The 144,179-nt window shown below is 40.6% G+C and overlaps 2 protein-coding genes and 1 long non-coding RNA gene across 4 annotated transcripts; all 3 read left to right on the forward strand.

Annotated features, from left to right (window-relative positions):
- The first annotated feature begins 281 nt into the window (after positions 1-281).
- LOC120516938 lies at positions 282-6,760 on the forward strand. Its single transcript, XR_005630949.1, has 3 exons — positions 282-732; positions 1,272-1,428; positions 6,476-6,760. It is a non-coding gene; the product is annotated as an uncharacterized LOC120516938 (long non-coding RNA).
- A 17,376-nt stretch (positions 6,761-24,136) lies between these two features.
- Positions 24,137-67,980, forward strand: slc17a5 (solute carrier family 17 member 5). Its single transcript, XM_039738661.1, is given in 12 exon segments — positions 24,137-25,100; positions 41,756-41,946; positions 45,115-45,348; positions 47,659-47,746; positions 48,343-48,429; positions 53,180-53,298; positions 56,083-56,244; positions 61,657-61,789; positions 63,053-63,068; positions 63,070-63,198; positions 64,807-64,897; positions 65,485-67,980. Coding segments are annotated over 12 exon segments (1,470 nt in total). The 5' UTR covers positions 24,137-25,018; the 3' UTR covers positions 65,623-67,980.
- A 4,368-nt stretch (positions 67,981-72,348) lies between these two features.
- eef1a1a (eukaryotic translation elongation factor 1 alpha 1a) lies at positions 72,349-88,770 on the forward strand. 2 transcript variants are annotated; one of them, XM_039738662.1, is made up of 8 exons: positions 72,349-72,484; positions 74,098-74,268; positions 75,065-75,244; positions 76,751-77,047; positions 77,153-77,303; positions 77,393-77,649; positions 82,699-82,933; positions 88,049-88,770. In XM_039738662.1, exons 2-8 carry the CDS (start codon positions 74,125-74,127, stop codon positions 88,171-88,173), a joined length of 1,389 nt encoding a protein of 462 aa, XP_039594596.1. In that variant the 5' UTR covers positions 72,349-72,484; positions 74,098-74,124; the 3' UTR covers positions 88,174-88,770. The 2 variants fall into 2 exon arrangements, with proteins under 2 accessions (XP_039594596.1, XP_039594597.1); XM_039738663.1 differs by having other exon boundaries at positions 72,362-72,385.
- The last annotated feature ends 55,409 nt before the right edge of the window (positions 88,771-144,179 follow it).

Below are 144,179 nucleotides of genomic sequence, written 5' to 3' on the forward strand. Positions count from 1 at the left end.
AGAGAAGGCGTTAGCCGCGGTGGCCGGGCGCCAGCATTGTGAACTCCTGTTATTCTGGGCTCGACCCCAACTCCTTCTCCAGCTTCCAGCCCTGCTCGTCGTTCTCTCGGGGGATTAGAATTGAGTTCAGCCAGATTGCTTTCCCCATTTTGTGTTCATTGGCACGTGCAGCTTAGGAGGTTTTTTTTTTTTATATGATTATCCATCCCCCTTCCCGGGGGCCATCTGCAATATTTAATTACATCAGTAGATTTTTAAAGTTTGCAGATGTACATACTTGTGTGTGTGTGTTGGATGTTTAATGATTTTATTTTCTTATTTTAAATGGAACAGAAGGTTGAATTCATCCCCAGATGGGAAATAAAAGAGCTTGCAGGAAAGGGGAAGCATGAGCTCCTCTTCAGAGTATCCGAGGATGGGCATTTGATGGGCCTGTAATAGCTGGGCTCTGTCTGCCACTGGCTGACTCCTCATCTTCTTAGCTAATAGCTACGTTCTTGCCATATCTCATTTGGATTCTTCTTAAAGGTCGTCCAGGTTTCTTCTCAACTCCGTGTCTAGTTTGTTTCTTTCAGATTCCCACAACTGAAGAGGTGCTTCCTGAACGCCCTTCAGTCTGGTGGTGTCCTCGAGTACCTTATTCACCATCAAGTTGACTTCATGAAAGCCATTGAGAATTTGGAAGACGTGGATTAGGACCCTACACAGTCTCCTCTGCCTTAGACTAAACAGGTTTGTTGTCCGAGTACGACTTGTATTTAAGTCCCAGGATGCTCCTGGCTGCTCTCCTCTGTTATGTCTCTTTTGTAGTGTGGTGACCAGAACTGCAGACAGTACTCTAGATGTGCTCTCACAAGTGCATTATGGAGTCTGAGCATAACGTCACTGTATTGATGTTAAATGGTCATTACTAGGGATGTCCCAAGGACCGATTTCTTTCAGTACCAACTCGATACCAAAGTTCTGAAACCATAACGGCCCTAGCTGTTTCACAGTATTGGCGGTACAGAGGAAGTCATTGCTGTGCTCATGCATGATTGTGTGACGGCATGGAGATGAATTACTGCAGATGGCACAATGACACGTGAGAAAACGTGAGCAAAATATCAAATGGAATACATAAGAAGTTTGAAAGAGAAGAGGAGGTCATTCGGCCCATGTGTCACCCGTTTGCTTAGCTAATAGCTACATTCTCGCCATATCTCATTTGGATTCTTCTTAAAGGTCGTCCAGGTTTCTTCTCAACTCCATGTCTTGTTTGTTTCTTTCAGATTCCCACAACTGAAGAGGTGCTTCCTGAACGCCCTTCAGTCTGGTGGTGTCCTCGAGTACCTTATTCACCATCAAGTTGACTTCATGAAAGCCATTGAGAATTTGGAAGACGTGGATTAGGACCCTACACAGTCTCCTCTGCCTTAGACTAAACAGGTTTGCTGTCCGAGTACGACTTGTATTTAAGTCCCAGGATGCTCCTGGCTGCTCTCCTCTGTTATGTCTCTTTTGTAGTGTGGTGACCAGAACTGCAGACAGTACTCCAGATGTGCTCTCACAAGTGTATTATGGAGTCTGAGCATAACGTCACTGTATTGATGTTAAATGGTCGTTACTAGGGATGCCCCAAGGACCGATTTTTTCGGTATCAACTCAATCAGTGGTACAGAGGAAGTCATTACTGTACTCATGCATGATTGTGTGAATGCATGGAGACGAATTACAGTGGAACCTCAGTTCACGAACATCTCTGAACAAGTACAAATCGGGTTACGACTAAAAAGTTTGCCAAACTTTTGCTTCTGTTCACGACCACACACTTGGTATACAAACAAGCCAGTTTCCCTTTTCGGTTTGTGCGCGCCGATGATTTCTGTACGTGTTCAGTCTCTCCCTGTGCAGCGAGCGAGAGAGGGAGAGAGAGAGAGAGAGAGAGACAGACACACAGAGACACACATACACGCCAGAGACACACACACGCGCGCACGCGAGAAAGAGTTCGAGAGAGAGAGGGACAGACACACACAGACACACACAGACACGCCAGAGACACACACACACGCCAGAGACACACACACCCGCGCACGCGAGAAAGAGTTCGAGAGAGAGAGGGACAGACACACACAGACACACACAGACACACATACACACCAGAGACACACACACACGCCAGAGACACACACACGCGCGCACGCGAGAGAGAGAGAAAGAGAGGGAGAGGGCTGGCCGCATAAGGCAGTTAAAGAATGCACCGGGCTTGTTTTTAAAGAGACTGCTTCCAGCATTGTTTTAACCTCGTTGTATTTAATGGAGTCTTTTTTCTATTGGATTTTAACCTCCACTTCACTTCTGTTTACAGCGATCGGTTCGTAGCGTGCATTGTTGCAATGTTACTTTTCTTGGTTGTTTATTAAATTATGGATTTTTCAAATGTTAATTTTTTTCCCTGTGCTTAAAACTCATTAAAAAAAAAGTGTTTTTAGCGAGCGGTTCATAGCGCTATAGCGCAAACTCTTGCAGTGTTAGTTTTCTCTGTTGTTCAAGGTTTTCTTAGTGTTTTTCAATGTTTTTAAATTTAGTTTACTATTACACTGTGCATTCTATGGTATGATTAACTATATTTGTGCTTAAAAATCTTTAAAGAAAATATATTTACATACAGTTCGTACGGTCTGGAACGGATTAATTGTATTTACATACAATCCTATGGGGCAAATTACTTTGGGTCACAACCAAATGGGTTACGACCAGAGTTTTGGAACGAATTACGGTCGTGACCCGAGCTTCCACTGTACTGCAGACGGCATAATGATACATGAGAAAATCGTGACTAAAACTTCATATGCAAACTGCTCACAGCAAACATAACAAGTTTGAAACAGGAGAGGAGGTCATACAGCTCACGTGTCGCCCGTTTGCTTAGCTGATAGTTCCGCTGTCCCCAAATCTCATTCAGATTCTTCTTAAACACTCTCAGGGTCTCTGCTTTAACTACAAGTATCAGTAATTTCAGTAAAGAAGTGCTTCCTGGCGTCAGTCGTAGACGCACTCCCCCTTAATTTCCACTGAAGTCCCCGAGCATGTGATTCACCCTTAAGCTGACAGAATGTTGCTGCATCTCCTTTATCAATGCCTTAGAGAATTTTGAAGACCTGCATTGGGTCCCCACGTAGTCTCCTCAGCTTGAGACTAAACAGGTTTAATACTCCAAGTCTGTCAGAGTAGGACATGTTCTGAAGTCTTGGGATGTCCCTGGTTGCTCTCCTCAGCTATGTCTTTCGTGTAGCGTGGTGACCAGAACTGCACACAGGACTCCAGACACGGTCTCACTAGTGCATTATATCTCAATGTCCCTTGATTTATACTCTGCAGTTTTTACAATATAACTTAACATTTTATGAGTTTGTTTAATTGCTAATGCGCATTGCTTAGACGATGAGAAGACTGTGTCAACATAAACCCCTAAATCCTTTTCAGAGGTTGCTTTCTGTAGCTCAGTGTCTCTCATCTTCAAGGTTCCTTTTGCCTACATGGAGCACTTTGCCCTTTTCTCCATTAATCTGCGTTGTCCAAGAGTTCTCCCAGCTCTGAAGCTTATCCAGGTCTTCTTCAATTGTCTTTGCTGCCTCCACATTGTCTGCCATTCCTCCAATTTAAGTGTCATTAAATCTCACAAGTTCACTATTAACATCAATCAGAAAAGGTAACGGTCCAAGGACAGACCCCTGAGGGCTCCACTGATGACCCCACTCCATTCACCTCTTATCTGTACTACTGCCGGTTAATGAACTTGAGATCCCGTTGTGTAGGTTCATGCCTTACAGTTTGTAGTTTTACAATTAATATTCAGGGAGGGCCGTTTCCTTTTAATGCCACGAAACTCTTCGGCACTGCTGTCCCGTTCTCAAATGAAACAACAGGACTTGGTGTAGCCATTCTTAGTAGCAGTGCCACGACTTTTAGATCATCATGGATATTCTAGTTGTAGTTGTTGTATTGTGTATGTCTAATTATAATATGAGAGGAAATCACAAGTGTTCTTGGAATAATCTGACTACGTTCTTGACATGACAAGCCTGGTGTGATTAAGCCTAGACTGGCCTTCCTAGACTGGCTGCAACCGCAGACTTTATAAATTAGAAGTCACGCAAACCGTAAGGGGATTTCCATCCTCCTTGGTTTCTTTTTCAGATGAAATAAACACATAACAAGGAAGTGTTTCAAGACCTGTTTACGGCTACCATCCACACTCCCCCCAGCTTCTGCATGGCACACTCTTCTCAATTCTGCCTTGCTGCTCCTGCCAGCTCCTCGCCGGTTTTCCATCTCCTGGGTAAAAAGGTCTTGTGGAATGGCTGCCCCCTTGTGGACTTTGTGCGAATCTTCAGAGAATCAGATGTTGAAGTAAACCTATTTGTGACTCCGAAGACAGGAGGCTCTCATCCAGGTGGCTTAGACATTTGCACTGTGCGTCCAGGCAGACCTGCTCATGACGGTGAATTCTTGAATTCTTACTCTTCTGTGTTAAGGCACTTGCTGGTGGAGGAGCTGCCATAACGTATGGGCACAATGGGCACTGGCCGGGGGCCCGCAATGTTTCTGGTGGCTATGTGTGTTTCTGTTTTGCTATCTAAACAGGTGCCCCAGCACACTACTTTGCCTGGGGGGCCTATGATGCTGTTAAGGTGGCCCTGGCTGGCGGGGTGCCACACATTTTCTGGTAGCAGTTCAGTTATGATGTTAATTTTGGGATTGGCATCAGAAGCCCAGAACTAAAACCAAGTGTCTGAAACTGTAATGCAAATGTGCTCTCCATTCTTATTCCATTTTTTTTTTTTTTGGAAAGTCCATCCCATCATATCCAATATGCATTTGTGTGCCAGAAATATGGATACTGAATGTTTCAAGGAACTGGGATTCAAATCAAGGCCGAACTTTACACAGGAGATGAGACCAAATTTAAATCTACAGCACCACCTACTGGTGACTTTAGTGAACTGCCATTCTGAACTGCTGGTGGGACAGCTTTTGTTTCTGAGATAAGCTGAGAGCTGATAGATAGATAGATAGATAGATAGATAGATAGATAGATAGATAGATAGATAGATAGATAGATAGATAGATAGATACTTTATTAATCCCAAAGGGAAATTCAAATAAAGCAGAAATGAAGTGTTACAGCCAGACCAACATGGCCGATCTACAAACTCTGACAACTGGCAGGTCTGAAACAAACATCTGAGTCACACACCAGTCAGCCACCACATTAAACTCACCTGCGTAATACTGAGTAGGTCCCCCTTGTGCCACCAAAACAGCTCTGACCCATTGAGGCATGGACTCCTCAAGACCTCTGAAGCTGTCCTGTGGTATCAGGCACGAAGATGTTAGCAACAGATCCTTCAAAGCCACCGTGGATCAGATTTGTTTTTCCAGTTCATCCCACAGATACTTGATTGGATTGAGATTTGAGGAACCTGGAGGCCAAGTCAGCACCATGAATTCTTGGTCATGTTCCTCACACCAGTTTGACAGCCACATGATCCTGCTGAAAGAGGCCACTGCCCTCAGTGAATGCCAATGCCATGATAGGCTGTACGCGGTCTGCAACTGTCTTTAGATTGGTGGTCCGTGTCAAAGAAACATCCACAAGAATGTCAGGACCCAAGGTTTCCCATCAGTACTTTGATAAAAGCATCACACTGCCTTCTTCCCACAAGACATCCTGCTGCCATCTCTTCTCCAGGTGAACGATGCACATGCACCTTCTGTCCATGTGATTCGTCAGACCTTCTTCTACTGTTTCATTGTCCTATAATGCCCATTTTGCTTTCACCAGTGGACAGGGGTCAGCGTGGGCACTCTGACCAGTCTATGTCTACACAGCAAGCTGTGATGTACTGTGTGTTCTGACATCTTTCTCTCATGGCCAACATTATGTTTCTTTAGCAATTTTTTGGTACAGTGGCTCTTCTGTGAGATTGGACCAGAGCCTTCGCTCCCCACCCACATCAATGAGATTTGGGCACCAATGACCCTGTTGGCGGTTCACCGGTTGTCCTTCCTTGGACCACCTTTGGTAGGTCCTAACCACTGCATTCTGTGAACGCCCCACAAAGACCTGCCATTTTAGAGATCCTCTGACTCAGTGGTCTAGCCGCCATCAGAGTCTGCCCCTTATCAGAGTCGCTCAGATCCTTACGCTTGCCCGCTTTTCCTACTGTACTTCCAACACATCACCTTCAAGATCTGCCTGTGCACTTGCTGTCCCACCTCTCGACAGGTGCCATTGTAACGAGATAATCGATGTGATTCAGTTCACCTGTCACTGTTCTGAATGTCATGGCTAATCGGTGAACAGTTAAAGCAAAAACCGGACAACTCTTAAGAGATCTTCAGATGAGAGACTGCGATAATGGAGATGAACTAAATGGCTTCCTGTTGTTTCTTCTACTCTTTCTATGTCTCTTTTTATTGCTTCTAGGCTGAAGATCATCATTGCCTTCCAGGTGTCATGGAGCTCCAGTCTCTGGGGTGTGCAGCCTGCAAATGGTTCTTCAGTTCAGACCTGGGGGACCCCATCATGGCTGTTATTTTGTATTCCCCACCATTGCCTCATGTTTACTTTTCATTGTTTTCTGGCCTACGAGATTCATAATTATTTGTATTTGTTATTGAATCGTAAAAGGCTTGCACTTCTTTTGCCATTTTCTCCTGAGTTTGTCCTTTTCTGTGGAGTTTGCTCCCTCATCCCTTGATGGTGATGTTGGCTGGAATCAAAACCTGCATCCATGGGGGTCCACACCCCTGGGACTAAACTAAAACAACACCTGAATTAGAGCATAAGGACCAAAGTTCCCAGTTCAGTGTCCACCATGGCCTCACGATGATACCCTCCTTAGCATCCTCCAGCTGCACTTAACCAATCAGGACTCCTTGTGGCATCTCAAAACCGGACCAGAATGAGCAGGTATGGGTGTGCGCCATGAGAGACTGGCACCCAGTCAGGGTTGGCGTGATGCTGCCAGAGTTGACACCGGCTCACTGAACTGGGTAATGGGGACAGAAAATGGCGGAAAGAAAGCAAAGATTCTACTGTGTCTGTCACACACCTTGGCCTAGTCTTCACTGCGAATGCAAATACGAGTGTCGATATGCGGTGCGCAAGCAGCGATGTAGCTAAGAGGGGGCAGTCCGGCACGGGCGGCACATTATTAAGGGCGGCATTATTGGCCAAAAGGCTGAGTACAATTTGAGTGTAGGCAGCAGGGTTTGGAAAAATATCACTCATGAATGAGAAAAAGTACAATTCTCTGATTATTATCCACAAATGCGTCAAAAATAATTTTCAGATTGTGCTACTGTGACGACATCACCAACAGCAGTTGAAATTTATGAGGCAATAACAAAAATAAAAATTACACTGATAATAATTTCTAGGAAGATAACCGACTAATTTACAATTTACTGTATATTTTCATTTTGTTATCAATCCGAATACATTTTTGCTCTGCACAGAAAACATCCCCACCTATCACTTGGACCCTACACTGGTTCTGGTTTTCGCAGTGTAATTATATTAAACTAATAATCTGAACACAGCTTATCAGTGCGTCTATACTATATTCTTATCTAGCTGATACGTATAAATAATTATATGTGAAAAATGATTGCTGTTTCTCTATATATGAATAAATCTCTATACGTCATTTTAATTTTCTGTTTAAATAGGTTAACATACGCAGATTTGTTGAAGCATCGCTCACTCCACCCCGCACTGAGCGGCACAAACTCGAGCTACGCCGCTGCCCCCTCGGAGGTTTTCACTTTTTCTTGTTATGCAACATTGTTGAAGTTATTTTGTGTTTTATATTTATACATAATTTAGACTGCTTTGCAGAGATCTGTTTTCAGTGTGACATTAAAAAGTCGTATCAGTGTCACAACATCCAAATGAAATCCTCTGTGACTCAAAGTTGTGGAAACGTACAGACTCGAAGGCAGCCGGTGGGGACTCTCAACTCATTTTCTTCAGCATCATTAGAACAGTCTGGACGAGAACAGGCAATTCGGCCCAACAAAGCTCGCCAGGCCTACTTACTCGATTCTTCTAAAATAACATCAAGTTGAGGTTTGAAAGTCCCTAAAGTCTTACTGTCTACCACACTACTTGGTAGCTTATTCCAAATGTCAATGTACTCCGTATAAAGAAAAACTTCCTAATGTTTGTGTGAAATTTCCCCTTCACAATGTGTTCTTGATGAACTAATTTTAAAATAACAGTCTTGATCCGCTGCATAATTTTAAGCACGTCAATCAGATCTCCTCTTAACCTTCTTCTGCTTAAACTGTAAAGGTTCAGCTCTTTTAATCTTTCCTCATAACTTATCTCCTGTCGTCCTGGAGTCTGTCTAGTCGCTCTTCTCTGGACCTTTTCTAGCACTGCTATGTCCTTTTTGTAACCAGGAGACCCAAACTGCACACAGGACTCCAGATGAGGCCTCACCAGTGTGTTATAAAGCCTGAGCAGACCCTCCTGTGACTTGTACTCCACACACCAAGGCGCTATATAACGTCACATTCTGTTAGCCTTCTTAAAGGCTTCTGGACTTTGGAAGAAGATGATGATTTATCTTGATTGGTCTCCTATTGCCATCTTGTGGATGGACTTGAAATTGCAATGCCTTATCGCGCAAGCTGTCATGTGACCGGCACTGTCACTTGAACAAAGCATGTTGCTATTCGTTACTTCATCTCTGTCTGTTACAATGAAAAGGAGGCACCCCCTTGTGCTTGGGTCCTAACAGGAGAAAAGGGCACTTGAGCCAAAAAAGGCAAAGGAGCAGCCAATCAGTTCACAGTATATGACATTTTCCATTAAATGTTGTATTTGTTATTTTAGCATTCCTTCGGTTTTGAAGTGCTATGTCAAATCCCATTGGTTTGCTGAATTTTCAATAAATAAATGGGGGCGGTGTTACGGCATATGTACAACCTGATTGGCGGTAATCATTAGGCAGTTAACAGAACCTTACGTTGTTTAATTGATGGTTTCTTATTTTGAGGGATCATTTCTATCATTGCAAAACAAACAGAAATAGTAAGGTTTTTCCAAAAGCCTCGTTTAGATGAAGCGGAATGCCTGGGCAGAAACAAGACACAGAATATGCAACAGTGTGTGGCTGAGAAAATGACCGGAGCAAACATTTCAATCAAGACTTCATCTGACGAGACCCCCAAAAGACAAGCAACCATCAAAAGATTTGTCGCCCATCGACGAACCAGCCACAGTTCTGACAACTGATACAAGGGCTCGATGTTTCTCCGCAAAATGGTACAAACAATTCTGATGGATCCAATACACCATAGCAGAGGATGCAGAGTTCTGCAAAGGAACAGCGTTTGATCGCCTTGATGATTTTTGCTCAACTTTTGCTGGCTCCTAATAATTCAGTTATGTGAACGTAGCACAGTATGAATAGATGTATTTTTAACAGGGCCCTTATATATCCTACTAAAAACGACAACACCCATTTTCACACAGGCCCACCCTAAAATCTATTCCTGGCTACGCCCCTGATTCACATCTTTTCTTTAAGAAGTTAAAATCAATTGTAATAAACTTATGTGGAATTTAAAACAGCCATGCATTACGACGGTGACTCCACAGACATCTACAGCTCCTGGGCGGCACGGCACTCCTTAGCTTTCAGTTTATTACTGGGACGCAAATATTTGTACAGTAAAACGTTTGAAGCTGTCAGAGGCCCACAGAGCTACACCTGCTTCATTAGCATGGAAAGGAAATCCTGCTTCGAATCCCCTCTGTGTGCTCTGCTGTGCGCGCCGTTCAACACGGACTACCCGCAGGTTAGTAGCAGTCCAGCTGTTCACACTTCACTAAAGATGAGAACACGTGCTGCCCCGATCTATTATAATCATTTATTTCAGCCATCTTTAAACATGCAATATTCAATCTATGGATAGAATTAAAGATTGTGATATTTAGAGCACCTTTGCATTTTTTTAAACTGTTAAGCTTCAAATGCATACAAACCAGAAACTTTATTTAAAGGAGCCCAGCCACCCTCATCTTTCACCTGTGTGTATCTCTGAAGTGACTCTGGCTGCTTTGGATGAAGACCCAGACAACATCTCCAGAAGATACCGATACAGGTTAGGTCAGGTCAGGTTGGGGAGTATGCACTGGTACAGCCGCACCCACCACACGACGAAACAGCTCGTAACAGATAGTGGTCGGCAACCCCCCAGGCAGACATACGGTCCCCCAGAATTGACCATCTATCTGTTGCAGCCAATGTGTTACATGGATGTCATCTTGGCCTGGTCCAACCAGATCGCCCTCAGGGAGTTATGTGTCTCATGACCATAGTGCCGTAACTGACGCTTCCTCGCAATGCAAGTAACGTGCCTCATTCAGGACTCCATGAGCACAAAGTCAGACCAGCCGTAGACAAGGATTCTCATAAGTGACACGGTACCAAAGGAGTCCAGTCTTCGTCTTAGGTCATTGATCTCACAACCATATAGCAAGACAGGAAGCACCAGGACTCTAAAACCTTGGACCTTCGTCCTTTTGCAGAGAGATCAGGAGCACCACACACTTTTGAGACTGTTAGCGTGGATATGAGTTCTGCAGTACTTGTTACATATGTGGGCATCACACTGGCACACTGCTTGACTGGGTTCCTTGTGATGAACTGGTGCCTTGTCCAGAGCTGCTTCCTACATTTCATGCAGTGTTGCCAAGATAAGCTTAGGCCCTTGAGGACCTTAAAATGGATTTAGCACTGTTCAAAAATGTTACTTTATGTATGCTGTTATAAGCAGCAAAAAAAAAAAAAACCCTTAACCATGAAATGCTTTTATTTCTATTAGAAGGGTGGCAGAGAGTGTGCCAATAATGAAAGGAACAAGTCAAGTCAAGTTGAGGAGCATGCACTGGTACAGTGCATTGCCGCACTCAAAACACGACGAAACAACTCGGGATCCCAGTTGGCAACCCCCCAGGCAGACACGCGGTCCAGTCCCACCCTCCAGAAATGACCCTCTATCTGCTACCGCCAGATGTTATGTGTGTGACCCCTTGGCCTGGTCCAGTCACTTGGGTCCCCAATAATGAGGATCTTACGAGCCAGATCACCTTCGGGGAAACACGCCACATGGCCATTGTGCCGTAACTGACGCTCATTCACAATGCAGGTAATGTGCCTCATTCTGGACTCCATGAGCAACCACTCATTCGACACAAAGTCAAACCAGTGGTACCCAAGGATTTTCCGGAGAGACACAGTATCAAAGGAGTCCAGTCTTCGTCTCAGGTCACTGGATAGCGTCCATGTCTCGCAACCATATAGCAAGACAGGAAGTACCAGAACTCTAAAGACTTGGACCTTCATCCTTTTGCACAGATATCGGGAGCGCCACACACCCCTTCCAGCGACCTCATGGCCCCCAATGCTCTCCCAATCCGTCTATTGACTTCACAGGAAGAGTCACCAGAGACTGAAGGTTACTGCCAAGGTAAGTAAACCTCTTGACGAGGTCGACACTCTCTCTGCAGGCAGACACACTGCTGATGGCTGTGCCTAAGAGGTCATTAATGATACATTTCATGGATTTTATCCCTTGATAATTTTTGGAAACAATAGGAAAGACATGTTTCAATTAAAATTTAAGAAAACAAATGCAATTCAGCCATTTGTAACATGCATTCTAGTTCATTTTGTGATTACCAGGTCATAACTCAGCTAATATCTGTCCATTACTCATATAAATCTCTCGTCTCAACCCATGAGTGACGTCATCAAGTGACCGCATCACTAAGTCAAATGTTTTGGGAATATCCTACAATTAAACCATTATGAGCAAAATAACTTTGCGTACCTCTCAGGAATCCTTGGGTTGAAAGTCAATCCTGACATTTTAACTGGCGTACCTCAAGTAATACCAGGAGGAAGGAAAGTGTGCTTTGAGAAATCAAAATCACTTCTAATACCCTGTACCACACTACTGGCATGAACTTTTATTTTGCCCATCGGCAAGAATCCCAAGCCACCACCCTCTACATCATGTCATGTTGTACAGTATATTATCTCAAATGGGAAACATTTTAATTGTCTATTGCAAGGATCTGGTCAGACTTTTGTCCGAATTTGGCAAGCCTGTGCTGAAGAATCAAACAATAATGGCTAACAGGGTACAACACTCTACTGTCACAATAAAACTGGAGAAAAAAAAAGCTGTAGAGGACACTTTGTCTCAAGTTAATTTTCAAATCAGATGTTCAGACGTGATGGTCAATTTGTTTCAATGTTTAGTAGGAATTCTAGCAGAATAAAAGATGCACGCAGAGTCACATTAGGCGTCATTTGCTGGGAATTAAGCAGCTGCCTTAGTGGTTTAGAGCTCAGTTCCTAACCAAGAAGCCACAACTGTCCAAAATTGTCATCCTAAACAAAGTTTATTTTACAGAATGGTTTCTCATTGTGACCACAAGTCTCAAGAACTTTACTCATATTGTGCCATTGTTTGTGACACTGGCAGGTGACAGCTGGCACACCGAGTCACCAGTGAGGAGTCTGGTGCTGAGTCGAGAACTTTGGGGTTTACAGTCGGAAGGAAGCGTCAGCTGCTGAAGACTCGCGTCATAACTATTGTGATTTCAGTTGTAGCTTGTTTCTTCTTTACAAATAACACGCTCAACAATTGTGTCCATCTACATTTATAGTTGAAGCAAAGTGATTTACTAATATGTGAGAGCCGTTCATGGGAGGTGCAGAATTGAGGTTAATAGTTCAACGCTTGATGTCCCCTTGGTGACACGACGCTGAAGAATTAAATAACACATTCATGTAAATGGCTTTTTACTCTGGCGTGTGTATCCTTGAAAAGTGGCACAAGTTTGGTGGACAGATAGATAGCTAGATAGATAGATAGATAGATAGATAGATAGATAGATAGATAGATAGATAGATATGAAAGACACTATATAATAGATAGATAGATAGATAGATATGAAAGACACTATAAGATAGATAGATATGAAAGACACTGATAGAAAGATAGATAGTGTCAGGGATGCCAGGGGCGACGACCCGGCCGGGACGCCCTGGAGGGACCGGGAGAGGGTCTACGCCCGCCATGGATCACGTGGGGGCCGCCACCCTGGTGGCTTTGGGGGCCACGGGTAGACGGCTTGGAAGCCCAACCCTGTAGGGACCTGTGGTCACCGCCAGGGGGCGCCCCAATGCCTTGGGGACCCTGGACCTCAGCACTTCCGCTGGGTGGAAGTGCTGGGGGAAGAAGAGAAGGGACACCCAGAGAGCTTCCAGGAGAACAGCCAGCATTTCCGCCACACTGGGGCGTGTCCAGGGAGGAATGCCGGGAAACACCTGGAGCTCATCCGGGTTGATATAAAAGGGGCCGTCTCCCTTCATTTGAGGCTGGAGTCGGGTGGAAGCAGGACAAAGCTGGAGAGAGAGCGGAGGCGGCCTGATGAGGAAGGCATTGTGTGGCCAGGACCGTGTTTGGGGTTGTGTGTGTGACTTTTGGACTTGTAAATAATAGTGTAAATAAACGTGTGGTGGTGGATTACAACATGTCTGCCTGTCTGTGTCTGGGCCGCGTCCACAATAGATAGATAGATAGATATGAAAGACACTAAAAGAGATAGATAGATATGAAAGACGCTGATTGATAGATAGATAGATAAGGCACTATGTGATAGTGATATGCATCTCTTTAGGCAAATTTTTAAACCATTTCTCAGTATAAGAAAGAAAGAACTTAATTTGTCCCTAAGGTGAAATTTGGCTTTTTACAGAAGCTCTTTAAATAAATAAATAAATACATAAACACACACACACTTTGGCCTGAACACACCCCAGAACGACTATAAAGTAAAAACATGAAAAAGAAAAGAAAAGTGACTTGGCGGTCCCAGCCCCAGTGCAGATGTATTCTTGTTGGTATAAAGGACCCCCAGTCGCGTTTCTTGGCACACTTCTTCAGAATGATTCGTTGGTAACGTTCGTGTTTCATGGAGAGGATGTGCAGCGTTCTTCATAATGGCACAAATACTGCGATGAAATCTCAATAGAGTGCCGCGTGCATGCAAAGCACGTTGAGATACATTTATTGAGAAATGGTATAAAAATGCCTAAAGAGATGCAAAACATATTTCACCGGTAGGTCTAACAGAAGTCCTGCTAGAATATGACATTTGAAATCAGAGAGCAAAAGACTTGTTTTGTCATGAATGCTCACCAATCAATCAGTCTTCATTTTATTATAGTACGTTTTATCTTTGTGGCACAAAAGTGTTCTTCAAGGCAAGGCACGAGGAGAAATCAAAAACTGAAGGCAATTTGAGAATGATACGGTAACCGCACCAAATAGAAGCTGAAATAATACAACACGTTCGCGATGGCGTATGGGTAACTCGCACACGCACAGCTCAGCGCAGCGCTCAGCCGTTAGTCAAGTTTGAAGCCCAAGATCAAATGGCCATGGATGCTGTGGGATTGCACCGTTATTGAATAACACGCCGTAGTGAGCCTTCTTTTGTGCAGCTGAAATTCATCGACGGATGTCAGATCATAAGATGTTGAATTGTGCCAGCTACTATCTGTTACGATTAGTGTGTATTTTTCACATTGGCTTTACTTTTTGACTTACCCTGGTACAGTACCTTACTAATGCTGTAAACCTCTAGCAAAATCAATAGCCCAGAGATTTTATTCATAATATATCTTGCTCAAGATAAGCGACAAATATCACTTATTTGAGAAACACAACCTGTGACAAATGTTTAATAAACTTAGAGATTTCCTTGAGGATTTTCTGGATCAAAAAATCATGCTTGAAATGATCTGATGTTTTACAACTATTATTAACAAAATGTGACAACGCTAAACATTAATACAGTATAACCAATTTTTGGTGTGTGCCCACAAGGGCCCAAACAAGTTAACATCATCATTTTTCCTCTGCTTTTCCTGATGGATTCTGCGGCTGAGCTGGGCGGACAAGACACCCTCCATCCGGGTAAATCCTGTGAGCAGTGCTTGGTGGGCCGGCACCTTTTACAAGTTCTACGAAGAGTTCCGCCAACGTTTCTTTGTGTACCTGCTGCAGCGGCGGCGGCGGCGCTCGAAGTTTCACGGGACTTCAAGATCTCCTCGATCAAATGATACTGTGTCGCCAGCAAATGCGTACCACCAGTGATTTGATTCCACTCCAAGCACTGCCGGCTAGGATAATCAAGAGGTATACTGTACTTGTAGTTCCTTCATTGTGTCCTGCATTCTCCCATACCTAGTGTTCCACCTGTGGGAAGATCCCAGGGGGGTATCCCAATCACCTGTCCACACCACCCAAACTGAGTCTTCTCGATCCGGACAAGCAGCGGTTGACGGACTGACGAGGTTGCTCAACGCAGTGGCACAGCGGCAGCAGTTTTTGAAGGCTGCTGTACCGGACCGTGGCGTAGAGTGGAGACAGCAGCGGCAGCCGCCTGTCAGTCACACCATGACCGAAAAAGCGCACATTCTACCAACCAACCTTCACGCCATCGGTAAGTCTTTGCTTTTTTTGCGTTGCGCGTTTAACGACAGCTGATTTAAAAACACCACAAAGCAATTGAAATAACGTACCTGCAGTTCAGCTCGTATCTCATCATCGGCGTTTCTCCCAAGCAGGTTGTTCTTCCACGAGTGCTTTAAATTTACATTTATTTATGTGGCCAACGCTTTTATCCAAAGTGACTTACAACATTTGAGGTACAACTGGTTACCTTTCTTTTGCTTTCCCAATTGGAGCACTGGAGGGTGAAGTGACTTGCTCAGGGTCGCACAATGTCAGTGGTGGGATTTGGACCCACAAGCACAGGGTTTGAAGTCCAAAGCCTTAACCACTGCACCAAACTGCCTTTAGATACGTGACTTTTTACGATATGCTGCATGTTGATGAACTCAAAAGCAAATAACAATTTCACTGTGAGTGACGTGACAATTAAAACCCAATAAAACAAAGCTTTGCAGGGTGGGTGCCACGCTGTGGCTTGAGGTAATGCTCCAGTTTTTCTTTTTACTTGATGTAAATAAAGTCATTTGTTTAATTTTCAATTTAGATTTCAGCCTTCAGTATAAAACAGCCACATTCGCAGAAGGACTCAAAGTAGCGACAAAATAAGCTTTAATACTCTCCTTTGCACGGCAGATCCAAAGCCAGGCTCATCCCCGAGGCTCGCCGGTGGGCTTTAGCAGCGGTCATCTGTCAGCTCCTGTGCTGTTGCGTCCGGGAGGGGGGCTCATGCCTCCGATCTTCTTGTCCATCCTTTACAATAAAGCCCCTGATCAAGTTACATCATTATATGGATGTACGGGAAACCCCAATTGGGGACCCTAAGTAATCCCACCCCCCGCGACTAGGCATGTTAGACGAAGGGCATGTTAGATTGAAATAAATGAAAAATATGTACATCGGTTGCACATAACAAAGTTGTTTTAACCAAAACGGATTTAATTATTCATAATCTACTTAATCTATGCTGAAACAACGTACTATGTGTATGTAAAACGAATGACTTTATTTAATTTTCAGTTAAATTATATTATAGTAAACCAAGATGACTCATGTCAATAAAGCAATTTTTTGTAACTGTAAATGACCGTAAACATCACCGAGTAATGTGGTTTTATCTAATTTAGAAGGTCTGTTATACTTGATTCATTGCCGTTTTTATAACCGGTCTTTTTACGGTTTATGGGAATGGTTTGCATATGCAGGTGTATTTCATTTAATTAGGATTCAAATATCAGCAACACTACTGATACACTGTCAAAATATCAACACTGGCAGTTAAAATACAGGAAACCGTTTCTATTTTGCGTGAATGCATTTTCGGTGCATTCTAAGAATTCTGTTGTATAGGAAGCAAAGAAAGAAATGCATTTGAAATGAAGGGTGCTCAAGAAATTTGCCACTGTGTCAAAAAAAAAACCAAAAAACTATAATCCATCATCCAACCTGCTATACCCTATTACAGGATCACGGGGGTCTGCTGGAGCCAATCCCAGCCAACACAGGGCGCAAGGCAGGAAACAAACCCCGGACAGGGCGCCAGTCCACCGCAGGGCACACACACACACACTAGGGACAATTTAGAATGGCCAATGCACCTAACCTGCATGTCTTTGGGAGGAAACCCACGCAGACACGGGAACCCGGGTCTCCTAACTGCGAGGCAGCAGCGCTACCCACTGCGCCACCGTGCCGCCCGGCATACAATACATACACGAATAAAGGGATAATGAAATAAAGCTGCCTCATCAGCCCATACCTCAAGTCGGCTGACTGACAGAATGGACTTATTTCCGCAGTTCATTTTTGGGGGCTCCCCAGTATCTGAGAATATCAATTCTTAGAAATTTCAAATTCCAAATTGTTGTGAAAGACCAGCAGCCACAAGACTCTTACTTATCAGCATGCAGTGTGGAATTTTAACTTAGCTTAACTGTGTTTTGCATAGTCAAATTATTTGAGTTCTGAAATGAGAAATGAAAATAATTGATAATTAGTAAAATAGTCATTTACAGTAAATTTGTTTTGATGTTATGGATTACATAGAATAATATACAGAGAACTATGCCTTTTTTTCCTTAGACACATCTTTTTAGCATCATAAATATCACAATACCTTTTCATAAGAATTATTCAGAATACACAGAAAGTGCACCTTTCAAGTCCCGTTAATCTTTCTCTGTAAACAGCTTTGAACTTTATTCATTTTGAATGCCTTAATGTATAGCTGGCTGGATGGAGAATCTGCCAGTGTTGTGGACAGGTGTCAACTATATGAGAAATACTAGTTAGGGAAAAATATTGGCATGTGTATATAGTTTATATTTCTGTTTATATGATTATCTCTGTCTAGAATTCTTCTTTGGGAATTTTAGCTGTGTGCCACTTATTACTTTGTTTCAATGTGCCCAAATCTATATGAGAAGATACAGAGAACTACACTTTGTGATGGCATTGCCTGCTTGTAATGGGCTTACCATGAATGTCCACATTAAAGATCTGAAATGCAGGCCTGAATGAGCACCTGGAACTTTACACATAAATTTAGAGTGACACTGGAGATCTCCACAAGAATCACAGATGCCAACATCTCTAGATGTAGTCACACCATTTCACAGTTTCCACGCATGTTGACTGTATGCATTGAATGCATCACCCCAAATTAAATGGGGTACATTTAGATGGGCAACATCCATCCATCCATTTTCTAACCCGCTGAATCCGAATACAGGGTCACGGGGGTCTGCTGGAGCCAATCCCAGCCAACACAGGGCACAAGGCAGGAACCAATCCTGGGCAGGGTGCCAACCCACCACAGTAGATGGCAACATAAAAGGTACAATCCATTCTGTTATATAGGAGCAGAGAATCTCCCTCAGATGTTTAACACAAATGCTCATTGAATTTTGCAAGACATTGGGGCTGCAGCTTTCTATATTTTTTATTTAAATCCTTTTGGAAAGATACTATTTTAGGATGCTACATAATACTTCACATTATAATGAGAATTGTTTACAGTTTAAGCAAAAGAAGATTAAGAGGAGACATGATTGAAGTGTTTAAAATTCTGAAGGGTATTAGTCCAGTGGATCGAGACGGTTATTTTAAAATGAGTTCATCAAGAACACGGGGACACAGTTGGAAACTTGTTAAGGGTAAATTTCGCACAAACATTAGGAAGTTTTTCTTTACACAAAGAACGATAGACACTTGGAATAAGCTACCAAGTAGTGTGGTGGACAGTAAGACGTTAGGGACTTTCAAAACGCGACTTGATGTTTTCTTGGAAGAAATAAGTGGATCGGACTGGCGAGCTTTGTTGGGCTGAATGGCCTGTTCTCTGTTCTAAGTGCCGTGATCAAATATTTGCCCCTTCGTGATTTCTTCTGTTCTTACTTATTCATAACACTTGTTTCTGATTGCCAAACAAAGTTATTATAAAATAACACCTGAGTAAACACAATACATAGTTTTTAAATGATCATTTGATTTATTGAAGGAAAGAAGTTCACCAACACCTATGGGGGTTGGTGAACTTGTCCTTGTGGATGGTCTTCTCTTCCACTGCAGTCATGTGGCTAGCCATGAGGAAACATCAGCAGAGGTGTTAAGCATTGAGCCATCAAGTCGTGTAGCAGGGATGTTGAGCACTGAACTGCCATGTGATGCTGCAGAGGTGTTTAACGCTGATGACCTGATCATTATATGTGGGCAGACGGCCTCTTGGCTGTTTTCCTGCCTGAACTGATGTTGCATCTGGTGTTCCAAGTCCTAGAACTCAACTTGTCCCACTCCTGACACCAATGTGGCACTGTACAGTGCTGGCAAGGCCTGATCCAATGGATTTGTGCACGTATTTATTTCTTTTTAGATAATGTGCTATCCTTACAACAACTTGATGTCAAAGAAATACATCGCTCTATTATAATAAAAAATCCTGCGACGAGAAGAGACTTTTTGTGCGACGAGACAAGACTTTTTGGAAGATTTTTTCAAGTCCTTCGAGTTGATACCTTGGCCATGAAAGTTGCGCCCTCCTCTCAACCATTTTCAACCACACACACAGTCCTCTCACCTCTCATTTGTGTGAAGGTTTATGACAGACACAGTTCCTGCTCTCTCAGCTCTTATAAATTTGAATGTTTACCTCAGTTCCCAATTAAAGAAGACATATTATGTCCAAATCTTATTGAAGAATTTCATCACGAAGGGTTATCAACAGAAAAAATGAGTACATGGGCAATCCTAGCACCAAGAAACGATGAAGTCAAACGAATGAATGCCAACAATGTCGATCGGTTACACAGCAAATTGGTTAAATGCATATCAATAGACTCTGCTGAAAGAGTTGGTGGTGATTGTGTGGAAGATGAAAACATCAACTTACAATATCTTGAAGAATATCTACAATTGTTAACACTGTCCGGTCTTCCACCGTACGAATTACTGTAGAAAGAAGGAAGTACCCCAGAAAGGTAATGTAGTACATCTTCCACAGATAACATTAGACACCAAAGGAGATCTTGATATGCCATTCATATTAAAACGTTAACAGTTTCTGGTTAAAATAGCTTTTGAAAAGACAACAAATCTAAGAGCCAAACATTCAAAAAAGTAGTTTTATTAAATAGAGAGAACCAAACGAAATTTAATCACGGGCAAGTTATATGTTGCGTTGTCACATTGAAAATCCAAACACAATCAAAATTCAATGCGATATTGACAAAAATTATTTAAAAAATTGTTTTTACTGAAGTTTTACAGTAAAAGTGTAAGTTTAAAAAGTATTTGCGTGTTCATTTCAAAGCCAATCAGAACTAAATTGTATTACGCAACGAATACCTCTAACGCAACATGAAACATACTTTACTTTCAAATTATTACATTTTACTCTTTTGTAATATGGTTTTTTACTCGCTGTATTGTAAAATAGTTCTGTTATGCATATGTAACAATTCCCAGGAAAATAAAAATCTGTTTAAATTGAACTACCGCATCCCCATACGCGAGTGACAGAACCGCAAAGAGGTTAGCGCGTAGTGCAGGCAAGGGGGTTGGCGAGCGAAGTGAGCAGGGGGCAAAGCCCCTTAGTACTCTTAAAAACAAATTAAATTAGGTAAGAATAATAATGAATAAGTAGTAAAAATAATTCCAATACAAGCTTAAATATCATAGATATATAATTAGTAGATAAGTGGTATACTTCTTATATATTATATTATATTATCCATCCATTTTCAAACCCACTGAATCCGAATACAGGGTCACGGGGGTCTGCTGGAGCCAATCCCAGCCAACACAGGGCACAAGGCAAGAACCAATCCTGGGCAGGGTGCCAACCCACCGCAGGACACACACAAACACACCCACACACCAAGCACACACTAGGGCCAATTTAGAATCGCCAATCCACCTAACCTGCATGTCTTTGGACTGTGGGAGGAAACCCACGCAGACACGGGGAGAACATGCAAACTCCACGCAGGGAGGACCCGGGAAGCGAACCCGGGTCTCCTAACTGCGAGGCTATATTATATTATATTATATTATATTATAGTCTCTAAAGATTAGTCTGATGATAAAGTGAAATGGCCAGGAAGATGGAAAAAACAAAGAAACCTCCACACAGTCCTGAGAAAAAAAAAAAAATCTGGAGGGTTTCAGGGCCAAAGGACCACCCACTCCCCCTCGGCATTCTACCTAATATGGATACTTTTAAGTCATTCCTCATTGTTTCCAGGCTTCATCCGAAAGGATTTGACACAGTGGGTCTCACAGACAGCTGGGGACCCGTCTTCATTTGAGCAGCACTGGTGGCTGCACAGTGCACAATCAGATGGTGGTGGCAGTTTTGGAAAAGAAAGTAGAGATTAGCAAAGATCCCTGAAGAATATGATAATTCTATGCATGTTCAGTCTATTTGGAGTACAACTAAAATGTAGCTATGAAAAAGCCAAATTAAATAGTTTTTACTTTTCTTTTTTGAATGTTCCACAGTCTTAGCTTAGCGTATCTCTGTCCATATTTTTGGTGCATAACAGCAAAAGGCCACCTCGCCACTTCTTTTATACTTTGCCTTTGGGATAATAAGCAGAATGGTATTGGAAGATCTAAGGTTACGACTTGGAATGTAGATGGACAAGCATTCCAAAAAATAGGAAACAGCAAGATTGTTGCCATTAGTACTATTTTAAAGTAAATTCTAAAGGACATGGGTAACCAATGTAACAGTACTAAAGCTTGAGAGAGATGTGCTCAGATGTTCATTTTCTACCTAAGATTCATGCTGCTGTATTCTGAACTAATTCCAACCAATTGATGCTTTTTCTTGGGAAGTCCAGTTAGGGATGCATTACAGTAATCAAGTTGACTAAAACCAAAAATGAATTAACTTATAAGGACTGCTTGCTTTAGGCACACTAGAATGGCGATTATAAGACTGTGGCAGCGTACCTTTTTTATTGGGTCTCCCATGCCTGGCTCTGAAGCTGTAAATTTGAGTACTGGAATGCCAGCTCATACTGCTTCTGACTCAGTGTTAAGGTCATTCCCAGCTGATGTAAGTGTATATTGCCATTACTATATATATCTGTATCTAAGTGCTTTGAGCATGGCAAAGGTGCTATATAAATAAAATGATACATATATACTGTATATGCACACACACTCACTGAGCAAATTATTAGGACCACTATACTAATCCTGGATAGAGCCTCCTTTTGCTCTCCATACTGCCTCAGTTCTTAATGGAATAAATTCCCCAAGACAGTGGACACATTCCTTTGAGATTCTGGTCCACGTTGACATGATTGCCTCATGCAGTTTCTTTAGATTTGTCAGCTGCACATTCCTTCTGTGAATCTCTCGTTCTGCCACATCCCAAAGGTGTTCCATTGGGTTCAGGTACAGTGATTGAGAAGCTCACTGAAGGACACTGAATGCATTGCCATGTTCATGAAACCAGTTTGAGATGACATTTGCTTTGTGACAAGGTGCATTATAATGCTGGACTTGGACATTAGAAGATGGGTACACTTTGACCATGAAGGGATGCACATGGTCAGCAACAATACTCAAATAGGCTGTGGCATGTAAGCAGTGATTGGTTGGTATTAATGGGCCCAAATTGTGCCAAAACAAAACATTCCCCATATCATTACACCATCAGCAACAGCATGGACTGTTGAGACAAGGCAGGTTGGGTGAACAGATTAATTCTGTTGGTGCCAAATTCTATCCCTACCATCTACGTGCCTCAGTATAAATCAACATTCATCAGACCAAGCTATGCTTTTTGAGGCTGTTCAGTTTTGGTGACCCTATGCCCACTGTGCAGATGTGGTCTCCTGCTGTTCTAGCCCATCCACCTCAAGGTCTAATGTGTTGTGCATTCTGAGATCATTTTCTGCTCACCACCGTTATACAGAGTGGTTAATTGAGTTACAGTTACGCTTCTGTCAGCTCGAACCAGTCTGGCTATTCTCGTATGAACTCTCTTGTCAACAAGGGGTTTTACGTCTGCAGGAATGCAGCTTGCTGAATGTTCTTTTTTTTTGTTTTTCTAACCATTCTGAGTAAATTTTAGAAACTGTTGGGCATGAAATTTCCAGGATATCAACAGTTACAGAAATACTCAATGAAGCCCATCTGGTACTAACAATCATACCACAGTTGAAATCACGGAGATCACATTTCTGGTGTTTGATGCGAACATTAACTAAAGTTCCTGAACTGTGTCTGCATCATTTTGTGCCCATGATTGGCCAATTAGATAATTCCATGGATAAGCAGGTGTGCTGATATCTGGTCAGTGAGTGTAAGCAGTATGTAAGATTTTTTGTTCTACTCAATAGGAGTTTTCCCATCACAGCAACCAATGAGTTCCTGTATGATGTGGGCCCTGAGTCACTTGTGGTCCCTGGTCACTTTCATTTGTTACATCCTTACAACAGGAATGCTTTATTGGAGAGAGTGATGCGTTGCGAAGTGTGCCGTGACTGGGAGTTTATGTAGAAACTCTCCATCCACCTCCCTCCAAACATATTGCTTCAAAATGATTGCAACTTCATGGGATAGATTATTGCTTTGATGCAGTTAACTGCATGGTGCATGTGGGAGGAGAATATAAAGTGTTGTGGTGCAATGTGCAATGCTCCACCTTCACCGATAAGTCCAAAATGAACAACAAATCTAAAAGATGGTGCCAGTGCTTGTGGTCAACCAATCAGCACAATTCATTGCCCGAGCCCCACCAACAATAGTTCCCGGTTAAATGAAAAGTGCTTTCCCTTGAGTAGGAGCTAAAAAACAGTCCCAGGAACTACAAATGACTGAAGTTCCTACAGTGGGAATGCTACAAAAGTTCCTAAAAATGTTCTGGTTCCTCAAAGAAGTTCCTGTGGTGGGAAAGCACCATTTGTCTCATTTCTATGGAACTCTCACTAGTCAGTAAATTTTAATCAATCACTGTTGCAAACTGAGTACATAAAAATACATTTTCAAAAGTGCATCATACTGAGTTATGATGCCGCAATGATAATAATGTGATATTACATTCTGGTTGAGCGTTAGTTATTAATTCATCTGTAATCCTATTCGTTATATTTTTTAAATATAACCATCCCTTTTCACTACTGTATATGGCTGTGGATGCTTTCTTACTCCGTACGTTTTTGAGTTCCCGTTATCTCATATTCCATCATTTATGTACAACGTTACATCACACATCCAACTCACTCTCCTGCTTCCCACCATGTTCAAACCAGTATGCCCAGTCCTCATTCATGACAGCAATACCAATACTGACTTACCAGAAAAAAAATGCTATCCTCGACACCTTTAACGCATCAACTCCTGTTAGGCGCTCTCATCTTTCCTATTTACGAAAGGAATCGGTAATATATGGAAATCATACATGCTAAAACCCATTACATTGCATAAATGAGTGTACATATCGTAGTTATTTTTTTCCTGCTCGTAAAATGCCTCCCAGTAGTGACAAGATTCTCCCAAAAACGAAGCATCCGCGACAGGCAGGCAGTCCGAGTGCGCGCGCATTCCACTCGCCAACTCCACGTTCTCCGCTCATCTCTGCGCGCCAGATTCCCGAAATTGCCTACGTGATTACGTGCGCGCTCTCGAATTCAGTAGTCACGGAATATTGTTCGCAATCTTAGATATTATTCCTTCTTTTCAATGTATTTCTACAAGGCTGCTGCCTTCAGAACTATTGATTCGTGACACTTTAATAGAATATCAAATCTACAGAGACAAGGTGGATCCGGGCGGCGTCGGTGACGCGCTCTAGCGAGCACTTCCTGTTGTCACCGCTGGGTCAGCTGACACAATAAAGTTTAGCTCTCCCATTCGAACCGATTGACGCCTCGTTTGTCTACGCGCGTTCTACAGCCGGTACACCACGATGTATAGTGGATCAGACAGCGACACGGATGACAACGAGCACCCGTTGCTCCGCGGCAAGCCTTTGCTGAAAGTCTCTAAAGGTAAGCGTCTCTTGTGTGCTGATTTTAATGGGTGGAATGCATAGTTGACACAATGGGAAGAGCACCAGGTTCTTGGTGCTAAAGTCCATTCCGGGCACGGTTTCTTTGTCACATTCAAAATACGTAGAGAGGGTAAATTGATTGTCATCTGTAAGTTCGTATTTGACTAATAAACGGACGCGCCCTCCGTTGTCCCTGCTGCCACAGGTTGTCACAGATATTCTCTGAAACTACGCAAATGCTTGGAATAAGCCGGTTCAGAAATGTGATGGGTGGAAATCATACAAAGAAAGGCAGATCCAACAGGTCTTGAGATTTACTTAAGGTACAGGGAAAAAAGTAAAACATTTTCTCATTCTCTCATTAAATCAAAAAATTAAAATTCCTTGAGAAAGCCCGGAAAACGCTGTCACTGTTTGTTAATTGGCAATCGGGGTGTAGGTATGAATGTGGCTGTGTGCCTCAGGCGGAACTTGTGACCCATTCAGAATGGTTCATACTGTCTGTCCAGTCAGTGTGAATCTGGACTCATATAAGTGGATTGGAAAATGGTTTGGAGAGGTTGCTGGTTTGACAACAACATACCTTGACATATTTTACAACTGTTTTAAGATTGGCCAACCATTTTTTTTTTCTATATGCTCTTGCCATGTCACCCTATTTATCAGATTCACACATCTTGTCAGTGCCATCATTAACTCTGCTTTCCTCTCATCTTGATCTGTGTCAAAAATGACAAACATTCAGCAGAGTATTGTCTACTTACAGCTTTTACAGCCTTGTTACGTATAACCCTTATACGGTACATGCATTTTACAAATGATAAGAGACTGTTTGGTATGCCAACCTTGTTTGATTACCTAATAGCTTAAGCATCCTAATATCCAGATATTTATAAAAGCCTTAAGTGTGTCTGCTTCAATTCATGGCTTGGTACTTTTTTGTAGATTACTCCACTCTACTCATTCACCATGTATCTTTTCATACTTACACTACAAATGTTTCCCTTGAGGTAGTGGGTCTCCTTTCGTAGTCAAAGTGGCAGACAAGGCCCAGGACTTTTTGAAAACACATTTTATACTCGTGCCTGTTAGAATGAATCAGTCTACCTCATCTTCTCTGATCAGTGCCATATAAGAAGATAAACTTTCCCAATTTCTTCAGAACCACTCTGTAACTGATATAGGAGTTTAATCTTGCTACGTTAACATCCAACATTCTCTCACACATTTTCACAAAAGGTAACTAAACTACCCAGTAGAAGATTTCAGTTTTACTGACGTTCTGATAATGTGAAAAAAAAATGACTGAAATGAAAAACAAATTTCATAAATACAGGAAAAGGCTGTATTTGTCATTTTTCTATTATGAGCAGCAACTAAATGAAAAGCAAACTTTCTGAAAGACTGACATGGTTTATTTCTTATTCTAATTCCACTACTGCTCCCTCCCATCTGCATCTCTAATTTGTATATCTGGTGCCACAGGCTGACTGCAAGTGATGCAAATCTTTATTACAAAGCACTTAACATAAAGGTTTCACACTCACAGGTGTGCTAACAAAAGTGAGCAACACCATAGCACAATAGTGATTGAAGGTGAAAGAGCACATTCAGAGTTGCTGAACTCATTTGCCTGTCATAATATTGTAAAGTGCCACATTAAAAGATACAGTGGTGTGAAAAACTATTTGCCCCCTTCCTGAATTCTCATTCTTTTGCATGTTTGTCACACAAAATGTTTCTGATCATCAAACACATTTAACCATAAGTCAAATATAACACAAGTAAACACAAAATGCAGTTTTTAAATGATGGTTTTTATTATTTAGGGAGAAAAAAAAATCCAAACCTACATGGCCCTGTGTGAAAAAGGAACTGCCCCCTGAACCTAATAACTGGTTGGGCCACCCTTAGCAGCAATAACTGCAATCAAGCGTTTGTGATAACTTGCGATGAGTCTTTTACAGCGCTCTGGAGGAATTTTGGCCCACTCATCTTTGCAGAATTGTTGTAATTCAGCTTTATTTGAGGGTTTCTAGCATGAACCGCCTTTTTAAGGTCATGCCATAGCATCTCAATTGGATTCAGGTCAGGACTTTGACTAGGCCACTCCAAAGTCTTCATTTTGTTTTTCTTCAGCCATTCAGAGGTGGATTTGCTGGTGTGTTTTGGGTCATTGTCCGTTGCAGCACCCAAGATCGCTTCAGCTTGAGTTGACGAACAGATGGCCGGACATTCTCCTTCAGGATTTTTTGGTAGACCGTAGAATTCATGGTTCCATCTATCACAGCAAGCCTTCCAGGTCCTGAAGCAGCAAAACAACCCCAGACCATCACACTACCACCACCATATTTTACTGTTGGTATGATGTTCTTTTTCTGAAATGCTGTGTTCCTTTTATGCCAGATGTAACGGGACATTTGCCTTCCAAAAAGTTCAACTTTTGTCTCATCAGTCCACAAGGTATTTTCCCAAAAGTCTTGGCAATCATTGAGATGTTTCTTAGCAAAATTGAGACGAGCCCTAATGTTCTTTTTGCTTAACAGTGGTTTGCGTCTTGGAAATCTGCCATGCAGGCCGTTTTGCCCAGTCTCTTTCTTATGGTGGAGTCATGAACACTGACCTTAATTGAGGCAAGTGAGGCCTGCAGTTCTTTAGACGTTGTCCTGGGGTCTTTGTGACCTCTCGGATGAGTCGTCTCTGCGCTTTGGGGTAATTTTGGTCGGCCGGCCACTCATGGGAAGGTTCACCACTGTTCCATGTTTTTGCCATTTGTGGATAATGGCTCTCACTGTGGTTTGCTGGAGTCCCAAAGCTTTAGAAATGGCTTTATAACCTTTACCAGACTGATAGATCTCAATTACTTCTGTTCTCATTTGTTCCTGAATTTCTTTGGATCTTGGCATGATGTCTAGCTTCTGAGGTGCTTTTGGTCTACTTCTCTGTGTCAGGCAGCTCCTATTGAAGTGATTTCTTGATTGAAACAGGTGTGGCAGTAATCAGGCCTGGGGTGGCTACGGAAATTGAACTCAGGTGTGATACACCACAGTTAGGTTATTTTTAACAAGGGGCAATTACTTTTTCACACAGGGCCATGTAGGTTTGGATTTTTTCTCCTAAATAATAAAACCATCATTTTAAAAACTGCATTTTGTGTTTACTTGTGTTATATTTGACTAATGGTTAAATGTGTTTGATGATCAGAAACATTTTGTGTGACAAACATGCAAAAGAATCAGAAATCAGGAAGGGGGCAAATAGTTTTTCACACCACTGTATGTCACAGGTAAGACAAAAATGAAACTCTCTCATGAATCTTCAGGTTCAAGTGAGAGGTGCCTGTGGTTTTTTGAAATTTTTTTTTTTTAATTTCTTTTTCATAATTTGAATACCCGAGTATTCCACTGCCTTGAATGAATCGAGAATTAAATTGGGTTTATTACTGACATGTCGGCTTGTCAATTTATGTTCTCCATTTTGATCAAAGTTTAAAAATGTGTATTGAAACTCTTTGGATCTCATGATCAGACAGACAGACAGAATCTTTATAGTGGGCAACAACAAACTCTTTAGCCCCCTTTGCTGCTTCACTTCAGCCCACAAAGCCAGAAATGTTCAGCACCCCAGTTTAAAATACTTTTCCCCCAAACTCATTGTTAGAGTATCACTATGATGCTGTTTTTTTCCTCCTCCAACCATATTCTGATTATAAAAATTAATACCTGCCTTTAATGACTATTTTTTGTTTATAGTTGCCTGTTTAGTTTCATTTTGCAATCGTGGGCAGTTTGCAGTATGCAGCCATTTTAAGCTCATCTCCTTGGGTAGGTGCTAGAAGGTTTTATTCACATAAACATCACGTCTCGGGTATCATTTCTTCACAGCGGCTTTCAGGTTGTTGAATTTTCATCGGTAGTCTATTTATAAAGCTTGCACTCTTTCTGTCCTAGTACGTTTTATGACAATGCTTGTGTTATGCTGGTTGTGTATTGTGTGGCATTCTACTGCATGTACGAGGTGTGGCAGAAAAGTAATGAGACTGGCAACACTGCAAGTGATCTGGCAACGCTGCGCTGTTGTCCTTGATAGAGCACGTGTATCAGTACCCTCTCATAGCTCAGTGCGAGTTTCAACTCCTTCCGTTAACTATGTGATTTTTGTGACTGCTATTAGCGAAGTTGTGTTTTTGGTTGTGCGTCACGCAAAATGGAGCAGCGGAATTTGGAGCAACGTTGTGCCATTAAATTTTGTGTTAAGCTTGGAGAATCGGCAAGTGTGACGTTTGAAAAGCTAAAACAGGCCTATGGGGAACATTCTTTATCCCGAGCTCAAGTTTTTCAGGGAGGCCTTCAACTTCGAAAACCAATGAAAACATCGAATGTGTGAACACTCTTGTGAGATCAGACCGTCGTTTAACATTAAGAATGTTGAGTGAACAATTAAATTTGAACAGATTTACCGTTCATCAAATTTTGACTGAACATTTGCGCATGCGAAAGGTCTGTGCCAAAATGGTGCCGAAAAACCTCACAATTGAGCAGAAGGACAATCGAAAAAACGCCTTCCTGTGGTTCCCCAGCCCCTTTATTCACCTGACCTCAGTCCGTGTGACTTTTTCCTTTTTCCTAAACTGAAAGATGTCCTCAAAGGACGTCATTTCGGGACTTTAGAAAACATCCAAAAGAGTGTAACGGACATGCTGAAGACCATACCGGTTGAAGACTTCCAGTGCTGCTACCAACAGTGGGAACAACGTCTCCATCGGTGTGTAGCTGCCCAAGGGAACTACTTTGAAGGGGATAACATTGATGTTTGAAAAAAATAAAAACTGGTAAATAAAAAATCAGTCTCATTACTTTTCTGCCACACCTCGTAATGCACTCCAACTTGTTAATGCTGATTAAAAAAATACGCAACTGTTCTGTTGTTGTCTGTAAAGGGAACTATGGTGGCATTAACTATGCTGTTTCACCTCATAACATGCTATTGGACTTTTAAAGGTTGTGGTCCTGTTAGCTGTATGATCTTATGACGGTACTGCTGTGCCATAACTTAAAAATATAAGATAATTATCCTATCGTATAATAATAAATAGTTAAAATAATATTCATCAAAACAGCATGTATTTCCTTGGCAATGCATTGTGTGTTTTGCTTGGCTGATTTTGGTGCCATTTTAGAGATGAATGATGCTGAAGGATTGAGCAAATAAGGAATGGGCACAGTCTGCACAGACCATCCCAAACTTCAAAGCAAAATCAGTTCAAAGTCTTGTGTTTGCACAGCAGTTTACAGTTTGGGAAGATGCGACAGAGCGATTAGAAGGAATAAACAATAGTTCAGGCTCCAATTTATTGTCTTTTGTACACAGTGCGATGACATTCTTACACAGACTAGCGATATTAGTAGAATATCAGCACTTGGCCTTACTAAAAAGAAATACATCTCTAAATGGGACTCTTTCTATGCATGTTGTCCCCATATCTGTGGAGAACCCCTCTGACCTTTAATTGTATTAAGCGGGCTTGAGAATGTTAGTTGATGTTATTGTATGTTGTTAAGGTTACTTATATTTGACCTAAAATATATATATATTAGAACTTTGAAGATCAAATAATTTTACTTATGGCACTTCATGTTTGACAGAGCCTTTCTTACAGGCCTAAATTTGAAATGTCCATCTTAGGCTTCTAAGCAGTTCAAAAATACTCATGTTGGCTGCTTGTTTTTTTATTGAGGATTTCACTTTATTTCTGTAGTTATTATTTTTCAATCTTAAATTTAAATAGAATTCTAAATTGAATATAATAATACATAAAGCAATCAGTCAGATATTTGAGAGAGAATATGAAGTATACAATCAAACAAACATTACAAAGAAATTCATACTTGTTTGTTGTTTTATAAAGACTAAGCATAGGCTGGAAAAGCACCATTGATGAAAACAGACTGTAAACTATTCTAGCTGTTTCTGAACCAAATGAAGAAAGTCGAAAAACCTCAAGTGAAGATGGTGAACCAGTGAATGCAATTTCATTAGCCCTCATTGCATGGTGGTCTGCGGCTGCTAATGTTTGGCTCCCTAAAAGTAAAAGTGGTGACAGCGTCAGTGAGTTGGAACCAAAGCAAACAAGACTGTATTGACTAACCTGTATAAATCAGGTCGAAACACCTTAACTATTGTAAAGGAAAGTAAATTTCATTCTGCTTAGCATGTTGGGCCTTAAATTACTTGTCGGTTAGTCTTTGGTACATACAGTGAGACAAAAGTATTTTCTGGAGTGAAGAGAATCTGTGGAATGGTGAGGATGCAGGGAGTAGAGTTGGCAAAGGTGGATGAGTTTAAATACTTGGGATCAACAGTACAGAGTAATGGGATTGTGGAAGAGAAGTGAAAAAGAGAGTGCAGGCAGAGTCGAATGGGTGGAGAAGAGTGTCAGGAGTAATTTGTGACAGACGAGTATCAGCAAGAGTGAGAGGGAAGGTCTACAGGACGGTAGTGAGACCAGCTATGTTATATGGGTTGGAGACGGTGGCACTGACCAGAAATTAGGAGACAGAGCTGGAGGTGGCAGAGTTAAAGATGCTAAGATTTGCATTGGACATGACGAGGATGGATAGGATTAGGAATGAGTACATTAGAAGGTCAGCTCAAGTTGGACACTTGGGAGACAAAGTCAGTGAGACGTGATTGCATTGGTTTGGACATGTGCAGAGGAGAGATGCTGTGTATATTTTGAGAAGAATGTTAAGGATAGTGCTGCCAGGGAAGAGGAAAAGAGGAAGGCCTAAGTGAAGTTTTATGGATGTGGTGAGAGAGGACATGCAGGTGATGAGTGTAACAGAACAAGATGCAGAAGACAGGACGATATGGAAGAAGATGATCCGCTGTGGCGATGCCTAATGGGAGCAGCCAAAAGAAGAAGAAGAAGAAGTGAGCTACCTTAAAGAGGCATCTGATGCAACTGTGGGCACAGAGTTCAGAGTAAAGGTGAAGCCATTGCCAGGATGACAGACATTGTGTTCAGTAGCAAATAGACAGTATCATACTGAGACAAAACTCAAAATCAGAATGACATATTACAGAGATCAAAAGCACAAAAATCTCACCATTAGTCCATTCATGGTTGCAAGGCTAAACAGTGTTTTGGCAGCATTACTGTGCCAGTCCAGCACATGGCAAAATCATATGCACACTTTTTAATATGGGACTAATTTAGAGCTGGCAGTTAACCTCACATGCCCATTTGTGCATTGTGTGAGAGAAAGACTGGAGTATCACGAGACAAAAACAAGCGGACGCAGGAACATATTGCAAACTGCATATAGAAAGTGTCCAGACCTGTTTGTTTGGATTCAAAGTCAGTGCTCTGGTGCTGTAAGCCATTGTAGTTCCAGATAAAAACAAAAGAAGATGCAGTAACAAGATACTGTGGACGTTAAACATACAATCACAAGTTAGAAAGAACAGCTTGTTCAAATAGTAAGTGAACTGGTTTGATGGATCTTGGGTAATGAAAATGCCACACCAAAAAACATACTGTAGCTTGCAGTAGGGAATGTGGGGAAAAAAATCCATCCCAAGCTATATAAATACATTAATATAATTGCCAAATTGGATTTTTTTTTTAATGTGTGCTTTATTTTTTAACCAAGTTGTGTGGAATTCAATGCAAAAAAAATGAAATTAAGGGCATACCATAGAACATTATCCTGGACAAAAAACAATTAAATGTCCCAAATGGTTTACACTATAATTTCTCTACTGGTTAGGCTGGTTGGCTACATTGTCCTTTTGTGGCTTGTGTGTTAATGGGCTCTGTGAGGAACTGATGTCCTTGTTCTGCTTGGTTCTTGCTGTATAGCCAGTGTGGCCCCACTCTGATAGTGTACTGGACAATCTAGTCCAATTACTGAATGAATGAATATCTTATTGTACTAAACATACTTAATTTGTTTTAATTTAATAAGAATCCTACCTGTAAAACAAAAAAAGTAAATTTTAAAAAAGGAACCAAAGGTTTTGTCTTTTTCTTGAAAACAGTTAATCTAATTCAGGAACCTTAAGTATAATCCAGTAGCACCATGGCAGGAACATTGGATAGAATACCAATCCATCGCAGGACCCCCTCTCTCTCACTGGGCTAAGTCAGCGGTCCAATCAGCCATTTTGGGTACAGATGGGGAATACTGAAGAAAATCCCGCACAGACATACCAAGAATGGACGGACTCCATGTTGACAATAACCAGTCTCGTATATGAATCCAGACTTTCAACGCACCCAACCTTAAATCAAGACTGTTTTTTTTTTTTTTTTAAATAAACGAAGAACTCACTTAGAAAGGCAGTAAATAATAATATTAAGATCTTAAATAAGGCAACACTTTTGTGCAGTCGCCAGTTTCCACAAGGCATGTATTTTTGGAATGGCCATTTTGCGCTGAGAATATTCTAAAAACTAGCTTTACATTTTATTTCCTGTATGACAATGTTTATGTTAGACAGTTTCCTGTTTCTGATTGCATTTTTACTTTGTCGTATACGAAGTATAAGGAAAGTATTGTAGTCATCCAAAGATTTGATGTTGAGAGTTTGATGAATCTTGATGTTTTAGACCTCCCTGACTTTCTCGTATACGAAGTATTGGGAAAGTATTGGAATCCTCCAAAAATTCAGTTTCAAGATTTTAATAAATCTTGACGTTTTAGACCTCCCTGAGTCCAAAAATAATATTTTTGGAATTATGTTTGTGTGTGTGTGTGTGTGTGTGTGTATATATGTAAACACAATAACTTGAGTACGCTTTCCAAATTTTGCATACTTGCAACTTTTTGTCTATTTTCCGTTAACCGGAAGTGGTACTTTAACTTTAATTCATGTAGTTGTAGAGTCTGATTTACTTTACTTTTATAATAATTGTTCAATTTATTATTAATTTGTTGTTGATGGTTCTTTAATGTACACAATATAAAAATCTAATCATTGTCTTGCGGTTTACTCCTCAAATATCTATCCCCATATCTGAATATACATGAAAGTCTAGGGGAGACCACTCCCGATTTTACTTATTTTGTGCCAGTCATTTTTTTTTTGTTTCTCTTTGAAGGTTTTTGGCCATAAGTGTGAACAACAAAGATGTACTAGGTATTCTTTATATTTGACTTTTTTTTCCTATATTAAACTGTAGGTTGTAAGGCTATATTGTATATTGTGTGGTTATCCTGGACACATTCCCTTTTGTTTACTGTTTCATATTCTTCCATTGTATTAAATACTGTATAAGTGAAAAAGTGCAAGCAAGATTAACATTGTATTTATTATATACTGCTCAAAAGAATTAAAGGAACACTTTTTAATCAGAGTATAGCATAAAGTCAATGAAACTTATGGGATATTAATCTGGTCAGTTAAGTAGCAGAGGGGGTTGTTAATCAGTTTCAGCTGCTGTGGTGTTAATGAAATTAACAACAGATGCACTAGAGGGGCAACAACGAGATGACCCCCAAAACAGGAATGGTTTAACAGGTGGAGGCCACTGACATTTTTCCCTCCTCATCTTTTCTGACTGTTTCTTCACTAGTTTTGCATTTGGCTACAGTCAGTGTCACTACTGGTAGCATGAGGCGATACCTGGACCCTACAGAGGTTGCACAGGTAGTCCAACTTCTCCAGGATGGCACATCAACACGTGTCATTGCCAGAAGGTTTGCTGTGTCTCCCTGCACAGTCTCAAGGGCATGGAGGAGATTCTAGGAGACAAGCAGTTACTCTAGGAGAGCTGGAGAGGGCCATAGAAGGTCCATAACGCATCAGCAGGACCAGTATCTGCTCCTTTGGGCAAGGAGGAACAGGATGAGCACTGCCAGAGCCCTACAAAATGACCTCCAGCAGGCCACTGGTGTGAATGTCTCTGACCAAACCACCAGAAAGACTTCATGAGGGTGACCCAAGGGCCCCATGTCCTCTAATGGGCCCTGAGCTCACTGCCCAGCAGCATGCAGCTCGATTGGCATTCGTCATAGAATACCAGAATTGGCAGATGCACCACTGGTGCCCTGTGCTTTTTACAGATGAGAGCAGGTTCACCCTGAGCACGTTACAGAAGTGAAAGGGTCTGGAGAAGCCATTATGCTGCCTGTAACATTATTCAGCATGAGCAGTTTGGTGGTGGGTTAATGATTGTCTGGGGAGGCATCTCCATGGAGGGTCACACAGACCGCTACAGGCTTGACAAAGGCACCTTGGCTGCCATTAGGTATCAGGGTGAAATCCTTGGACCCATTGTCAGACCCTATGGTGGTACAGTGGCTCCTGGTGCACGACAATTCCTGGCCTCATGTGGTGAGAGTATGCAGGCAGTTCCTGGAGGATGAAGGAATTGATACCATTGACTGGCCACCACACTTTCCTGACCTAAATCCAATAGAACACCTCTGGGACATTATGTTTTGGTCCATCCAATGCCACCAGGTTGCACCTCAGACTGTCCAGGAGCTCAGTGATGCCCTGGTCCAGATCTGGGAGGAGATCCCCCACAACACCATCTGTCATCTCATTAGAAGCATGCACCAATGTTGTCAGGCATGAATACAAGAACACAGGGGCCATACAAAGTGCTGCGTACAATTTTGAGTTGCTGCAATTACATTTTGGCAAAATGGACTAGCCTGCCACATAATTTTTTCACTCTGATTTTTGGGGCGTCTTTGAATTCAGGGCTCTGTAGGTTGATCATTTTCATTTCCATCAAACGATGTGGCATCCTTTCGTTCCTAACACATTACCCAGTCTATATCAGTATAGATATCCAGGAGGATTTCTTTTTCCCATTGAGATCTGATGTGTTTTCAAAGTGTTCCTTTAATTTTTTTGAGCAGTTTATATAGCCAAAAAGCATGGAACTCAAACATTCAGTAAGCATGTAGATACATTGTGTCCATCAAAAAATTGCTAATTTCTAGAAACGTAGCTTAATAAACTGCTTTCTAATGAGAAGCCCCCAGTGTGCAGGTGATAAAAATACAACAAAGTGTTAGTTCTAGCAAGTCGGTGTATCCCCCTGCATTATTTTTGCTGCTCAGTGGGGTCACTTTTACTCACAGGCAGCTAAGAATAATTAAGACTGTGTGTCCTACTACTGCTTGAGACTGCTGTACTCCCCTCGGCTTTACAAGGTACTTCTGCAGCCAGATATCATTTGCCTCCTCATTTAGTTGTCCAAATCATATGAGAACAACATGTGGCAACCTTACTGTGTCGCTCAGATAGGCACAAATGCAGAGATTTAGTGGGCTTTTTAAATCGTCTATGCAGAAGAGAAATGTGTAAAGAAAAAAACAGAATTGTGACAACAGACATGTGTCTTCATATCTATTGACTTTCTGATCATGTGACTTGAGAAACTGTAAAACTAGATGCCGAGTTAAAAAAAAAATAAAACAAAATAGAACTTTGACTTTTAGATAAACAGAGATGCCTGCTCTATACTAAGTCTGTGAACACTTTGGAATTGTTTGAATACTGTATCTATGTAAATTTGACCAGATCTTCATCTAAGTCATACATAGAGATAAAGAGAACACTTCTTCTCTGTTTGTTTTTTTGTTTTTTTTTTTTGCATTTCTTACTTATTTCTTCCTGGCTGCTTCATCTGTAGCTTGTCTAGATCTTTAGTTTAGTTTTGGTCTACACAGTATGAGGGGCCGCTGGGATATCCCCATAATGGAAGGACTGGGAGAGATAGTGTGCTCAGGGCATTATCTCCCCCAGAGTGCTAGATGCTTAGAATTAAGGCCAAAAAGTTCTATCTTGGTCTCATCAGACCAGAGAATCTTATTTCTCACCATCTCAGAGTCCTTCAGGTATCTTTTAGCAAACTCCAAGATAGAACTTTTTGGCCTTAATTCTAAGCAGTATGTGTGGAGACAACCAGGCACTGCTCATCACTTGTCCAATACAGTCCCCACAGTGAAGCATGGCGGTGGCAGCATCATGCTGTGGGGGTGTTTTTCAGCTGCAGGGACAGGACGACTGGTTGCAATCGATGGAAAGATGAATGCGGCCAAGTACAGGGATATCCTGGACAAAAACCTTCTCCAGAGTGCTAAGGACCTCAGACTGGGCCGAAGGTTTACCTTCCAACAAGACAATGACCCTAAGCCCACAGCTAAAATACCGAAGGAGTGGATTCACAACAACTCTGTGACTGTTCTTGAATGGCCCAGCCAGAGCCCTGACTTAAACCCAATTGAGCATCTCTGGAGAGACCTAAAATGGCTGTCCACCAACGTTTACCATCCAACCTGACAGAACTGGAGAGGATCTGCAAGGAGGAATGGCAGAGGATCCCCAAATCCAGGTGTGAAAAACTTGTTGCATCTTTCCCAAGAAGACTCATGGCTGTATTAGCTCAAAAGGGTGCTTCTACTAAATACTGAGCAAAGGGTCTGAATACTTAGGACCATTGATATTTCAGTTTTTCTTTTTTAATAAATCTGCAACAATTTCAAAAATTCTTTTTTTTGTCTGTCAATATGGGGTGCTGTGTGTACATTACTGAGGAAAAAAATTAATTTAAATGATTTTAGCAAATGGCTGCAATATAACAAAGAGTGAAAAATTGAAGGGGGTCTGAATACTTTCCGTACCCACTGTACTTCATCTTTTTTTTTAAAAATCTGACTTGTACATGTTAATTGAAATATTAGTTAGTAGCACATTTTCCAGAACATCAGTTTTATTACTCAAAACCAGCAGAGGATTTATCACTCCATAATTTTGGCTATGTACAACAACACTCTGTTTTGTCTGCATGTACATAATTTTGGTGACAGTCTCCGTTACGCTCATGCCTGTGTGAAACGTATGATATAATGTAGAGGTTAAACATTTTCCCCTCACCTACACCCCCTGCACTTGACTTTACAGGTTCAGCGTTTCTAGAATCTGTCCACCTCAAGTTTGAGCAGAAGCAACATCCTGTACAATTTGACAGTTGTCAAGTGGAATATGAAGTACAGTGATTTGAAAAGTTATTGTAATGGTAAACAAGGGGGCGACTATCTAACCAGTATCAAACACCTCAACCATTTATAGGGTCCTGTGTGTCAGAACCTGTCAAGGCAGCAACATACATTCCTGAATGATTTGCTGGTCCATTGCAGGATATCCTCACTGGCTCATATAGGCCTTAAACATTAGGACCTTTTGACTAAAAGTTTATTAATGTGTTGTAACAGTAACATGTAGCATGTGATAATAATAAGAAATGAAACCCATTTTGGAGAGGAAAACGCTTACTAGTGTCCTCAACATGGCCGTTGTGGCAATGTTCGAATTTAACCATGCAAAGGAAATGTCTTCAAAAACCACCACTTTATTTGATAGACTGAGAGATGTGGTAAAATTAGTTGTGTGACTAAGATTTAGAGCCCCTGACACAGATAATCTTTAGTCTTGTTACTTTGCCTTCACATTTCTTCTTCTTTTTTTTTGACTCCGGGCTGATAGAGGAAGCCAGATGTTGTCTTGTGACTTGTTTGTTGATTTCTGGCCAATTTGCTTTTTTATAATGTAGTTGTATGAAACTGTTTCTTCACACATATGTTAATTTTTTGTTGTTTTTGTTCTCTGTGACATTTGGGAGGTGGTGCTGACTATGCTTCATATATGACATATGCTGTTTATTTCCACCTATTCTTAGGCCCACTTTCTTTCCCTGTTGAGATGTGGCACAGTAACAAGCTGATGTGCAGACACATAGTGTTTTCCCCAGCAGGTAATTGCAGTGTGCCTTTGATGTTCTCTCAATCTTCTGATGGAAGTAATGCTTACAGTATCTTCTTTAGGAGGCATCCTTGCAGTCCAGCCTATTTGGAAAGTAAATGACACACTGTTCAGGCTGAAAGAGTTGATTGTAGGCCCATACATTTTTGTTCTTGGTCTGCTTTTTTCAGTTTTAGCAAGTAAAAAGTATTTGTCATTAATAATTTAAATAAGCACAGGCCATCAAAAAAGTTAATTTTTGATAAAAAAAAAAAAAAATTTTATGAATATATAAGATGTTTAAAATTGTACCTATATGGTCCTCATGCAGTTATTTAAAGAAATCATATCAAATAACCTTTTAAAGGAGACTTAGAAAATATTTTTCATAACAAGGTTTTGATATATGAAAATGTCTCTTTAATTATATGCATTTGGTTGTTTAAAAAAATAGTTGATGAACAGTCTGTAACATACATCTTCTGTGTGTATGTTAACTTTGAATTAAAGAAAACCATCAAAATGCAGAAATGCAATCAAGAAACCAAGCAACATAACTAGTTTACAGCCTAAACCTAAAGATGGTGTTTGCCAGATTATCTTAAGGTTTGTTCCTGAGGCCATGAGGTTGCTGGAAAGGGGTGTGTGGCGCTCACGATATCTATGCAAAAGGACGAAGGTCCAAGTCTTTAGAGTCCTGGTGCTTCCTGTCTTGCTATATGGTTGTGAGACATGGACGCTATCCAGTGACCTAACGAAAACTGGACTCCTTCAGTACCGTGGCTCTCTGGAAAATCCTTGGGTACCACTGGTTTGACTTTGTGTCGAATGAGCAGTTGCTCATGGAGTCCCGAATGAGGCACATTACCTGCATTATGAGGGAGCATCAGTTACAGCACTATGGCCATGTGGCATGTTTCCCCGAGGGTGATCCGGCTTGTAAGATCCTCATTGTTGGCCACCTGAGTGGCTGGACGAGGCCAAGGGGGGTTGCCCACGTAACACCTGGCTGCGGCAGATAGAAGGCCGTTTCTGGAGGGTGGGACTGGACCGCGTGTCTGCCTGGGTGGTTGCCAACCAGGACCCTGAGTTGTTTCGTTGTGTAGTGGGTGCGGCAACACAACAGTGCATGCTCCCCAACTTGACCTGACTTGTTCCTTTCATTAATGGCACACTCTCTGACACCCTGCTAATAAAAATAAAAGCATTTCATGGTTAAGTGTTTAGTTTATTTTGCTGCTTATAACAGCATGCATAAAGTAACATTTTTGAGCAGTGCTAAATCCATTTTAAGGTCCTCAAGGGGCTAAACTTATCTTGGCAACACTGGATGAAATGTAGGAAGCAGCTCTGGACAGGGCACCAGTTCATCACAAGGAACCCAGTCATGCAGTGTACTGTAAGCTAGTGTGCCAGTGTGATGCCCACATATGTAACAAGTACTGCAGAATTCATATCCACACTAACACTCTCAAAAGGAAATTAGAAGTAGTACCGACACACAGAGGTAGCATTACAAACATTGAATAAAAAAAAAAACTGTTAAAATAGTATATAACTAGAAGGAAATTATCCAAATAATTAACATAATACATTTTACATTTATTTGCTTAAGCAGACGGTTTTATCCAAAAGTGGCAAACAATCGAGTAACATTAGACTAGGGCCTGGAAAGACAAGAATTTTGATCACATTCCTGCGTTTGATATTCCACAGAAATAGGTGGAAGATTATACATTTGAAGTGAGAGCCAAGTATGTTCTCTATACTGTTATACTGTTTATCTTTCTAAATGATAATGAGTAAAAGAAAATCTCTATTTGACAGGATCTTTTAAAAAAGAAATTTTCAACTGTCTTGCAGTCTTGTTTGATGCTTTCTGTCAGATGTTGTGCAGCCCACTACTTTTTTTATATGACAGTTTACCTTATTATGCTTTTTTCCCTCATTTTTATTGTCTTTGGTTATAGTTGCTTTGTAGAGCTTAACTTACACAGTCCCAGCCTGTTCTCCGTAGACACTCCCTATACTATACAGAGTCTAAATAAACTAGGTATCTCTTCTAAGAAATATGCACACTTTTCATTAGAACTCCATCCCATCAAAAGCTAATGGACTTCCAAACAATGAAATGTACTAACACATAAACAGATTGAAAACAGGGTTGTTCCTTGGTAAATGCTCCACAAATGGTGAACTGGAAGAAAACAAATCAAAAGTACCCACTCGAGGAGATGGTATGGTTAGTACAAGAACAAGTTCCAGGATTTTCTGGAATGGTTTCATGTTAATGTTGGTAATGTAGCATTTTTATGTAATTGTCCATCTCACGATTTCCTTGTCAATAGACCTTTCTGGTTCATTAAGTGCTGGGTATTTGACTTTTATGGTACAAGTTGAATATCTCAAATCCAAAATGCTCCAATTCTGAAAACCTTTGAGTGCAGACATGATGCCTCAAATACAAAAATATATATATAAATATATATATATATATATATATATATATATATATATATATATATATATATATATATATATATATATATTATATATTATATATATATTATATATATTATATATATATTATATATATTATATATATATTATATATATTATATATATATATATATAATTATATAATTATATATATATATATATTATATAATTATATATATTATATTATATATTTGAGACATCATGTCTACACTCACGGGTGAAAAGCAAGATAATCACTCTGTGGTACTTCCATACTGTTCTGCACCAAGAGAATGGTGACTTCGTCACTTCCGATATGTACAATTGGTTTTTAATTGGACAGGAAACAAAATGAAAATCAGATTCTAGAAATACAATTTAATTGTATATATTTTTTTGGTTCTATTTCAGCTCCAGCATGTTGTTCTGCTCGCTATTCCCTGGCTTTTCTCTCCTTCTGTGGGTTCTTCATGGCCTATGCTTTACGGGTCAATCTCAGTGTTGCCATGGTGGAGATGGTTAAGACCATTATTAACAACAGTTCAGCGTCACATATGTGCCCAGGACATGCAAGTTCCTCTGTCATTCAACACAATACAACTGTAAGCTCTTGTGTTTTCTGTGTTTTTATTTCTGTGCTTATATGCATTCTTTATTTTTATTGCCACTTATTTTGGAGGATTTTTTTCCCTTCTGAACTCTAGCCTCCCTGATATTCATAGTCTAGTCAACCAAGCATTGAATGAGAGTTTGCCTTTTTTCTGTTGATGTACTTGTTTTAATATTCTAAGATACTGAAATGTTTATAGAGCTGTCATCTTTGCTAAGGTTTCATAACACACTAAAATGTATTGTTTTTGTACGCATACTATTCTGGTATCTGTGTAGGGAAATGATTATAAAACTTTTCACCAAGAGTTTACAACAGATGTGTATATTTTAAGCATCTCTGAACATGATTTGACTGCTTTCAGAGTGATATGTGTGTGTGTTTGAGGATGTAAGTCTGTGCACATCACATCTCAGTAACACACTACTCGGCTCAAATTAAACTTGGCACAGTTATCTGTATAGACGAAATACAAAGTTGACTGACTGACTCACTCGCTTACTCATAACAAAATCACTTTTTGCTGTTTAGTTAAAAAGCAGAACTATGGCACGATTATGCATCCAGAGTAGTATGTTTCCACTAAGAACGGACATTTCGAAATCTCGGTAGGGGGTAGGGGTATAAACAACTCCTACAATAGAAAAACACAATATCCCAAAATCTACAAAGAAATTCTTTGACTGATTAGATTGAAATTCTGTGCTATTCTAGAAAAGGAAATTAGCAGCACCTTTTTTTTGTCGATAATAGTACATTAGTGAGTAGATTATGGTAATGCACAGCACCCTTTTAGATAGATAGATAGATAGATACTTTATTAATCTCAAGGGGAAATTCACATACTCCAGCAGCAGCATACTGATAAAAACCAATATTAAATTATAGAGTGATAACAATGAAGGTATAACAGACAGACAATAATTATGTATAATGTTAACGTTTACCCCCCTGGTGGAATTGAAGAGTCGCATAGTGTGGGGTCTCCTCAGTCTGTCAGTGGAGCAGGACGGTGACAGCAGTCTGTCGCTGAAGCTGCTCCTCTGTCTGGAGATGATCCTGTTCAGTGTTTGCAGTGGATTGTCCATGATTCACAGCAGCCTGCTCAGCACCCGTCGCTCTGCCACAGATGCCAAACTGTCCAGCTCTGTGTCTATAATAGAGCCAGCCTTCCTCACCAGTTTGTCCAGCCGTGAGGCGTCCCTCTTCTTTATGCAGCCTCCCCAGCACACCACCGCGTAGAATAGGGCGCTCGCCACAACCATCTGATAGAACATCTGCAGCATCTTTTTTCAGCTTCCGAGTGTGGAGAAGGGATCTCCCAGAGAAATGGGGCTTATGTCGTTATGCAAGTGAAGGCCTCCAGCCTGGAAGGACGAAAGCACTGTAAAGCTCAAGTGCATGCCAGGCAATGTGGCTGTCAGTTGGTGTAGGTTCTCCAGAAGTAAATGGGGAGGAAGACAGAAGTAGAAGATGAAATGCCCTTCTGTAATATCCATAGTGCTCCTTATTCTGTTGGCTTCATCTTACCCTTCACAATGCAGTTTAAAATACATTCAAATTCCAGTGGAGAGGGGTGGTTTGTCCCACTTGATTGTTGAGAACTCCTGTATACATATACTTGGAACAACGGGCAATGAGTGTTTCTCCATATGCAGAAACAGTACATTCAGTATTGTGGAAACCTGGGTGTCCCTTTGCAGAAAGCACAAAAAGGAAAGTGCTGGTATCGTGCACTGGCCTTCTTCAAGCCCTGGATGCACACAAGCCAGGAGTGACCATATGCCTTCATCAATTTAAATACTTATGCAGCTAAAATAAAAGCATCGTCCATGGCCACAACATACTGGGAGTGGACATTTTAAAAGTTTCACGATATTTCTTTTCACCTGTACAGTGCTTAAAACATTTGGTTCATTGTATGAGCTGCGCAAATGTGCAGATTGTTAACATCAATTCTGTAATAAATTAAACCATGATCCAGTGTTACAACTTTATTGTCTGACTGTGGCATTCAGGACAAAATCATAATAATAAAATTTAAAATAATAATACTATAGTACTGGAGCTACCTAGACAATATAGTTTCCATCAAAAAAAAAAGGTCATTTAGTAGAAAAATGAAAATTCCATCTACAGCTGAATTGCTTTACTTATTGGCTAATGTATGTGGCATATTCAAAAGCAAGCAGTGTCAGCGAACTAATAATAATAGCCCCGGCTTAAAAAAAAAAAAAATACAAATATTGCATGCAAAAGAGTACTCATTTAGTTACATAGTACTTGTGATACATCTTGATTAACTGGCAGTACTACAACAGAGGCCATTGTCCTATGAAATTTCCTGGGTGAGGTTGGGTAACACAGTTAGTTTTATTATATAAAATGGTAGACAAGTAAGGAAGGAAAATTATAGCAGCTAATCTTGCTCTGCTGGGATAATCACACATGCTAAAGGTTTATACATGGGGAATGTATTGTGATTGGTTCAAGTATATAAAGCATATAGAGAATGTATTGTGATTGGATCAAAATTTCAAAATGATAGCTTTATGTAGGAAATGTCATATGTGTATCACATTTTTGAAATTTTTCATTTTTTAATTTGATGTGGGGCTTAGAGTGCTGCAGAAAACTTCAAACCCAAAACCATCACCTACTATGAGATTTTGAATTCCTCTGGTTCAGAGAAACATCTTTCTTCCCTTGGTTTGTTTGTTATTTAAGACTCTGGGTCAAAGGTGTCCAGGTTTCATCTATGGCCCAGTCCAACTTCATCAACTCAAGATGTAACATTAGATGAAGTGATAATTAATTTCACAGGAAAATTCTAGGCATTCAACATGCACACACCATCGGCATGATTTTGTGTTTTTTGGAACCCATGTCTCAAACTGGAAATGCACCATAAATGCTAGACACTTGTAATTCACATATTTGGCCACTGAAGCATGAATGAATGAGTAAAGAGATTATGTAATGAGCAGTTTGACAATCAAAACTGCATGAGTAAATTGTTTGGCATGATAATATGGAACATGTGAAGAGACTTGACCATCACTTTTCTGCCTAATTAAATTGTTCTTCTTTTGTTCTCCTCTGTCCTATGCATTTTTAAGTATAACTTTGTGTTCAGTACTAATGTTAATTTTTGTTACAGGCACCAGTGTATGACTGGGATGCAGATACTCAAGGATGGATCCTTGGTTCATTTTTCTATGGCTATTTATTCACTCAGATTCCTGGTGGATATTTGGCCAGGAAGTTTGGAGGCAAATGGTTTTTGGGTATTGGTATCCTGGGTACAGCAGTGTTCACGCTACTCACTCCGCTGGCTGCACATCTTGGAGCAGGATATCTCATAGCGGTCAGAGTTCTTGAAGGAATAGGAGAGGTAGGTTGTAGTGTTTTTTTCGTAAATGTCCCTCTTGTTCATAGCATCAAGGGTTATCTAAAACTCAGCGACATTTATTCAGGACACAGGTGACCTTTAGCTGTGCATTTTTAAATACCTATAAGTTTTACATTTAATATGTAGGGTTATGTAAATGGTGAATAACATTACCTGTCATGGTATATACAATGTAATATATTACAGTTTATTTTTGTATAGCCCAAAATCACACAAGAAGTTCCACAATGGGCTTTAACAAGCCCTGCCTTTTGACAGCCCCCCAGCCTTGACTCCCTAAGAAGACAAGGAAAAACTCCCAAAAAAAACCCTAGTAGGGAAAAAAATGGAAGAAACCTTGGGGTAGATTGGGTGTCAAAAAAGAGGGTCAATACAATACAATACACAGAACAGAACACGAGTAATCCTCAATAGAATATAATAATGCAGTATAAATATTACAAGTGCAGAGCAGAATTCAACAATAGATGATATTATTTAATACGATTTGGATTATATCAAACCATCAATGGTGATTTGCATTTATGGGTGTTCAGAAAGTTGCACATCATTTTTTAGAAGGACAGCAGCTTAATAAATAAACAGGGAAAGTACAATAGCTGAAATCCGCAAAAAGTTTTAGAACAGCAGGAAGTCACTGATAAATTAGCAGTAGAAGAAAAAAATCAAAATGTGTATTTGACTGGATAGTTACTGGTATGCAAAACGTTCCATCAAAGTGTTAATAAGGCGGGTTAACATTAGAAAATTAGTAAGAAAAAATGAATGACCTGATAGCAAAGAAAATACTTTTATGGATCCAATCCAATTTCTTGGAGGGCTATATATTTAGCTATTTGTTTTAAAATCTGTCTTTGACACTGTCTGTTCCGTATGTGAAGATGGGCGAATGTACTATTTACTTTTTTAAATTTTATATTATTGGTACAGTGGGAATCTGTATACATTCAAGTTTCAAGAATCTAGGTCAAGGTATGTGTAAGGATTTGAATTTTAGGATGTGAAATCCCTCATTTAAGTTACTTTATGTACCGAAGTTTCATTTATCAACTACAAAGGACCTTTGGTAGGTCCTAAATGTACAAAGAGTGATCAAAAAATGGACCCAGTTCACCTCTAGAGCTTCTGCCATAGCCTACCACTGCAAGCAAACAGCCACACTTTGCAGCACAATCCTTACTGGCAAACCTTGTTTTGGAGCTACCAATTATATCTTAATATACTGGAGGCTGTAGATGTTAGAGACCAGCTGTGGATGTTGTAAAAAAAACAGCAAGCTAGGTGATACAAAGCTGGGCCCATGACACTACAGTTTCTTAAGCTTGTTTAGTGTATCCCTTTTGTTAAGAATAGTAGGTAACGTTAAATAAACTACAAAAAATAATCTACTGATTCTGATTTTCTAGGACTATGAGGGCAGCAAGTTCAAGAAATGCACACTTCTATAACATAAACTGGGCAGGCGTTTTAATTTTGAAACACTTCCGAACAAAATTCTGAAAAAGTATTACAAACACCATTATGTGTTAGATGGGCACTTCATGAACTAATGAACTAATATAAAACATAATACAACTGAAATGTCCAAATTAGAGAACAGGATTGCTTCTTGGCAAAAGCTGGCACCAGAAATGGTGAACAGGAATAAGGGAGACCAGAGGTATCTCCTGTATCAGTCACATGGCTCAGGACAAGAACAGTTCCTTAGAATTTCTGGAAACGTGTTTACATCAGTGTTAATAATTCAACACTTTCATGTAGTTGCTCATTTTCCTAGACCTTATTTGTTGTTGCAGTGTTGGATATCTTTTACTGTATATTGGTAATGAATGTATACCGTTCTTGCAAAATGTGTTACATAAATGGACATATTTTTGTGTAGCTAGCATAAGAAGAGAAATAAACCATCTCATTACAGGAGTTTCATCAATCAGGAAATTAACTTTTGAGATGGATGGTTAGGGCAGCTGTCTCTTGGATGCAGTGTGCTGGAATTAAAACTCCTGCTTTTTCGCTGTCTGTGTCGATTTCACATTCTCCCTGTATGAGCATGAGTTCTTCTCTAGATTCTCTGGTTTTTCTCCCTCAGCCCAAAGACATGCAGATAATTAATTTATTTTAATCGTCTAATCTAAACTGTCTCTGAGGGGGTGTGTATGTACTGTGATTGACTGGCAACTGGCAGTGTCATCTTTTGTACATTCTGATTTCTAAGGCTTGTTTTTCTAACTTTGTGATAGTTAATAATAGGATATATACTCTTAATTAAGTATATTTTGTTGTTTCCAATAGGGTGTAACATTTCCTGCTATGCATACAATGTGGTCCTCATGGGCTCCTCCGTTAGAGCGCAGCAAGCTCCTCTCAATCTCCTATGCAGGTAATACTGTTCATTTTATTATAATCTCTATTAATTGTGCATAGTTCTTATTTTATTCAAAATTGGTTTCAAAATTTGATTTAATATTTCAAAAAGTCTGATATTTTGTTAGTAAATAATTTACTGTAGATGGTATGCTATTTGGAACACATTATATACTAGTAACTGTAAAATAAATAAATGAATAGTTGGGCGTGTCCACTATAGCTAAAGTGAACATTAGAGTATGTGTAGAAGGGGGAATTTAATTTAATATGTGGCTTCTGGATTTAATAATATTCCATTTAAATTAGTTTGAGATATATTTGTATTCATTCTTTAGCTGATGCATTCTTCCTAAACAACTTACAAGTCACAGGTGCCCAGCAGGAGCACACAAATCCGAATTAATAAAGTTAACGTCAGCTTTGTGTTTCCGAAATTATGAAAAGAGAATTATGACCTTGCACAATGTCTGCTGTGTGTAATGCACAGATCTGTGTACTCAAGAATTATTTTAATAAATACTGGTCTGAGAAATTCACACCAGGTTTTTGTATGTATTTGGAGTACAGAATGACTTACTTTCCTTCATTTACCTTCTTTTTTCCCTACAGGTGCACAATTGGGTACTGTAGTTGCTCTTCCAGTATCTGGCTTGATTTGTTTTTATCTGGACTGGACATTTGTATTCTACATATTTGGTAACCAAAATATAATACAATAACATTTTAAATTATGTTCATTACTTTTATGTTTTATTTTTTTTATTTGGTATTTAATAATTGTTGGTTTTGTATTCATTTTAGTCAGCTAGTTATACATCTTAATTTTAGGAATAATGGCAACTTGTTAAGAAATTAAATATTCTACTAAGAAAATGCTTTTTTTTTTATACCCAAATAATGAATTTGCCAGTATTTTGCAAGCATAAGGACTTGTGTTAATGAGACACAAAGAAAATCGTTTGCATGAGAGTTAAAACCTGCTACCTATGTTTTGATTGCAGAGTAATCTGTCTAAAAGCCACAAATATATTGCAGGTCAAAATCCTATAGATGAGGGTTGTGTCGCTGCGGCTTTTATTTACAGGGCTTGCATTACTGCATCTTTTCCATCCACAAGATGGAGTAAAGAGCTATGAGAGCTATGAGACAAATCCTGCACATGAATGTACTTGAATGTGACACCTTGTTGGTCAGACATGGAAGTAAGACAAGTATGAACTTGAAGTTTAGCAGTTTCCTACCTATAAATACACTCTGCTAGCAGCTGACATGCATGACTGCATACCCATTTTCCTTAGGGAACTGCAAACACAAATTAGCAGAGTGAGTATTTGAACCCAAGTCATTCCAGCTGTGAGGATGCTATATTGTTGCAGTGGTTAATAGAGAGTCCAGGATAAAATGTACAATATGTTATATGCTAGTTAAATAAGCTTCAAACCATTGCATGCTGTGAAAGGAGGCGTATATAACATTATTTGGTAGAGACGTACATTTCATTAATAGTAATGTTTTGCCATTTTGTAAGAATTTATCATGTACTTGGATGTTTTAAATACCTCACAACAGAAATTTCATTTATTATGGGATTGTTCATCCTACCCACACCACACTTCCTCCTCAAGCATTCTGTGTCTCTCACAAATTCTGAGCAGTGCACAGTACTTCCTAGAAGAGCAGGAATTCTTGAGAACAGATGGATGGATGGATGGATTGATCGATCAATCTCACAAAGTTTATTTGTCCCCAGGGGAAAGGTAGAATATTACATTACGTTTTTAATTGGTGAAAGATTAATAAACTTGTTTTGGCAAAGATAAGAATGTCATGTAAAACATTAAACTGAATTATTCTTGTAATAGCAGTTTGGTTTTTGCCATTCTTCCATGTTCTGAATCATCTTTTTAATATCGGGGCTTTAATAAACAGGGAAAGAACCATCAGCATTAGGGAAGGATAAGAGTAAGGATGGCTGGCTACTGTCTATTAGTTTGACAGAATTTGTTATATTAATAATATGTATTTAAACACATTTGCTCTGATTTTTTTTTTTTGTAATATAAATACTTTTAAAGAGGTCAAGTCATTTGGTTTCTTTTTGTACTCTCTTGAACTTTATTGATGAGCAACAGAGTGGCTCGGAATTTCTCTTGATGTTGCATCCATACACATAACAAAGTAAATACAATTAAACAACACAGTATACAATACATGACACCATAACAACATTACGTGCAGTAGTAGAGAAAAATATATTGCACAAAGTACACACATACAGTATAAAACAATATACTAAAATAGAATTGCACTTCTGACCAGTAATATATCAACTAAATTTAAAGTAAATAGAGCCAGGCATTTGTTTGCCTTAAATCTGGTGAAAAGTTCACTTTAGAGGTAAAGCTTTGAATCTCAAGTTTATAAATTTTATGACAAAAAAGGCACTTCACAGTAATGGAAGAAGAATGATTTTAATATTGATCCATTTTTTAAGAATGTTCTTAGATACAAATGCAGATGTGATTCCCTTTAGTATTCATCTTCTAAACAGAACTAGTACTTTTGATGTCAATTTAAGTAAATATTTCTTTGAACGCACGTACTCATCTTTAAGATACAGGACCTATAGTGTTGACAGCATCAGCACAAAGCTAAAAACAAATTCTGGGCAAGGTGCTGGTCTCTCGCAAACCACCTTTTTTTATGGTGTTTTTTTTTTTTTTTAGGAAACCTCCTTGTCAGCATTTCTTGTACTTAAGCAAATTTTTATTTGCCAGTAATCGTTCCATTCATTTTCTCTCTTCGGCTGAATAGCTGCTAGGGATTTAAGGATTTCTTGCTGATCCCTGTAGAGATAAAACACCTGCAAGTTGTTTAATGAAAGAGCTTGGCTACTGCTTTTATGACCAGAATGAAGGGTCTTTTGAACTATCCAGCAGAGCCCCTACTCAGTCTGCAGAAAGTATAGTCCCTTACACAATTATTGGTGCCCCTGGGAAAGATGAATAAAAGGGGTTATAAAAAAAAGTAATTTTTAGTGAGTTATCTTAATCTCGCACCATTAGCTGAAGTTTGTTTTTCTCTTGAGAGAAAATAATCCCTCATCAAGGAAAATTTATTTTTAACCCCAAAAATTCTTATGAACAAAGTGTATCTGAAGCATTTTTTTCATTTGTATCAGACTTTTTTAAGTTGTTCAGAGTGGGAAGAAACTTTCAAGCAGTAATCCATGACTTCTGTTTTACTGGGGTATAAATGTGAAGAGGCACAGAGGCCAGATTATTGTATTAATTCATCAACATGGGAAGGATAAGATAACACACAATTTAAATGAGAGAAATGTTGACCTTCATAAGACAAGGACTGAGTTATAAGAATATAGCTACTAACCTGTAAATGCCGATATCTACAGTTAGGGCAATAATTTAAAAAGTTCAAATCAACTAGAAGTGTTACCTTCTTGCCTGGGAAAGGACCAAAAACCACCTGATCCCTACAGTAAAGTATGATGGAGGTTCTGTAATGTTGTGGGGCTGTTTTTTTTTTTTCTCCAAAGGCCCAGGGAACCTTGTTTGGATACATGGCATCAGGTACCCTGTGAAATACCAGGAGATTTTTAAATTTAAATCTGGCCTGCCAAGAAACTAAAAGTGGATCATTGTAGGATCTTCCAGCAAGACAATGATCTAAAACATATGTCACAATGAACAAAAAATGGTTAAAGAAACACAAAATAAAGCTTCTGCCATGTCAATGTCAAGGTCCCATTGAAAACCTGTGGGGTGACCTGAAGAGGAGAGTGCACAAGAGAGGACCTTGGACCCTGGATCCTGGATGATATGGAAAAATGGTGTAAAGAGGAACTGTCTCACATCTCCTGCTCTTTATTCTCCAACCTTATCAGGTGTTACAGGAGAAGACTCAGTGCTGTTTTATTGGCAAGGAATGGCTGCTGCATAGGGGGTTTGGCAGTCCTATGTCAATAATAAATTAAAAAAATCAGCCATTTCCAGCAGTAATAGCCATTAGCAGCATCAGTAATGTAGTTTTAAATCAAGGTAAATGGAATATAAAAATGGTATCACTTTCTATCAGAAACATACACATTTCTGGGCAGAGTTTTGACTGGCAAATCTTATTTACCTAATCAAATACACTAAAAATTCAACGTTGGTTTAAATATGTCAGTAATAATAATTCTAATTCTAAAATATACATGGAATTTGTTCTGAAGAAACTTCTGACTGGTGATCACATTCAGAGTAACAAAATTAGAACACATTTGCAAAAAGTCATAGGGCTAACAAAATTGAAAATGTAAAGAGAGAAGTAAAAATACAGTAAGGAGCCATTTGACAAAATATTAACAAACCCATGACAGCATTCCAGCTATCACAGGCCACTTTCACACACCCATAGCAACTCACAATGTGGCAATGAAATGTTATTGTATTCATTTTTTGGAAGACTATAGTTATATTGGCAATTAAACATCTAAGCCAAGTGCCAGAACGTTTATCATTATTAGTTGGTCCTATGCCTCAACAAACCACCTTCTTTGTGAATGGTTGTGCTTAACTTCACCCCCAAAATAGTCACTGGTAATGTTCCTTACAAAAACCATAACCCTCCAAAACAAAAAGGAATTCCAGCAGCATAGATTCTGGCACTTTTCATACTTCTAATGGTTCAAGAAGTGAACAGACGGTTGTGTTTTTACTACCACATGTGTAATCACACACATCAAAACTGAAATCATTAGTGAAATAAATACTAAAACAATATTTACCATGTTGAAATAAAGTTTGCTAAAGCCCCACAGTATTATTGCAGCGTGATGCTTATTATTATAACTAGACATGCTGAGGGTGAACTATGATGGACTGGCGATCTGTCCAGGACTTGTTACTGTTGTGTGCTGATGCTGCTGGGATAGGCTTCTGCTCCCGCGACTCTGAACTCAATTGGGTCATAATCAATTGACAAGCCAGTCTGTTTCATTTCAAATTTAATTCCAGTCATTTTTAATCTGCATACTCTGTTCCTGTTGGCAGTGTTGTATTTTAAAGGAGTTATCGTGCCATATCCTGAAATGATGTGATTTTATTCAGGTCCATTCATGTCATTTGCACTCCCTGTTGCTATATGTTGGTGTGAGCAAGTTAAAGTACAGGTTTATAGAGTCAATATTCTTACATGTACAGAGTACTACTACAAAAACAGAAAACTGCTTGTATCTTGTCTGCTGTGGCTTAACTTCCACAGTGATTTCCCACAGTTTGCCAAACTCCAGACACTATTAAGAGAACAAGGTTCATAGAGATATAGTATGTGGAATTATAGGCCAGGGCATATATAATGACTTCATTGTTCATTTTTCATTATTATTGTTTAGTCTGTTTAGAAATATGTAACAATAATTTACGGTCTTTCAATTTTTGTACAGGTGCACTTGGAATTTTATGGTTTTTATTCTGGGCAATTTTAGTAAGTGATACACCTGAAAATCACAGAAGAATCTCTCTGTTGGAAAAAGAATATATTGCATCATCATTAAAAAATGAGGTATGTTATATTACTTGCTTTAGTTATTGGTATTCAGTGCAATTTTCGCGTGTCTGCTTTATTGAGAGCTATGCTTCTTTCCCAATCAGTAAAACTCTTACTTAGTAAAGAACTATTGTCAATTTTTGACATACTATTTCATATTTTACATGTTTTTTCTTCTTCAGACATTAACACACCAGCATGCAAAACTTTAAAGGCCATAAAATGCTGTAAAACATTGGTCAAGCCTGATTAAACAGGAGTAGGCAGACTAAGAGTTATTGTTGTCAGACTAACTGCTTACTTTAAATATTTACAGTATGTAACACAAAAGTAAAGCCTTTGCATACTCTCACCCATTCCAGTATATGATCAGTTTACATTTATTATATGGACTGATACCATAATACAAATAAAAGTGACCAGGAAAAATGAAAAATAAAAATATTTGGATAACAAATACATACCAAAGATACGCTATAAAAATATATACAGTTATTATATAAGTATTAATAACATATGGCCCAAACATGTCACAATAAATTTCCAGTGCCTCCCCACTCTTTCTTGATACAAACTAAATATACCTCCCATCAAAACATTTTACTACAGTTTGCATTGTCACAACGGTCACCCCAATACATGGTACAAAGTAACATGTTGCTGTGATAGAACTTATTTTCCCAGCAACAAAGTAGTTTAATGGTTATAGTTTAAATTCTTCTAATCACATTACAGAGATGCTGACACAACCATATCCAGCACCTACAATTTATCTGTTCATATAAATACCTGGGAGTGCAGCTGGATGACAAATTGGACTGGACTGCCAATACTGATGCTCTGTGTAAGAAAAGTCAGAGCCGACTATACTTCCTTAGAAGGTTAGCGTCCTTCAACATCTGCAATAAGATGCTGCAGATGTTCTACCAGACAGTTGTGGCGAGCGCCTTCTTCTATGCGGTGGTGTGTTGGGGATGCAGCATAAAGAAGAGGGATGCCTCACGCCTGGACAAACTTGTGAGGAAGGCAGGCTCTATTGTAGGAAAGAAGCTGGACAGTTTAACATCTGTAGCAGAGCGACGGGCGCTAAGCAAGCTCTTGTCAGTCATGAAGAATCCACTTTATCCACTAAACAGTGTCATCTCCAAGCAGAGGAGTAGCTCCACTAACAGACTGAGGAGATCGTTCCTCCCCCACACTTTGCGACTCTTCAATTCCACCCTGGGGAGTAAATGCTGACATTATTCAAAGTTATTGTCTGTTTTTACCTGCATTTTTATTACTCTTTAATTTAATATTGTTTTTTGTATCAGTATACTGATGCTGGATTATCTGAATTTCGCCTTGGGATTAATAAAGTATCTATCTATATGTTCCAAGGTTTGGTTGAACAGCTAAACCTCTTGACCATGTCTGAATGTTGTGTATACAGTGTATTGCATTACAGCCACATGATTGGCTGCTGGGCTTGAAAATCTGTTTGCTTTAATGACTAGGTGTATCTTATTAAGATAGACTGTCTTAATATTCAGAATTCAAAATGTTTGGACATAACTTGACAATTATATGAATTAATCTGTGCCATGGTAATCTTTTAAAAAACAACTTAAAACTCATCTGTTCAGGAAGGCTTTTAGCTCTACTTGACTTCATTCCCCTTTTCTCAGTATACCTCTCTGCCAAGATGCTCATGTAACCTGTATGTGTGTGCTAGACCATCAATTCTGTTGTCTGTTAGGCTTTCTCTGAATTTACTGTCTTAATATACTTTATTTATTTGCTTTGTACTATGCTATATACTGTATACCCTGCCGTTCTTTCTTATATTCTGTAAGTGCCTTGAGCATGGGAAAGGTGCTATATAAATAAAATGTATTATTATTATTATTATTATTGGTATGAATAAAATGATTAAAAATATTAGAATAGTGATTGATAACAAAAAATATGGTAAAATATTATAAATTGTTTCCTTTCAAGTTTAAAAAAAAAAGTAATTCCTTAAAATTTCTGAGTGTTCATTATGAAGCTTCCAATAAATGTTTTATTTTTCTTCCTGCTGTGTGTCTCTTTTCAGGCTAATAATTAGCATATTGAAAACTGTGTGCTAAGTAATTTTCTCACATTATAGAAAGTGATTGCTACAATTTTGGATTCTCGTGCAACATAATACAGTATAGAGTTTCTACTGTATATAGGGTCAAAAAAGTATAAAAGTAAAGTTTACTAGAACAACTTCATGACATTTTCCTGGCAAATATTTAATCTCTGAGCAAAGATTGTGATCTGGCATATTGCTAGTGCTTATTTTCCCAAGACATTTAAGAATTACAGTTGAACTGAGAAGCTTATAACACAGCACTTTAAACCTAATTCAAGGAGTGCTATCAAGTGGACAAAAAAATACACATTGCAGTACGTTTTGAAACAAATTCTGTAAGTACCATATGACCAGCTTTTTAATTGTATTTAATACACTGACTGCCTGTTTTATGCTTGAGTCTGTTCTGGCCTTATTAAGCACAAGGTAGGAATCGACTCTGGATCAAATACAGTAAGTAGTCCACCACTAGGTAAACACACAGATTTACTCATTGAAGGTTGAGTGGGAGTCAGTAGTCAAATTCAAACACATTTCTTTGCTCTTTTCCATTTTATAATTTGCATCTCTGGAGTAAAACAGAATTAAGCATCTGCTTGTTATTTTTTCTTGTGTTCTAATAGTATTTTTTTTTTATGGCTGCATTTCACTTTTAATTGCTACTTGTAACTTCCTTTTTTCTGTTTTTGCCCTTTCAGATCCCTCATTTAACCAAAACAATACCTTGGGGTTCAATTTTAAAATCGGTCCCGCTGTGGGCAATAGTGATGGCTCATTTTTCATACAACTGGTCATTTTACACGCTGCTCACATTATTGCCAACTTATATGAAGAACATTCTTGGATTCAACATTCAACAGGTAAGCGTAGTTATTTTTCTCTTTTTGATAATTGTTTACATTGGTGTTACTAAATAGACCCGTGTGTGTGGGTTCATTCTGCAGTGAACTTGTGCCCTGTCCACTGATTGTTCCTATCTTGTGCCTCTGATGCTTGCAGGGATAGGCTCCAGCTGGAAAATGGACGTATGGTTGTGTAATTTTGTTACATTTTTATTACAACGTGAACTGAACTGAAGATGTGCACATATTTGTAAGGCCTCATCTGAAATAGACTGTGCAGTGTTCTTCACATTTTTGCGTAGTATTTAGCAGTGCTAAAGATTAAGAAGCTGCCTGATAGAATTCTTTAAAATTATGAAGTGATTAAAGTATGTTCTTTAAAATTATGAAGTGATTAAATTATGTTCTTCAACATGGACATAGCGGCATAAATGGAGATTGGTTGAGGTTAGATTTCACTTAGATTTTCTGAAGTATTTCTGCAGAATCCCAGATCACATTGAGTAATGGTGCACGGAGTAGAGGTGCTTTAGGTACCTTCAAGTTTCATTAGGTGAATGCTGTGTTGAGATGAACATTCTAATCAAAATGTTTTTTATATTCCTAAACAAGGGGTATCAATCTCTGATTCTGCAGGGCAATAATGACTACAGGTGTCATTCCAGCCTCTTCCTTAATTAGTAACCAGTTATTGCTGCTAAATTAACAGTCATTTTTTGCCTAATTTTAATTAAGTTTTAAAATACAGAACCTTTAATTGTTTTTTTTTCCTCAGCCAGCAGTCCAACACCCAAAGCAAGTAAATAGCAATGAATTTATACTCAGTTAATGGCAGTCCACCATTTTTACTCTCAAAAGTTTCTTAATTAGAAGCTAATTCTTGCTAGTAGTAAAGCAAATTATTTAATTCTGTGGCTTGTTATTGCTCTCAATCTACCACACCTGTCTTTTTCAAAACTGTTGATTTTCTTTTTCCTGAGCACAACGTACTGTAATCAGCACATGCTCCCAACCTCTCCACATCTCTGAGCGCTTGATCCAACTGTGGTGAAGTGGGCTAGGGGTCCGTGGCTGTGTGCAGGTTTTTAGTTAAAGCATCATGTCTCAGGTTCAGTTTAGAAGCGAGCTGATTACCTGTTAGTAGGCAGGCGATTGGTTGTTTCACATCAGCAGTCCCTGGATTGTAATTTGGGTGCCGCATCCACAAGGAGTATAAAAGGAGCCTGGGTAGGTAAGAAGGGGGTGGGACATGAAAGACCAAGGTGTGAAAAGGCAAAATTGGGAGTGTAAGCCAGCATGGTGGAAGGGAGGTGCAGCAGTCGGTGGCCCTATGAGGGGGGCAAGAGGAACAGCGTTCCAAGAGTTGATTGTCTCCTGCCGATCATTATGGTGGAACAGGGAGTGATTGAGGGAATCCTAGGGATCCCATAGATATTGAGGATAGCATACAAAAAACAGAGGTCCAGGTGTGAGTGTCCTGACAGGTGCCAAAGGATTGTGGGTGGGAAGGGCCGCAGTTTTTGGTGCCTCAGCCCAGCTGCAAGACCCACAAGTTGAACTAAGGGAAACAGAATCAGAACTGGGCTGGCAGAAACCTAATAGTTTTATTCATGAATTTTAATGATAGAAAGCATTTATTTATTTTTGGTTTCAATCTTCAAGGACTGCACTGATTTTAATGAGTTTTTAAATAAAAATCATTACACTATTTTGAACCTACTCTTAAAATTGTGTGTCCTCATTGTCCAGTACATTCTCAGTCATGACTATTGATGTCCTCGGTTCAAGGAATGCAATGCTAGCTGTGGGCAACCTAGGCAACACACCAGCATTTTAGGAAAAGAGCACTATTTCTTAGATCTTCCACTTTGTTGTTTTCAATTATTTTATTAAAACCAGTGTTGTAAGATGGACACACAGGTGCAAACACGATCAAGTTGGCTGGATATCTGTTTAGCTTATTTAGCATTTCAGTAGTGTTTGGTTAAGGAATAAAGTAAAAGTGAAAGTTGGATAAGTTAAGAGAGTGAAGTAAAATGACAAAAGAAGGATGCTCCATTAGCAGTGTAATTTTGTTACTTATTAAGAAAGTGGCAGGAACAAAAACCTGCAGTCACTGCAGCCCTCAAGGATCTGAGTTTCCTACTCTTGTTTTAAGTTCTTAAACTGTTTACTTCCCATTCAATTACACGTTACAAACTTGGATAAGGAATAGACTGCTTTATCTGAAACAACACAGGAAAGGGAGAAGGAGTGGATAGAGTGACACACGAAATGCTGAAAATAATAGGAATGGAAAGTGAAACGAATTAAGCCTGTGGCACATTACACAGCTAGTAAGAGGGGACGTCAAATTTGATAAATGCAGTTGATGATCTCATCAGTTGAGAATGTCAGCTTACGCAACTAGAAATCACAAGACGTGACAAGTCGCAAGGTGCTGTATAAATACTTTACAGGTATGGTGAATTCAGCCACAATCTGTGCCTTTTTTCCCCTTTTTTCCACTGTACTATTATGGTACATAAAACATGAGATATCAGAAAAACAAGCCCATCTTCTGCATGTGAGGTCCAAAACACTTGCATTCCTTATTCTTTATAGCTGCATTATATACTTTGTACTGCTGGTTGAGCACTTTTTGGTTCCTAACTCCTGAACACACAGAGCCCACCCTGACAGTTTAAGACAAAAATTGCAGACTAGTTGAACTAAGTTGCTGGGTATGTCAGACTACACAACTGTCTCCAACTTGCTAAGAATATTTAAATGTAATCTTCTTCAAGAGAAAATCGCTGGAACAGTCATGCAGTATGACAGGGCCTTTAGTGAAGCTTTTGAAGAATGTATATGAAAAAGCGTTATAGCCAGGTAACATCTTAGAAGGCATCATAATACCATTGGACAAGTTGCAAAATGTAGTAACATGTGAGAAATTGTGTACCATCAACATATTTCCTGCCTCAAAAGCTGTATTGAAGGCAATAAAAAATGTAATAAAGTAGAAGATGGAAGAATACATCAGAAACGGACAATCTGAATTCAGAAGAGGTACATGGGCAAGAAATGCAGTAGCAAGGTTGAGAGTCAATAGTGAATGAAGCATTGGGCATAGACAAGATATCATCTGTGTCTGTTTTGTTGATTACAAGAAGGCTTTTGAATGAGTAAATTGGATATGTCTTAAAGTGTATAGGAATAGATTGGAAAAATGAAGGACTGATATTGGTACTGTACGTGGGACACACAATAAAGATGACACTTAATGAAGAAACCACAGACCTTGTATCACTGGAAGAGGTGTTGGCAATGTTATCTTACCACACCATTGCAATGTTTTTATGAAAACAATTGAGAGGGCAGCACTACAGAAAATACAAATAAAAGCTGGAAGACAAATGATGAACACTATTTATTACGCATGTAAAAAGTCCTATAAATAGAGAATGTAAAATTAGTATCAAGAAGGCCAGAAGAGTTATGGAGACTAAACAGGACAGCGGAGTTAAATGCAAATAAGACGTAAAGAAAAGATATTAGAATAAATGTTTCTGTTTAAATATCATGGAAGTATAATTCTAGAAGATGGGTATTACAAGAAATAAGCTAAATGGAAAATTGCAATGGTCAAAGATGTCTCTCTATTCTAAAAAAAAATCCTGGAAAGGAAAAGCAGGGCGACAATACGTGATCTTCTCGGAAGTTCTCAGAAGACACTTAAAAGGCCAGAGAGACGCAAACAATATCAAATAACACTCAGTCGTGTAAAGGCACGTAGCACACACAGATCCTGTGCTCTCAGCACATATAAAGTGTATAAGGACAATGCGTAAAAGATGAAACGTCAACGAAAGAAGAAGAAAGAGCAGCACGGAGAAAAGAGACCCAAAAACGTTGGAGAGAAAAAAAGGCAGATAAGAGATTATGAAAGCAGTGGAATTCGAAAGGCTCAAACAAACGATCGCACGATACACATGCAGAGAAAGGTAAAGAATATGAAAGCAGTAAAATTCGAAAGTATTGTAGCGTCCCAGCCAGGTTTAAGCGACTGTTAGGTCTGATTGAGGGAGGGCAGAGTACAGCACGGAAGACTGATAGCAGCGCGACGGCACCTCTTTAGCATGCATTCAGCCACCACCCAGCCTTGACAACGCGAACATCATTATACGTCCTGAGAAAGAGATTTAACCACTCCCAGGACCGGAAATAAAGGACAAGTATTGTGTTTACAACGTCAAGCGAGACAAGGCAGTGAGACATCATTTAAAACAAGTCCACGGACATCTAACATAGCAGTTGTTGGATTGCTGTTGGAGGACACGCTTCATGTGCTCCCAGCTCTTAAAACAACGACAAGAGACAAACAAAACACGCAGCTTGCCAGCAGCATAAAGCCTGCCGATGATCAGAATGCTTCTCCTTAGTTTGCGTTCAGCCAAACTAACCCTCGACCCCACCCCCTTCACAACGGGAGCGACAGAGATGCGAAGTGGCAAAAGGACAGCTGCTGTACAGGCTTTGAAATGATCGGGCAGCGAGACAAGCAGAACAGGCAGCTCACCAGCAGCAGAAAGACAGCAGATAATCCAATAACATCTCCTTAGCGTGCATTCAGCCGCACCACCTTCACAACGCGAGCGGCATTATACGTCCTGCGAGAAAGAGATGTTTCCACGCCCGGGGCCGGAAATAAAGTATTGTTTTTACAAAAGTTTTAAAATAAAAGTGAAAATAATGCATATGTCACAATTCCCATGAAACTAACAATCTTTTTTAATTGTATATCCGGTAAACAAAACCCAGGGGTGGGCGAGCGAAGTGAGCAGAGGTGTGAGCCCCCTAGTATTTAACGAAAAAGTCTTTTTCAGTAGCAGATGAAATAAAGAACTAAAAAAGCAAATAATTAAAGCACTGGTGTGCAGTGAAGCAAAGATTTGGATGCTGAGAAAAACAGATTTTAAAGATGTGGAAGCATTTGGGTATTGTTTTTGGAGAAGAAAATGGAGAATAAGCTGGATAAGAAGAAGTTTGTAATGAGGAGGTACTGTGGAGAGGAAAAGACAGAACAATTTGAATGAGACAGAGGAGATGGCTGGGACATGTACTTGGGTGTGATGGGCTGCAAAGAGATATTAAAAATTGGAGGGGAAAATACATGAAGATTCAGAAAATGATATTGCAGAGTACAGACCGTACCAAAGTTTGTAAAGAAAGGCACAAGATAGGAAAAGCTGGAGGTAGCATTCCATTACAAGGACCCTGCTTCATGCAGAAAACTAATGATGCCCTGAAAGATGAGATACAAAGTCTCAAAATACATACACATGAATATAATGTTAACTAGGCAAAGTGTATATTAAGAAATTAAATATGATTTTAAAGATATTAAACATAATTTCTATACTTTATGTCTTGAACTTTGGGTTTCAGAATGGATTCCTTTCAGCACTTCCATATTTAGGCTGCTGGCTGTTAATGCTCCTAGGGGGTCAACTGGCAGATTATTTGAGAGAAACCTGGATGGTTCGAACCGTAATTGTGCGCAAGTCTTTTTCCATTATTGGTAAGTTGTATGAACTCTAATTGTAAGTTGTCAACTTTTAGTTTTTAGAAATGTATGTATTCAATAAAGTTAACAAATTTTGCAGTCTCTATCTTGACTACGAAAGCTTTGAGATCCAAACCACAGGTAGTATTACTTCTGCACTGATCGCAGTATCATTTCTGTCAGTAGTGTGATGTATTATTCTTTCATTCTCCATTGGCTACAATACAATATACTGTATGTCGCATGCCAGATAGCAATCTCATTTAATGGAGGCCTGTATGACTCTGACTAGCAATTTGTTTATATTTAAGGAAGTGAACATAATTAAAGTCTTATACAACCCACTTTTTATGACTGGGCATTTCACATTTCTTGTTATATTTTATGGTAAAAATTTTATTTTTTTTTTGGTTCACATAATAATTACACAAAATTGTGTTAATAGCTAGTTTTCTTGACGCTTTCACATTGTACATGTGAATTTCTGTGATAGGTGGTATGAGTATAGCTGACAAAAGCACTTCACATTTTGTGTAGTGTAGCCCTGCGGAAAACAGACTGGAAAAGAGCAGCTTTTTGAAGTGGAAGTGCAAAATGAAAGGCATACCTTACTACTGGTGTCCATTTACTTAATGATTACTTCTACAGAAATGCCTCCAAAGTATTTTCTTAGTACTGTACTACCTACTAATAATATGCCATTTTTACTACTCTCTGATGACTGAATGAAATTGAGATTTATTACCAGTGAGGCACAAGTCCAGTGGCCATTCACAAGTATTATAAGGAGAATATTCAAGGGCCCAAATATAATAAGCTTTTAATATATATAATAAAATATATTATTATTTTCCATGTATTATAGGTAATTTTTAATGTGTCTCATCAGTGGAGCCGTATGACAAATGTAAGATGTGTAAAAAAGATAAAAGAAATAAATAATTGCAAGTTAAAGTCAGTACCTGTCTTTAATCCAAAAACTGAGCTACACACTGGGATGACTTACAGTTGTTCATGTCTGGCTACTTCCATTGCCTTGTTCACCCCGGAATGGAAATGTGTAATTAGCTGATGGTTACTTCCTTTTGTCCCTTTTACTGTAAACTGGACATTATTTATTAAAAGTCTTTGTTGCATTAAATAGATTGTTATTGGTCTCCTACAACTCTGAACTGGACTAAGCAGGTTTCAAAATGTTCATGACATTAGGTGTTTTAGATATTTAGCTGAGAATGTATTTGCACCAGTGTAATTTTGTTTTTTTTTTTTTTCTTTAAGGAATGGTGGGACCTGCTGTTTTTAGTGGCTGCAGGGTACACTGGTTGCAATTACACCATGGCAGTGGCATTTCTGACAATCTCTTCATCTTTGGGAGGATTTTCCATGTCTGGTTTTAATATCAACCATCTAGACATTGCACCAGCGTAAGCTTGCCTTATTTATATATTTTTCCATTTCTTCATGTTAATTACACAAACTGTTTGCTAGTAGTTTTTTTTTTTTTTTAAATTGGAATACTGTACACATTTAATGCATACATTCTTTATGTAAACTACAAGTAACATCACCAAAACATCACCGGGCAATGTAATTATTTCCTTACCACATCAACAACTCTATTCTTTATTGAATCTGCCAAGCTTGTAATTATTTCCAGCTATTCTGGCAATAATTCTTGTTAACAGTCAGCACATCTGGTAATACCAGTCTTGTACATCTATCTTGTAAGTGTGTTAAGATTTAAATACACCTTTAAGGACTTTGGTTGTGCCTGCTGTGAAGTGACCTTTAGGAGCCTGTTCTAAACGTTGTGGTGGACCAGCTGGGAAGCCTGGAAGAACTGGAATAGGGCCAATACCTCCCCTAGGCCATGAGAGGGCAGCCACCCTGGTCTGCATGGGGGCCATGGGATCAGAGCTTGGAAGCTCATCCCTGTTGTGGCCCGTGGCCACTGCCAGGGGACACCCAGATGATCATGGAACCTTGGATGGCAGCACTTATTCAAAGGATCACCTGGAGTGCTTCTGGGTGCTCATGTGGGACTTCCTCCACACCAGGAAGTACCACCGGAAAATCATCACGGAGCCCCTGGAGCACATCCGGGTTATTATAAAAGGGGCCACCTCCCTCCAGTGGATGAGCCAGAGTCAGGAGATAGAAGACGGAGCTTGGGAGGAGAGGAGTAAAGGCAGCAGAGGTGCTGAGAGGAGGAAGAAAAGAAGGAACCGAGAATGGTTGATTTAGGCATTGTGGTGCTGTTTATTATATAGACTAATAAACGTTTGTCTTTTGGGACATTCGGTGTCAGTCTGTTTGTGCCCGGTGGGCTGTCCTTTCACAATGACGTCACCATTTTGAGAGCAGACACAAAAGGCAGTTAAACAAGGATGCTTAAATTATCTGAAATTTCCGTACAGTACTTGTCTTTATGCAAGTAAATTTTGGGATGCTTCGCTTACAAGACTTGTAAAGCTTGGCCAATTAGGGAGGAATAAGTAGTTAGACTCAGGACACATTGATGTTTTTATATTTGTGAACTGTCTTGGGAGTGACGGGGTATTGGAGTGTCTGAATAAGATATGAAGCAAGATATTAGAGGACAGTGAGGCCTGGTCACCTCAGCTTACTACATTGCTAGTTGATTCCTTTACAGAAAAAAAAAAGATGATAAATAAGCAATATATAATATACAGCATAAGTTGCACTTGTTAAAGCATATATGCAACTTGGACTTCATTTTATCCTAAATACAGCGGAAGTAGCACTTAGAATGTTGTTTTTAACACATTAATACTTTCCTGTAATATCTGAATAATTGTGTAACCAGTGATCTTCATAAGATTGTTTTGTTTTGTTACCCCCAAGTTAAAGGTATTGTCATAAAGCTGGATCCTTACAACTTAAAATGCATTTTTCACATAGTCTGTGCATTTTTGTATACAGACAAGAAAATCATTGATCATGAACTTTGCTCATTAGTATTTTATCTATAACAACATTTGCAAAAATGTCTGGATTTTGTTTTGAAACAGATATGCTGGGATTTTACTTGGAATTACAAATACATTTGCCACTATTCCTGGAATGGTTGGACCTGTAATAGCTAAAGCACTCACTCCTTCTGTAAGTATAAATTGCTGACACCAGAAACTGAACAATATGTATTTTAATGTGTTAAAAAATGTCAGTTCTCCTATAGACTGGCATCAATTTAATTGCATGGTGTTGGATAAAGTGTGGTATATGAAAACAAATTATTGTATGCTAGTGTCAGAATTTGGAAGAAAAAAATAAACAAGGCAAGTGAATAAAAGAAAAAGCAGAAGCTGCAAATGGTTGAAGGAACAAGTGTTTACAGCATATACCCTCAGGGATTAATGAAGTATACCAAATACCAAAAAAAAACAAATATCATAGTTAAAGTGCCTTAAACTAAATGTAGAATTTCTGTTTTTATACTGACATTAAACATTAATGATTTTAACTACAGGGTAATTGCATTATTTTCTGTCATTGCAGTGTGAATTTTTGAATGGTACGGTTTTAAACCTGTGCTATTGTTGTGCACACAGTGGACAATACTCATATGACTTTAGCTGATTTTGAGCTAATAGGATTAGTTTGTTTAATTTTTATGCATAACATTATGATAAAATGCTGACTTACTGTTCAAAACTATTTAGTTCAACTGTGTTTTGTTTATTTTACAGAATACCGTAGAAGAGTGGCAAATTGTGTTTTATATATCTGCTGCAATCAATGTGTTTGGTGCTGTGGTGTTTTCCATTTTTGGTAAAGGAGTGGTACAGACGTGGGCTGTTGCAGATTTTCATTCTCATGGGAACTGATACAGTGCATATTTGTATAACAATAAAGTACATGGGGGTTTGATGTATTGTACTACCACTTCAAATGTACAGTGGATTTCTATGTCAAAGTATTTTGCCTGGTAAATGTGCCCAAATAATTTGGTTTTTTGTAAACTACAAGTAATATGACATTCTTTAGAAGATCTGGATAGTTAGTCTTCAATTCTACTGTACATTAAACCTGTTATCATGTGGTAAAATTATAAGTGAAGTGTTGATGGTAATGAAATATGATGGTAGGGAAGAAGTGTTAAACACAAATTACCTCATTTGTTCTAAGATTCAAAGATAAAGGGATTTTGCAGTTTTAAAAACACTAACATGTTTACTTTGCACAATTGTCAGAATTTGGTAAAATACTCCATTACTGTGTAGATAGATAGATTGCTTTCTCTTTTTAAAGAGTATATTGAGCCTTATAGGCTTATTAAATACTTCTTTTCAGAGTATACATCTTAAAACCTATTATCATAACCTTCATTAACTCTACAAATATGTGCTAGATGTCATCATTGTAATATCATATCAATGATAGTGTGATTTGGCATCACTAAGCAACTTTAAAAGCACAATTTAGAAGGCTGCATGCCACAAGTGTAACAGAAAATATGGGATCTCTGTTTGTCAAGAGCACATTTATATGGAGCTTATGTTAAAAAGAGCATTGTTTCTTTCCGGCAATATCTTTTTCTAAGACTCCGTTTATTTTATAATATGTTTAATTACTTAAGTGCCTGATAATTATTGCAACTTTCTTGTTACATTTTGTCTAACTCCAACAGCTGAACATTCAGTTTACGTATTTGGTCAAGATTATACCGTATTTTGGGTAAATGTTTTAGATTTTTGTGCCTTTTTTGGCACACCCAAATAAAACAACATAATATGATGGAGGGATTTACTTGTCAGTAGATAATGTATTTATTAATGTGTTATTGTTAAACAATACCAATTATGAAAATCCATGGTGCTTTCACAACTTGATAATGTCATTTAAACTAATCCATGACTCTAAATTGAAGTAAGAATACTAGGAAAATAGATGAATGTGACAGAAAAGATCTGCTGCAGATAATAATCTGTTTTTAAACAATTTTAGCACACGTGTTTAGAATTAGTAAATAGAAGATTTAAGAGTAATCAGCTGTAAATAAGTAAACTAGGGGTCAAGAAAGAAATTTATGTCTTGTAAAGTAAAAAAAAGAAAAAGAGTAAGAAAAAACAAAATGTTGTTTAGCAAAATATCTGAGTCATGCTGACATTATCATTGGAACTGTAAGTAACAGTGTTGGTTGTGTATTCAGTTCAGTTGTGTAGTTCCATCCTAAAAATCATGTGCTGAGGTTTTTGTACATTCAAGACACAACTAAGTTTTTAGTCATGGTGTATTTATTAGCTACAAAAGGATTATGATATATATATATATATATATATATATATATATATATATATATATATATATATATATATATATATATATATATATATATATATATATAGTAAAAGATAGCCCGGCCACAGACAGATACGACAGCAGAATGTCAAAACACACACACGCTTTATTCACACTATTTACACAATATTTACATGAGTGCTCAGTCCTTGGTCCTACGGCTGCCTCGACTCCTCTCTCGCAAGCTCCGTCCTCTTCCACCAGACTCCGGCTCCTGGATTAGTGGCTGCCGGCTCCCTTTATAAACCACCCGGAATTTCTTTAAGTGCTTGATTGCTAGTTTTCAACTGCACTTCCGGGTGTGGTGGAAGAACCGCCCACACAGGCTCAGGAGCCACTACAGCACTTGTGGCACCCCCAGACCCCAGCAGGGTCAAAGAGAACTCCATCTTCCATGGGGCCCTGTGGGTATCGGAAGCTCCACTGCCATCCATGAGGCCTGCCATCTAGCGTCCCGGAGCAGGTATTGTACAGCCCATGCCTGCTTCCTCGGACCATATGCAGGAGAGGTGTCCAGGCTGGGCAAGGGCCCTGGCCATCCGCCACTAATATATATAATATACTATACTATAATATAATATAATATAATATAATATAAAGGAAAATTGTTTTGGACATGCATGTAAAATAGCTATGAATATTTCAGGGTAGCCAGGTTATTGAATGGGATTCTGATATATGAAGTGCTCTTTTTCACATGAATCACTGGCACACTGCACTGGGTTATTTCAAAATAATTGTTGGTTTTCCAGAAAAGAGAAAAACAACATGGGTTGTGAAACAGAAATATCTACATTTTAAACATTATTGTCAATGCACTCTGTACACATGATAGTAAGGACCCTATAAACTATATTTATTATTTTAACCCTTAGGCTTCATGTTTAGGTTACTAGAAAAAATTGTTGGATTTTTTGATTTGCACTTTTTTTAAAGACAATTTTTTTTAACTGGAAACTGACTTTACTAGGTGGTCTTTGTCAATTTGCTGATATTTCTATACTTGAATTCTAATTGTTTAGTGCTGATGTTTCCATGCTTTATTCTAATTGTTTAGTTATTATACATTAATTTGATATTCACGGTTTAGTCTTCATAATTCTGATTTAAGTGTTTTATTTACAAAATCTCTCTGTTCATACATGTATCTAACTGTAGGAAGTAGTAAATGGTCTTAGACCAATATCACATTGGAAAAGATCTGTTGAAGAATCAAGATCTATTCTTAATATTTAATAGAATGTTGCCTTTTACAAAAAAATGAATATTGTTATTTATTTAAATCATGCGTTGTCTTTATTTAGATATCTTGTTTCAATAATTCACATAAGGATAAAAACTCTGGGTTGGAAAAATGATTCTACATCATACACATCTCTATACCTTGTTTTTTCTGATTTTAATTTTATTAATTAATCATTTATTATGAATATTTCTTATAAATAAACTATGCAATAAATGTGCATGGTATTCTGTTTGTATTGTACTGGTAAAGGTGGAATGCTGTGTGTTTACATGGTACTCTACTGGTATGGTACCGTTTTTTTTTTATTTTTCCCTTTTCCATTGAATCTCTATCAATGTCATCTCAATTCAAGCAGTATAAGCTTTGCCATTCAAACTCCCCAATCAATCTGTGCCATGTTTTGTCAAATAAAATCCATAAAGAATGATTACAATTGAAAAGCTAGACCAGTGTTTTCCAAGCCTTTCATTGTTTCAGTGCCTGATGTTCTTTGATAAGTGGAATGTCGGCAGAAATAATTATTAGGTGAAATATCCTCTTTGCATTTTACATATATATACAGTATAAACTCCTTACTGGTGCATATTATATATGTGCTTAAGTAATAATTTGAATATTCTTTGAATGGTTCTTTTTTTTTTTTTTACTGCTGTTTATTTTTTTTAATAATTTTGTCACATTTTAAAGTTTCATTAGTTTATTTACAGTTACCACCCACATGCATCCATGTGATTTTATTTAATCAGTTACTTAGTGATTGTTGTATGTGGGTAGTGAGATGTGTCAGGGAGAATTGCTATTTGGACAATGAACCGGTAAAGAGAAATAAAAAATACCATTGCAAAACTACTTTTAATTATTTTTTATTAAATGTTAAACTGCAAATGAAACTTTGAATATATATATTTTACACTGAGTATAAGTTTAATTCTCAGTATTTTAAGCATATACACATCTTATACAAACATATATTTTAATTGACAATCAAAGCAACTGCCAGTTTATGCGTTAAGAATGAAATATGATTTAGACATTTGATCAGTGAACTGGTGCATCTTTTAAGTGAGAGTTTGCCACACTGTATCAAATGCAATTTCAAATAGATCTGACTTGATGGAAAGAATTAAAATCTAATCGGATAAAATGTAAGCAGAAATGTTTATCCAGAAACCAAGTAGAAACTTAGATATTGATTGAAGATATAAAGGGAATATATGGAATTGAAATTGTGTTTCTGTTTATTAAGATGTTAATTTACTTGTATATCATGCACCATGTGATCCGAAATTTACAATTTTAATTTTCAGTTTGTTTATGATGTTTGCGGCTAGTTGTTGAGTAAACTTATGACCAGAGTGTAAAGACCAGCCACAGGCTGTCACGATGCATGTCCTAGGGGTCCTTTTGACTGTGCAGTGTGGCTGAGGTCTTTAGTAATACTGTTTGCGTTTCTAAGGCAGGATGTCTTATAGATGTCTCAACAGAAAGAGGTTATATGCTAGTAATACTCTGTAGCGTTTTGCAGTCCTGAGCTGAACAGATGCTATTCCAGGATGTAGAAAAACCAGTCCGTATGGGGTGCTGGTTGATATGCATAGTTGGAGGCATCTGGGCTTTCATTAGACACCCAATATAAAACATGCACTCTTCAACCATAGCTGAGACGTGCCGGGCCTACTTTTGTTTACCATTGAAGGTGATCCAATAAAGTTAAAGCACTGCATCCCCACTGATGAGAATGAGAGTATGGTCTGTTATATTTGTCTTATTATGCCCTTTAATCTGCCAGTTAAAGTCTGTTAATATCATAAAAAAACTGTCTGAACCAAATGTTAGCACTGTAATCTGTGTATTATGATGACTGTCCAGTATGACAGTAATTATGGGTTATACCATCAAACTTTTTTAATATTTGTCTTATAATACAGTACTAGTCAAAAGTCTGAACACACCTAGAATTTTTCATGTGCTTGATAGAAATTGATACTTATACCATTTAATTTATTTCAAAATGCAGCCAAGATATTGCAATTTTTGCTAATGGCTATTACTGTTGAAATGACTGACTCTTAATTTATTATTCACATACAACTGCAAAGCTCCGTTTTCAGCAGCCATTCTTCTGCAACAGTGAAAAGGCAACTCTGGGACACGCTGATCATAAAACACTTTTCTGGTCATCTTCTGTCCAATGTCTGTGTTCTTTTCCCCATTTTTAAACTTTTCTTTTTATGTGCTAGTTTCAGATATGGCTTTTTCTTTGAAACTCTGCCTCATAGGCCAGCGTCATAGAGTCATCTTTTCTGTGTTGCAGAAGACAGCAGTATTTGGCATGTATTTAATGAAGAAGCAAACTGAGGACTTGTAAGACGTTTTGTTTCACACCCTGCAGACTCTGATGTCCCTATCCTCTTTTGTAGTTGTGCATCAGGACCTTCCTTTTCTTTTCCTGTCCTAGTCTGATCCAGTTTGGTTTCTTCTCACAAGACAGTAATCGACACCTTTGTATGGAATCTTTAAGTCTCTCTGCAATCTTGAATATGGAATAGTCTTCATTTCTGCAAAAAAACAAAAGACCAACCTGTTTCTTGAGAAAGCTGTTTCAGTTTGGCTATTTTTGAACCCAGAACTGGACTTTAGGAAGGCCAGTACCTTACAAGCCAAGAAAAAATAACAAGATTTCAGTTGTGCAATTAAAAAGGTCTCTCTAATAACCAATTAGCATTTAAAATGGCTAATTAAGGAAAGTTGAAGGGAATTGACCAGGAATAACTACTGAAAATGGGAGTTTGTAGTCATCTGTGAATAATAAATTAAAAATCAGACATTCCAAGCAGTAATAACCATTAGCTGCACTGGTGATGTCTTGGCTGTATTGTAACATTAATTTAATGGAATTTTAATAAAAAAAAAGTATTTCCTTCAAAGACATGAACACTTCCAAATTTTTGACTGGTACAGTATTTGCTGTAAGTATGTTACTTTGACACTACGTTTGTTTTTTTTTAATCATTTTTATAAATGTAAAGTGATTGTAAATAAATGAATTGACGTACTAATCACATAGGAAACAACTTATAGCACGGTTTGCACACTTGTTTTGGATTTTAACAACCTTGTTCTACCAGGAATTGAAATGTGACATGAATAGAGGGTACCTCTCATTTAAACAGTTGTATGCACTGCATTCTGCCTAAACGGGGCTCTTTAGTGCTGCCCCATTTACTACATAAAAATAGTGGGAGAGCACTTTTATCTGTTTTAATTCATAATAACATGAAGGTCAGAATAATGTAAAATGCGTTGACCTGTGCGTCATAAGTGGGGAAAAAGATGTAATTTGTAATTCCAGTGCCTTTGCTTTTATAGAATTGAAATAAACTACTGTAAAATGAACACGCTGCTATCGACTCCTTGATTTCCCCCGATATAAAATAATAAAACACGTCAAACGTATTTTCATTTTCCCAGCATTGTTGTTTGGTTATCAGTGGCAGTTCAAAATGTCCTTGTGTTTCTTGTTACTGACTGTCTTCGTCCAAGGCAGGGCCGGCTCCTTCCATACCGCAGCACGGCATTGAAACATGGATGGAGGCAACAGGACGCCAAGCTGTCGTCTTCCCGTGCTTCTCTGGAGCCGCACTGCTCCTTCTGGGATTTCGGCTCCAGCACTACGCCGCCAGGGAACAGCTCCCGAGTTCACGCCATCCTCTTCTAGAAGCTTCTGAAAATGAGAGCGTCGCCGCGCGGCTCTGCTCTGTTTTGGGCAGGCGCGCCCCCTCAAGTGCAAAGTCATTGCTAAGCAAGGCTGGCGCTGGACCAGGACGGTGTGCCGCCTTGACAGACGACCGTCAGTTGCCTGGCCGTGTGGTTCGTCCGCCTCATTCTGTTTTCCTGGTCCCTAAATGGGTTGCTCGCTGCTGTAGAGGGGGTGTCATTAATGGTAGTCCTGACGTCAATTCAGGTACCCCCTCCCTGCAGAGATATAACCGGCCGGGTGACGACGCAAGTTCTTTTTTTCCAGGCTGCAGCGACGCGGAAAGGTGAGTCGTTGTGGGAATTTGAGTCCGTTACACAGACACCTGTTTGCCAGAAAACGCGAAGCAGACGTTCACGCCTAACTTCAGTATCAGGCTTAACTGGTAAGAACGAATTATTTGACATACGTGATTAGGAAAATGCGGTGTAAGAAAGGCTCCTTTAGAGGTTTGTTTATTTATATAAACGCTGGAGCGATGAAGAGGAATGATGCGAGAATATGGCGACAGCGAGGCGAGGGGCGTGTGTGTGAAAGTCCTGGGAAACATTGTTGACGTGCTAGTTATCTTCCTCCAGGCATCTTTGTTCCAAGTAGTATAATTAACCAACACCTAGCCTTTGGATGGATGCTTTTGTAATACCTGCGAGCTATAAATATTGCTAATAAAAACAGCAATGCAGATTGACCGCACATATGCCAGTTATTTTTGTGCTCCGTTTGGTAGGGCGCCCAGGTAGAATAGAACAGTTGAATAACATGGCTGCTGACACTGTATGGCTATGGGGATTACTGTAAGCATGCGATATACGCCCGAGTGTCGTACATTGAAGAGCACTCAGTCGCCATATATAGATAGGTAGGTAGAAGAGGCTGCGATACGACCACTGCTGTACTGTGCCGCTATTTTTAACCAAGGGATGGTGAATCCTTCGGATGAATGGGAGTGTTGTAGATTTTAAGATTTTTACAGACATATATGTAGTCGTTATTGTCTAACGACTAAACGAAAATATATATATATATATTTTGGTGTTGTAGGAAAAAAAAGTCGTTTCAGGAAGAAAGCAGACCATTAAGAGTAAAATCTTTTTCCGTTTTTAATATCCCTGACACAAACACTCAGTCGTTGCTGACATTTTTACATCTCTTAATTTGTGTAATTTCTACGGTATGATTAAAACTATTTGTTTTACACATTCTAACTTTATAACACACTTACTGGTATAATTGGGTGCTTTTTAATTGTTGTTTTACTTGACGTTTAATTTTACAGATTTTCTGCCACATAATTCACATAGTTGCACCTGCCTAGTTTTGTTTTTATTCTTTATTTAATTGTCCTATCTTTATTCTGCCACTGAAAGCCTTTATTAAAATCAAGTGTTGAAAATTCTGTTGAGGATATAAGAAATCGATGGTTTGTCTGAAGCCTAGCCGGTTTCTACAAGCTTAAAAGTGGAAAAAATGCTTTGGAGTGTTTAGACTGTATTGTGTATGTTGCTCAAATGGCTGTAATGTAGACTTGCAGCCTGCTTTTTTACAAAATGGAGGACATCACAGCAGAGTCACTTGTTATGTAGAGTGTGTGTTGACTGCTTGTAACAAGAAATGGGAATAAAAAATCTCTGTTGTATGGCAGGGATCAGATGTGTTCTCATCTCATTTTTACTTTGGGTGAGAAATTATTGCCATTTGGGGTTTAGGTGTGTGTGTGAATCAGCTAATTTTTTTTAAGCAAGATATGTTTGAGATTATCAATTTCATCTCAAGCCTTTTTATAGTATCATTTGGGTCCCTTTAAGGTGAAGACCACTTAAATGTGACAAGCTGTAACCTGAGTCCATAGAAATTAGAGCCTATCCACGTGCTGGCTGATAACTGCCTTGCATTGGCCATTTCTGACCCTATGTTTGATGTGCTTTTAGAGAATACAGTGCAGCCCTCTTACATATCCTTGATGTTTATGATGCAGTGTGCATATTCTGTTGGTTACAGGTCTAACGGTATAAAATCTTGTCAACCATGGGCAAGGAAAAGACTCACATCAACATTGTAGTCATTGGACATGTTGACTCTGGCAAGTCCACAACTACTGGCCACCTGATCTACAAATGTGGTGGAATCGACAAGAGAACCATTGAAAAGTTTGAGAAGGAAGCTGCTGAGGTATGGTGCAGTGCACAGCCAAACTGAGTAGTGTATTGTAATGTATTGTAGTGTACCCATATCCATGTCTAACAGGCTGACTCTGACTGAATGAAGTGAGTATTCTAGAACTGCAATTCCATAGACTTCAGTATGGCAGGTGATCAGGAGATTGCATCACCTCAAGTTGATTAATCACAAGTCCGGTGTGATCACTGTCCTTAGTGCTCAGTTTTTTTGGAACAGTCCAGCATACTTTTAGTATAATTGACAGAGAACTTGTAAGGGCCACATGGCTTTAGTGTTGCCAAGCTGGCAGTTTTCCTGCCCAGTCAGTGGTATTTTTAACTCTTTCCTTAGAGGAGGAAAAATGGAGTAGGGTGACAGAATTTTGGGCAGAATTTCAAAACTGTAATCCAAGGTCAATTTCAAAATGAGAATGATTAGTCATTTACATTTACCAGCCCATACCTCCCTGCTATTGAATTGTATTAGCATAAAGTAGTGCCCATTTTATAAACAGAGGTCTGCCATACCTGTTGACTCCCACTTGACCCTCCAACCCAATCCTAAACCGGGATCTTAAATTTTGCTTACAGAAACTGGCAACACTTACATGGGTTTTATTAATCACTGACTAAAAGCAAAGTTATATTCATACCACTTGGTGTTTTAAGTCAGAAATCCTAAGATGAATGGCAGATGTAACATACTTGTCATTTACAATTTTGGATTCAGTGGTGTTTTTATTGTAATTGCTGTGAAAAGTGAAAATCTCCTTGCTTGATGTGACTGATTTTTTTTTTTTTTTTTATAGATGGGTAAGGGTTCCTTTAAGTACGCCTGGGTTTTGGACAAACTGAAAGCAGAGCGTGAACGTGGTATTACAATTGATATATCCCTTTGGAAATTTGAGACCAGCAGGTACTATGTTACTATTATTGATGCTCCTGGACACAGAGATTTCATTAAGAACATGATTACTGGCACTTCTCAGGTATGCAGTACTATATCGTCTTGACTATTGTGGGGGTATGGTTTCAATTTTATTGGGTTCATGAGGCATTGAATGCAACACAGAACTATAATATTTAGAGGAGTGTTTTACATGTCTTCCAAAGGCCATGTAATGTAGTGCTAGGCACAGCATGAATTGCAGTTAAGTAATACAGTGCAGAGTGCTCCAGTAATACAATGCAACATATAAACAGAAAAAACAGCACCATTAATACATATATATTTTTTTGTAACTGCACTTTTGAAAAATGTTGTATACTTGTAATTATAATGGAACATGATATTATGAATTTGCTTTTGGTTAGAGTTTTTAAAAAGTACTTTATAGATAATATTTGTATTTATTATTGATGTGGGCTGGAGTCATGTACTAATATAAAAGTACAAAGCACAGAAACAAGATTATTAAAGTTTGCAAAAATATTATATACAAATAATGTAATACACTAATAAACTGAAACTTTTTTGTTGTTAAACCATCAAATTCACTACTTTATTATTATGAACCATTATGGTTTTCAGAATAGGACCAAAGAACGTTCCACGTAAGACTTGACCAATGTCCAGTATGTGTAGTTTTCTAATGTGTGTTGGGTGTTTTTGTTTCTTGCCTTTATTCACTTCATTTTGATTGATACTCTATAGTTATTCTGGAGAACGGGCCTTACCCGATGTATAGCTGTACAAGTTTATAGTAATCTATGAAATTATAAATAATGAAGATTGTTTAAGGACTAATGAAGTTACTTATTTATTTGGACTTGTTTTCCACTACTCATTTGTTGGAAGCCAGGTGCTAATCCTGACAACACTGGCCACAAGGCTGGAACCAACTGTGGAAGGGACATTAGTTTATTGAAAGGCAAACCCAAATTTGCACATCACCTGTTTAAAACGAGCAGTTAACCTAATGTTGGGGATGTGAGGGAGCCAGAAGTCAAGAAGGGCAATGCAGATACATTGGGAGAATGTGCTGGTTTAAAAATAATTTAAATTGTTTAATTTTATTCATTGATTTACACCTTAGATGGGAAAAAACTCGCCAAGAATAAACTGAAATATGAGAATAGGGAGAATAATGACCCAAAAAATTAATTTATGCACTCTTCATGTACTTTTTTAGCATTCTCTCATTCATGATTGGCAAAATGCTTTAGACCTAAAATGTTTTTAATAGTCAAGTTGTTACATAAACATTTGCACTATTTTTAAAATATTAAATTTACTTAATAATGCCTACATTGAATAAACCAGTGTAAGTATGCAAATATAGCAAGAACAGTTGGTGTAGAGTAGAAAAAAGTGTTGTATTTTTGCATGTGTTTCTATATGTGTACTGTATGCGTAGGTGTGTGCTAAGAAAGCATATGTTGGTCATCCATATTAAATAGCATATTTTGTTAGAACCTAAAGTAATGTAAGGAGGGTTTCTTTTCATTCCTTGAATTTTCACTAATTTGTTTCTGGTTATTTTCTATTACTCAAGGCTGACTGTGCTGTCCTTATTGTTGCTGCTGGTGTGGGAGAATTTGAAGCTGGAATTTCAAAGAATGGGCAGACTCGTGAACATGCCTTGCTAGCCTACACTCTTGGTGTGAAGCAGCTGATAGTGGGTGTTAACAAGATGGACTCCACAGAACCACCATACAGCCAAAAGAGATATGAAGAAATCGTGAAGGAAGTCAGCACATACATAAAGAAGATTGGTTACAACCCAGACACAGTGGCCTTTGTGCCAATCTCTGGCTGGAATGGTGACAACATGTTGGAACCCAGCACAAATGTGAGTAAGATAAATGCTGTGTAAAATGTTAAGAAACATTATGCCATATAGTTTTTGTTGGAAAGAATATAGTATTGATTTTGTCCCAATTTACTCTAATTTAAGATGACCTGGTTCAAAGGTTGGAAGATAAATCGCAAAGATGGAAATATTGCAGGAACAACTCTTTTGGAAGCCTTAGATGCTATCCAGCCACCTACACGTCCAACTGATAAACCCCTGCGCTTGCCACTTCAGGATGTCTACAAAATTGGAGGTGAAAATTCTTAAAAAGCCGTTGAACACGTGTGCATCATCTGGACATGGCATGCCAACTTGCATGTATTTATTATGTTTTGACAACAGGTATTGGCACTGTGCCTGTGGGCCGTGTAGAAACTGGCGTTTTGAAGCCAGGGATGGTGGTGACCTTTGCTCCAGTTAATGTCACCACAGAAGTGAAGTCTGTGGAGATGCACCATGAGGCGTTGTCTGAAGCTCTTCCTGGAGACAATGTGGGCTTCAATGTAAAGAATGTATCTGTAAAGGATATTCGCCGTGGAAATGTTGCTGGTGACAGTAAAAATGACCCACCCATGGAAGCTGCAAATTTCACTGCACAGGTGAGGAAGAGTTAAAAGGGTAAAAAATGAATTAATAGAGCAAGTTTGTGGCTACATGCAGTGCTGATAGTCAGGCATCTATTTTCTGACTTGGCTTAGATTACATTTTCAATAAAGTGACATTTCATGCATTATTTAAATAATTCTGACATTTGGTTAATAAAAGATTTCTGACTTCTGTATTTCTAACTTGAGGTTTTTAGTCAGTAAATTTTGGTTATGAAAGAAAGGCATAATGTTTTAAATTTAGTCCATCATCTGCTATATATTAAATTTTTATGACTATGCAAAATATAAAAAAATGTTCGAAAGGATTAAGGAACTTTAAGATTTAATTTGCAACATAGAAATGGTATAATAAATTCTTTCAAACCCACCTTAGTTTACCCATTTGCTATTCTTGATTCCCAATTTTAATTGTTTCTGCTTTTGAAGTCTAATTCAGTTTTCATAACAAAACTATATACTTCATAGTGGTCAGTTGGCTATTAGGAGATGGAGAACTGGGAGTATATTTTTGTAGACCTGAGCTAACTGGGAGTATATTTTTGTAGACCTGAGCTTTGATGTGGTCATACTTTGACTTTCCTATAGGCATGGGCAATAGAGTAGTCTTAATTCCTATATCCAAAACATACCCGACTAAACAAAATATTTCTGAAGTACCTGAGCAGACAGCAGAAAAGGAATTTTGTCAGTTTGGAAATCAATCCTTTTCTGTGAAACAGATTTTTAAAATAGCCTGTGAACATCAACTTTGGTACAACTTTGTGGTGTATCATTATTTGCCACTGAAATTGTGTTCTTAAGTGAAGAATTTTTTTCATAAGTAAAGTACATTAAAATATATATATTATGACCATTCTTGTGGCTTAAAATGGAGTCTATGGGGCATCAGTACAAACCAAACAAAAAATGAATTTACTGAATATTTCCACTTTGAGTTTTATATTTCCTAGGTAAGTTTGTGGCAAATAAAGGAAACTGGAAATAAGGCATTTATCACAGATTCCTGGCAATATGTTTTCTGAGGTAATATATTGTTCACTCGTTAGGTTGTGGCAGCCATGGTGGGTGTAGTTTTAATGTAAGTACGATAGCATAAAACTACAAGTGTCTAAAGCATTTTAGCGATTTTCTTGTTTTAGTAAAGTGTTTTATCTCCATTGGTCTCACAAGGCTTATTGTGATGCCTTGAATCCCACCTCCCTGTCTTGATCTATGTAGAACTTGTACATATTCCCCAAGTTATTGCGGGGTTTCTTTCCACATTCCCAAAGGCATGTGAACTGGCAATTCTGTATTACTGCAAGTGGGTGTGTTGATGTGTGAGTGAGTATAAAATTACAGCCAGTTTGTCTTAATACCAAGAACTATCTATAAGTAATCAAATCGCTTGCTTAAAAAAGAAAAAGCATACATGAAATGATCTACAAGAAACCACACCCCTGGGAGTGAGAGGCTGCCATTAAGGAGAGGTGAAGAGTAAAGATGGACGTTTTTTTAAAATGGCAGAATGTCACTTTAGTTTCCCCCAAATTAATATTTGAACATTTTCAAATTTATAATTTGTGTTCAGTAAGTTTTATGGCTTTTGTTTTCATTCTTCTATAGATAGCTCATAAGAACCCATTTGAAACTGCAAGAACAGGCACAGTATTTTTTAATGATAAAGGCTTCACTTAATCCCAAAAAATAAAAAACTTTAAGAGTAGAGAATATAGGATGTTTGGCAGTTTGCAGTTAGAAAGGATGAATGTTTTGTTTGTTAACCTTGCTTTTGGAATAGCCGGTCAGTAATGAGGTTTTTGGTAAGGCTCCCACTTTCCTTAGGCTTGCTTTTGGCTGGTAGACTTGTATCAATGTAACTGAACCACTCTTACCATTTTAGCTTCCTGATTTCAAAAGCTTTTTGATGCAGTAATTTAAAATTAGCCCCAACACACCCTTGACCCGGTTTCTTAGTGTACAACTCAAGGTGGAAGAGGGACTGTGATCCGACAGAAGAGCTTTCTTGGCAACTGTTTAGGCCGCTGGGAACATGAGCAGTCAGTAGTGTGGATATCTTAACTAGTTACTCAGGCTTAGCAATGAGCCAGCATTTTGCAACAAATCTTTGACAAAAGTATAAAAGGTATTTAATTGTATATGAAAACGTCACCCCGCAAACCCCCACCCTTACGTTAAACTCCCTCTACCTGTTTTGTCCATTTGAAAAACAGATTTTTTTTCAAGACTAGAGTGAGGCAACATTGGAAAAACACAGTTTTACCCCCCATACTTCCGTTTCAGTGACAGTCCCCTGGATGTACCTTGGCAAAATCACATGTTTAATAAAATTAGAACAGACAAAAGAAAAAATATATACAGGTGCACAAAAGTTGAAGGCATTGGTCATGGTGTTTAGTGGTTATTTAGAGTCAATAATGCCTTGTTTTTTGTTTTTTTTTTAAAAGATCAGATGCGCATGTTGACTGTTACACATTTTATATAAAAGTCAATGACAGTGCTTTTCATTACTTTAATGAAACAAATCTAATTATTTGTTCAGAGTGGAGGCTGGTTGAGTTCAGTATTTTTTCTTGTTTATGCCACAGTGTACAAAGATTCTTGTGGCAGTAGTTATTAAAAACCTAATAATCAAATTAGTTGAAATGGCTAGTCAAATAAAACGGTTTGTGATCAATGATTTATTCAGTGTAGCATGGCTATAGGATTTTAATTTATTTGGACATAACACTTTTGCTACATTGTTTGATGTGTTAGGAATACATTTACGAGTCCCTTACTTATCTCAAATTTCTACACATGCTAAGAGAAGCACATATATGAGCCCCTTTAGTAGGCAGGGCTGTCACTAGACATACAGCTATGTAAAGATCAAGACTGCCCTACTGTTAGTAAAAGTTTGTTTCTAAAGGGAAAGGTGTCCCACAATCCTGGAAGGTTTGCGTGAAAATTCATTATGCTTTTTAATCCAGGGTTGTGCTTGAATGACTGGAAAATAAGTAATTTAACAGAGGGTGCTGGACTATATAATAGAGGCACTCTGCTATTCTCGGGAATACAACATTTAAATAAGAGAGCTAAAAATAGAGGGGGAACATGAGTGTACTATGTAATGTAAAGAAGTTTAATTTGAAAGGTCTCCAATGAAACCGTAATCACATTGACTGTAAGTGGCATTAAAATATAATTTATTTAGTTCCCTCAAAGCACCTGTGATGAACATACACACATCCTTTAAGGATAAGTTGGTATTTTTTAAGTGTTTCTTCTTAACATTACATTTAGCACCTTGTAGTTTGAGAAACGGATCCTTGTATACACAGGACTATTTATGGTTTAACCAAGCTACCATACATTGCTCAAGACATATCTGTTGTATACAGTAAATCATTCTTTCAATACAAAGAAAGAAAAAAATATGAAAATCCAATCATGCACTAACTTAATGGCTTTATTTGAGACCGGCCATTTGGCCGAATGTCGGTCACAAAGTATATGGGTCATTGCAATTGAGGCTCTGTGGGGCTGGTATGGGTCACCAGTATGCATACTTTATAACTACCTGTACAGAGTGCCACAAACATCCTTGCATCTTGGGGGCCACATGCAGGGTCCACGCAAGACAGTATTTCTTAACCACTGGATTGCACTCGGTCATGGGTTGCTGGCATTGGTTTGCAAGTGTGTCACGAGGGGTCACTTAAACTGCTCAGTATGTTTCCCCATTTCTAACTGAGCTGATTTCCCCATTGGAGCAGTTTAAATTTGCTGCCAGGGTGTCACCAATGAATTTTAAAAGGCAAAACTGGGGTGCAAGACAATAAAGGCAGGAAAAAACAGTGAAGGTGGTGTGGGCCAAATACATAAGAATTAGTAGCCATATAGAGCAATACCAATAAAAACAACCCTTAAAGGGTCCCCCGAAAACTGCAAAATATGACTGTATGATATAATAACAAAAGGGTTTATTATTAAGGCTGATTTTGGCAATTTCTAGAACATTAACTACCCAGTTGTTTTCCTGTGCCACTCAGCCATAAGTACGATTTGCTTAAACTCTTGTCAGCCATAAATTGGTGAATGACTTGTGTTCATAATTTGTGTACAACAAATGCAAATCATATGTGCTGGGATTCATCTGTTGTTATTTATATAGCCGTGAGAGCGCCTTACTTTTATCTGAACTTGACTTTCAGATACACTTTTCTTAAAGCTTAGTGGTGTTTTCAGAAAGGGAGCTATGCTGGTTAGAAATGAAATGCAAAAAGAAAATGTCCATGTTTCTAGGCTAAATTCAAATTCATACCTATTTCATCATTTTCCTTGTGGATGTTTATGAGAGCAGTTTAAAAATGTTCTTGTGTGCACCAAAACGGATTTAGAGATGAATGGTGCCTGCCTATAAAATTAAAAATATATTGGTGTTTTTTAAATATCAATACATTTGCAATGTCACCATTTACTAGTAAAAGAGTAAGTTCACTGGCTATATAAACTGTGTCTGTCTGTCTTGTTTGTGTGTAACTTTACATTGCGAGTCATCCTACTGCTAATCAGAACAGGTACCTTACTGTTGGTTGCTGTGGAAACTGCCTGCCTCTGCTTCTTTTCTGTGAAAAGATTCAGGAAGACATTGTATTGGTACCTTTTTGCAAAGCCTGCTTATGGCTTTTCATCTTGTTGCAATATTTATTTATTTTATACTACTATTCTTGACTTCATATTATTTCCTTTCAGTCATTGTTATGGAATGGACTGAGCAAAAAGTAAAATGGAAAAAAAAAATTGCATTGCCTGTTTGATTATCATTTTTCATGATGATATTTAATAATGTGTAATAAAATAAAATTGATCATTGATCAGTATGAAGATACACATTGTGACCATTGATCAGTAGAAGCAAAAGAAGTGTTTGTAATAAAAAAAAACATTGTAAATTGTTTTGTCCTCAATAAAATGTAATGGTAAAATGTTGCACATTGTGTTATCTGTTATGGCTGTGCTTGCAGAATAATTAATGGATCCTATACTTAATTTTAGGTCATCATCCTTAACCACCCTGGACAGATTAGTGCTGGCTATGCCCCTGTACTGGATTGCCACACTGCTCACATTGCCTGTAAATTTGCTGAACTGAAGGAAAAGATTGATCGCCGTTCAGGAAAGAAATTGGAAGATAATCCCAAGTCTTTAAAGTCTGGTGATGCGGCTATCGTTGACATGATACCTGGCAAGCCTATGTGTGTTGAAAGTTTTTCTGACTATCCCCCTCTGGGTAAGTGAAATACAAAGATTTTAAAATGTTTTGTTTTTGCATATTAAAGTACCTTGTATGAAGATTGTGGGTATAAGAAAAACGAATTGAATAACTTTATAATTACTCAGTAAATGTTTTTTTTTTTATAATTTTTCAAAATGCATAGTTGGATTATGATCTCTCAGCAAAGAAGTCAAAACACTGATATCTGCCACTATTCAGAGTTGATTTTTTTGTTTGAGCAAAATCAAATTACAATGTTGTGAGAAAGGATTCTGTGTATTACTAGAATATTATTATTTTACTTAATGAAAAAGCTAAGAAAATGTATAGCAGTATTGTGACAATTGACAAAAATATCATACAGCTTTCCTTGAAGTGAATCTGGTTTGCTCTTGGGGATGTACCAGTAGGCTATATGGCTGAGCCCATAGTCTATGGTATTGTCCTTTGCTAATTGGCCGGAGGACGCATTGTCAACTGGTTACAAACATTTTTCTAAATTTCCTCAAAAGTATCAAACTGCAGCTGCCACTGTTTTTTTCTTTTTTAATCCTGCATGACTTGCAAGAAAGCTGTCAGACACTCGCATTCACAGCAGGAGACATGAGATTCCTATGCTGTGCACATTTAGCAGGAGTGAGCTGTAACAGAGGGAAGGAAGGTAGCCTGATCAGTGCGTCACACACATGGTTTGAATGGGAACAGCATGGGTATATTTGTAGCACTGTGCTGCTGTGGTTCTTGTAAACTCTGGTCTTTTGAAGTAACTCCGTATTCTTAAAATGAACGGTCACTGTGGATGAACAAGTTGGAATTCTTAATTACGACATTGGCAGGTTTGTCCTCTTTGAAGGGTCCCATGAAGCCTCACATTGGTGCGGTGGAATGTCAGCTAATATTGTGGGTCACTGATCCCCTGGGTAACTTGACTATCCTGGGCAGGGTTGTGGGGCAGCCGGAGCCTATCTTTGTGGGGTTACATTTTATATAACGTATGCACTAAGATTCGGAAACATAACGTGGTGGTGCTTGTTTTCTTTTAAAGGCAGTATTGAAGTGGGCTGTTAACAGTGCCACTCGGAAGCTTCAAAGAGACTCTCATCTTTTGATGAAATGTTAGCATATCACAGCACTTGAAGAATCGAGAAGTCTCCCCCTTCCGATATCCTATACATGTGCTCCAACCTCCAAGGGGGAGTCCCCCCCCATGCCGTGTCATGTAAAAGTAACAATGAATTGGGAGGAGGAACAAAATGCTGACTAAACACTGCCATAATTTGTTTTCACTTCAGGCATAGCTTACAGGCAAACAGGAATGCAATTGTACCGTGGAACCAGGACAGTATTTATGAAAGTAGTGCCTTACTTTTTTTTTTTTTTTTATAAAGAAATCCAGTGCCATTGTCTTTCTGCAAGCATGTCATACACACATTGCAAGTTTGCAGTACCAATCACCATTTGGCACTACAGTATGCACTTTTTGCCGTATAGAAACGAAAAAAAAAATGTTTTATAGCCAAAACACGATGAAGTACAATTTTTTTCTTTTGTTCAGAAGATGGTTGAAAGAAAACAAATGAGGTCCCCATGTTCAAGTAATTAGTAACTTCTAGTGCCCAGTTGGTAGACACTTATTCAAATCCATTTTATGATGAGGCAGACCCAAGTTTTGTGTCAGTATGGCATCATGTTTTATAGCAATTTGCACTGCTCTCAGATCCAGCACGATTATAATACGCGCTGCCCTCCTTGAGAGGCAGCAAAACAAAAAGAAAACAAATAATCTGAGGCGCGAGTGACCAACACTACTATTCTACTACACCACTTCAATTATAGAGACACACCAGTGAAAGCAGGGTCAAGCAAAAATGATTATTGGAAGACAATACACACAATCACTGTAACAACAACAACAAAAAACCTTATATACATAATATCCGCTGCAGCGCTTCCCCTCCCCACACAAATCACAACACAAACACTTGAAAACATCTATCTATCTATCACTAATAAAGACTTGAGCAAATGGAAACACAACAAAAAAAATGGATTTATAGTCTTTCAAATCTTATCTGTACGGTAGCGTTGAGCTCAGTTTGTAGTGGGGAATGAGACGCCGACCATCTCTCTTGTTCCGGGAAACGTACTGATTAACTGTTCCTTGTGTTGGCCCGTCAAGTCCTCTCCCGTATGCCTTCCTCCCGAAAGAAAAAATAAATTGATTGGAAATGAACCCAGGTTCACCTGACGATATCCAAGAGGTGTTAATCCTTTCCCTCGTGCCTTTTTCTGTTATGGCCTCCTTCTCTCTCCTAGCTCTTTCATTTACCTTTTTTCCCGCCACCTATTTACATTCAGATAGCTCCTCCCCGTACAGTCTGTTGGCCCTCCAAGCCATGTGCTCCCCTCCCTCTGTATAAAGGGCCGGCCCTAAACATAAAGGCATACCCCAAAAACAGGTATGGGAAAAGGTACAAACTTACAGGTACATACACCTATTTCAGTCGACCATTGATTTTAATTGAACTTGGAATGAAATAATTTTGAGTCATCATAACAGTACTGGATACCACTATGTGTTCTAAATTACAGAAATCTGAGTCAAAAAAAATTAACTCCTGTATCCCAAGATTAAAACACCCATGGACCATTCACCCACCACCACGTATAGACAATTTCTGCAGTAAGTGGGTAGAGCAGCTCTCCAGTGAGACAATAGTATATTAAATTGTCAGTGTTTTGAAATGGCAATGTGAACTTTTAAAACATTGCACATTCCTAGTAGGCAATGTTTATCTTCTATGAATAACTGGCAATAAAATACCAACAGTATAATGAGAGGGTGGTTAAGATTGCAGTCAATATTTTATATTATTTAAATTGTACAAATCAGTTCACTACCAACAGTAACCTATATGCAGCACCACTAAGGTACTTGTTTAATACTTAATGCTAAGTAACAGCAGATAAATAAAAGGCTACAAGATGTAACTACAGTACTATTAAAATGAGTCATAATAAAAATTCAGACATTTTGAAAAAGCCTAAACTGCTTTGCCTTAGACGATGAGACTAATGGTAAAAAAGAAAAAGGCATCAATGGAACAAAGAATTAGGTGATTTGTAAATGTAAATCGGTTTTATTTGATACTTTTTTAGGAATGACAATGAATAGCTTCTTTAAAGTTGGCTCTTCTTGAAAAGTTACATTTGGCTTTAAAATATTTTTATGACACTTAATGGGTCAGCATCTTTTATTCCAAGGCAGTTGTGCCAAAAGCACTGTAACTAAGTATAAAAACAGCCCTGACGTTACTAGTTAAGGATATTATTTGGTCGGCAACGATTTTTAAACGAAAACGAAGAGTGTGGGGACAATTTTCTTTGTCCATGATTAGTCCTACAAGTGAGTATTGGCAACACCTGTGGAATATTTGTTGTTATAGTAGTCATTATATCCCTACTAATTTTGAAGGTAACATTTTAATTGTCACTGCATTCACTTTAGGAATGCAGTGTGCTCTGACTCAATGCCCAAATTTTGCCTTCCAAAAGAAAGAATGCCATTGTGTTTCTACTGGCATAGACCTATCTACACTCTGTGCTGTGGTGTGCAACACATTTAAAAGAGAACAGTCTTTATAACCTCAACTATCACCAGCACAACAACTATGCATAGGGTAGTGCAAACATGATATAATTTATTAACAGAATATGATAAATGAGTAGTGCCATTTTGACATGATTGTTGGCAACAAACAACATTTCAGTTAAGGACATTAGTGTGTTTCTGTAGTGATTGTACAGATAGATTGTACAAATGTTTCCTTTTTTAACAATTGGAGCACAGACAGTTTGGAAGAAGTAATTAAATTGGCAGCTTTCTGTTTTTACTTGCATGGTGTAACATTTTAAAAGTATAATATAAAATGATTGACTAGACACCTGTTCTCTAGGTTTTCCCTCCCACTCTACAATGATACACTTTGCTAAACTCCTCAGGTGTTTTCTCCAAATCTCTGAGAGAAAATACCTGAGAAGTTTAGCAAAGTCTTATTTGTTCATTGCATGTCACAAGCTTTCCAATCCTGAACAGTGAGGATGCATTCAGAAAACAATTTTAATCACCTAAATGACTATGAAACAGTAAATACGCACTGTTAACAACTGGCATTACATTCTCGGCCCAAAATGAGTGTATTGTTTTCTATTAGGCCAAGTTCAAACTAAATTAGATTACAATTCTGTCCCTTCATTCTTTAGCAGGTTTACTGTAAAGAGAAAAAATAGACAATCAGGTGTGGCCATCTACTGTCTGGTATTAACTCACTTTTCAGTCCATGTTCTTGTTCAGAAAAGGTATTAGAAATCAGTTATTCTATTGAATCAAAAGCTGCTTCTTGCTGAGCATTCCTGAGTTTTATGAATGAAAAAGATGGAGAACTAAGCCTTTTTTTTAAGTGTAAAGTATTTCAAACACTGAAGTAACTTCATACATAACTTGGAGAGCACCATGAGGCAGTCAGTGAGCTCCTCTTCTAAGCATTAGACTGAAAATGAATCCAGTGTTCCTTTTCAGTGTGACTTTGTTTAAATGCAGTCTTTAGCTTCTGTACAGATTGTTTTGGTCGTTGGATGTTGCTGTTAAGTTACACCTGGATGAGTGTTCTCTGCTCTGCAAATTAAATTCTTTGTTTAATATGTGATGCCAGAAACCTACAGCACTATGCCATCAGTTGAAATCATTAAATTGAATGTGTAATTATGGTGTCCAGTATTAATTTTGAGTAACTTGCACAACACTTGTGGAAAAACATTCCCAGAATAGGCATGGGGATTCGGATCTGTTAGTTATGCCATGAAGATACCACTGATCAGAATTAGCCATAGAAATCCTAAGTTATTGTCATTTGCATACTTGGTATCTTATATCTGTAGATTTTTCATTACTGTGGTAGACGGTTTAGTCTTAAATTACAGATATGGTTTTACTTTTCTGGTTTTCAGTACAAATTTCTTAGAAATGGACATAATGGGTCATAAAGAGTTAAACTGGTGTGTGGCAAATGGCTTTTTCTTACCTTGAGTCTTTGTGCATTCACATTTTAAAAATTGTCATTCTCTTTGCAGGTCGCTTTGCTGTGCGTGACATGAGGCAGACTGTGGCTGTTGGAGTCATAAAGGCTGTTGAAAAGAAGCCTCCTACTTCAGGGAAAGTCACCAAATCTGCTCAAAAGGCTCAGAAAGCAAAATGAATGCTATGTTTCTTGTCTGCCAATTCAGATATTATAAATGGCAGAATGGTCTCTGAACTCTTTATTTCTATTTACCAGTTGAGTTCAGTAGTTAAAAACTGGTTAATTATTACAATGCATCGTAAAAGTATCAGAAGGAAAAAATGTTTCTTCCTTTCTTGTGGACCATCATTTTCAATTTGTATCGTGACAGTTTGATATTAGTTTTAATCTGTACTTTAAATGGGAACAGCAACAAGACCAACGAGTCTGTCACAGAAGTTAAGACCATTAAAACAAGTAGTGCAACACAGGATGTGCTGACCTCTTTGATCTAACAGCTTTAGCTGATATCATTTGCTTTTCAGATGTTTGCATTAACTGAGTGTGATTAAATATTTGCAAAACACACAATTTTATAAAGTTTAAAATGGATTAAAATTGTCAACTGTTTTCTTGTATGGTTCATATGGTACAAATACATCTCATAAATGTGCACTGTATTTGTTGAAATTAATCTATTTGGCACTTTAGCTCTCAAACTTTGATTGGTTCTATGCACTTTATTTTCTTGTTTTGCAAAGGTCTTTTACCATTGCATTAAAATATTTTAATTGACCGGTGAGTTTGTGTTTTTACTAATTGACAAAAGGTCACCCTTGTTAATCTTTTTCCACCTTTATATTTCTTGCCACCACTAATGATGTCAAGTCTACGTCAAGTTTGGTCCAAAAATGTAGCCTGCAAACAGCAGTCAATTTGAAAAAGATGCACAATTCATCACCCTTTACATGCTTGTAAGTATATAATAAAAAGTACACTTGTGTTTCAAAAGCATAATGAAATAACTTTTTAAAAAATGGCAGTACCAATAATTTTGCTGAACACTAAACTGCTTCCCCTCACTAATGTGAATTTCAGTCTTGCACTGTGTGCCTCTTCTTCATCTTCATCTTCTTCATCTTCATCTTCTTCTTCTTCATCTTCATGTTTGCCCTTTATTGTCTTCTGGGGAGAATCGTTCATAACCTTTGTGTCTCCTGTGCTGGTCATGTGCATGTTGAGTTAGAGGTCGTGATTTATTAGCTCCTATTCAGCACAGGTAGGTTCAAGGCAGAATGATAAATATACAGAAATAATCTGAAGTGGGGTTGTAAATGAGATCCAGGGTCACTAAAAGACCACTCTGGCCGCTAAACATTTGTAACTAAACTGTAGTAAGAATATGTGGACCTAATAGGTTTAGAAAGTGGAAGTTTGGGTCTTCTTCATTATTGTTTACAGGCATTATTAGTTTATTCCAAGCTGATCTCGGGTTTATCTTAAAACGATTGTAATAAAGAATACGAACAAGATTTTGATGTCACATAAGAAAGCGATTTTATTAAATCTGAATGTTTAAACAGTTTTACAGATGTAGTGACAGGATATGGTATAGATGATTACACAGGAAAAAAAATGGGGGGGCATGAAAGCGGAGGCAGTCAGGTGAAGACTATCTATTAGTCTGTGTTTACATTATGTATTGTCAGTGTCTTTTTCTAGAGGAACATAATCTGACATAATGTAATAAAACAAAAACAAACAAATCAACATGATACAATTCCGAGATTCCAGGGATCAGCACATATCTTGGGAACATCAGATATACAACCCTGGTATGATTGGCAGCTCATCAAAGAACACGATGATAGGTCGGTCTTTACAGGTCGGTCTTTGTTAGTTTAGTTTGTTTCTCAATGACAAGGCTGCAGTCTGTCAGTCACACCATTTGTCAAATTCCTACCTGTGTGTACCCTTAACCTTTCTCAGTCTGGAAGTGATAGACCCTTTCAGTTTCAATTGTTTTTAAGGAGTTGCTTGATAGTCGGTGTGTGACAGATAGGGGGCACTATCGTCCCCTTGAACCCTCAGATCAGACACCAGATAAAAGTCCAATAATTTGATTTTAATATTTTCAAATGTGCACAAAGCACCCTCTATTCCACAATAATCCTAAACAATAATCTTCCACACCTCCCAGCAGCTCAGTCCCCCTCCCTCCCAACTCGGCTCAACCCTGGGATCTCCCACAGTCCTTTTTTTATAGTCCTTGACCCCGGTAGTGTTTCTGATCCCTATGTCCATGTGATTCTTTAACGGGTTATAAGGCAAAACATCTCTGAGCCTCCCTGCAGTGGCCCCCATGGTATCCAGCAGGGCTGTGAAGGAAAACTCCAATGTCCAGGATGCCCTGTTGGAATTCGGGGCACCTCCATGTTGCCGGGAGGGCTCCATCTGGCGGCGTGGGGGGTATTGGCCGGGATGAACGGCTGGCCATATGCCACAAGTGTTACGTAGTTATAAATGGTAACACCTTGACTAGTTAGCTGATGCCTCCTTTGTGATTTGCTGCTCTTTATTAAGCACCCTAGAGAATGTGAAAAGAATCCAAGGGAGTCGGCCCACTCAAAATTCTGCCCAAGAACACTGTCATAAATGATGGTATGAAAATGTCCTTCAAGAGTGAACATCTCCCGGCTGTACAGGCGCAATATGGTGATGTGTATTCTCCAGCATGATGGCAGCACCATGTCACAAGGTAAAAGTGACAACTAGGTGGTTTGGAGATCATTGAAAGTTTGGACCCGTGGCCAGGAAACCCCCCATATCTAAATCCCATTGAGAACCTGCGGTCAGTTCTCAAAAAGCAGGAGGACAAGCAAAAGCCCACAAATTGTGATCAAGTCCAAGCTCTATAAAGGCGAGAATAGATCAGCATCAGTCAGGATTTGGCCCAGAAAGCTGGTACTCGGCATGCCAGAGAGAATTGCAGAGGTTGTGAAGGAGGGTCAACGCTGTAAATATTGACTTGTGTAAATTTGATGTATTTGCCACAGAAACTTAAAAACAAAAATAAGCTGAAAATACTGAAGAAGCAAAGTTGCAAAACATTTGTGTCACTGACAGAACTTTTGGCCACTGCTGTATTTATAAAATAGAAATATGAAGATAATCAAGGTTAATAACAAAGACTGTAAAAATTAGAAAATCACCACATAAACGCTTATTTAACAAGATGCGTCTTTAGTTTGGTCTTGAAAGCTGCGACGGAGACGGACCGTCTTAAGATGTAAAGGCAGGGAGTTCTGTCGTCTTCCCAGTGTTGCACTGTGCTGGTTTTATGTTCTTTAATGTTCAAAACAAAAGGATCATCAAGATTCTAACTTTACACACATCCAATTAAATTTGGGGTTGTTACCCTAACCACAGAAAGCAATCATTTGTGGAGCGGTACAATCGGAAACAAAAAAAAAAAATGCAACCGCTTCTTCAAGCAGACGACTTCTGTGCAGGTTTCAATTGGGGGACGTGTGTCCAGCGAGACACCGTTAATGGAGTTCATTATTCCAAGTGGATGTTCCAGTGGAGTTTTCAAGCAGTTGGATTTGTTGAAGGCCCGAACTCACAAAATGTGCTTCTGCAATTAATCAAGCCAGACGCGTCAAAATAAAATAACAATTCTATTTCTAGGTGTTTTATTGTAAGTTTAGTTCTCGTTTATCATGAACACTTCTTTTGTGTTTGCTTTTTAAGGCTGTGGCCATACTATTTATACCTATGATGCCCACTGCCAGTGTTGTGGCCTCACGTAGTCGGTGCTAGAGGGCCACTGTGGCTGCAGGCTTTTGTTCCCAACTGTTGGTGGTTTCAGACTTCGGGCACCAGGACTTGTATGTGAATGACCAGGGAGTAGGAGGACTGAGACACAACGGCGACTAAAAAAAAAAATCGGTTTAATTCCATGTGTACCAATAACTATTTACAGAAGTGTCCTCACACTCTCCCATTCCACTTGAAACAAGTGTGGCGTTGAGGTGTCACCCGTTGCACAGCTGTCAGGTGCGGCACCGCACCATATCGGTACATGCTAGCAACTTCTCTTCCTCTCCTTACATTTATATAAACAGTTTCATGCAAGAAGATTAACAAAAATAAGTGCAGGTGCTGTATACAATAATTACAGTGATGATAAATGGTAGATGCCTCCAAACTCATTGGGCGGCACTTCATCCTACAACAAGATAATGACTGCTAAGAGGAGTTTGTCAAAGGTACACAATGGAAAATTCTGGAATGGTCAAGTCAGTCACCTGATTTAACTCCAATTGAGCAGGCCTTCCATATACAGAAGAGATAACATAAGGGGACAAGCTCTCATGAAACAAGCAGGAGCTGAAGATGGCTGCATTAGAGGCCTGGCAGAGCATCGCCAGAGAACATCCTCAGAACCTGGTGATGTCTGTGAATTTCAAACTTCAAGCAGTCATTGCATGCAAGGGATATGCGAGAAAGTCCTAAACATGATGGCTTTAATAGACCTGCCATTGCTGTTTTCCAAAAATAATGGTGCCCTTGAATGGGATGTCATGTAGAAAAAGTGCTAAATCTGCACTTGAAACAATTCAGACATTTTGTTATTAATTTGTAATTTTAAAGTAAAATGTCTTTGTCCCAGACATTATGGAAGGCGCTGTGTTTAAAATATGTGAAGCATCTACAGTCATAGCTTGGAAAACCGAGAATATGTGTAGCAGTACTACCGTGGAAAGAACTCCATTTCCCAGCAGCCCAAGGGAGGATTACCCACATAGGATGACTGAAACGGAAGCAGGGGCTGCTGGGAAGGAAAGAGACCAGCGGGAAAGTTCAAAAGGAGGGGAGGGGCTGGCGAAGCAACGGAAGATCGGTGTTTTTGTGTATCCTGTCCGACGTGTCATCTGAAAACTCAATTGTGCACTGGCTCGTGGACCGTCTCCTGCCTGCCTGCCTGCTGTGTGTTTAGTGGTGGATTACCGTATATTCGCATATAAATCGATCATAAAATCAGACCCCGTCTTATACTCTCGTTCATAAATACATTTATTTTTTCACATCTTCTTGCCTCCTCCAATCTCGCACCAGTTTCTCAGACACATCGAATTTTATTGCAGCAGCGCAGTTACCAGTTTTTTTTGTTACTTCAACGACGTTTAATTTAAAACCAGCTTCATGTTTTCTTCTGATCAAGCGCTCCATCGTAGATAAGGGAGGCTCATACCATAAAGGTGTATGAGGGTGTGAGAAACAAAAAACACAGAACAGTGCAAACGTCGCTTCGGAATAGTTCGGGTATTACCGTGTGGTCACGTAGACACAATACAGTACATAGAAAAAAGGCCGTGTGCGCCGTGGTTACTGTCTCAGGTGGGCGTTAGCGTATTGTAAGCAGGAGTTCATATTAGGAAATTCCAATAAAGTTAATTGATAGATTGTTTAAGGGAGGAGAAATTTGGTGGGTGGAGTTGGGAGATAGAGAAAAAAAAAGAGAAGTGGTATTTGTGTAGCTCAGTGCGGTATGTCCACAGTTGTGTTCTTAAAGAAATACATATAACTGGCAAATAGTCCACAAAACTGGGGTGACCATCTCTTTGTGCCTTCCCACACATCGAAGACGCAGTCGGCTACGCTACCGAGGTCGCCCGCAAGACAAGAAGAACCGACGCCGAATTCTGGTAAGGAGAGTAGCGGACTCTTAACACCCGCTCTTACAGTATCATAATCTCTATGTGAGTTTTCCACATTCGACTTATACAACCGACATTATACAGTACAATACCAAAAATTATACGGTACCATCAAGCCCCGACTTATCCGCGAGTATATACGGTAATCGTCGTGCGTCTTCAAAAGGAGCGCACCTGCAAATCTGACCCCTCGCCGCTCAGGACTACCGGTAGGACCGTTTCACTCATTTACTACAGAGGCTGTGCTCGGGATTGTCATCTTCACACCAAACCATTCCATCCGCTTTTGCTGTATTGGACTGCATAGATCAGGTATGTGTGTATGGTCGTGAGTGGTTAGTGTTGTGGTTCATTGTTATGCTGTAGTGAAAGGGGAGTCGTGTCTGATTGTTGTTTTTGTGTTTGCTTTTCATGTTATGTATTATTTATTCATTTATTGGCTTTGTGTCTCTGCTTGTGAGTGTGTGCGGGTCGGGCCAAGGCTGGGTGCGTCCCTGGAATCTCCACCAAAAAAAATAAAGATGAGAACTTTATTCATCCCGAGGGAAATTCTTGTGTCATTGGCATGTTCAGTGCAACAAGAGAAATAAAGAGTACAATAAAGATTTAAAAAGAGAAAAATAGTAATTGTACAAATAACAGTGTGCAAATGCACAAAATACGACAGCATATAAGAAGAATATGACAATTTAAAAGTGCCTCAGTAAAATGAGCTGCCCGCTTGTGATGACATAATGGGACTAACATACCGCCATAAAGGCTGAAAAGATCACCTACAGAACGAAGAGGAGTTCTAAAGCCTTATTGCCACCGGTAGAAAAGATCTCCTGTGGCGTTCGGGTTCTGCATTTGGGGGCAATGAGTCTGTTTGCTGTGTGTGCTCTGATGGTTCCTCAAGGAGGCGTGAATGGGGTGAGAGGGGTTGTCCATGATACTGAGGAGCTTTTTCAGCATTCTCCTCTCGGACACCTCCGTCGGATCCCCTAGTACAGAACCAGCCTTTTTAATCCGCTTGTTCAGCCTGTTGTGATCAGCTGTCTTCACCGCACTGCCCCAGCTCACAGCTGCAAAAAGCACCACACTCTCCATCACAGAGTGATAAAACCTGGTCAGCATTTTCCTGCATACATTAAACGACCTAAGCCTCCTCATTAGGTAGAGCCGGTGTTCTAACGAAGCATCCTGCCCATCGAAATGATCTACTCACTGATACTACGCATGCGCAAACTAAAATTACGCAACGGTAGGATACTTCGACAAAGTAGGACAAATCGTCAGAACACCGGCTATGCCCTTTCTTGATCACAGTGTCTGTGTTCTTGGACCAGTCAAGTTTACTGTCAATGTGTACTCCCAGGTACTTATAGTCCTCAACTACTTCAACCTCCGTTCCTCTGATAGTGACAGGGGTGAGAGGAGGAGCCCGCTTCCTTCCTTTGTCTTTGTGATGTTTTACTGTAAATGATTCTCCTCACACCACCCAACAAAGCTTTCCACCACACCCCTATATTCCTCCTCCTGACCATCCACTCCTCGACGGTGTGAATCTTAGCGGCAAAGACAACGCTTAATCCGTTCAGTCAGTCCTCGACTTCTGGAACTGCGTGTTGTTTGCCCGTCACTGGCAATTCCCAAAGCAAAACACAAGTAACGGGGTGGCAGTCCGCTGGGCTTATTCAATCAAAACGGGCCGATAAGTAGGGTAGGGAAATCAAGAACCCACACGGGGAGAGACACCCAGAGGAGGCTGGGATTCTAACGTGATCTGCAGCCGTGCCAACACTGGAGCCGCGGTGGCTTCAGCTTGCAAACCAAACACACATACCTGATCTGCACTAACAGTGTTTGGACAGCAGTAGCATCTTCTGGTTGGCAGGCTGTGCCGTTGAACAAAACTCCCTTGTGTGACGTGCGCGCTGATGGTTCATAAAGGCGAACAGAGCGGCACTTCTGCGTGGCGTTTGCCGGTTCGTAGTCACGAGTGTTTCCGCACGGCTTTAAATGGCATATATCGGATCATTTTACCGACTCGGACCTTTGAGTCTCGTTCAGCAAAATGAACAAATAATTTTTCGAGTCATTTCGTTCAGTTCTCTTTCCGGCTCAGACTGCATAGGTTAAGCTTATGGGGCTGTCACGTTAAGAACGAACGACTCGAAAAACCCGGAGACTCGAAACAGGTAAATCATTTCCACTACAGAAACTATAGGAAGTTGCGCAAATGCGCATGCGCGACTGAACGAGTCACTCCAACGAGATGACTCGTTCTTCCCGAGTCGCATTAAAGACGAATCGTTCAAGAACGACCCATCACTAGCATATACAGCGAAAGCCGGCAGCGTTGTCTTGGAGAAAGCAATTGTCGTTTTTTTAAACGGTGCACTGCCTCTGTTATAATTTTTTAAATTTAACTCAAACGAACTTAGAGGTACGGAAGCCGAGAGAGCACCTGCAATATCGTTATTTTTTTTAATTGTTTCCTCGAGATAACGGAATCATTTTATCGAGATATCGATAAAACAAAAGGTCATGTTTTCTCGAAAGTATGAAATACTTTTATCTAACGTTTAATGTTTAACTTTTTGAAGCCACGTCCTGTTTGAAATGGCAGAAGAGCAGAACTGTATTGACCAGCGCGTCACATTTTTGTTCAATCAAGGGCTGACGCAGGTTGAAATATGTTTATGCCTCAGTTTAGAAGTAATAACGTTAGTGTCCGTCATTTAAGAAGAAGAGTTAAGTTAGCAAAGCTTCAGCTGTGTAGGCGTCGCAATGTAAGCGAGTCTGACGCCAGGGGCAAAGATTAAGTTCCGTTATGTCGAGATCGCGATAAAATGAGTCCGTTATCCGAGGAGACAATTAAAAAAAAAACGGTATTGCACGTCCTCTCTCGGCTTGTAAAGAGGAGCTTTAAAGAATCCAACTGATTTACAAAGGAATCTACGGGCCCATGAAGGCAACTTACCAAACTAATGTATTGAAAACATCTTAACGAAATAAACACATTTTTCTTTGTTGTAGACTACACACGTCTGACCCAAATACTTTTCTACATTTCCCTGTCTTGTACAAATCATTTAGAACTTGAACGCACGGGTCTTGTTATCCGAGTACCCGCTGTGCCAGAACCTAAAAGACGACTTGAAATCTAAATGATCAACGTGGACCCAGAGCGTGCCAATCCATCAGGCAACAGAGGTGACCACCCGGGGGCAGAGTTTAGGTTGGCGAGCCCTGGAGGGGCAGCGTTCATGGAATTAAAGTGATGTGCCCTCCAGAATCCCCCAATCTGTCGCTCTATGGACACAGAAGGGCACTGTTTTGGTAACTCAAGGGGCACACACTCCGGGCACTGAGAGGGACCCCTCATCTTCACATAGGACTCTATATGGGCTTCAGCTGGCACGATGTAAACTTCAGCATTAATGTTTGCAGCCCACCATCTATTAGACTGTGTTTTGTAATGCATGTAGTAATAAAATACATTGCATTTTCCATTCCAACAAATGGTACATCACAAACATTTGTATTAATAAAATGTATTATTATAAAGGTTTGTGAAGCACCATCCATTGTAATGATTGTATTAATGTATACATGTAATGCATGGCTCTCTGTTAAACGTCATTTGGTAAGGGATTTGGAAAAGAAGAGTTAATGTTTGTGATGCACCATCTGTTGGAATGACAGAGGCACAGCGGCTGGACAGGCACACAGATTGACACACAGACACTTATCCTTTTATCAAGGTGGATTATACTGGTCACGTTTGCAATGTCTTAGTAAACAAACATGAAATAACAAAAAATTGCACAGATACGCACAACAATCACTAGGATAGCTGGCCAGTTCTATGTGTGTGATGTCACATGGTCCGAAAGCAAACCCTGTGAAAGTTTTGACATTAAGGACAGCCCACGTGAGAGACGGAGAGTGATGACAGGAGACACAAGAGACACGTCAGAAAGAGTGTTACGGTTAGGGTTATATCCAGGGACCCCACGTGTTGTTCATGCTACAGAGAGTGAGTTTCAATGTGGAGTACTGAGGAGTGACGGGTATTGTGGGCATCACTTCTAGGGTACGTGTGCGTGTGTGTTTTCAGAGTAAATTCAGTAACAAATGTGGCGAGTCTTGACTCACGCATCCTATGATAAGACATGCACTATATGAAATCTACTCTGTTTACACTGACATTAAATATTATTTACAGAAATGAAAAATAATCTACAACAGCTCCTCCTTGAACCGTCACCTTATCGTGGTGGAGGGGTTTGCGTGTCCCAATGATCCTAGGAGCTATGTTGTCCGGGGCTTTATGCCCCTGGTAGGGCCACCCAAGGCAAACTGGTCCTAGGTGAGGGATGAGACAAAGAGCGGTTCAATAAACCTCTAATGAAGAATAAAAACCTTGGACGACGTTTTCCCTTGCCCGAACGCGGGTCACCGGGGCTCCCCTCTGGAGCCAGGCCTGGAGGTGGGGCTTGATGGCGAGCACCTGGTGGCCGGGCCTGCACCCATTGGCTCACCACCTATGGGAGGGGCCAAGGAGGTTGGGTGCAGTGTGAGTTGGGTGGTGGCCGAAGGAGGGGACTTTGGCGGTCTGATCCTCGGCTACAGAAACTGGCTCTTGGGATGTGGAATGTCACCTCTCTGAAGGGGAAGGAGCCTGAGCTAGTGCGCGAGGTCGAGAGGTTCCGGCTAGATATAGTCGGACTCACCTCGACGCACAGCTTGGACTCTGGAACCAATCTCCTTGAGAGGGGCTGGACTCTCTACCACTCTGGAGTTGCCCCGATGTGAGGCGCCGAGCAGGTGTGGGCATACTTATTGCCCCCACTGGAGCCTGTGCATTGGGGTTTACCCGGTGGGAGAGGGTGGCCTCCCTCCGCCGGGTGGGGAAGGGTCCTGACTGTTGTTTGTGCGTATGTGCCGAACAGCAGTTTGGAGTATCCACCCTTTTTGGAGTCTCTGGAGGGGTTGCTAGAGGGCATACCTTCTGGGATTCCCTCGTTTTGCTGGGAGACTTCAATGCTCCGTGGGCAATGACAGTGAGACCTGGAAGGGCGTGATTGGGAGGAATGGCCCCGATCTGAACCCGCGGTGTTTTGTTATTGGACTTCTGTGCTCGTCACGGATTGTCCATAACGAACACCATGTTCAAGCATAAGGGTGTTCATATGTGCACTTGGCACCAGGACACCCTAGGCCTCAGGTCGATGATCGACTTTGTGGTGTGTCGCCGGACTTGCGGCCATATGTCTTGGACACTCGGGTGAAGAGAGGGGCGGAGCTGTCAACTGATCACCACCTGGTGGTGAGTTGGCTTCGATGGTGGGGGAAGATGCGGTCAGACCTGGTAGGCCCAAGCGTGTTGTGAGGGTCTGCTGGGAACGGCTGGCAGAGTCCCCTGTCAGAAGTAGCTTCAACTCCCACCTCCGGCAGAACTTCAACCACGCCCCGAGGGAGGTGGGGACATTGAGTCGAATGGGCCATGTTCCGTGCCTCTATTGTTGAGGCGGCTGACGGAGCTGTGGCCGCAAGGTGGTCGGTGCCTGTCGTGGCGGCAATCCCGAACCCGTTGGTGGACACGGCGGTGAGGATGCCGTCAAGCTGAAGAAGGAGTCCTATAGGACTTTTTGTCCTGTGGGTCTCTGGAGGCAGCTGATAGGTACCGGCAGGCCAAGCTGAACGCGGCCGGTTGTTGCTGAGGCAAAACTTCGGGCATGGGAGGAGTTTGGAGAGGCCATGGAGAGCGACTTTGGACGGCTTCGAGGAGATTCTGGTCCACCGTCCGGCGTCTCAGGAGGGAAGCAGTGCAGTGTCAACACCGTATATGGTGGGGATGGTGCGCTGCTGACCTCGACTTCGGGCGTTGTGGGTGGTGGGAGGAGTACTTCGAAGACCTCCTCAATCCCACTAACATGCCTTCCAATGAGGAAGCAGAGCCTGGGGACTCTGAGGTGGGCTCTCCCATCTCTGGGACTGAAGTCACCGAGGTGGTCAAAAACTCCTTGGTGGCAGGGCCCGGGGTGGATGAGATCGCCGGAGTTCCTTAAGGCTCTGGATGTTGTAGGACTGTCTTGGTTGACACGTCTCTGCAACATCGCATGGACATCGGGGACAGTGCCTCTGGATTGGCAGACCGGGGTGGTGGTCCCCCTCTTTAAAAGGGGACGGAGGGTGTGTTCCAACTATAGAGGGATCACACTCCTCAGCCTCCCTGGAAAAGTCTATTCGGGGTTCTGGAGAGGAGGGTCCGTCGGATAGTGAACCTCGGATTCAGGAGGAACAGTGTGGTTTTAGTCCTGGTCGCGGAACAGTGGACCAGCTCTTCACCCTTAGCAGAGTCCTGGAGGGTGCATGGGAGTTTGCCCGACCGGTCTACATGTGTTTTGTGGACTTGGAAAAGGCATTGACCGTGTCCCTCGGGAATCCTGTGGGGGGTGCTCCGGGAGTATGGGGTACCGGACCCCCTGATAAGAGCTGTTTGGTCCCTGTACAACCGGTGTCAGAGCTTGGTCCGCATTGAGCCCGTTTCCAGTGAGAGTTGGACTCCGCCAGGGCTGCCCTTTGTCACCGATTCTGTTCATAACTTTTATGGACAGAATTTCTAGGCGCAGCCAGGGTGTTGAAGGGGTCCGGTTTGGTGGACTCAGGATTGGGTCACTGCTTTTGCAGATGATGTTGTCCTGTTTGCTTCATCAGGCCGTGATCTTCAGCTCTCTCTGGATCGGTTCGCAGCTGAGTGTGAAGCGGCTGGGATGAGAATCAGCACCTCCAAATCCGAGAGCATGGTCCTCAGCCGAAAAGGGTGGAGTGCCCTCTCAGGGTTGGGGAGAGATCCTGCCCCAAGTGGAGGAGTTCAAGTATCTCGGGGTCTTGTTCACGTGAGGGAAGAATGGGCGTGAGATCGACAGGCGGATCGGTGCGGCATCCGCAGTGATGCGGGCTCTGCATCGGTCTGTCGTGGTGAAAAAGGAGCTGAGCCGTAAGGCAAAGCTCTCAATTTACCAGTCGATCTACGCTCCTACCCTCACCTATGGTCATGAGCTATGGGTAGTGACCAAAAGAACGAGATCGTGAATACAAGCGGCTGAAATGAGTTTCCTCCGCAGGGTGTCTGGGCTTTCCCTTAAAGATAGGGTGAGAAGCTCAGTCATCCGGGAGGGGCTCAGAGTAGAGCCGCTGCTCCTCCGCATCGAGAGGAGTCAGATGAGGTGGCTCGGGCATCTGATCAGGATGCCTCCTGGACGCCTCCCTGGTGAGGTGTTCGGGCACGCCCAACGGGAGGAGGCCCGGGGAAGACCCAGGACAGCTGGAGGGACTATGTCTCCCGGCTGGCCTGGGAACGCTTTGGGATTCTCCGGAAGAGCTGGAAGAAGTGGCCGGGAGAGGGAAGTCTGGGCCTCTCTGCTTAAGCTGCTGCCCCCGCAACCCGACCTCGGATAAGTGGAAGAGGATGGATGGATGGATGGATGAATCTACAACAGCTGATTAACACTTAAGCAACAAAAACTCTGACACTTCACCCCACCTGAAATCAAAGCACTCTTGAGGTGAGCATGGCAGAGGAGTTCAGTGGGACACGAGCATCACAGCAGAATATCAAAAACCACAACGTTGAGAGCAGCAAAAACAAAACCAGTGAGCATGGCACTGGCGAGCTGGGCGAGTGAACACACTCTCAACACACCAGAGGCCAAAACATCGAGAGAGAATAAATGTCATGAAGAAAAAGACCTACTGAAATGGCTAAGTATACGAAAGACCACCATGTCCCAGAAGAAGTTTGATGTCATACTCAAGAAAGGTTTTATCAAACTTGTCCCGATCGAGAACACATTTTTCTCTTTAATGAATATGTTTGATTTCTCCCACAATATCTCTGTGGTACATCCTGCACTTCCTGGTGCCTCCACCGGGTGTCCTCGTTTTCTTGTTTTCTCTGCGGCTGTCATGCAGTTGAACGCCCGAACAAAGTTGTGCAAGTTTTCACTTTTTATTGTTATATGGCATGGAGTCACAGCAGGTTTAATTTGGCTCAGCAGGTGAAAACAGATCTCTGCAAAGTGGTCCAAATGAATTACAAATGTAAAACAACACAATTCCATTAGTGTTGACCCCCCCCCCTTTTTAATACAACACCCATAAACTGTCACTGGTGCACCCACCTGGGTTTACAAGTTCAATGGAGACCACCTGTCTGAGGTTCCAGTTGCTTTGTAGCGGGGCTACGTACTAATAGTATATTCTATGTGTGTGCTGAGTGCGTGTTGTTTTCATCCTCCCGTTTACACTCCGTTATGTGTGCGTCAGTGAATGTTGTCCCCGTAAGTGCAGAGGGGACGGATGATGGAGAGAGACCACAGCCCCAGGACATAAGTCACCTGTTTACACACCAGTTACATCTAAACAACAATTTATCCAACCATCTACAAACTCAAGCCTGCTATTCATTGCTTTATTCCACTGCCTGCTTTTTCATCTACCGATCATTCATTACGACAGCCAGAGCCGAGAAACCTCGTGGTTGAAGTCATTCCAACCATGGCCAGGACGTTTACGGTGAGGTCGTTTTGTTGTTGGGACGAAGCACCACCAGAACACCACAACCAGTTTCTGTACCGCCGGACTTTATTTTGGGACACATTGGTTCACCACATTTCAACTGCTGTGTTTTTCAGATCTATGTTTGTATTTGTGTTGTGTGTTTTTGTTAATTGTTGGGGGGGGGCAAGGGAGGGTTTATTGTAAATTTTTGTGTTTATATATATATATATATATAATATATAATATATATATATATATGTGTATATATATATATATGTATATATATATATATATATATATATATATATATATATATATATATATATATATATATATATATATATGTATATATACAGTGTTGTGAAAACTATTTGCCCCTTCCTGATTTCTTATTCTTTTGCATGTTTGTCACACAAAATGTTTCTGATCATCAAACACATTTAACCATTAGTCAGATATAACACAAGTAAACACAAAATGCTGTTTTTAAATGATGGTTTTTATTATTTAGGGAGAAAAAAAAATCCAAACCTACATGACCCTGTGTGAAAAAGTAATTGCCCCCTGAACCTAATAACTGTTGGGCCACCCTTAGCAGCAATAACTGCAATCAAGCGTTTGTGATAACTTGCGATGAGTCTTTTACAGCACTCTGGAGGAATTTTGGCCCACTCATCTTTGCAGAATTGTTGTAATTCAGCTTTATTTGAGGGTTTTCTAGCATGAACCGCCTTTTAAGGTCATACCATAGCATCTCAATTGATTCAGGTCAGGACTTTGACTAGGCCATTCCAAAGTCTTCATTTTGTTTTTCTTCAGCCATTCAGAGGTGGATTTGCTGCTGTGTTTTGGGTCATTGTCCTGTTGCAGCACCCAAGATCGCTTCAGCTTGAGTTGACGAACAGATGGCCGGACATTCTCCTTCAGGATTTTTGGTAGACAGTAGAATTCATGGTTCCATCTATCACAGCAAGCCTTCCAGGTCCTGAAGCAGCAAAACAACCCCAGACCCTCACACTACCACCACCATATTTTACTGTTGGTATGATGTTCTTTTTCTGAAATGCTGTGTTCCTTTTATGCCAGATGTAACGGGACATTTGCCTTCCAAAAAGTTCAACTTGTCTCATCAGTCCACAAGGTATTTTCCCAAAAGTCTTGGCAATCATTGAGATGTTTCTTAGCAAAATTGAGACGAGCCCTAATGTTCTTTTTGCTTAACAGTGGTTTGCGTCTTGGAAATCTGCCATGCAGGCCGTTTTTGTCCAGTCTCTTTCTTATGGTGGAGTCATGAACACTGACCTTAATTGAGGCAAGTGAGGCCTGCAGTTCTTTAGACGTTGTCCTGGGGTCTTTGTGACCTCTCGGATGAGTCGTCTCTGCGCTCTTGGGGTAATTTTGGTCAGCCAGCCACTCCTGGGAAGGTTCACCACTGTTCCATGTTTTTGCCATTTGTGGATAATGGCTCTCACTGTGGTTTGCTGGAGTCCCAAAGCTTTAGAAATGGCTTTATAACCTTTACCAGACTGATAGATCTCAATTACTTCTGTTCTCATTTGTTCCTGAATTGCTTTGGATCTTGGCATGATGTCTAACTTTTGAGGTGCTTTTGGTCTACTTCTCTGTGTCAGGCAGCTCCTATTGAAGTGATTTCTTGATTGAAACAGCTGTGGCAGTAATCAGGCCTGGGGGTGGCTACGGAAATTGAACTCAGGTGTGATACACCACAGTTAGGTTATTTTTAACAAGGGGCAATTACTTTTTCACACAGGGCCATGTAGGTTTGGATTTTTTTTCTCCCTAAATAATAAAAACCATCATTTAAAAACTGCATGTTGTGTTTACTTGTGTTATATTTAACTAATGGTTAAATGTGTTTGATGATCAGAAACATTGTGTGACAAACATGCAAAAGAATAAGAAATCAGGAAGGGGCAAATAGTTTTCACACCACTGTATATATATATATATATATATATATATATATATATATATATATATTAGTCACTGGTGTTTTGGGGAAAAGTGGTAATTTGCGCACACTTATACATGTTTATTTATTTATAATTGAATGTTTTTCTGTCTTTCATTTTACAATATCTGTGTTTAATTTGACATATCCGTTTACTGTCTTTGGTTATTTCGTCATGTCGGGAAACTAAGACATCATGTAAGGAGTACGGCTTGATATTAGAGCAAGAAACTTCAGGTATTCCAAGTTATACAGGGTGGTCCCGATCTAATTATCCAGATCCAGATCGTCTGCATGACTTTGATTTATGCGGAGAGGATTCCAGTTCGGTGCAAAGACGATTCTTCATGTCGTCAGTTCGCACACTCTGAGATTTTTCAGGTGATTTTCTGTGTAACAAACTTAATAAATTATAGCGTAATGAAAATTGCATAATTACATCTGGGCCACATTATGGTAGTGTAGTGGTTGGCCGTTACATATAAATGCACCTGAATGTGGAAGGGACAACTTGTGGTAAATCAGTATGGTCACCTAACCTACAGACTGAAAACAAAAGAAAGTAAATCTGTGAAAAGGGGATAGAAAAGCACAAGTCAGAAAATATCCAAGTCCTTGAATATCTAGTGAAATCTGTCATTAACAAATAGAAAGGGAATGGCAGAGCTGAAAATCTGTAAGAGCAGGCCATCCACGAAAACTGAGTGACTATGAAGTAATCAAAATGCAAGGATTATAGAAATATGGGAATTGCAAATATATGTTGACATTTAAGACATGACCCTGCATGATAAAGGCGCTATATGAGCGCCAACCCGACACAGATTGACCCCGGAGGCACATGTAAAATAAAGAAACTTTTTATTTTTCTTCACCTGAAGGCCATGTCTTCCCCGTGTCCCACAGGCACAACACAGTCCCACAAACACACAAAAGCACAAATCTTCTTCTTTAAATCCTCCTCCACTCCTCCCTGGCAGCTCAGGCTCCTCGAATGGTGGCCGCTGGCTCCAGGTGTTTGATTTCCCATTTCCGGATGTGGTGAAAACAATGCCCATAATGGCTCAGGAATCCTAGTTGCAGCACCCCCTGGCGGCGCCTGCGGATCCCAACAGGGCTGCATCAAACTCCAACTCCCATGAATCCCTGCGGCAGCCCAGGGGGGTTGCCATCTAGTGTCCAGGGGGAGGTACAATGGAACCTCGGGTCACAACCATAATTCGTTCCAAAACTCTGGTCACGACCCGGTTTGGTTGTGACCCAAAGTAATTTCCTCCACAGGATTGTATGTAAATACAATTAATCCGTTCCGGACTGTATGAGTTGTATGTAAATATATTTTTTTAAAAGATTTTTAAGCACAAAAATAGTTAATTATACCATAGAATGCACAGTGTAATAGTAAACTAAATGTAAAAACATTGAATAACACTGAGAAAACCTTGAACAGAGAAAACTAACATTGCAGGAGTTCACGCTACAGCCTTATGATCCGCTCGCTGTAAACACTTTTTTTTTAATGAGTTTTAAGCACGGGGGAAAAAAACGAACATTTGAAAAATCCTTAATTTATACAAAAACTAACCATAAACAACCTAGAAAACTAACCTTGCATGAGTCGAGTTCTGGCATGAAGGATTTGAGGAGGAACTGCGTGGAGAGGAGATTACAGTTTGGAGGTAAAGTCTGTGACGATGCGGGTTCGCGGCATGCTCCCATCTCACCCTTAAACCCGTCACCATTGGTAATGTTACTGATGAGCACGACAGTGAGGCACTACAATGGAGCGATCGGATGGTGCAAAAAGTGCCAAGTGCGTTTATTAAAATCAAGAAAACAACAATCAGAAACAAAGTCCAAATTAAACAAAATGCAGTGTTTCCAGAATCCTTCAATAAATAATTCATCCCATAAAAACAGAAGTGAAGTAAAGGTTAAAATCCAATTGAAAAAAGTCTTCATTAAATCCAATGAGGTTAAAACAATGCTGGAAGCAGTCTCTTTAAAAACAAGCCCGGTGCCGCCTTGAACTGCCTTCTCGCGCTCTCTCTCTCTCTCTCTCTCTCTCTCTCTCTCTCTCTCTCTCTCTCGCTTGCTTTCTCTCTCACTCGCTGCACAGGGAGAGACTGAACACATCCGGAAATCATCGACGCGTACGAACCGGAAGGGAAACTGGCTTGTTCGTCACCTGAGTGTGTGGTCGTGAACAGAGGCAAAAGTCTGGCGAACTTTTTGGTCGTAACCCGATTTGTACGTGTTCAGAGATGTTCATGACCCGAGGTTCCACTGTATTGTGTAGCCCATGCTTGCTCCCCTAAAACATAAACTGAAGGGGCGTCCCAGCCTGGCATGCGCCACACACTGGCAGACGAGGCAAACAAACATAACACCGACGATGGTGGCAGTTTACTGCCTGTCCAGAGTTCTGATCTGTCTTGGCTCAGACAAATAGTTTTACAATTCCAAGTCTTCTAGGATGACATCTGACGTTGTGTGGAGTTGCTGCTTTGTCGTCGCTCCGGACTCTTCTTGTGTTGCAGTGCGTTCTTTCTCTGTGGTGTTCTGTGCTTTTCTCAGTTTGGCCCTCTGCTGCATCTTCTGCAGTTTCAAAAGGCCAAGTGTTTCACTTTCTGAGAAAAGAGTTTTGATGCTGAAACTCCCCTCTTGAAGTAATGGCTGCTTCTCAGTCTTCTCAGATCTGGCTCAGTCACCGGCCTGGTGGAGCAGATTGTAGCTTTCAGGTCCATAAGGAGAAGGCAGTTGATCAGATTTTTGGTTTCAGAGGGTGCAAGTGAGGGTAGCAATGCAATGCTGCGTTTTAAAGGAAGGTGTCTGGTGATTGGATCAAGATCACTTCCCGTCAAGGAGCCAAGGCCTGCTCGTAGGCACGTGATTTTGACAGTTGCCATTCATTGAATTGTGTTCAGACTCGGGTGTCTGTTTGGGCTCCATCATGTCTGACGAAGGCTGCAGAGATGTCAGTCCACTTCTGATTTACACCTTTGTTATTAGATGAAGGACAGAGCTGACCAAAGGGCTGGTTCGGTCATTCATTACACTGCTCTACAAAAAAATATTCTTTGTTTGCCACTGGGAACTTCACAGCAGCTCTCTAAGTATTTTACGCCGATTTCATAAATTAAATCGGAATAACGCTGGCACGTCAGGTTTTTAGATACACATCATTGACGTTTTAACACTTTTGAGTATCAATATAATATATCAACACGATATCTGGAGTTTGGACGCTGTCCCACCAAACAAACCAGAAGACGATACCAGAGACACGTTAAACTACATTTATGTCAATTGACCTCAATATAAAAGTGAGGCTAGCGTGCCCAAAAATGTTGGAGGATCTCGCTTTTGTGCTTGTACTGCACATCCGTCTCTCTTTGCAAGAACCAACAGTAGTCACCCATCATGCTCGGAGTGAATTTTCCCTGATATTAGTTTTCCATCACCTTTATATCTTGATGAAATCTTCCTCCATGCTCATCTCTGACATCGCCCAGATTTGGTGGAAAAAAGTCAAGATGAGAATGAATAAAATGGTGTCTTCAGTGACATTCTTCCTCCCATAAGCTAATATACTTTCAGCAGGTTCTCCACAAGCTCAGCAGAATTCTCTGCTCTGTGACTACCAAGAAAATTCTGGACAATCTGCCCAAATGAGGGGGCTGATTCAATGGGCTTCAGTTTCCTTTTGAACTCCTCGTCAAGCATCAGTTCATGGATTTCAGGAGCAACAAGAACACCTTTCTTAATTTTTTCTTCACTTTTCTCGAGACCAAACTTATTTCTTAAGTGCATTGCCGTGTCTGTCCATCGCCTTGACAGAATTTTCAAAGTAATGGAGAATCGAACGATGGCAATGTCCTGAACTGCAATGTTATGTTTAACAGTAAAACCGACAACCTACTGCAGCGTCAAGTCTGAGTTGTGTCGTTATGCTTTAGAGTCAAACAGACCTGCTAATTAGTAGCAAATATTTTTTCTGCCAATTAAAAATTAATAATTAAAAAAAAATAATAATAATGACAAGGTAAACAACTGTGTGGCGAAATCATTTATCTCAATGGCACCCCCAGTGGAATTACCGGTATTTATCAAAATGGTCATCCTAGTTATCCAAGACCTGGAACATCATAACTAAAAAACGGGAGGTGCTGGATGAAAATGGTTTTTAGATTTGGAATCAGCCAGTGGACTATGATGTTTGCTGATGACATTCTGTGGCGATAGTAGGGAGCAGGTTGAGGAGACCCTGGAGAGGTGGAGATACGGTCTAGAGGGGAGAGGAATGAAGGTCAGTAGGAACAAAACAGAATACATGTGTGTGAATGAGAGGGAGGTCAGTGGAATGGTGAGGATGCAGGAAGTAGAGTTGTCGAAGGTGGAGGAGTTTAAATACTTGGGATCAATAGTACAGAGTAATGAGAATTGTGGAAGAGAGGTGAAAAAGAGAGTGTAGGCAGGGTGGAATGGGTGGAGAAGAGTGTCAGGAGTGATTTGTGACAGACGGGTATCATCAAGAGTAAAAGGGAAGGTCTACAGGACGGTAGTGAGAACAGCTATGTTATATGGGTTGGAGTCGGTGGCACTGACCAGAAAGCAGGAGACAGAGCTGGAGGTGGCAGAGTTAAAGATGCTAAGATTTCCACTGGGTGTGACGAGGATGGACAAGATTAGATATGAGGACATTAGAGGGTCCGCTCAAGTTGGACGGTTTAAAGAGAAAGTCAGAGAGGTGAGATTGCGTTGGTTTGGACATGTGCAGATGAGAGATGCTGGGTATATTGGGAGAAGGATGTGAAGGATAGAGCTGCCAAGGAAGAGGAAAAGTGGAAGGCTTAAGTGAAGGTTTATGAATGTGGTGAGAGAGGACATGCAGGTGATGGGTGTGACAGAACAAGATGACAAGGACAGAAAGATATGGAAGAAGGTGATCAATCCACTGTGGCAACCCCTTACGGGTGCAGCCGAAAGAAGAAGTAATGACAGCTGATAAAGTAAAGGTGAAAGACTCCCAGTAGCGAAATGCTTGTTGACCAGTGTATCTGCATCCCTCTTAAACCGGCCTTCTTAACAGGCCTTGTGTGCTGCTGAAAGCCTAGCAGATTGGCCAAGGCCCACTTTGTCCTACAGCACCCCCTAACTTCTAGGATATCTGCACCAAGTGGTGTCAGATCAGGGCAAAGAAACTTATCAGAGACAGCAGCCATCCCAACAGCGGCCCCTGCTCTGTGCTGTGCTCAGGTAGACTGCCAGAAGACCACTTTAGGGACCACGAGAAGGAGCTTCTGTCCACAGTCCCTCCACATCCAGGGTTACCTATTTGTTAATTCTCTTACATGAAGGTATAATTTAGTTATCATTTATCACATATTTTATAATTCTGTTAATGATTTTTGATATTTATATTTATTGTTCGTTGTAGGAGTTGAGCACTTTTCACTGCATATTGTACTGTTTTTATAAGTTGTATGTGACAAAAAACTCCACTTGATTTAACAGACAATAAGATGTTATGCAATATTAAAACTGACACAAGATGTCAGTGTTTCAAAGCAACTACAGCCCACACTTGAGGAGACAGGATGGCCCATGGTGCCCACTTCACTGAGCTCACAGGCCATTGTCAGGGTAGATGTTGCACACGTCTGTCGCTCACAAATTGATGCGGTTCCTAACACACCTTCTCAACATAAATTGCGTTCTCCAACCTGCTTGAATTCATCGTGAATGGTAGGAGGCCAAGTCTGGACACAAGGCAGGAAACAGTCCTGGACTGGGTGCCAGTCCATCTTCCAGGATGATGGACCAAAACCAGAGAGCAAGGAGTGTTGGATGGGGCGTTGGTCGAGTGCACAGAGCCACAGCCCCATAGGATTCTGGGATGTGGGTGGAAGCCGCAACACTTGAGCACAGGCAGAACGTTCAAAAGCCACACGGACAGGGCCAGCCGTCAAACCCCCCGGTCCGACAGTGCTGTAATAGAAACTGAGTGCAGGGCATGCTGGGATGGAGCCACTTTTAAAGGGATAACAGCTATCTGGCAATTTATTTATATCGTTATACTGCACGTCCTCGGCTGCCTCGCTCGTCTGCCACTTTGCTGGCGGGGGTTCACCAGGAGTGAATGGAAAGTATAAAAGTGAGTGTTGGCATTCATCAGGGGATTTGGGTGGTACTGGTCTGACGCGGGGATTTTTTTAATTTCATACTTTAGCATTTAATTTAAAATTTCCATGAAGAAGAGGCGTGTGTGGCCACAGTGTTTTCCCTCATCTGACACTTTCATTTCAGCTCGTCGACTATAAATCGTCAGAGTCAATTCCTGGAAAGAACGTAAACAAAAAAGGCGTGACGTTTTATTTTCATTTGTTGCTTTTGATGTCACAATGTCAGCCTTGGCAGCTGGTCAGAGAGATACCACAGCCTGACAAACGGAGTAAGCAGCTTACAAAGGAAATGTTGTTTTGCTTAATCAGAACATTTTGTGCGATTTCACCATCGGAGTGCCCCCCACAATATGAGCACCGCTAGCGAGGCGCTTTAACAAAGTCATGACCCAGGAGAGATGGCCAAGGTGAGTTGAAGTGGCCGCATCTCCCCCAGCACATGGGGGCACAAGTGAGGCTTTTGTCCCCCTTTTGTTTGTCACCTCTGTGCCCATCCGTTAGTGCAGCTGAGCCACAGTGAAAGTGCAGGGCGCTTCACTTTCAATTCTCCAGCTCTCCCACTCCCTCCCACGTGCCCGTCTGCGGGCAGTACAGCCTGCCTAAACTCGTCACCTACTTCCTGGAGAAGATTTAAGATGTTTTTTCACAAGCTGCATAGCCTCCGGTCACAAGTCACTGCTGAAAGTATGCAGTGATTGCGAAAGAAGTTAAATGTTTGCGAACTGTGAGCATATACAGCACTTTTCAGAATGAGCAGTGGTGTGAACAAGTGAGGTGGAGGTGCCAGCTGCAGGTTCAGTGCGTCACAAAACAAAAGAAGTGACGCAAGGGCCAACGCCAAGACAGAAGGCACCACAAATGGAAATTTACTTATTTGGCTGATGGTATTTGAGACACAGCTTTTGTTTTTAGAGTCGGGGCACAGGCAGCTGATATGACATACTTGTGGTCACACAGTGTCAGTAGCAGAATGTGGACGCACAACCTCAGGGGTTGAAGACAAGAGCCTTAACCACTATGTCACCCTGCCTGCCCACCTCACATCACAAGAAATCGGGCACACTGCCCTGGTCGGCACTGGTGGTCAAGAGAGCTACCAGATGTCCTGTACATTTGTCATTCTTGTATCTTGGGCACCCCTGACTGAGATCATGGGTAGCTGATGCCCAGATTCCTCAGATGGGATAGCAGAGACCCTCTTTTTGTTACAACCAGCCGTTGGTACAAATCTCGCCACTGGTCTGAAGAGTGACCTGCTCTTCAGATACAAGTTTGTCTGTAGAGGAGATGAACTTCGTCATCTATCAATGACTGGATGCTCTGGCACGTTCTTAACATTGGAAAGTCGCTTTAGATGCACCACGGACAGTGGCATTTTTGGTGGGGCCATAGCAGAATTTTTCTGTATGTGCCTGGCTCTCTCTAACATTTACACAAACTCGCCCAGCTGATCATGTCCGCGCCACTTTTGCTGACGACTAGTGAGCTCGCGTGCCTTTCACGTCAAAGAGTGGGATGCTGGTGACTGATTTTGTCATGAGTGGCGGCCGACTTTTATGATACCCTTTGACATCATCAAGATCTGACAAAAATACATCATCTTTGATGTTTGATACACTTTATTAAGTTCCTCAAAAAAACATGCAAAACACTAAAAGTACAACTCAGAAGTGTAGAAAGTAGAATAATGATACAAATAATAATAACACGAACAGCACATTGCATGTGTGCCAGTGGAGTGAAGGTCACTTTTGGATTCCCAGAATCACTTTTGGTTTCACTGACCCTTTCAATTCCATGGCCTTACGACTGATTCACTTCGTCATCACTGCTGATGAACGGCGTTTCTTACAAGACGCCATTATAAGGCTAGGAGAAGATACGTCTACACCCAGGGCTGTGGAGTCGGAGTCGAGGTGTTGGAGTTGGAGACAATTTTGGGTACCTGGAGTCGGAGTCTGCAAAAATGTACCGACTCCTAATAAATTCAAATTGTAATGAAAAAAAAATGACAGCAAGTTCAAACGTCCCATTTCACAAACAATAGTCCTAATTAAGCAAAAGAAGATTAAGAGATGACATGATGGAGTGTTTAAAATTATGAAGGGAATCCGTCCAGTGGACCGAGACTGTTATTTTAAAATGTTTTCTTCAAGAACACGGGGACACAGTTGGTAACTTGTGAAGGGTAAATTTCACACAACCATTAGGAAGTTTTTCTTTACACAAAGAACGATAGACACTTGGAATAAGCGACCAAGTAGTGTGATAGACAGTAAGACGTTTAAGCGACCAAGTAGTGTGGTGGACAGTAAGACATTAGGGACTTTCAAAACTCGACTTGATGTCTTTTTTAGAAGAACTAAGTGAATAGGACTGGCGAGCTTTGTTGGGCTGAATGGCCTGTTCTCGTCCAGAGTGTTCTGATGTTCAAGTACTTCTCTGATGTAAGAATGAAGCCCAGTGCAGAGTCGTGTTACTACTAGCGTGAAGTTCAGCTGAGCTATTATACAACCTGACATTCCCATATTGTAATCTGGATTGTGGTACATTACAAAAAGTGTCTTCATTTTATTTCAGATATAATGTGTTTAACAAGTGTAATGGTGGAGGTGGAGGTGTGTGCTATGGCCTGATGTGTGTTCAGGGGTTCTTGTCTTTTGTTTAAACTGGCCAATATGGTAGTTAGTCCGCTTTCCAGCCAGTAGTTCTGTGGTTAAATGGCGTGTATGTTGCCTTCCTTCAATCCACATGATAAACACATTAGCATATTAAATACAGAGGAGTCGGGGAGTCGCAGTCAGAAGTACCAGAAACTAAGGAGTCGGAGTCGAAGGATTCATCTACCGACTCCACTGCCCTGTCTACGCCATTGCCCGGGTAACACGCAGGCCTGACACTTACACAGAACACACCTATGCCATTGCCTTGGTAACGTTTGGCCCTAACACTGCTGGCACTTTTACTGCCCAAGTAAACCTCAGGTATTATAGTTACCTAAGTGACACTCTGGACTAACACTTTTAGCACTGATTTTACAGCCTGAGTAATGCTCGGGTCTAACACTAAGGAGGTTAATCTTCAAGGGGAAACTGTTCAATCAGCAGACCTTTGGGGGGTCAGAGGTCAAGGTCAGCCATTGTACAGCTCTCCTGGAGTAATCTTCAGGTTAACGGCCTCGTTCAAGGATCCCTTCTGGCAGTAACAGAATTTGAACCGTCAACCTTCCAGATAGCAGCACGGATCCTTAACCTCAGACTGAGGTACAGATTTAAGTGCTAAGTGAGAGTTTTACAATTCCCCGCTGCTGAAGAAGATAAATTGCTTTTGAACTGCCTAAATGGAAACAATAACATGTCTACTAAGGTTTTAATTTGTTTTTATTTTATATACATTGTTTCACATGGGTTTTGGGGTTTTATTGAGGCTCCTGATTATGATTAGGATGTTATCTCATTTTTCTTTTTTGGCAGCGTTTTGCCCTCCATTTTGTATTTCGTCTGATTACTGCTATTTTTTGTTGCCGTTGTCAGGACCGCTTCCAGCATTGCTAGACTCATAGTCTCACTGCAGCCAGCCTTCAGTGAATTGTACTCAGAACTGGCTGGGATCAATGAGACAGCTCATTGAGTGTCACATTTCTAAACCAATCCGACGTCTCGTGAAGGTGGCGCTCAAAGTCAGGGCAAAGATCAGCAGTGCTTTTGTTAACCTCGCCCGACAGCCAGCAAGTATCTGATTACAATGAAGTATCAAAAAGTATCCTAAAAGATCCCATATTAGACGTGTAAATGTTAGTCCCATGAGCAGAGAGCGTATTACAAGCTTTCAAAATAAACATAACCTGCTACAAGGAAAAACCTTTCTATAGCATCCAGTTATACAGTACATTGGGATTTGATGACGTCAATGGACGAGTCGAGTGGTGAACGTGAACAGTATGTTGTCGCTGTTGGTGCTCTCTGTTGTTCGGTGTTATGATGAGAGTGTAGGAGTAGATGTAAGACTGAAAGTAATTTTTTATGAAAATATGAACTGCAAAATATGCATTTGAAGTAAACGATGTGTGAAACTTCGTCAAAAATGCTGCCGTTAAAAGAACAAATAAAGAAGAGCCACAGGAGAAACACCCAAATCAGCCAATCTGCATATCAACATCATTAAAAGCAGGGAGAAGGCTGCACAGCATTCACCTTCTGACGGCACGTATAAACGAATAAGTAAAGAAATTTAACATTACTGTCTAATTGGAAATGGAAACATGCCACGACAGAATAGCCGCTGTGTTTAAACACGTGCATATCCATGGATCACAATACTTATCTAAACTGTATGTGTTGTTGTTACGTCATCCAGTGATGTAACAGTTAAAATGACAGATATTGTAGCAGACAGAAACACTTCTCATCAAAGTGTGGAGTCTATGCGTGTGTCTGTCTGTCTGTCTGTCTTCAATGTCGAAGCGCTCATTACAACGTGCACATTACCCAGTTAAGCTGCAGTTACCTTGTGCTGCTGAGCTCCTGAATCGATAACTGCAATTTTAGCTTTTTATTTTCTCTCAGTGTCAAGTTTTTTTGTTCAGTATCTTTTGCTTTGTCCCTGAAACCCCAGCAGCAGTTTAAAAACACACGGACTGGAGGGACTGGGGTCAGGTGTTTTAGGAAGAAGCCCTGTGGGCAGAGCCTTTGCAGTGCAGGATTTTGCCTCCATTCACTACATTACATGTAATGGGTGTCTTCTCGTTTGAGAATCATGGAGGCTAGGAGTGGGAGCTGGCCGTCTGCCTGTGGTCTGGAGTGGTGGGTTGCTTTGCTCTACGTTGGACGGGGGTGCCTGCTCACTATTACCCCTGCAGAACGGGGCTAACTCTGACGTCCAGGAATGGCTGTACCTCAGGTACGGCAGCACCGGGACCAGAGTTAGGTAGGGTGTGTGTGGGGAGTGTGAATGGGTGTCTGGCGTACATCCTTGTAAGTCTTGGGTTGTATGTGTATGTGAGAGCATGAGGGAGGGAGTGTATGACTGTGTTTGTGTGTGACTGTATATGTCAAGTGGGGTTTTGGACTCCTCCCCTCTCCTGGGACATCTGGCAATGCTACAACATCTTTGCCTACCCTCCCCCTGCCTTAAGCATCTGTCTGGTCGCTCCCGGTGGCTGCCTGGTGGGATCTGGTTCCCTGGGCTCTGTTGGGTCCTCGGCGGGGTGGGTCGCCCTTGGGTCTCGGGCTGCTGGGTTCCGGGCCCGGCCGACTCGGGGGAGAGCGGCTGCGGGCGGGCCTGAGGGCTTGCCGTTGATATCTCCGGACTCTGCCGGCTGCTGGTTGTGACCCCGGGTGATCCTCTGTGCCTCTCGAAGTGGGGGTTGGGGCTTCTCTGGTGACGGCCTCCCTGGGGTCTCCGCGCTCTGGGGTGACCTCTGGACCTCTGGGCTTGGAACTCCCTCCATCTTCCGCACGTTTTTGGGGGCAGGTCTGTGGCCCTTCACACTCACTATTGGATGCTCCTATAGAGAAACCTTACACATACAAGCGCGACGCACACAGGTGCTCACATGGTGATTTCATAAGTATGACTTGGACATCTTCAGCACATGATCTAAGGTTGTGGTGGCCCTAAATGCCTTAGTAATAATTACTGTATGATTGTCAGCAAACATTTTTACTTTTATATATCTTCATGTAGCTGATGCAGCAATGTTTTTGTCTTGTGGTTTGTTTTTTTCCCCCCCTCTCTTTCTGCAGGTCTAGAAGCGGATTCTGGTTCATTTATTGTTTATTCAATACGAAAACCCCCCTTCCCCCTTTACCTCCATCTCTTCCTTCTCTCTCTTCTTTTTCTTTCACTTTTGTCTCCGTGTCCGGTTCGAATCTTAAAAACATCTGAAAATATTTTTAATAAAGTTTTGGTATCAGGCGTGACGTCAGCAGAAGCTGTAACGCTCCACCTGAGAGAAAAACTGTAAGGCTAGTCGCCAGCATTCAGACATCAATTCTGATTGCTTCACAGCCGAACAGGACACGGTAAAAAAAAAAGAATCGTGTTTGGCCCCGCGAGACCACTAGGGGTGTGTCCTCAGAAGGAGTGTCCCTCGGGTAACAATGTGAACGGCTTAAAAGGTCATCTAGGAATTGACCTCTTTATGTTAGTTGGAGCTATACAGTCATTTCCCACAGTGCTCTTTCTACAATTGCATTTCTTCTTGGCTCTGTACTTCTGAACACAATTTTTGTCTCTCATTTTGGCTTTCACACTTATGCCTTTTACTTAACACACTTTTCCTGTTCCTTTTCTGTTGTCCAGGTCACTTCTCAAATTTGGTCAATGCGCTGACGTGACAGCGTCAAGTTCAGAATCCGACAGGTTTGAGATCAAGTAACACAGAGAGAACACGCAGACTACACGCGGTGTGCAGCTCGAGTCACACAGTGCATGTCCAGCAGCCGTGTTTGTAGCAGCACTTGACGAGGGTCTCCAGTTGGTTCAAAAGAGTTCAAATGCAGCTGCCAGACAAACATTAGAGGCACTAGTAGGACTTGCAGTACTAAAAAAACTCCAGAGTCCAAGTGTCTTTTTTAAAAAAAAAAAAATGTAAAATTTAAAAGAAAACAGTTCACCCAAAAACCAGAGAAAACAATTCATAATACACTCAGAAAAGAAAGGGGAAAAAAGAGAAACTCATTCTGCTTTAAACATCTCTGTTGCATTTCTTAAGGTTTCTATACATCATTGTATGCAACGATCAGAAAACTCTGTTCCCTTAATGACTGTCCTGTGTAGCCATTCGTGTTTCCTCCTAGCTGTTTAACTTCAATCTATGAGCTCTTCTACTGTCACACAGAGTTAAGATTATGAACATTTCATTCTGTAGCTTATAAGGGGGTTAAACTGAATGCTATATTGTATTCAAGCTCAAGCAGACAAAGGAACATTTACCTTTAACGTAAAGGATTTGGCTCTTAAAGCACTAACAGACATCCCATACCTGTTTCTGTCTACACCAGCATTCTCCACTTTGAAACAGGAGCATCAGACTGCCGGCTTCTTTTCCACAAAGTGGCTCCCTTGGTTGCTTTTCATACTTGGAGTGGTCTTCCTCATCGGTGGGTGAACATGCAGCGTAAGGAGGCATTCCTGATATTGATCTCCTTTTTTTTTTCCAGCGCCTGTGATGATCTTTAAGGAATCAAATGGTGCTGGCGTGTACTGCATGGCCTTGACCGAGAGAATGGAAGTTCAAATGCATGATTAAAAAAACAAAAAACACAGCAACAGTAGGTGGTCCTCGTTTTAATACAGGTGATGACTTGGTTGGATAATGGATGGATGGATGACTTTCAAACTCCATTGATACACTGGAAAAATCAGGTTGCAAATGCTGTGGACTGTAGGAGTGATCATGCTTAGCCCCCAATCCCAAATGACGGACAAAAAAGAACTGAAGTGATAAAATAAAAAAGGTTTTTTTTTTTCCCCAAAGCAGGGTAACATCCAAAACAGTTCCCCATAAAACACATAAGGACTTATGAATAACAAAAATCCAGGCCTTCTGGCCATTCTGTTTTTCCTCCAGCCCCCTTTCTATGCCTGGCTACTGGGCAATGGCTTCCTCCCTGTATACTGACTGCAGGTATGACCAGGTAAGGAAACCCATCCTGCTAAGCCCACACTACTGTTCCCAGATTATCTGTCCAGCACTCAAAGGCCCGCAGGTAACCCTGAAGGTTTCCCAGCAGATGTCTCCCACCATAGAGCCAGTTTGTCTGTCCTCCTCAGCACTCCTGGGATTTTAGCCCCCAGTGCACTCTAGTGGCCTAGAGGTCCTTAGCAAAGGTAACCAATTGGTGGTTCCCCATCCCACTTTCACAATGCACACACACCCAAGGGTATAAAGAACACTGCAGGGCCAGCTGGTGCAGCCAGCCCCTCAGGTGGAAACAGGCTTGCAGCACCCGGCATGAAAACAATTTCACATTTTAGAAGCAGCAGGATTTTATTAAGTTTACTAGGGGGCTTCACCCCTGCTTGCTTTGCTTGCCAACCCCTAAACGCCAAGCGATACACGCCGTTGTGAAGAGGGGTACTGAATGCACCCCAAGCAGACGCGCTTGCTCCTCCGAAACCCCCATTTAACTTTGATAAAATGAGAATCAAATAACAGTTGTTCTTAACCTCCTCTTTGCTTGATCAGCTACTGGTTTGCTGCTGCTCCCGTCCCGCGTGATCTGCATTTCGTGTGGCACTTAGGACGTTTTAAAGTCACTGCCTTGTCTCTCTTCTCCCCCAGACATCCTCAAACACTATTCGATCTCTTTTCGTTATTCCGTTATTTCACCGAGTAATATTTTCCATTTGTTTGCGCTAATGCGATCTTTACTTCACGGTTATGCGCCATTGTGAAGAGGGGGGCTAAATGTACCCCAAGTAGACACGCTTGCTCCTCTGAAACCCCCTCTTAAACGGTGATTCAATGGTAAACAAATAACAGTTGTTTTTTTTACTTCCTCTTTGCTCGATCATCTGCTGGCTTGCTGCTGCTCCTGTATGGCGTGATCTTCATTTCGTGCGGCGCTTCAAATGTTTTAAAGTCACTGCCTTGTCTCTCTTCTCCCGCAGACATCCTCAAACACTATTCGATCTCCTTTCGCTATTCCGTTATTTCACAGAGTAATATTTTCCGTTTGTTTGCGCTAATGTGAGCTTTACTCTCATTTTCTTGAGACTTTTGAATTTTCCTTCTTCCATTATTTCTAACCTGCTCTGCATGTGCAACTCGCCCGTCTCGCGGGACGTGAAAGCGTCTCTCTGTCTCTGAAAGATCTCTCTTCAAAAGATCACGTCTCGTTGCAGTCTCGTCTCAAGTTTTTTTTTATAATAGAGAGACGTAATTACATTGAGCATATGGTAGCAATTTGAAAAAGATGCTTAAGACAGCGAATGTGAGGGACGTTAATAATAAGCCACATTGAGGTGGGAGGTTCACTACTTATTTTGCCCCACAATGCCTCAGCTCAAGGAGCCACCAGAGTGACCTGCTAATAAAACTCTCAGCTCCGCCACACCTTCCCAATAAGCTACTCTGTCTTAAATAACCGACTCGAGATTCCTCTGCATGCCCAAGCTGTGAGTGACTGGCACTGAGCTGACAAAGCTGAACCCTGAAGAGCAGCCTTTATAACCGCTGGGATGACCGACGCTAATTTCAGATTGACAGAAGACACACTACTGTAGTGACAGTGGAAATAAATAGCAGTAGCAGTCGTAGGGTCACTTGTGGAGGATAACAAAAGTCTTACTTGAGTGTCTTGCCAACACATCCTCACTCTCCAGTATTAAAATACACAACTCCATTTTATTTGAGGCTGATGCTTTAGAGGGAACGTCAAATTTGCCCGATAACATTTAGCAGTGACACAAAAATCATGAGCACTTTTAGCTGTGCCAAGGTGACCCTCATAGTTTGGTGGAGAACAGAAAATAATGCTGAACTTCTGTCCAGCAAATCTTAAAGAAGTAGCGAAACAGCATTGAGGAAAGCTGCAATCCGTGCCATTACCCGATCATGAGAAACAACGGAGTGAATTCAGTATGCAGTCAAATATGTGATCAAGCAAATGACGCCAATGGGTTCTCAAAGGCCTGCATTACATCATTTACAAACACACATAGAATTGAGGAAAAATAACAGAAAATGTTAGTCATGACAGCTGCTTCTTGTGCTTATTACGTTGAACATAAGAAATCTGACAAACGAGAGGAGACCACTCAGTCCATCAACTTCACTGGTTTAGCCAATAGCTACACTGTCCCAGTAACTCCTCCAGATTCTTCCTAAAGGTTGTCGAGGTTTCTGTTTCAACTCCATGTCGTGGTAGTTTGTGCCCCTTCTGTTGAATCCCCCTTTATATACCTTCAAGGAAGCAATGGAGTTGTGGTTCCATAGGGCTACTGCCAGGGGGGCTATCGGGGTGTCTTGGGGTGTTTCCACTTGCCCCCGAATTTCTTCTTGATGGCAGTGATTGGGCATCAGAAGCACTCCTAGATTTGGCTGCTTTGTGCACTTATTATTATAATAAATATTCATCTTTTGGACTTTTACCTGGTGTCTGACATGTGGTCTGAGGGTACAAGGGTGCGAGGAAACCCTAAAACTGTCACAACACATACATACATATCTACATATATATATACTGTATATAGCAAAATCCCCGCGCTGCGCAGCGATGAAGAACTGCTTTTAAATTCTTATTAAGAAGAAAAGAAAACTTTTTTAAACTGAGGGAAAATATACCAATAACTATCTGTTAAGGATCTCTTTGTATAGCACGTTGTCAGTTCAGCAGTCCGGTTGTAATATGACCAAGCTGTGCACTGAGATTACTTTTGAGAATGCAACGTATAGTTTTGTCCAGGAGGAAAGCAATGTTGCCTCAAATCAATGGCAACCTTTTGTAGGGTGGGTCCCTGAGACGTATTACTTGTCATCGTGCAGCAGAGCCTTACTGGAAATTTGAGGCATTTGAATTGAAATGGGAGATCAGAGGGTATAACGGTGATGCCAGGAATACATTCAGAGTGCGGCGCTCTGCTGTTTTTTTGTGTAGTTGCCTTCACACAGCTTCTCCGCTGCTTTATAAACGAACGCCATATAAGGCCATCGTTTCTCCTTGCTTCGCGGTTCTGTACTGTTTTATTGCTCGTTTATTACGATTCTTATAGTTATTGTGTAGCTATTCGAGACTTACTTTACTGTTCAGGTACCCATTTCCTTTATTTAATCTGCGGCTTGTACGCTATTTTTTGTTCGTTTATTACGATTATAGATATCTATTGATTCCCTTCTTTAGCTGACTGCCTGCTCATATAAGACGCTCCGCTGGTTTTTTGTGAAGCAGCCTTTACACAGCTTCTCCGCTGTTTTATAAACGAACGACATATAAGGCCATCCTTTTTCCTTGCTTTGCCAAGGAAACTGCCTTTTTATTTAATCCACAGGTTCTCCGCTGTTTTATTGTTCGTTTATTACGATTGTTATAGCTCTCTTTATATAGCACGTTGTCAGTTCAGCACTCCGGTTGTAATATGACGAAGCTGCGCAAGCTCACTCTTGAGAATGCAACTTATAGTTGTCCAGGAGAAAAGCAATCTTGCCTAAAATCAATGGCAACCTTTTGTAGGGTCTGTCCCTGAGACTTCTTACTTGTCATCGCGCAGCAGAGCCTTACTGGAAACTGGAGGCATCTGAATTGAAATGGGAGATCAGAGGGTGTAACGGGGATGCGAGGAATACATTGAGTGTGGAGAAACTCTAGAGACAGCGTGTGTATTAACTTGTGGATTTTTCTGTGAGTATTTGGTGGCAGCGTCACGAAGTTGCTTCCGCAAGACCGTGTTAGCTGTGGAGCTCGGCTCGGAGCATATTCTTTTCCTACCTTGTCAATTGTGTAATGCGTTTTTGAACAGGTTTGATGCATGGAAGTGATCACTCGTACTGCGTTCAGTCAGTTCACGTGAGCTGCTCTCTTGTGTGATCTTGCAATGTCCACGGCTTTATTTAATGTTGGCTAAGACCCGGCTAGAGCAATTTTAACTCAGTTACAAAGTGATTCAAAGTCTCGTTTATACCTCGTGTCTTTTCATTAAACTTGTATCTCGCAAATAAAGTATTTGGCGTTTTTCTTCAGCGCTCTTTGGGAGCTCTTCCTTCTTTTCTACCTACTGCGGTCGCAGTCAGTTCACGTGATTACGTGGGATGCGTGATGATGTCACACGCAGCTCTGCCCCCCACGGCCATCGAGCTAAAGTCCATTACAGTATATTGAGAAAAATAGGTTCCAGTTATGACCATTACGTGTAGAATTTCGAAATGAAACCTGCCCAACTTTTGTAAGTGAGCTGTAAGGAATGAACCTGCCAAATTTCAGCCTTCTACCTACACGGGAAGTTGGAGAATTAGTGATGAGTGAGTGAGTGAGGGCTTCGCCTTTTATTAGTACAGATATATAGAGACAGAGTCAAATAACAAGAGAGGAGAGAAAAACAAAAACTCCAGGGGTTTACTGCCAACAGACCACGTTGTCCCTCAGGACAATATCTGGCACTGAAATGTGATAAAGTTAACATAATAATAATAATAATAATAATAGATGTTGAGCTGAACTGGCTGACTCCAGCCTGGTGTCAGTTTTCAAACCTGATTTGCCACTTTGGGGTCGCAGAAGGTAGAACTGGAACAACAACCATAGACGGGCCGGCAGTCCATCTGAAGATGCTCTCAAGCAGGTCCGCTCTCAGATAAGCGGCAACGATAAACTGCCTAACATGCGGGAAGACAACTGAAGGAAAAGCATTTGAAGAGCGTGTGACAGAATTTAAACTAAGACTGTGCTAAACACTACAGCACAATACCACCCATGTGAAAAAGGTCAATACTTTCACTACACATCACAGTTGTGCTGCCATCTTTATACAGAAAGGTAAAAGTGGCATGCAAAAGTCTGGGCCCTCTTGCTTAAAATGTGTGTTACTATGAAAAGATAAGTGAGCAGATGATGAATTTATCACCCAAAGGTATAATGTTAAAGATGACACGTTTCTGTAATATTTTAAACAATATTACATTTTTATTTCCATCACTCAAAGCAAATGTTTGGGCCCCTGACATGCTCAGTACTTAGTAAGACCCCCTTTGGCAAGTATCACAGCTTGTGAACGCTTTTTGTAGCCCACTAAGAGCCGTTTACTTCTTACGTGGGGTATTTTTGCTCATTTGTCTTTGCAACAGGCTTCTAATTCTGCAAGATTCTCGGGCCGTCTTGCATGCACTGCTCTGCTGAGATTTATCGACAGATTGTCAATGATGTTTAGGTCGGGGGGCAGTGAGGGCCAGGGCAAAACTGTTAGTTTGTGCCTCTTGAGGTTTCTCCATTGTAGATTTTGAGGTGTGTTTGATTGTTGTAGGACCCATCGTCTTTTTAACTTCAACTTTTTTACAGGTGGTGTTGCTTCCTGACTTTTCTGGTATTTGAGTCCATTCTTCCATCTACCAATGACATGTTCCCTGTGCCACTGTGTAACACAAGCCCAAACCCCAATTGATCCACCGCCATGCTTAACAGTCGTGTTCTTTTCGTTGAATTCAGCCTCCTTTATTCCTCTAAACACACCTTTGCTCATTGTGGCAAAAAGTTCTATTTTGACTTCATCAGTCCAAAGGATTTGTTTCCAAAGTGCATCGTACTTGTTTAGATGATCATTTACAAACTTCAGATGATGAATTGTGTGGTCAGGATGCAGGAAAGGTTTTCTTCTGCTGACTCTACCATGAAGGTCACATTTGTTCGGGTCTCGCTGCAGTGACAGTAGAACAGTACACCACCACTCCAGAGTCTGCTGAATCTTCATGAAGGTCTTTTGCAGTCTAATGGAGTTTTTTAATTTGCCTTTCTAGCAATCCAATAAGCAGTTCTTTCAGAAAATGTTCTTGGTCTCGCAGACATCAACTTGACCTCCACCATTCTTGTTAACTGCCATTTCTTAATGACATTACAAACTGAGGAAACAGCTACCTGAAAACGCTTTGCTATCTTCTTGTAGCCTTCTCCTGCTTTGTGAGTGCTAGGCAGCTGCTTAGAGGAGCCCATGGCTGCTGTTTGTTGGGACAAGGCTTGAGGAGTCCGAGAATTTGTGATATTTGCATCACCTGAGGTTTCCTAATGTTGTCTGTGAACAAGCCATAGTCCTGATGAGCTAATGAAGGTCTGAGACATTAGGAAAAGTTATCTGAGACCTCAAATATCTTGGGTTGCCCAAACTTTTGCATGGTGCTCCTTTCCTTTTTTCACTATACATATATATAAAACAAAAACAATACACTATGAATATACTAATAAAAGGCAAAGCCCTCACTCACTCACTCACTCACTGACTCATCACTAATTCTTCAACTTCCCGTGTAGGTAGAAGGCTGAAATTTGGCAGGCTCATTCCTTACAGCTTACTTACAAAAGTTAAGCAGGTTTCATTTTGAAATTCTACACGTAACGGTCATAACTGGAACCTAATTACGTACATATATACGGCCATAGCCTGCAGCTCAGTCACCGTGTGAGGCGGAGTTGCCTCCCTCATCGTCACGCCTCCCACGTAATTGAGTGCCTGCCCATATAAGGCCGTCCGTCAGCAGCAATCCAATAGACACGCTGCCGCTAAATATTCGCAGGTGAAGGACTGTGCTTATGCAAACGAAGATGAGATGGTCAGGGATACTTTTAAGTGCCGGGTCTGAGCTAACATTAAATAAAGCCGTGGACATCGCAAGGTCGCACGACATAGCACAAGCACAGCTGAGAACCTTCGATGCATGTACTCCGAGCGGCTCACGTGAACTGACTGTGAACACAGTACGCACACAAAAAGCAAGAGCTCCAAAGAGCGCTGAACAAAAAACGCATTACACAATTGAGAAGGCAGCAAAAGAATATGAAGCGAGTGACGCATACAAGCATATTCATAAGTGCAGCTACTGTGGAAACAAAGCACATGGTGGAAAAAGTCAATGTCCAGCTAAAGGAAGACAGTGAAAAAAATGTGGTCAATTGAACCACTTCGCTAAAGTTTGCAGGACTGGGAAAGGTAAACCTGTGCATGCAGTGTGTGATGTCTCAGATAAAGAGGAAGACGAGCTGTTTATTGATACAGTAAGAGACGAACAACCCTCTGAAGCTGAACACGCCTTTGAAGACATATCAATAGGAAAGCACGGTGTAAAGCTTAACTTTAAATTAGGTTCATAGACAGGCTGCCGCTGGCGTTTGTCATGCCTAAGATGAATACGATATTCGCGAGATACAAGTTTAATGAGAGGACGCAGGGTATAAATGAGACTTTTCATCACTTTGTAATGGAGTTAAAATTGCTGGTGAAGGGCTGTGTCTATGCAAACGAAGATGAGATGGTCAGAGATAGAATAGTGTTTGGCACAAACTCAGCGAAAGTGCTAGAGAAATTTTTAAGTGCCGGGTCTGAGCTAACATTAAATAAAGCCGTGGACATCGCAGCATCGCACGACATAGAACAAGCACAGCTGAGAACCTTCGATCCATTACACAATTGAGATGGCAGCAATAGAATATGAAGCGACTGACGCATACACGCATATTCATAAGTTCACCTACTGTGGAAACAAAGCACACGGTGGAAAAAGTCAATGTCCAGCTAAAGGAAGACATTGTAAAAAATGTGGTCAATTAAACCATTTCACTAAAGTTTGCAGGACTGGGAAAGGTAAACCCGTGCATGCAGTGTGTGATGTCTCAGATAAAGAGGAAGACGAGCTGTTTATTGATACAGTAAGAGACGAACAACCCTCTGAATCTGAACAAGCCTTTGTAGACATATCAATAGGAAAGAAAGGTGTAAAGCTTAAGTGTAAATTAAGTTCATAGACAGGCTGCCGCTAAATATTCGCAGACAAATCCACAACTTAATACCGGGAATGCCTGTTAAACATCTTAGATTCACGAGTACCGATTTGGGTAGTGAACACTTCGATGAATGAAACCTGTTATCTTTACAACGGTTGACAAATACGGAATATAACTTGAACACAACACGTCCTCCAAATACGAACCTGATTGAAAAAAATAATGATAATCAAATCTTTGATGACAGCAACACTCATAACAGTCACAAAACAATTACATTGACAATCATGTTACGTTATTTTTAAAATGTTTCCTTTTCTTTTTCATAACTTCTTTAACACATTACTTCTCTGCTGCGAAGCACAGGTATTTTGCTAGTCTTGTATAAAATGCTGAAACATGTAATCTTTTTTTTTTTTATTTAAATTTTATTGATTTTATTTTAATCATTCCATACAGAGACAGAAATTTTTACAAAAATAGGATTGAAAACAAATCAACCCAATCCCCACCCCTGAGAAAGAGAGCATGGCCAACGGAGTAAAACGTAAAGCTGGTCAAAATACATAAACTGATGAGTTTAATAGGCGGATGAAAGAAGAAAAAAAAAAGGAAAATGGGAAGAGAATCTGCTTCCTCAGTGCTTTAAGAGCTTATTCTAAAATATTATTGATCAGATCCTGCCAGGTTTTGAAAAAGTTCTGCACAGATCCTCTGAGAATTTGATTTTTTCCAATTTCAGATAGTATAACACATCAGTTACCCACTGACTTAACAGAGGTGAGTTAGGATTCTTCCAGTTTAGCAAAATAAGTCTGCGTGCCAATAGTGTAGTGAAGGCAATCACAGTTTGTTTGTCCTTCTCCGCTTTAAGCCCATCTGGGAGCCCACCAAACACAGCTGTTAATGGGTTAGGAGGGATTGTGACACCAAAGAAAAAGTGTCATCTTTAACTGTATGCCGTTTGGTGATCAGTTCATCTTCTGTTCTCTTAACTATTCAGACATTTTAAACTAGGGGGCCCAAACCTTTACACACCACTGTAAAAGTGGCAAAAGAAGGCAAATACTGATTAATTGTTCAATGGAAATCAGGAAGGTGAAAAACAATGGAATTGAAGACATTGAATCCTGGACTGCCATTGTGTATGGAAAAGTAAAGAAGAGGAGAAGACGAGAAGACAAAGAAAAGAGTTAAGAGAGGAGAAGGCGTTCAGTTTCAGACCGCGTTCAACCATAACAAAGCAAAGGACGTATGGCGCAGAATTCGGACTGTTTATGATACGGCTGAAGAAGGAGGATGCAATGATGAAAAGGAAAAGCAGCAGATTGAATGTAAGCCAGAATGAATGTAAAATGTTGTATAAAGAGTGAGTGACACTAAAACTGAGACAATAGACGGTGGGAGTGCCAGAACGCATATGTTCCTTTTAATTAAAGAACAGGAAAATGGAACTGTGAAATAGAGAAGAAGGAAGTGAAGAAGTTGCAGAGAGAAAGGAGTTGATCATTTTTTTCTGATTAGGTTTTCTGAGTGTACTTAATCCGACACAGGGAAATAGAGACCTGAAATTGATCCCAGCAGGGTACAGAGCTGAAACTGAAGAAGAAAGAGAAAAAAGCACAAAGATTCAAAACGGGCAACTACTACAAATAAAAAAATAAGAAATACAAATTCCTAAATTCCAAAGAAATTAGGAATGATGAGCGTTTTTCCCACATCTCAAAGCATTGTTAAAAATGTAGGAGTCAGAATGTGCTCTTAAAAGAATACTGCAAACAAAAATTATTTATATATACTGTACAGCCAAAAAGCAGTAACACATTTCAAACGTTTATTCTACAAAAGCACTACATGATAAAATAAATTTCATTACGACACAAGAAAGGGTATACAAAATTAGATTTTTTTTCACTATGTTTTAAAAACGAAATCTTCAAGGTGGTGGCCATCATTAGCGATACACTCTTTGAGACGATTTCTGAATGCTTACATAACTCATTCGGCCATTTCAAGGGGAATAGCAGTGATTTCGTGGTGAATGGCATCCTTGAGGGCTTCAAGCTTTTAAGGTCGTGTGTGTATACCTTAGCCCCACAATAAGAAATCCACACGGAGCGAGATCAGGCGAATGTGAAGGCCACCCAAGATCGCCGCATAGGGAGATCAACTTCCCCGGAAACATGCATGGATCAGCGCTCCATATGAGCTGTTGCTCCATCCAGTTGAAACCAGGCATCCACCACATGCATTTCTTCCAGTTGGGTACGCAAAAAGTTCTCCAGCTTTTCAATGTAATGTTCTGAAGTGACAGCCATCGTTGCTCCCTCCTCCTCAAAAAAGTAATGGCCAACAATGCCAAATTCTGCAACGGAACACCAAAGAGTAAGACACTCACTGCGTAGGGGTCTCTGATGAAGTTCATGAGGGTGTTCCAATAGCGAACATTTTGCTTATTTACGCAACCATTTGAATGGAAATGTGCCTCGTCGCTGCACATGACGATGGCATTTCGATGAACGGTTTGCAGAATGTTCGCACACAACTCTTTACGGTTCTCCCAGTCTCTCTCAGTGAGTTCCTGCACTACCATCATTTTGTATGGATGGAAATGATGGTCCACTTGCAAAATCCTCCTCAAAGATTTGTGGGAAATGCTTAAGGCAGAAGCAGGTTTGCGCGCTGTACATCTAGGAGACTGCAAAATTGATACCTTTACAGCTTGGATGTTTTCAGCCGTTTGTACAGTCGGAGGACAGCGTGGAGATTTTCTGTTCAATGTTGCATCCGTCTGTTTAAATTTAGCCACCCACTGAACAATTGTTTTCCCATTTGAGACGTCACCGTTAGGAGGAAAGTTGAAGTGCGTAAGGAAGGTGTGTTACGTAGTGATGATGGATTTGTTGTTTATGAAGAATGCTTCGACAGCGAAAGAACGGGGTGCTCCAGACCAAGGCATGTTGCTGACTTAAAACTACAGGGGACTGCCACCCCAACACACTCAGTTGCCTCTACCTGCACAGTGACCTTGAGAAATGTGGTACTTCATTTTTGGCTCCCCCTGTATATATATACTGTATATATAGTCACATACGTGCAATTAGGGGGCAGCCAAAAGGTCCAATGGAGCGCGAATACTTTACTGGACGGGGATATAAGACGGCGTACTAGATAGATAGATATTTTATTAATCCCAAGAGGAAATTCACATAATCCAGCAGCAGCATACTGATACAAAAAACAATATTAAATTAAAGAGTAATAAAAATGCAGGTAAAAACAGACAATTACTGTGTATAATGTTAACGTTTACCCCCCCGGGTGGAACTAAAGAGTCGCATAGTGTGGGGTAGGAACGATCTCCTCAGTCTGTCAGTGGAGCAGGACGGTGACAGCAGTCTGTCATGAAGCTGCTCCTCTGTCTGGAGATGATCCTGTTCGGTGGATTCTCCATGATTGACAGGAGGCTGCTCAGCGCCCGTCGCTCTACCATGGATGTTAAACTGTCCAGCTCCATGCCTACAATAGAGCCTGCCTTCCTCACCAGTTTGTCCAGGTGTGAGGCATCCTTCATCTTTATGCTGCCTGCCCAGCACACCACCGCGTAGAAGAGTAGAAGAGAGCACTCACCACAACTGTCTGATAGAACATCTGCAGCATCTTATTGCAGATGTTGAAGGACGCCAGTCTTCTAAGGAAGTATAGTCGGCTCTGTCCTCTCTTACACAGAACATCAGTATTGGCAGTCCAGTCCAATTTATCATCCAGCTGCACTCCCAGGTATTTATAGGTCTGTACCCTCTTCACACAGTCTCCTCTGATGATCACGGGGTCCAGGAGGGGCCTGGGTCTCCTAAAATCCACCACCAGTTCCTTGGTTTTGCTGGTGTTCAGTTGTAGGTGGTTTGAGTCGCACCTTTTATCAAAGTCCTTGATTAGGTTCCTATATTCCTCCTCCTGCCCACTCCTGATGCAGCCTATGACAGAAGTGTCGTCAGCGAACTTTTGCACGTGGCAGGACTCCGAGTTGTATTGGAAGTCTGATGTATATAATGCTTCTCTCCTTTATTTCATCAGAAAGACCGAAGAGCAGACGAATCCCGATTCGTGAAGTCTCTGCTAAAAAACGAGCATGAATAAGGAAGACCTTCTGCATTCCAGCCGTCCCGGTCGCCCTGTGATGACATCATCTCCATCCCATCCCGTCCACGTCATTTCACCTTTACTCCAATTTCCGGTCCATCTGCCATAAAAATCAGCCGCCTTTCCAATGTTTTGCCGAATGTGGATGCTAATTCTTACACTCTGTACAAAAAGCAGCAACAGCATATGGGGATGGTTCCCCAACCCTTAATCTGTCTCTTTGGTCTCTTTATCACAATTATATGTTGCTCAGTCCACATGGCCATCATTTATTTGTATTCTCACAATGTGCAAAATACAAACATTTTGTTGCTAACGTACTATTAGTACTTCCAGAAAACTCAAAATAAATGATAAATAGTAAAGGCACACACCCACAGTACTGTGCATTTGAATTGAAGGAAGGATTCTTGACCAAACATTTTAAAGAATGTATTTTGCATGTTCTGAGAATACAAATGCATGGATTATATGACAAGAGTTATGTGATTTTATGTATTTTTTTTTTTCATGGACATTTTTCATATCATTTGCCATTGTTCATGTTTGGTTACCATTGGGTCCCATTAAATTTGAATCTACATTATTTCTTTTCCCCAAAAAATATGAGGTTTGATTTTTCTCAGATACAAACTACATAGGTTAAGCAACACATAAAAATATCATTTTTAGGTGAAATATTTCTTTGATGTAGGAAAATGTAGATGGGAAGAACAGACTGATGTTAATCATCAGTTAATTAATTATTGATCAGTTTTGCCTTTGACAATGCTAACAATTATTTCGACATTTCAGTATGGTGTCCCCTTTATTTGACTTGTCTTCCTCTGTGGATGGGCTCCTGGATGTTAGATGGGTATCAAGGTAAGTGAAGCACGTTTGTTTTAAGAAAGAGAATGGTACAATTTATAGATATGCAGAAGTATCATAACTACTTTATCACCGTTTATTACTGAAGGTACTCATTGTCCACATATTATAAAAGGATAAAACAACAGGGAAAAAGCAATATATTTTTGAAACACTGTACATGGGCAGAAGAAAATCACCAACAACCTTCGCCCACCCAAACCCCCCTTTCCATAAGTGGCAAAAACATGACAGTTAAAGTGTTGACACTGAGAATAAAAGAAAAGTGAGGATGCCACATTTAGAGAAAGGTGGTTAGGAATACCATTGGATAGAATCGAGTTTCGGATATTCATAAGAATAGTTTGTCTGAAGAAGAAGCTCAGTTGAGTTCCACTGCCGAGTATTCAACTTGGATCACGTCTACGGAGTTAGAGAAAGCCGTCGATTTTGCTCTTCAGTTGCACATCTGATGAAGACTATAGAATAAATCCTTGTGTCTTTCACCTTCTTTCCTTTTCAACATGGAAATCACCTTTAACCCTTTATCTTCTTAAAATGCATTGCCTTTTTATCAGAAGGAGTCTCTGCAGACATGTTTGCTCGTCAGTGATTAAGGCCTTCTGTTTTGACCAAATGTCAGGTATATGGCTCAGCTATGGGATAGTCCAGGCTGGATGTAGGTTGGGGGACCAACTGCCATTGACCGTGTTGTGTAAGTCACTTCCTTTTTTTGCCTTATTTGCTGTTAAAAGCACAAGCAAAATGGGGAATTCCGACTTTGCCCTGCTACTGTATGTCAGTGTGTCATATGATGGATTGCAGGGTTTTGTTGATGCCGATGTGCACCGCATTCAGAAAGTATCCAGAGCCCTTCACTTTTCTCACATGTTGTTAAATTGCAACATTATTATTATTAACATGTTGAAATTCATTTTTGTAAATTGTTTAAAAATAAACAGCTCAAAATATCCCATTGACTCTAATATTCAGACTCTTTGTTATAACGCTTCAAATCTGGCTCACGTGCATCTCATTCTAGTGATCAGTGCTGAGATGTTTCTAAACCTTGTTTGGAGTCCACTTGTGGTCAGTTCAACTAACCACACATGTCTATAGAGGGTTCCACAGCCGACAATGTGCATCAGAGCACAGAGGTTGAAGGGACTGGCAGCAGAGCTTACAGTCAGGATTGTGTCGAGGCTACAAAAATGTTCTGGAGCATTGTAGCTTCCCACAAGCACAGTGGCCTCCATAATTCCTAAATGGAAAACGTTTGGAGCAACCACAACTCTTAATAGAGTCCTCTGCCCAGCCCAAATGAGAAGAGCTTTGGTAGGAGAGGTGACCGAGAACCTGATAGTCACTCTGGCTGAGTTCCAGTAAACTTTGGTGGAGATGGGAGAAACTTCCAGAAGAACAGCGACCACTGCAACACTACTCTGATCTGGGTTTTATGGTAGAGTGGTCCAATACAGGGGTTACCAACTCCAGTCCTGGAGGACCACCGTGGCAGCAGGTTTTCGTTCTAACCCTTTTCTTAATTGCTGCTAATGAACTTCTTTTGAACTCATTGTAACTGACTTGTTCTTGAAGACTCAGACTTCCTAATTGTTTCTTTTTCCTTAATTAGCAGCCAAACAATAATGAGATACAAAATGAGCCAAAACAACTGGTGTCCATCATACAATATCTGAAAATAAAGAAAGATGAAGGTCTCAGGAATGTTGGTCTGCTCAGGTCCTCAAAACATTTGACCAGTGTGCTCTTAGAAAGAGAAAATCAAACAATTTCGGAAATGTCTGCTAATGCACCACAAGAGCAGCAACAGGCCACCGAATTAAAGAACGAGTTTAATTAACAACAAGAACTGGCACCTCATTAAGCAGCTGCTTGGAGTGAAATTGGTTGGAATTTGAGGCCCTCACTTAGTTGGTCTTCTGTTGGCTCCCTCACTTCACATTTCACTTCTGCCTGGGTGCCATTTAAGGAAAGAAATGAAGCAAATCAGAGGACCAGTGAAGAAATCTTAATAAAGCAATTCAATTTACGTGAATTCACAAGAAGTTAATTAGCAGCACAAACAGGGCACTCATTAAAAAAGGGTTAGAATGAAAACCTGCAGCCACGGTGGTCCTCCAGGACCGGACTTGGCGACCCCTGGTCTAATAGAAGCCTCACCCCAGGAAGGCACACATTAAAGCCCAAGAATATTCTGTGATTTGATCGAACCAAGATTGAAATGTTTGGCCTCAACTCTAAACATCATGTCAGTAGGAAAGCACTGCACTGCACTGTGCAGTATCACTCTCAACACTGAAGCATGATGGGTAGCAGCGTGACAGAAGAAAAATAAATTCATTTTCATGTTTCATGTTTGATCTCTGCTCTATTCATAAGGTCTTGCTTTTGCAGTTGCATGAGAGGTCGATTAGTTATGCCTGCCTGAGAAGGCACATTTGGAAGCACTTCCTGCCATTTCCTCACTCCTGAAGAGGATGAAGAGTGTGGAGTGATTTATTCATTTGTTTTGTTACCTCTTTCTGTTTTTTTTTAAAGAATATTAGTCTGCAATTCCCTGAAAGTTTATTTGGACGAGGCTATTATTTCTTGTTATTATTATTTACTAATAGTTTTAGTAATGTGTGAAGCAGGAGGAGCGCTGCTGCCTCGCAGTTAGGAAACCCGGGTTCACTTCCCGGGTCCTCCCTGTGTGGAGTTTGCATGTTCTCCCCTTGGTTCTCTATGTGGGTTTCCTCCCACAGTCCAAAGACATGCAGGTTAGGTGCATTGGTGGTCCTAAATTGTCCCTGGTGTGTGCTTGGTGTGTGGGTTGAAGTGGCATTGGCACTAACTGTACATTGGGGTCTTGTGTGTGTGGATCCCAATGCCTCAGGGCTGTAACAATTGGTGCCATTCTTCAGATGAGTCATAAAGTCGAGGTCCTGACTCTCTGTGGTTATGAAAGATCCCCTGGGCATCTTTCAAAAAAGAGCAGGGGGTTTCCCAATGTTCTACCTCCCTAATCATTCCCTGTCCCTTACTGACTGAGTGTCTGTCTCACCCTTCGCCACCTAATAACTAATGGGTGGTGAGTGCACTGGTGCAGAAAATGGCTGATGTCATGTCCAGGTAGCGCTGCTGCCTTGCAGTTAGGAAACCCGGGTTCGCTTTTCAGGACCTCCCTGCATGGAGTTTGCATGTTCTCCCCGTGTCTGTGTGGGTTTCCTCCCACAGTCCAAAGACATGCAGGTTAGGTGCATTGGTGGTCCTAAAATTGTCCTTGGTGTGTGCTTGGTGTGTGGGTGTGTGTGCCCTGTGGTGGGCTGGCACCCTGACTGGGGTTTGTTTCCTGCCTTGCACCCTGTGTTGGCTGCGATTGGCTCCAGCAGACCCCCGTGACCCTGTAGTTGGGATATAGCGGGTTGGATAATGGATGGATGGATGTCATCCAGGTGAATTCTCCACTGTCTAAATAAAGTGCTTTGAGTAAGTTGGAAAGCATTATGTAAATGTAACTCATTCATTTTTATTATTGCTTTGCTTTGTTATGCAGCTAGTGGAGTTCAGATGATCTGCAATGTGTGGCTTGTTATATTATATGAAATAATCTTAATTCTTGTTTTCTCACTCTGTGTTGGCTGCGATTAGCTCCAGCAGACCCCCATGACCCTGTGTTAGGATATAGCAGGTTGGATAAAGGATGGATGGGTGGATGGATGAAGCAGAAGAGATGTAACATGGTGGCTGGGCAGCGACAGTAGCACTTTAACTCTTTGAGGGCTGAATATTTTTTCTGAAAAGCACACAGTGCACTGGTTTCACACATAAATCAACATAAAACGTCTGTTGCTATGTGCTGTAGCTGCTGTTGTCGTATGTTCGGCATCTCTGGCAGCAGTGGCTGCACTGGTGCATCTCGATAATCATTAGGAATGCAAGGTGAGCCGGCTGCCTGCTTGGCTTCACACAGTAGGTGGGTGGCGGTCGCAGTGTGACGCAATATGGTTTGTACCTCCTGTCATCATAAGTGGTGGCCCTCCCAGGCGAACACTGCTATAGACGCATCAGCTACACGAAAGTGTTCAGCACCACGATCAGCTGGCGACCAATCAGATGATGCTGGTACCTCACTTTCATTTTCAATATCCATCTTCAGATCACCTGCATCAAACTCAGAGTCCAACAAGTCAGAGTCCTATTCAATGAAATTACATAAAACATCCATGGAGGATTTTGCTTTGTACGTTCGCTTTGGTCTCTCGCCAGATGTCGATGCCATTTTAGAGGTTATTTGCTCTTCGCTACTCAGGCATGCGTAGGGAATCGAAGTTAAATCAACAAAGCTATGTAACATTCCTTCTAGCAAAGAGAGTCAAACTAAAATGTAAGGGTGAGTTTTGTTTCAGTTTACAGCTGATTACCGTCCTCTACCCCTGAATTTTGACAAAAGTCGACATCAAACCTGAAAGAGTTAAGGACGTGATGTTTGGTTCGAAGTCGAGCGGGTAGCTTGTTTGAAAAGAGGGCACAAATGCCATTTAAAGGCAAAGTTTATTGTTAATTCTTTTTACATAGGAAACGAGTTATTTGCATTATGAACCACTGTGTTTATGTTTGAAGTTTTGAAGAGAAGACTTGTTATTGCTTACAGTGAATTGAATGTAGTAATGGTCAGCTGTATTGCAGTATATGCAAAGAGATATTTCTGAATTGCTGTAGTTGTGCGAGACGTTTTGTGTGTTTTACATCCAATTGTGATAAAGACGCTGAAGGAGATGTTGGCATTCTCAGACCAGGCTGATGGTTCACCTTCCAACAGGACAAGCACAAAACAAAGACAACACAGGAGTAGCTTTGGGAGATCTCTGGGAATGTCCTTGAGTGGACTTGAACTCAATCAAACATCTCCGGAGAGACCTGAAAAACAGAGTGTCCACCTACGGTCTTCATCAAGCGTGACAGAGCCAAGTCCAGTGGCGTGAAGCTGTCTGCATCACACCAACGAAGACTGGGATCGCTGCAGATCATTGTGTTGGAAACGATTAGGCATGTGAATCACTTCTGATGAAACACTTCTGCTCTTTGGTGTGCTTTCCAAGAGTGTGTTTTGAAATTTGCTGTTCTGGACCTGCAGCATTCTTCTGAAATAGCAATACATCGGAAGGTGTACTCTGTTTTAGTGAACAATATCAACCCAAACACTAGGTAAAGCTAAACAAAAACAGAGATGATGTTCAAAACATACAGATGAGCAAACAATCAAAACATGTGTGACAGTTTTGCCGACTTTAACAAAGCTCCTCTCTGCAAAACTTGATGATCCACATTCCTCAAAGCAGAGGCAACAGGGTCAAACACTCTTAAATCTGCTAAAATTAAACTAAAATAGTTAATGTGACTCACCAGGGTGACTCCATGTTCTCCTCCCAGTGAGAGAGTCTGCACTGTTGTGTGCACCTTATCTTCAACACCACCACAGAGGTGCGCTTGTGTTACCTCAGGCTCTATGAAATATGAAATCCAAGGTCAAAAAATACCAGAAACAAAAGTCAAAGCTGTTACAGTAAAAAACAGAACAAACACAAAATGCCATCTATTTTAGTTCAGTGGCTTCCATGTTCAGTGCTGTGGAACTCCTGTGGTGCAGCGTCTTATTTAAACCAATTTCACAATGAGTGGATCATTCTTAGTGTTATTTCATCCTTCTGTCGAACGGAGCCTGTCCCTTTTTATTCCCAAATTGTAAGAAATTCGGACATATTTATATATTTACCAAAACATTCTCCGTAGAGAAAGAGAAATCCTTGGGTACCACTGGTTTGACTTTGTGTCGAATGAGTGGCTGCTCACGGTGTCCTGAATGAAGCACATTACCAGCATTGTGAGGGAGCGTCAGGTATGGCACTACGGCCATGTGGCGTGACTCCCTGAGGGTGACCGGGCTCACGGTTGAGGACTCATGCAGCTGGACCAGGCCAAGGGGACGCCCATGTAATACTGGAGTGCAGCAGATTGATGGCTGTTTCCAGATGGTGGGACTGGACCACGTGTCTGCCTTGGGGGTTTTCAACCAGGGATCCCAAGCGGTTTCCTCGTGTGGTGGGTGCGGTCTGCTTCCCTGCCTGACCAGACCTCACCAAAACTTTTAAGGTTCCTTAACCGTTTTCTTTTTGCTTGACATGTTTTTATAGAGTTGGCACCCTTAATTGTATCCCAGTGCTGTGCGTGCACAGGGTCCTCATTGTCACGTGTACTGTCACATGCCAGTGAAGTTCATGCACCGCACTGCCTCTCTCTGGAGCCATGTAGTGGCTGGAACTTCCTTACGTCAAAATGGCTGTCCTCTTTACCTGAAATAACAAGTTTACCTCGAAGTTAGAACTACAATTAAAGCCCAGTCAACACCAAATTATTTCACCGCCATTTTTGCTATTTGGTACTGCCCAGAGTGAAAAATGAAATGCTCCTCAAACAAGTCTTTATTTCTTCAAAAACACTTGCAAATTAACTGCTATATGTAGGTCATCCCAGCAATGTTTGGAAAGAGAGACGGATGTTTTGTTCATCTTCTAGGGCAGGGGTTCTTAACCTTTTGATGACTCCAGACCCCCAATGGATTGTCCAATATGGTCCCATACCCCCTTTACTTGACTATTGAAATAATCATCACCATTCCTTATATATGTACACAAAGATAGTCAATTACAGAATGAATGGCGGCGCGCAGTCGCCTCCTTTATATACAATGCAAAACGTGCTTCTAGAGTCTTCGAGATATGTACATTGCCAATAAACAAGTAAATACACGCTTGTTCAGTAAATACACATTTATCAAATTTCAGTATTAAAACATATTAAATTTGAATTAAAATTGTAGTAAATACACACGTGTAAAATTAAATACAAGCATTTGCAGGAAATGTCGAATGTTCCTAAAGATCCTATCGCGTTCCATTCACGTTCTACCAAAGTATAAATTAATACATTAAATAAAATAAATACCAGTACCCAGAGATCGAGTTCCATACCCCCAGCATTTGGTTCCCATACCCGATACCCCAGGTTAAGGACAACAACCACAACAACCACAACATTTATTTCTATAGCACATTTTCATACAAACAGTATGAAAGTAAGTGCTTTACATAAGAAAGAATAGAAAAATAAAAGACACAATAAGAAAACAAAATAAGTCAACATTAATTAACATAGAATAAGAGTAAGGTTCAATGGCCAGGGGGGACAGAAAAACAAAAAAAAAAAAACCTCCAGACGGCTGGAGAAAAAAATAAAATCTGTAGGGATTCCAGACCATGAGACCGGCCAGTCCGCTCTGGGCATTCTGCCTAACATAAATGAAACAGTCCTCTTTGGATTTAGGATTCTCACGGAAGGGCTTGATGATGATGGTCATGTAGACTTCTGCCTTTTAATCCGTCCATCATTGTTGGAGCCTCATGAAGCTTTGAGTAGGTGGTGGTGGCGCAGGCCACCACCACAAAGAAACCGGAAAAAGAAACAGAAGAGAGAGTAGGGGTCAGTACCGATTTTAGAGCCACCATGAATAGTTATTTTGAGGAAATTGAACATATAGAGTATCAGGATTAAGTTAAATTAAGTTAAATTGAAGTTATAAAAAGGCAATGTTAAAGTAATGTGTTTTCAGCAGTGTTTTAAAGTGCTCTACTGTATCAGCCTGGCGAATTCCTATTGGCAGGCTATTCCAGATTTTAGGTGCATAGCAGCAGAAGGCCGCCTCACCACTTCTTTTAAGTTTTGTTCTTGGAATTCTAAGGAGACACTCATTTGAGGATCTGAGGTTACGATTTGGAATATAAGGCGTCAGACATTGCGATATATAAGATGGAGCGAGATTATTTAAGGCTTTATAAACCATAAGCAGAATTTTAAAGTCAATCCTGAATGACACAGGTAACCAGTGTAGTGACATTAAAACTGGAGAAATGTGTTCAGATTTTCTTTTCCTAGTTAGGATTCTAGCAGCTGCATTCTGCACTCGATGCAAACGATTTATATCTTTCTTGGGTAGTCCTGAGAGGAGTGCGTTACAGTAATCTAGTCTACTGAAAACAAACGCATGAACTAATTTCTCAGCATCTTTCAGTGATATAAGAGGTCTAACTTTTGCTGTGTTTCTTAAGTGAAAAAATGCTGTCCTAATGATCTGATTAATATGCGATTTAAAATTCAGATTACAGTCAACAATCACCCCTAAGCTTTTTACCTCCATCTTGACTTTTAATCCTAATGTATCCAGTTTATTTCTGATAACCTCATTGTATCCATTATTGCCAATCACTAAGATTTCAGTTTTCTCTTTATTTAACTTGAGAAAGTTACTATTCATCCATTCTGAGATACCAGTCAGACATTATGTTAGTGAATCAAGAGAATCAGGGTCATCAGGCGCTATTGATAAGTACAGCTGTGTGTCATCAGCATAGCTGTGGTAGCTCACGTTGTGCCCTGAGATAATCTGACCTAACGGAAGCATGTAGATTGAGAAGAGCAGCGGACCCAGGATAGAGCCTTGTGGAACACCATATCGGATATCATGTGTCTTCGAGTTGTAATTACCACAACTAACAAAGAATTTTCTACCTGCCAGGTAGGATTCAAACCAATTTAAGACACTGCCAGAGAGGCCCACCCATTGACTAAGTCGATTTCTAAGAATATTATGATCAATGGTGTCAAATGCAGCACTCAGATCTAAGAGGATGAGAACAGATAAATGGCCTCTGTCTGCATTCACTCACAAATCATTTACTACTTTAACAAGTGCAGTTTCTGTGCTGTGATTTGTTCTAAAACCCGACTGAAATTTATAAAGAATAGCAGGTTTATTGAGGTGGTCATTTAACTGCATAATGACTGCCTTCTCCAGAACTTTACTTAAGAAAGGCAGGTTAGAGATGGGTCTAAAATGTTCAAGAGCTGAGGGGTCAAAATTATGTTTCTTAAGTAGGGGTTTAACTACAGGTCACCTCCTCTGACTCAAATGACACAAATGAAGAAGAATGCTGACCCTCCAAGAAATACTTTGCTCATAGATCAACAAGATTGCCCTCATTCCTCTTTAGAAGATCAGCTCTCAATACTGCATGCTGTTACGGCTACTAAAAATAGAGCTGCGTTACTTAGCAGTTAAAATCCACGGTTTCCACCCAAATAACAGCCTCTTTAAGAAGGCTTCAGTTGACTGTTCTAAAAGCCACCACATGGACTGCACTGTTAATAACCTGAAAGGCTGTTCATGAAGTAAAGATGTTTGAGGACTAACAGGCCATCTTTTTTAAAAATCTCTTCTGAAAACAGCTGTGTGTTGAAATTTCAATCGAGTGTGAATCCCATTGTCTTAGGGGCTTTTATTTATTAAGACTTTGGGGGTCATCTTTATTCAATGATGTGAGTTTTCTAGTATTTACTGAACATTTAAGTATTCAACAGTAGCATTCAGCACTTGGCATTTAGCATTTCAAAGGTTTCCTTGTGCATTCCTGATCAACACAATATGTAGCCTGAAATAATATGATAAGCGGTGTAGTGGAACTGGGCCCCCCAAACAAGAACACACACAGAGTCCCAGGTTCAAATAATCAAGCGCGTTTATCCCACACAATACCTCCAAAGTAGCACAGGCACAAATCACAGGTTCTCTCTCTGCACCGTACTTCTCTTTTTACTACCGCACTGCCCTCCTCCAGTGGAGTGTTGCTTTATGTCCTCCCAGCTCCGACTTGCCTGGATAAGGGAGTGCGGCCCCTTTTATTACGGACCGGGAGTGCTTCTGGTGCCAGGACCATGACCCGATGGAAGTACTTCTGGGTCATACGGAAGCCCCATAAATTGGGGAGCACATCTTCTGACAGCGGCACCCATGGTCCCCCGCAGGGCAGTGTTACCAGACTGCATCTCCCAGCATTCCCTGCTGGTTCCCAAATGGATGTCAATACAGAGGGCTGCTGCCATCTCGTGTCCTGGAGGAATAATGTTTCCCCTGCGGCATCTTCTACAATTGATGGGCTGTCCGTCCATCCCTTCTGGCCACCTCTTCTGGGTCTGGCTCTTTCCTTCTCTCCTGGCTGGGATGCCCATCTGCCAACTCGGAGCCCCCTGCCTGGGTAAGGAATCACCCCCTTTTCTGGTCGGGATGCCCGTCCAACCCATGTGGCACTGGCAGTTGTTATACCTTTAAAATGTGGCGATAATTTACCTAACAGAAAGAAAAACTATAAAGAAATAACAACTTATATGCTGTTACTCACACAAGCCTACTTCAGATAAACCAAACTTTCCCAAAGACGTTTGCAGGCCTTCAGCAAACATGCTCACTCAGCGCTGCTTGTTTCTCCTTCTCCTCCCACAATCCTTAGAGGGGCCGATGTTTATGACCCAGTCCATACAATACTCGTAGATCCCCTTCTCAAAATTCTCACATATTACACTGAACAACAAATGTTTTAAAATGTTTTGCTTCCTGAAAAACATTTTGATGATTATGATAGACAACTTCCAGTGGAACACAAAAAATGAGAGATGAGACGAGAGGTCTTTACTGTCACATACACTGTGACAGCCAAGTAAAATGCTTGTGCCAAAGTTACGATGATGTATAAATAAATACAATGCACAAGAATAGCAAAAGATAAAAAAATAAAGAGCATTCATAAATAAATATGGTGTATAAGAGTGAAAAAAGTAACATACAGTAGAATAAGACATAAACCACCAGACGGGTACAACACACAGGGCTGGGCAGGTAGGCTCAGGATACTAGAAGTTCAGTGACCTTATGGCCTGGGGAAAGAAGCTGTCCCTGCAGCGGGTGGAGCGGGTGGTGGGGCTCTGGTAGCACTTCCCAGAAGGCTGACGTGATAAAATAGGAACTGAGATCAGAGATCGTGGATTCAGCTCTCCTCAAACATCTGGTTGAGCAGATGGCACAAAGCTGTGGAAGGTGAACCCCAATTTTAGAAGCAGCATGGACAGTCCTTTGTAGGAGCTTGCAATCCTGGCAAGTCAGGTTTACGGTACATCCGACAACTGTGATGCATCAGCTCCGGATAGTTGCAATTGTGCCACGGTAGACGTTCACTGGTGTTTTGGTTTTCACCCTTAAATTTCTTTAGCCTCCTCAGGAAAGAGAGCCTTTGCTGAGCCATCTTCATTATGCAGGTGGTGCTGGCAGACCACAAAAGGCAGTCGGTGGTGTGGACACCCAGGAACCTGGAGCTGCTAAGTATCTGGACAGATGTGGAGATGGGTGTGACTGCCTTTGTTCTTTTGGAAGTCAACCATCGCCTCCTTTGTTTTGTAGAAATTCAGGAAGGGGTTGTTGTTGTGGTATCATGCAGTCGGAACTTTTACCTCCATGCTGCTCCTTCACTGTCACTGAACTTGTCTGTAGACTTGATGATGCTGTTGCCAGCAAAATAATTCTTCTGCCTGCTTCCGTGCCGAGTCTTTACCACTTTGATTGTCCTCTGTAATTCGTAGTTCTTCTTGTGCTCTGTGTCATTTGAATCAAAAGCAGCAGTCTGTTTCCTCAATCACATGTGGACAGCATTCACCCAGGGCTTCTGGTTAAGGAAGGAGCATGCAGTATGGGTAGGCGCACACAGATCCATACAGAACCCGACATAATCCACCACCGAGCTGGCATGCCTACAAATTCTCAGAGAAATCTTAAAGGACGCACCAGTCACTCAAATCCAAACAGTCCTGTATAGTTTGGATTTGTGTTCCAGAGTCCAGCACTGTGCTTCCCTCATCACCGGCCAAAGTGTGGGCACAGGAAAGACTTGTAAGCATTTTTAAATGTGGTGTAGAATTGATTGAGTGTCCGACTGGTCGAAGTGGAGAAGGTGACATGCTGGTAGAACTCGAGGAGGAACATCTTGAGGTTGCAATCATTGAAATTTCCCACGATGATGGAGAATGCATTTATAGGTTCTGGTGCTCTTATTTACACAGCTTGTCTAGTGAAGCCACAGCCGGTGGAACATAAACAGCCGTGAGTAGCACTGAGGAAAACTTTCTTGGCCTGTAAAAAGGCTGGCACTTGATCATCGAGTATTCCAAGACAGGCGTACAGGACTGGGAGAGTCCACTTCCACATCGGCGTACCAAGAGCTGCTAATAAAAAACCACACAACCCTAACCCTTTGTCTTACCAGTAATTCTGATGCTGCCGTCCGAATGGGGTACAGAAGAGCTCTGAGGTTGAAAGGCTGTGTGTGAAGTGAAGCAGAACTCTTTGCATACATTCAGTCCTACAGTATATATAATATAATTTCAGACTAAATGTATCACATAGGAACATGGCCTGACATGGCCAGATTGTCCCGCAGATGTACAAAAGAAAAATGCCATGCCATATAAAAGATGGCGCTACCCTCACCTAGAAAAGGAGGGCAGGTGGTGCAACAGTTCACTGCTCTCTGCAAGTCCAACAAGAATCTCGTGCAATACTGAAATGAGCACAAAGGTCTCAAGGTGCTCCCGGGTAGAAGACATTTGCAGCCAGGGGAGGATTTAATAATAAGGGCATTCTGGGTATACGCCCAGGGACCCATGATGGCATGGGGTCATTTCGGCAAGCACCACCCCCCAACCAACATGGTGGATAGACAACTGAATAAGGAACTTTTTTTCTGGACAGGAAAAAAAAGAGAGACATGATCATGTTGTGAAATGGACAGAGAAAATTTGGCTCAATGGAAACTCAAGGAAGATGCAAAGCTTAATGGTTAGCGGGTGCACCTGTAAAGCTCCAGTGAGGCTGCCAGAACTGTAGCTGTGAGTGTTGGTGTTCCTGCGCTAGAAGCAAAAAGGGAGGGAGAGAGAAGTAGAGGCGGAAGTGGCGTCCTCTGATCCAAGACAATCTGGGACTGATGGCATCAGCTTAAACTTAATGGGCCCCATTGTGATACACAGTACATTTGAATCGAAGGCCTTTGAAAGAGGACCCCCATCCTGACCTACGAAACCATTTACATATACATTTGAGCTCGACTACTTTAAACGGGCTCTTCAAAATTCTTCACACGTACATTTGTATCTATGAACTTTAAAGGGAGATCACATACAAATGAGGAAAAACAGCAATATTAAATACTTGAGTGAACCGTGTAAACAGATTAAAATTGTTAAACATCAAATAATGATGATAATAAGGTACTGTTGTTAAATTTCGCTTTATTCCTACTAATTACCAGTTTCAATTCAAAAGAATTCACTTCCCTGTAAAACTGTGTTATACAAATACCATCAAGCCAAGTCACTAGGAAAAGTAGGATTTAATCTGATGCAGGAAAGTTTTACTCAG

The sequence above is a fragment of the Polypterus senegalus genome, chromosome 16 (genome assembly GCF_016835505.1).
Source record: "Polypterus senegalus isolate Bchr_013 chromosome 16, ASM1683550v1, whole genome shotgun sequence".
NCBI lineage: Eukaryota > Metazoa > Chordata > Cladistia > Polypteriformes > Polypteridae > Polypterus > Polypterus senegalus.

Bases quoted from the DNA above. Each gene is read 5' to 3' on its own strand.
- eef1a1a (XM_039738662.1), top strand. From the start codon at position 74,125: ATGGGCAAGGAAAAGACTCACATCAACATTGTAGTCATTGGACATGTT. The intron at 74,269-75,064 runs GTATGGTGCAGT...TTTTTTTTATAG, and splicing joins TTGAGAAGGAAGCTGCTGAG to ATGGGTAAGGGTTCCTTTAA. The intron at 77,650-82,698 runs GTGAGGAAGAGT...ACTTAATTTTAG, and splicing joins CTGCAAATTTCACTGCACAG to GTCATCATCCTTAACCACCC.